The following is a 144,179-nucleotide window of genomic DNA, read 5'->3' on the forward strand; positions in this document are numbered from 1 at the left end:
TTCCATTCCCCTTATCATTTTGGTAGCCCCTGCTGCACGTTCCATTCTCTCCAGGACAAATTTAATTAGGCATGTACATTAATGTACTTGTATCCTGGATTGGCCACTGTTCGCAGGATGCCGAGCTTGATGGACCCATGGGCTGATCTAATATGTACAAAGATCTTTTCCATCAGAGGTATCTTTCTAGGGCAGCTTATTTTTGGCATGTTGCATACTAACCATTCTGAACAGAAAACTTTTTTGGGACATTCATGCTGGGGGACTCTGCTGAATGGAATTCATTTTGTGTATATGCATACAGCTGTATATGTGAAGATTTTCCAGTCTTTGAGGTCAGAATAGGTTCCCCGGAAACAGTATTTCAAACAGCTAGCCCAGCATGGATCACCAATCAAGTGAAAGCTGTGTGAGTTTTCACATGTCTCATTCAGATTTTTTTTTTTTAACACCTTTGGCCCAGACAGTCAACTGGAGTGTATCATGCACCCCATCTCCATCCTCCACCTGTAGCAGGAACATTTTATGAAAACAAATGAACAGAATAAGGCACAGCAGGCCATACACTTCTGTAACATTCATTTCAATTTTTATTTAGGCCAGAGCCAATATAAAGGCATTTGTTTTTACAATACTTGATATCACAAAGGTCCTGTACTGCACTCATACTGAGTGCACAGTACAAGCTATAGAACTTCAACTTACATACAGCATGCTGGCTATATCTTTTTCATCCTTCAACTAGTCAGATTACAGCTTGCATGAACATTTTGGTTTGAGGCATGCAGGTACTAATAAAGATCCATGTTGCTAGCAACTGTCACCCTACTGCTGTGCTTTTTGAGTTGCACAAATGATCCACAGTATTTTGATATGTCTTGGTTTACTGAGGTACATGACCAGGGCATCTCTGAAAAGGTTCATCCCTTCCGTCAGAGATCCACTGAAGCACAGCATCCACCTGATAGAACAGGCTTTGCTGGTGGCTTGACATCTTGCCCAATATCAACCAGATTAGACCAAATTGTAGGGCTAGTACTTCAAGTACAGCTACTAGACTATGGAGTGCACCTTACTAGGACCGGATCTGAGCATACAATTGAGAATTGGCGACTCCCATTTGATTCCCCCTCGTGGCTAACAGGACTATGCTCCAGATAACCCTGTTTTACATCTCATGTAGTGGTAGAACACTAACAGTGCTGCATAAAGATTAGACAAAAGGCCATGGGTTTTGTATAAACAGATTTTGGCAGCACAAACTCAGACCATGCAGTGTCAACCCAACAAGTTTGTTCAGTTCTTGGGGAGACAGTTGCATCACACAGGCTAAAATATTTAATGGGATGGCATGCTCCAGCATCTGCTGTGGGGAGTACAGAAGTAGCAGCATATTCTGGTAACTTTCCAACCACAAGCATGTTAAGAGTGCTTCCCCACTCCTGGCCTTAAGGCTGGGCTTCCCAAACCCATCCTGATGACCCCACAGCCAGCTGGGCTTTCAGGATGCCCATCATGAATATGCATGAGAAATACACAGGAAACCCAGTTATGCAAATCTCAGGCCTATTCATGATGGGTATCCTGAAAACCCAGCTAGCTGTGGGATCACCAGAACAGGCTGGGAGAACCTTGCCCTGAGGCACTGTGTAGTAAAGGGCAGAGAGACACAGTCCTGTCAGGATATAATGCAGTCCATCCCAATACCTTTATTCTGTGTACAACAGCAGAAATGCAGGGAGCAGTCCACCCCACAGCATGCACATACCACCTCCTCCTTTGGAAGATTGTGCATCTTGTTATTGCACTTTTATGAAAAATAAACTGAAAACAGCAGTGCCTCTTACTTGTAGCAAATGTGTTATTTTGATGGGGATAGGGCAACACACTATAGATTTGGTGAATAATCTTAGTTCTTAAGATTCACTGCGCCAAGAAGATGCCACGACTCCCACCCCACCAAACGGGTGCCAAATTCCACCAAAATGTTACATGTTGCTTAAGTCTGAGGCATTGCACTGTCTTAGGGACTAGATGAATACAGGCAGAATGATCTTAAACCATTCCTATTCTAATTCCTACTTTAATCAAGATACCTGGCTCCCAGTCAAGGGCTGCCTATGCACAACACTGGCAGACTTCTCAGAATGCTTTTAAAATCTAGATAACAGCTAAATTCAGTTTATAGATTATAAATATATTCATTTCCATGGTTTGACTGTTCTATAGAAAGGAACATGTTAAGCCCTGGAAAACAAGTTCTCTGTGGAATGCATGCTTTATAAACAAATACATTTATGGGGTACCTGAAAGTACCAACCCCACCTCCCTCTCAGAAAAAAAAAACTTCACTAAAAGGTGTTCAGAGCATTGAGAAGCATTGATTTTTAACACTTCTGCCTATTCCCCCCTCAGATCTGATTTACATGCAGCAAGTAGGGGGTGCGATGAGAGGCAGATTGGTTGCAGTGCATTATTTCAATCTCCAACAGGATAGCAAGCATCAATTCTTCTGCCAGCCCAAAACAGCTTAAAAGTCATTTTCTCTTCCCCACTAACAAGAGATAGAGGGGGAAATGCTTCAGTTACCATGCTCCCCCAGGTTTTGCAATCCCTTCACCCTATATTGCCACAAAAGTACTTCTCACCGCACCTAACAAGCAGCACAAGCAGTTCAGGGTATCCCCCCCCCCCCCCATCCATCCGAACTCTGGCCAGCCGCTGCCCAATGGGTCACTAATGCTCCACCTTCTCCTCCCCCCTTTATGTACTAGCAGGAGTCAGGCAATCGGACAACAAAAGCCTTTATTCATACAGTTCAGCCAAACTGAAATGTGTAGTCGGAAGAACTATTTAAAACATTCATCCCAATTAATAAGGAAGCAACACAGCTGTGTGTGCCCAAACAAATACACAACCCAAAAAAAAGCATACGGGTATAATCCAACTTTATTTGTAAAAATCCAGATATAAAATGTATCTTTCGATTTCTTTCCTTTTACAAAACAAAAAGGCACATAAAAATGTTACTCCCATAGACTGAAGTGCTGGACACGCTGCCCAGCGTCCGACAAGCTCCCCACGCGGCTTTGTTCCTTCCTTCCAGGCCAGGATTTTGAGCTCAAAGGCTGAAGTACACAGAGGGGGAAACAGGAGGGAGGAGTGTTGTATGAAATGTTGAGACGTACAGCAGCCTTCAATAGTAAGTTTCCTTTTCCACCCAACCTGCAAAGAAAGGAGACATTTTAACGGCTAACATGACAAATCCCTGAAAAGCACGTTCAACGAGTCACTTCCCCCCCACCACGCTGGACAGCTTTCTAAAGCTTTTGGGTTTCATGTTTAACTATTAGGACACTAAGAGCATTCGTTTCAGGTATAAAATTTAGTCTAAACCAAATTATATTTGTAATAAACCTAGTTTTCTGTTGGGGCACAGCACTAGTGATTGGTAGGATTAGCAGCTGGGTAACCTTGGACAATTCTTCACATTAGAACAAATGCAATGCGTGGCTTCAAGCACAAGACTTGCTTCCTTTTGTACATAATGAAAAGTAGGACAGCACTTAAAAAGGCAGAGGCTAGGGTTTAAGCATAAGTACAGATACCTCCTTCAAAGCTTTGAAAGCAGTAAGGCAAAAGCCAGTTGACAGCATTTTGGATTATGGGGTTCAGGTATCTAAAAAAATACTGAAACCAACCCAGCCATTTTTTTTTTTTTTTTTGTAAAGGACTCCCATTCTCCTGCAATATCTTGGCACAAATGGGGGAACAAAAAACCCAAAAACACTTTTTTCTTACCACCAGGACTACGTCTGATAATCAGCTTTCGGACTTCATCATATATAAATATGAGTAAGGAATATGGGAAGGCACAGAACCACCATGAAGGCCTGTTGGAAGGAAAGAAAACACAAGCCTCATATGAACATATGCAATAGCACACGGTGCTGAATTCTGAAGTGTGACGAGCTTCAGACAGGTGGGCATGATTGCTAATAATGCCCAGCTACATTTATACTGTATCATCTTGTGTATAAATGCATGCACGAATGCAAGACACATGCAGAGATGTGACCTGCATAGCTGCTGAACCACAGGAGATTCTGAGATCTGTTACAGGCATCACTGGAGCAAACGGAGGTACTTCACATCAGTATTGCTCATAAAATCTTATGCCTTCAGACTATGCTTACTGTACATTTTAGGGAGCAAAGGTAGTCTGCAAAGGAAGCCAGGCACAAGCTTTGCTTCTGTTTTATGCTGTGCACTACAGTAGTGCAGTTTTACCACCAGGAAAAAAAAACACAACTTTGTAAACTTAAAAAAATGGGGAGCACTGCATTCTCTCATTCAGAGGTAGGTTCACATTCATATAAACAAGTTATGATCGATGGGCAAAAAAAACCACACACACTAGTAAGAGCTCCTCTGCTTTACTCTAGTGGTTGAAGTAGATTTGGACAAGTTCAGAACCCAAGGAGTGTTTTATGATGTCCTCTCAGAGAACACAAGGCTACAACACTTGAACATCTTTAAAGCAAAACACCCAACACATGGAGATTCTCAAAAATAGGATCAAAAGCAACTGATACAGACAGAGCCTGGCAAATTCTTGCCAGTGAATCGTACGTGGTCAAGTCTTGCCAGTATATTCACTACTGGCGGTGTTTGTACCAGTTACTTTTGATCCTATTTTTGAGGATCTCCATGTGCTGGGTTGCTTTGCTTTAAGAAACCGATGTCCTACAAGCAAACCGAAGTCATGTATGAGTTTAGAACAGGAGCGCTTACTGGTGGATTTCTTTGCTCAGTTATCACAGCTTGTTTATGAATGATTTAAGTTCTAAAGCCCCTCCAAGTTGTCATATGGAAAATTTCTGATTTTATGATGTATTCCACTTATAAGATTAACCTAGCCTACACCCTGGTTAAGAGAGAACTGCACTACAAAGGAAGCTAATATTGGAACCACACCAGCAACTAGCATACAAACTGTCCAAGAGCAGAAGCTTGTGAGAATGGAGCACAGCAATGCAGTTCTGCTTTTAAAGCAGCACACTGCACACATCACCTTTTAATTCATGGCTGCAAAAGCAGCCACTGGGCATGAGAATCACTTTAGAACCAGCCATTCAAGAAGAGCAGGAAATAAAGAAGAATTCTGTTACTCGCCACAAACTATGGAGTGAGAAGCTTATTCTCTCTAGCACAGGGCTTCCCAAACCTGCCCTAGGTACCCCACAGCCAGTTGGGTTCTCAGGAATTTGCATGAGATACATTTGCATATTCCTTGTGGATCTCCTAGAGAGACTGGAAAGGCAGATGAAATGCTGGCAAGACCTGTAAATGAATGTAACCATGATATCTGAAAGTATATTGCTCAGGTTAAAAGTAAGCGCCGGGGGGGGGGAAGGGAAGAGGAGGAAGTCCAGTGTTTTACAACTGCTTTCCAGTTAACACAATGTTGTCAAAGCATACTCCAGTTTAGGGCCTGGGCTGCTGCTCACTAATGTGATTCGGTCTCTCTTTGTAAAAGTGGTTAAAGGAAATATTTGTTCCTGTAGTACTACAGATCAGTCCAGACTCCTTCCAGCAGATGGCGACAGAGAAAGTTTTACTGACACCATCACTTAACCTGGTGTGCCACCTGCAGTCCCTCAGAATTGACCTGTTCCCAAGCCAAGATGGAAGTGTATTCCAAAACACAACGTAACTTATCAAACATCTTCCGCCAAATGAGCAGGAGAAGGAACCACAATCTGAACAATCTTTATAACCATATAAGTCAATGTATAATCACCAGAGTCAGAATTAAAAAAAAAAAAAAAAAAGCCACAGATCGAGCAGACTCTCCAAACTCAGGTTGGACTGATCTGTGGTACTACAGGAATGAAAATTAGCAGGTAAGAACCAATTTTTTTTCCTTGTATGTACCCAGATTAGTCCAGATTCCTAGGATGTAGCAAAGCTTCCCGAAACCAGGTGGGACTGCAAGAGTCATAAGAACATGCCATGCTGGGTCAGACCAAGGGTCCATCAAGCCCAGCATCCTGTTTCCAACAGTGGCCAATCCAGGCCATAAGAACCTGGCAAACCCAAAAACTAAGTCTATTCCATGTTACCATTGCTAGTAATAGCAATGACTATTTTCTAAGTCAATTAATAGCAGGTAATGGATTTCTCCTCCAAGAACTTATCCAATCCTTTTTTAAACACAGCTATACTAACTGCACTAACCACATCCTCTGGCAACAAATTCCAGAGTTTAATTGTGCGTTGAGTGAAAAAGAACTCTCAGATTAGTTTTAAATGTGCCCCATGCTAACTTCATGGAGTGTCCCCTAGACCTATTATCCAAAGCTCGAAGCATGCTTTCACCAAAGTTCCTAAATTCTGGCGCCTGGACGTCCAGACGATAATGCCTGGAGAAAGTGTGCAATGACTTCCAAGTACCTGCCCTACATAATATCTTGCAGAGACACTGACATTCAGCCCAGGATATTGCTTGCGACAGAGTTAAGCGAGCTCTCAGACCCCGAGGCACTGACCGGGGAAAGGCTGAAGAGGTTAGAGCTGTTCAGCTTGGAGAAGAGACGGCTGAGGGGGGATATGATAGAGGTCATGAACGAGTAGATGTGACTCGGTTATTTACACTTTCGAATAATAGAAGGACTAGGGGGCATTCCATGAAGTTAGCAAGTAACACATTTAAGACTAATCTGAGAAAATTCTTTTTCACTCAACGCACAATAAAGCTCTGGAATTTGTTGCCAGAGAAGGTAGTTAGTGCAGTTAGTGTAGCTGGGTTCAAAAAAGGTTTGGATAAGTTCTTGGAGGAGAAGTCCATTAATGGCTATTAATCAATTTTACTTAGGGAATAGCCACTGCTATTAATTGCATCAGTAGCATGGGTTCTTCTTAGTGTTTGGGTAATTGCCAGGTTCTTGTGGCCTGGTTTTTGGCCTCTGTTGGAAACAGAATGCAGGGCTTGATGGACCCTTGGTCTGACCCAGCATGGCAATTTCTTATGTTCTTAAATGTATGCCAAAACTATGGCCTCTTTCAACCACCGCACTTTGGTTGCTTTTGGGGGCCTTCTGCCCCCTCTTTGCACCACTCAAGAGAATGAAAAGATGATCAGACACTCTAAAGCTAATAGTGACCTTCAGATACCGCAACAGTGCTTGCTTTACATCCATACACCTCAACTCCTTATCCAAAAGGAACCGTTCTATCCAGATTTGGAAAGGCTGGTAGCTGATTCAAGTGAAAGGACAAAACAACCTTTGGAAGAAAAGGCGGCATCGTACACAATAAGACACCAGAATCCGAAATCTTTAGGAAAGGATCTCTACATGAAAGCGCTTGTAGCTCCGAAGTGCATCTAGCCGAACAAATTGCCACTAGAAAAACGACTTAAAGCAAGATCCTTCAAAGTCATCTTCCACAGCGGTTCAAACGGCGCCCCAAACCTCGCTTTAAGAACCAAGTTTAGGTGCCATGGGGACACACACTTTGTGCATCAGGGACACAAGGGTTTCACACCTCGCAGAAAGTGTACTACATCCAGGTGCTCAGCCAGCAGCAATCCATGCATCTTGCCTCTAAAGGCACCCCAAAGCGGCCACCTGGAGCCTTAAAGAATTAAAAGCCAAACCTTGTTGAAAAAGAGAAAATGTGGGCCACAGAAGCTTGAATTGGATCCATGCTGTGCTCTTTGCACCAAACCTTGAACACCTGCCACAGCCGCACATATGCCAAAGAGGTGGACTTTTGTTTGTAACATCCTCCAATAACCCTTTTCTCAGGCACCTCCTCTCAAAAGTTGAGCCGCGAAAGAAGCGATCTACCTGATCCAAAAATATGGGACCCTGGCACAGCAGGTTGGGGAGATGAGCCAGACATAGTGGGCCGTCCACTGCGAGATTGACTAGTTCTGCGAACCACAGCCGTTGAGGCCATTCCAGTGCCACCAGAACTACTTGCCCCAGATTAACTCTATTCTTTGCAATACCTTGCCCACCAGCGGCCATGGCAGGAACACATACAGGAGAATTCCCTATGGCCACAGAAGGACTAAAGCATAGACTCCATTCTGCCCTGTGCTCCTTTTTCGGCTGAAGAACCGCAGAGCCGTGTTGCCATGAGATCCATGCAAGGAACTACCCACCTGCAACGAATCAGGAGCATGACTTCCTCAGACAACTCCCACTCTCTGGGATCCAGCTGCTGATGACTAAGGAAATCCACCTGCATGTTTGTCCAACCCTGCTATAGAGGAAGCTGTCAGCATCTCCAGATGGCACTCTGCCCAGTGGACTAAATCCTGGGCCTCTTGATACCACCCAGCCAATTGATTTAAGCCATCATCATCACATTGTCCGACAAGAGGAAGGAAGGCCTGCAACACCAGACATACCGTTCTCATCTCTAGATGGTTGGACCATGATGTTTCCTCCGGAAACCAGTGCCCCTGTGCCACTTGAGTCTAACAGTCCCCCAACCGGAGAGGCTGGCATCAGTTGTGACTATCATCCAACTCGGGGCCTTCAAGGCCATCCCGCAGCCCAAATTGTCCCGACACAGCCACCAATCCAGACTCAATCTGGCGCTTTCCATAAGAGGCAGTAGATGAAATTGTTCAGATGCAGGTTCCACTTAGAGAGCAAGGCCGACTAAAGTGGCCTCATATGAGCAAACGCCCAAGGGATAATTCCAAAGTGGAAGCCATAGACCCAAGTACCTGCAGATAATCCCAGACTCTGGGAACTGCATTGTTTAGCAATCTGTCAATCTGTCCCTGGATCTTGACAATCTGTTCCTCTAAGAAAAACTCAAGCCTGGTGTCAAAACGTGCTCCCAGGAATTCCAGAACTTGAGACGGCACCAGCTATGAACCCAGCCCAGGGACCAAACAATGCATTACTACTGTCACTGCCCGATGACAAAAGGTCTTCTAACTTTGCCTGAAATCAACCAGTCGTCCAAATATGGGTGAACCAGGACGCTCTCCTGCTTAAGAACTCCTGCCACTATGACCATCACCTTTATAAAGATCCTTGGTGCTGTTGCAACCCAAAAGGCAGGGTGCAAAACTGAAAATGATGTCAAAGGATCATAAACCCGAGAAACCTTTGATCCAGATAAATTGGAATGTGGAGATATGCCTCTGTCAAATCCAGAGAAACCAAAAACTCCCCTTTGCGCACTGCAGCGATCACCGACCTCAACGTTTCCATCCAAAAATGAGGTACCTTGATAGCCACATTCACCTTCTTTAAATCCAGAATCGGATGAAAGGCATCACAAACATAAATGGAATACCTTCCTGTTGCCTGCTCCTCAATGATACTGGAATAATGACCCCCAACAGACTGACAATTTCTTGAACCACACGTCTTTTCTGCTCGAAGTGCAAGGGGACCTTATGAACAAATCCTTTAATGGACGTGCAAATTCTAAAGTGTTACTGTGCTCTAACACTTAGGACCCACTGATCAAACATGATCTTGGCCCACTGAGAAAAAAAGCATTTTCCAACCTCCAATTTTTGGAACGGAGAAGCGGGCCGGCCTCGCTTTATTGGGAAGACTTGGAACCGGGGGCCCCCTGACTGGTACCATTTCTGGTTGGTCTCCAGCCTCGAAAGGACCGATTCCAAGACTGCTGCCTCCCAGCACCTTGTCTCTGACCTCCTTCCAAAGGACGAGACTGCCGGGAACGAGCTCATGCCGAAGAGAAACATCTGCAGACTTCTGGCTTGTCTTCTGGAAGCTTGTGTCCTTGGGTCTCTGAGAAGCTTCACAAGCTCAGAGTCCTCACCAAAAATCAGCTTAAAGGGAAGAGACCCCAGCTGAGACTTAGACCAAACATCCATAGACCAGTTCCTTAACCACAGAAGCAGTCTAGCAGATTCCACAGATATTATAGATTGAGAGGAAGAGCGTATGAGATCGTTCAAAATATCCGCACAGTAGGTCACCACAGCTTCCAGTCTCTCGGCTTGCTTTGTGTCCTCCGGGGATAGCCACCCATCAGATCACAATTGCCATATGCAGCACAATCCAGCCCGGAGCATAAAACTTCTATATACAGCAGCGTGAACGCCCAATGCTGATACCTCAAAAATCTTGAGGTGTACTTCCAAATTCCTATCCTGAATATGCTTAAGCACTGCTGATCCCGCCACTGGAATTGTTTTAGTCACTGCTGAAACCAAAGCATCCACCTTCAGTGTCTTCTGGCAATGGATCAACTTCTCCATGGCTCTGCCAACCTTCAAACCTGTATCTGGAGTCTCCCATTCCTGAAGCACTAATTCCTTCACTGACTTGTGGAAGGGGCAACACCTTCGCTGGCCCCTTCAAAGCCCTGCATGACCTGATCCACTCCCTCGTGGTCCGAATTAGCCTGGGATTCTTTAATACCCAGTTCCTTTAGGACATGGTATTATGGGCCAGAACTCCTCCCGGCGAAAAAGATCACTTTTAGAACATCTCCATCCACCCAAACATTATCAGGGTCCATGCTGATAACGTGAGGATCCAGCCCTGATGGATCTCCAGCCCGAGGATCATCATTCTCCGAGCTATCATCTGCATTTCCCCAAATGCAACTGTCATGCCAGCATTCTCTGAATTCTGGTCGCCCCACCAAGAGCCAAATGAGGCCTCTTGGCCAGAACTGGCTCCTGCAGGTCCACTGACTTGGGAAGGTGACTTCCAGCCACCCTTCTAGCCAAAAAAGCCTTATGCATAATCAGAACAAAATCCAGGGAAAAATCCCGAGTTATTTGGATCCTGCTCCAGGAGGGCTTCCTCCTCCTCCCCAGCAGAGGATCCTGGGACCCCCAGGGCTCTGAGGGTCTTCGATCTGCCGGCAACAGTGGCAGGGCAGTGTCTTTGCAGGCCCTGTCAGTCATGGTAGCCAAAGATAAATGGCTGCTGTTCCCGCTGAAATCGGGCACAGACCTTTGGGCTGCTCGACTCCCTTTAAGCTCCCCGTGGAGGATTGCTGCCTGTCCGAGGCTCCCTTAGCGCTCCCAGATCTGCATTCTACCCAGAAACGCAGCAGGAGCAAGTGCCAGCAAGAGAAAGGCTGTGCACTGCCCACTACATGGCATGGCTGTGTAATTTTATTTTGTTTTTTTTTCTTTTAAAACCACCACACTAGTTCACCTGCAACCAATGCTGCAAGAACCAGCCTCAAGCGCGCCAGATGTCTCCAAAGCAGTACGCCGCAAAACCCAGCCGAAGCCCCCGATCAAAACAAAAACAAAATAAAAAACGGAGGCCTGTTCCAAGTTTTTTTTTTTTTTCAACTTTATACGAAAACTTCCCTTTAGCGGCTGCAGGCTCCGGCTGTCCACCTATAGGAGGGGAGAGGGAACTGGCCCCACCACAGTTATCTCCCCACTCAGCAGGTCAAAGATCCGGACAGACCCAGGAGTTCCCAACCCCTCTCCGCTCATCTGCTCCTCTACTTGAAAGGATGGCCCCTCTAGGACCTACCGACCTTCAAGGAGGGCTAAGTAGTCATCCTAATCCTGAAACTGCCTTTAAATTTCTAACTTTTCTTTTTTATATCTTCTCAGTCTGCAGGATTTGCACCACTTTCCATCTGCTGGACTGCAGGTGGCACAGTGTCAGTAAAACTGTCTATCTACTGGAAGGGAGGCAAAACCTAGGAGTCTGGACTGATCTGGGTAAGTACAGGGAATATAGATTAGAAATTACTGAAGGAAAAGAAAGTGGACGAACTACAATCCAGAAGAGTTGCAGTATGAAAGGCAGCATGGTTTTCAAGAGGCAGATCATGTCAAAAGAACCCCATTTCTGACTGGGGGACCTGAGAATTGGATCAAGGATGTGCATTGGATATGGTGTACTTGGATTTTAGCACAGCTTTTGATACTTTCCCATATAGAAAGATCATTAGGTACAAATATGGACAGATGCAATTCACCAAGAAGAAAATGGGGGTTAGTGAAGTGCCCTCAGAAGATTGATCCAGACACTGGTTCTGTTCAGTATGTGTGTAAGCGATATTGAGTTATCATGAAAAAAGCTAATTTTTTCATCTAACACTAAGAACTATAACAGAGTGGACCACCATGAGTATAGAGAATGAGATGTGATCTAAGAAAGCCTGAGGACTGGTGGAATACTTTGCAATTTGTGTATGGGAGCAGTATGCAAAATTGGTGAAGAACAGACCTGGGGGGGGGGGAAGTGTCAGATGATCTCAAGGTAGCAAAAAAGTGCGATAAGGCAGTGGCCAAAGTCAGAGGGATGTATAAGGAAAAACCACCCGGGGGTGGAAGCCTAATCTCAGAAAAGATGAAGCCAGAGATATTCCAGAGAAAAGCTACCAAAATAGTGTGGAGTTACCAAAGTCCTAACATGAGACTGAAAGACCTCAGTATGTTTATATCCTAAAAGACAGAGGAATATACTTACTACTCCTGAAAGTAACTCGCATTAAGCTGCCAATGAATAGGCATTATCTAAATACACCAATATGATATAAAACATTTAAAATGCCTGAAAGGTATTAATGCACAAGAAAAGCTTTTTCAATGGAAAGCAAGTCAAATCACGATATGAAGCTCCAAAAAGCAGTAGGCTCAAGTTCAGGACGTTTTCACACAGATCGGGAGGGCATCCTAGGCATCCATTCGGAGGTGGAAACAGAATTCCAAAATATCATGGGATAACTAGAGGATCCCCAGTGGCAAGAGAATAATGAAGCAGGGGGTAACCTGCATAAAGCAGAAGTTACAGCTGAGGAAACAGTTTTATATTCTGTCCAATATATTCTGATTTAGCTTCTATTTACCTATTTTAACTATGCTTGCTAGAACAAAAAAAAAAAAAAGGCAGTAAAGATTATAAACTAAATTGGACAGAGAATAAGACTCCGTTAATCTCCATACAGCCCAAAATAGCAATATGGCTGCACTGTGCTTCTTAGAATGCAAGAGGTTTCCTGCATGGAGCAGCAGTTACAACCCTAAGAGCCAAACGGGGGAAGCGAATGAGTGTTGGGCTCCAGATAGCAATTTGCACATGCATCTACCCAAAGCCAACAGACTGCATGGATCATTTTGGTCTATGACATCATTTACTAGGTCACTATGACCCAAGAGTCAAGTTCTGGCTTCAGAACTCAGGAATGCTAAAGACATTTGAATATTTCTTCGTGAGGCGCAGTACTAACCATAAAAAACTAAAAATAAGAGGATCAGCACACCTCTCCCACTCCTGCAGGTACGTACAGTACTTACTTAAGAGGGTACATCCTGAGGGCCACATCCATTCCAGGGCAGTAAGAGAGAAAGGCAGCAAGGGCGGTCTCCTCAAAGAGGCCAAAGATCAAGATCTTGTTCCTGTATGAAAGAGACGTTCATGAAGTCTTGTGTAAAGTGGCTGGAGTGCTACTTAAGTTCAATTCTAAATGCATTTAAATCTAAATTATCTCCAAGAAAACCTTTGGAAAAAAACCCCCAAGCCCAAATCATTTTGTTTAAAAAAAAAAAAAAAAAAAGACAAGACCCTTAATACTAGGTTCAAGTAAGTCAAAGGTCTGTTTTTTGCTGTGCATGTGCTAAAACACTCATTTAAGTAAGTTTGTATCACTAAACACAATGGGAAAGCGGTTTTTGTTTTGTTTTGTTTGCTTTCCTCCTGCTCTTTTGGGACTTCATGTTTGAGATCTGGTACCATAAGCCTTCACTTGCAATTACCCACAGATTATTTCCCTATTTTCTCTCTCCCTTCCAACTTACATTTGTCCAATTATTGTAGCAAGTCCTCAGCCAGGAAATAAAAATCATGGGCCCTAGATCCATCTCCTATGACCACCTCCCCACACCCCCAAGGGGCTGTGAACATTGCCTTTGCATTCCCCAGCCATGACCAACCTGAAGAGAGTCAAAACTGGAGCTAGGAAGGACTCAGTCCCTCTGCATGGCTACGCACAGCAGCCCATCCTGAGGAAATATTTTTCTAAAGCTAAACAAGTTATCCCATCACAGTATGCAGCTGAGGAGAAAGTGAAGCAGGGCTGCCTCTCAGACTCAGGTAAGCACTGGGCAAGCTTGCTTTGCTCTGGAGGAGATACTAACTTCATTCCCTGCTGGAAGACAGAGTTCCTTCTGGTCTTGCAGATAATCAAGTCTGCCCACTGTACCACCACGATACTGACGAAGAAGGAAGTATGGCAAGTGAACTCCACAATTTTTCTCTGCTCATAGGTCTGAAAGAAAGATGTTACAGGTCATGATTTTCATCATGTCCAAGCTGATCCTCTTACAATAATCTTGTTCTAGAGGGAGCACACAAAATGCCTGGCATTGGTCCTAGCTTAAATTGTTTATATAACACCAGGTCAAAGAAAACCATGAGATATGCATGGCAAAGACAGCAAAGTATCAAAGATGAAGTCAGCAAGAGATCTAGAACCCTTGGGGTAGAGGAGTCTAGTCCTGTCATCTACAACACTGAAGAAATACTGTGTTACTCTACATGTAACTTTACACAACAGCTACTCTAAATCCTCTTTATACTTTAAAAGGATGACCCAACATCAGTGATGATCTTTTCAGTGTTTAAGTGCTAGAACCCAAGTTACAGTGAAAGACCACATGACAGCACAGATACCAAGGCTCTCAATGTATTTCACAGTTTAGTTACAAATACTAAGAGGCAGATCCAAATCACCTATGCACCCACAGTGGGGTCACATTTTGATTTACTAGAAAGCCAAATTGTGGCTGTTTTTTGGTTTTTTTTAGGAAAGACGTTGGCATATACCTACTGCATACTAGACAAAGGAATGGACTGAATGCTGACCTACAAACGTTTGTAATTTTTCAATGAAATGCAAAATAATGAATGTGCGTCAGCTATTCTATGTAACACAGCTGTTTGACAGTAGAGGGAAATGCTTTTATAATTTCACGATCTGTGTGTGCGCACTCAATACCCTTTTCATAAGGCTCAGTTTGTTTCCTACCCATTGCTGTCCATAGCTATCCTCCACATCATTTGTCCATCTGTCGTCCCAATTGACTCTGATCCCCAGTAGAGTCCAAGGAAGGAATCCATTCTCTGCGAGGATGACAAAGTAAGTGAAGAAGCCACCGAGGGCCTGAATCATACCTGAAGAAAGAAGGAAATAAAACGTCACATTAAAGAATGCACAGGTTATTCACAAAGCAACAGAGAAGAATTTTTAAAGTGTCATTTGGGAATACTTAGAGATTGTCATTAGAACTTTGTCTGGCAGAATTCCTAATTAAAGGATAGATTCAATCCTTTGAATTTAATTTAAAGCCACATCTGAAAAGGTACCCAGTTCATAAGTTTGGGAATTCAGCACTCAAGAGTTGCAGCTACAGTGGCCACATGCTTTCACAGTTCAGACTGTTCCACATCCTCTCACTCTGCATGCTGTTAACTGTCAGATTGATAAAAAGTCTGCTTCCCCTTCCGCACAAGCTGACATTTGATTTCTATTATAGTAGTCTTTTACTAACAGGTGATAGAGTACAATAATCTTGGAAATACTTTCTGTACCCTTTAACCAGAGATCTAAGAGACAGTATTTGACAGGTAGAATTAAGCAAATTAGATTTATCAGTTCTAGACAGATTTTGAAGCAAATCCAATCCTTCCCAGTTTGTACAATTGCTGTTTTATAGTAAACAAATCTAGATTGAATTAAATGGGTGTTGTGTTCATTGCATTCATTTTATGAACAAGGTAATTTTCATGTTTGTTATACCAATATTACATCTTTAAGGATTTCAGTTTGTGAGTTTCAATCAAAAGAAGAATATGGCTGAGGGGGGATTATGATAGAGGTCTTTAAGATGAGAGGTCTTGAACAAGTAGATGTGAATCAGTTATTTACACTTTCGGTTAATAGAAGGACTAGGGGGCACTCCATGAAGTTAGCAAGTAGCACATTTAAGACTATCTGAGAAAATTCTCTCACTCAACGCAAAATTAAGCTCTAGAATTTGTTGCCAGAGGATGTGGTTAGTGCAGTTGGGTTCAAAAAAGGTTTGGATAAGTTCTGGGAGGAGAAGTCCATTAACGGCTATTAATCAAGTTACTTAGGGAATAGCCACTGCTATTAATTGCATCAGTAGCATGGGATCTTCTTGGTGTTTGGATAATTGCCAGGTTCTTGTGGCCTGCTTTGGCCTCTGTTGGAACCAGGATGCTGACCCAGCATGGCAATTTATGCTCTAATAGAAATGTCCTGAGCTTCTGATACGTCCTGCTTGACAAAACCGTGGACAGAGGATCAGGTGACCAGTTTGCACAGCAAAAGGTGTGCTACTGAAATTGAAGCTGTTCACATCTGACAAGCTTTCACTTTATTAGGGAGGTGAAATCCAGAATTAGCACAGCAGTAGGAAAGTCAGAGTGCCAGATGGAGAGGGTTTGCTTTAACTGCTAGACCTTACTTAGCTGGGTTGTAGGAAAGAGCAGTTGAAGATTTTCTGTAAGGCTTGGACCTTCCCAAATAAAATAAGAGCTCTTCTGCAGGCCAAGGTATTAAGAATTTGTTCAGCTTTATGGGAACGAGGTTTCGGAAAACACTGGTAATATGGAATGATTCAAAATGAAAGTGAGAAGCTACTTTAGGCAGAAACTTTGTATTCTCACTCCCATATTCTAAAAAAAAACACACAGTGCTTGTACTAAGGCCTGAAGCTCACTTGCTCTGCAGACTGAGGTTTCCAAGAAACAAGTTAAAGGCTCTAAACGAATACTATTACATTCAGACCCCACCGAGTAAGGGAGACTTTAATAGAAGAAAGATGGTAGAGATCTTGAATGAATTTCACTATGAAGTGCAAGAGACCAGCAGACTGAATGTTGATATGCCGCGATTGTGCTTAAATGGACTGAGAGTTAATCTTTAATCCCGATATATTGAAACTGAGCACATATTGGAGTGTTGAAGTCTAGCAATTTAAGATTCTCGTTTCGTGATGTTCCCTATTTTAAATTGTAGAAGGCCTTTATAGCTCTAAGTTAACTCTTACCTGTAAAAGGGATTTGCTTGCTCTACTTTGCTTTCAATATCCATGCCATGAGTGCTAGAAACAAGGTTTATATGAAGTGACATTGTATTGTCTCAAGGAAGCTTATTTTATTTATATTCTGCTTTTCAAGCAATTCAAAGGATTACATTCAGGTACTCCAGGTATTTCCCTCTCCCCAGAGGGCTTACAATCTAAATTTGTACCTGAGGCAATGGAGGGTGAAGTGACTTGCCCAAGGTCACAAGAAGCAGCAGTGGGATTTGAACCACGGATTCTCTGCTCTAACCACTAGGCCACTCCTATTTTTAGTAGAAAAGGGTTGAGCAGCTGCTAGCCTTTAAAGCCTGAATGGGTGATTAGGAGCTTCTTTCCCCTTTGTCTTAAGGCTGTTTTGATATGAAAGATATCGGCGGGAAAGCTAGGGCATCGAGTTTTTGTCTTTTCTAGCAGTTTAGTGAAAGTCTGAAGTTGAACAGGGCTGCTTGCAGCATTCTCTAGAGCTGAACAAGGATAGACACACCCTTTTTGTGAGGCTGCAGTTGACTCAAAGAATCCACTAAAACGGTTTTTCCCTGGAAAATGAATATCATTCAAATATATTTTCCTTAAGATCACTTAATTCCAAACTTTTACATGATTCTTGGCATTTAAGAATGTTTGCCCTTGCTTAGGTAGTACATTGCTAGCTGATTGTCCATTTGGCTTTGGACTATTGCTCAAATACTAGGAAGCTTTGAAAATGACTTAATTCCAGGTGGGGTGTGTGTGTGTGATCCCGGCTTCCAAGTAGTCTAAGCAAAGGGTGTGACATGGCTGCCACATGGCTCAACATTTCCAGCAAAGTTCTGACTGATTGTGATGGCCAGCTGGTTAGGGTGGTCATTCTTTGTGGAAGGCTTGGCCCTTTTTGGTATCTGCTGGGATTTCTGGACCTTCACTATCCCAGTGTGTGGCAGGTGTGACACTAACAGGAAGTGGTTAAGCACTCCTTTCAAGGATCTGCTCAATGTAAACTAGTTACCTTAGGGGGAAAACTAAAAATTGAACTGTTTCTGACTAGAACAGCCACAACTGCTAGGCACTTTAATATTTTGGGGGCTACTACTAGGCCAAGAGGAAGAACCTAGTATTAATGATGATTTTCTGATACCATGAAACAGGTACTTTCTGTGATTGATGTATTTGTAAATATGCTTATAAGTCATCCTTCAGATCCAAGACTGTCAATCATGTCTTCTCAATAAGGAAAGATGATGCTGAGGGAATTCATCTTGAACTTCTATGAGAAGCATGTTTAGGTTTCTCAAGTCCAGAATCAAGAGGAGGCAACCTAACTTTTTGGGATAAGAAAATATCTGAAGTACCACCCTTTGTCTATAGCCTTTGCTGTTAATACAGAGGCTACCTCTACTCTCAGAACAGTAATTGGTCTGAAAAAAAAAAAATAAGGGTGTGGAGTAGTGAGGAGAGGTAGAGCTTGAAAGTTCAGGCCATATCCCAGGTGAATTAGCTTGAACCCAAAAGTCCATGATAAAAAAATTGAAGCCTCCCCCCACTAGAAGAGCTTCTAGGAAAGAGGATAACTGTCAAAACCTGGAATTGTTGAGCAGATCTCTATCCCTGGACAAATGTGTTGGGAGTTGCTGCTGCTGTTGGGGGTTTCATCTAGTACCCCGCCTGCAGGGGATAATAGTATTAATTTCCGAAGGGCAGTGGTTGCTGTTTTCTAAAAAAGAATGCTGTTGAAATTTGCAAGTGAAGCAGTGGATCTTTTGTGAGGTACACTGCTTTTTTCACTTTGTCCCCAAATAAATTAATTGCCAGGACAAAGGTGTCTGCCAGCTTGCCATACATGTTTTCAGAGGCCTGAGGCTTTTAAGCAAAGCCACTCCTGCTTCTATAGCTATGGCTTTATCATAATCATAAGCTGAACTAAAGGCTTTGTGCATCTGTCTGCTTCACTTGTCTTGTGGGTCCAACAGAAGAATAGCTGAGATGACTTTTTATGAATATTGTACACATGCTGGACCATAATTGTTACATCCCCAATTGAGACATCTTTCTCCCAGTAGTATTCAGCAGTCTGGTATCTTTCCTAGTGGCATACTGGCAACGTGTTTTAGATTTCTTAGCTATCTTTAAAGGCAGATTCCATCACTATAGATTCATGAGGAAAATGGGACAATGTTCTGAGCATAGCTGGACACATTTTAAGTCATGTCTCCTAGGTGGCTCTAGTAAAGGTTCTGTGGGCAACCCTGTTGACACCTCAAAAGAATGACAGTGTCAGACAAAAGAGAATCACTGGCAGTCTGAGATTAGGAGAGAAGATTCCCTTAAAAATATAGATCCGATTTCTCTCGCGCAAAACTATAGTCTGTGCTGAAAAGTTTCGGAGCCACAGTCTTCAATGGCAACAGTGCCAGTGTCTCTGGGAGACAGCAGTCTAAATTCTGCCCATGCGACTGCCTGAGACCTAGTGGAATGAGCTCTTATCTGAGAAGGTAATTGCTATCCAGCCTCCACAAAGGCCCCCGTGACCACCTCCTTAATCCAGCAAGCTGGTTCGCCCTGCTTCCTTCCACCGGTGGGAGGCACAGGGGGGTCTCCACACCATGGACACCTGGGTCAATCTGGAACTACAGTAGGATTAGTCCCCTGTGGCATTTGATTCTGTGAATGACCCTGTCCAGCAGGGGCCATGGAGGGCAGGCATATAGCAACTCGTCTTCTGGCCATATCTGGACGAAAGTGTCAATTCCCAGGGACCAAGGATCTCTTCTGTGACTGAAGAACTGAGGAACCTTCGCACTGTGAGATGTGGCCAGCAGGTCAATTGATGGGAGGCCCCAGCAATCTAGCAGTTGAAACGCTTTGGTCAACAACCCCTACTCTCCTGGATCCAGACTCTCCCTGCATAGAAGTCTGCTCTGACCTTGTCTTTTCTTGCGATGTTGGAGGCTGAGATCATATGTAGCTGTACTTCCGCCCACTCCATAAGGGAAGTCTCTCTCCTGTGACACTTTCTAGCTTTAGTTCCTCCCTGGTGGTTGATGTAGGCTACTGTCGTTGCATTGTCTGACATTATGCGGACCGCTTGACCCTGGAGTCTGTGGGCTGAACTGTAAACACATCATCTGGCTGCTCGGGCTTCCAGGCAATTGATGTTCCAGAGGGCCTCTTTCCATCCACATCCCTGGGCCATCAGCTCCTGGCAGCGAGCTCCCCAGCCCTTCGGAGACTCACATCTGTTGTGAGAACCAGCCAATTCGGAGGACAGGGGCATGCCCCGGCTCGAATGAGCTTCCTGCAACCACCACTCCATCGGTAAGTGAAGATGAACCTTACAGTTGAGACTGCGGGTTCCAATGGGTTAGCAGAGAACGTTGAAGTGGATGCATATGTGCCCTCACCCACGGCACTAATTCCAGGGTTGCCAGAGGACTGAGATAGCGCCACACCATTAGGCACAGCATGTTCATCAATTGATGCACCTGGTACAGCAACTTCTGTATCCGTGTGGTCGGAAGAAAGACCTTGCCTCGCCTGGTGTTGAACTGGACTCTCAGATACTTCAAGGACTGGGAAGGCTTGAGGCTGCACTTGCCAGGTTTACTACCCAACCGAGTTCCTGTAACATGGAGACCAACCTCCCTGTTGGTCACCAGGAGGGCTCTCTTCCATGGACTTGGCTCAGATCAGCCAATCATCCAGTATGGGTGCACCAGGATTCAGTCTTTCCTCAGTGCTGCCGCCACAGCCACTATAATCTTGGGAAATGTTCTGGGATGGTGGCTAGGCCAAAGGGTAGTGCCTGAAACTGAATGTCAACCCAGTACTGCAAAACGTAGGAAACTGTTCTTAAGATTGGAATAGGTAGGCTCTGTTAGGTCCAGGGATGTTAGGAATTCTTCCAATTGTACTGCCATCATCATGGAGCATAAGGTTTCCATGTGAAAATGTGTCACTCACAGGTGATGGATGACTCCTGAGGTCCAGGATGAGGCAAAAGGAACCTTCCTTTTTGGGTACAACAAAATGAATGGAACACCATCCCGCATTTCCTGGAGCATAGGTACTAGGATCACAGCCCTCATCCTGAGGAGCCTTAGAAGTGTAATCTCCACTGTCTGCTTCTTGTGCTGGAAGTGGCAAAGACATGAATACATCCCAAGGAGTGCTGTGTATGCTTCTTGTATGATTTCCAGTATCCATTGTCCGAAGTGATCGTCCCATCTTTGGTGAAAGACAGATGACCCCCTATCTCCTCGCCCTGAAGGTGAGTTGGTAAAATTTAATTGGGGAGGGGGGGTTCAGGATGTGCCTGAACCCAATCCTGCCCCTCTCTTGGTACGAAAGGACTGAGACCTCCCAAGGGGTTGAGATCTCTGAAATGCTGAATTTCTGTAGGGGCAAAAAAATGCTGGGAACCCCTGGAACAAATGGCGAGGGGTGCTGTAACTGCTTCCTCTTATCTTCTGATAACTGGGGAACTGGAGATTCACCCTATTTACTGGCCAGCTTTTCCAGCTCCTTCCCAAATAGAAGTGATCCTTTAAAGGGCATTTTTGTAATATTGCATCAGCTGACCAATTCCGCAGCCATAGCTGTCTGGCCGCCACCACTGAGACCACTCCTCTGGCTGAAGTACGGACTAAATTAGAGCCTGCATCTGCTAAAAAGGCGGCATTTCAAACTTCTACGTGTAGAGATGCGCCCGACCATATGCACACCCCGTCTTATGGAGGGCAATACGGCATGCAAAGAAATGTGGGCAAGATGGCACCGCTGCAGCCTACCACACAGTGTGCAGACCAAGCCTACACTGGGGCCTAGCCTGCCTGGAAGCCCAAATCCCCTTACCCCAGCAGGAGAGGGAACGATGCGGTACAGCACACCAAGCATGGAGACAGAGGAAAGTCCTACTGAAAATCCCTCTAATCGTCTGAATCAGAAGGTAAGTCTTCCCTTTTTTTTTTTTTTTAAACTTGGGCTCAGCGTTTACCGGCTGAAGACAGTGACTGTCTCCGGCTGCGGGGGTAGAGGGCTCCAGCTGTCACCTCCACACTCTGCTTCCTGCACCCACTGCCTTTCAGCTGCCTAAGCAGCAAAGTCCACACCAGGAACTGGCTTTCTGGACCAAGGCACACCTCTGAGGGATCTTGGAAATTGCCTCAGGAATTCTCAGTTGGGGGAGGGACCTTTAGTTATCACTGCAGGAGAATGGGACTATTTTCTCCTTCCAAAAAGTACAGCAATCCTCATAGGGAGCGGAACGTCCACCATCTGCTAGAGACAGAGAATATTGGAGGGCTAAGGTCATGGCAGGGGTGTATGTACTGTGATGTCAGCTTTGCAGCCTTACTCTGTCTCCATCTGCTGGCAGGTGAGCACATGAGTCCATATGGCTACATGCTAGGAAAGCATTTTATTTACAGCATTATCTTGGGGCCCAGAGCTCCACAGAACTTACCTATTCCTCACAGACATGATCCTGGTATGTGGACTGAATCATATGCTAAGAAATCCTAAGGTTCCGTATAGTCCCTAGTGACTGATCTTTTCTCACCTCCTGCAGTGGGTTGCAAGAGTGACATCATAGTGAGAGTTCTGCTGCAGTTACCTTGAAGGGACCTCTTGTCTTTACAAGTCAAGCATTGAAAGTTGCTTCCCCCGCCTTTTTTTCCCCCCCCTTTGGCAGGCAAATTCTTCCTTGAAAAGATCCTCATTCCCCCACACTGGGTCTGTCTTTAAGGAGAACACACACTATGCACAGTTTAAGACCGATTCACTACCTGTAATCTAGTGAGCTGCAGCAGCCTGCTACGCCACATTTTCTAGAGGAAAGGAGTAAGGAGCAAGTGCACCGCTGACAGTAAACTGATAAAATTAACATTGGAGAATCAGATCTTAGGCATGTGGTTTAAGAAGCGGGAATCCCTATAGCCCATTTCCAAGGAATTCCTGCTGAAAGCAAAACAAAATGAGGTTGAATCCAGCACAGGTTTGAAAGCTGCGATCAGTAGCATTAATAGTCAAGACTTCAACCCTGACTGGTGCTACTGCATACAAGAATCAGCACAAGGTTTAGACAACCCCTTTTTCCATCTGTTTCCATGTAGCCAAGATATGCACACATTTTTCTACCGAGAGCAAGAAATGTAAGGTGAATTGGAAACCTGAATCCATGTTTTCAATAAATTTATATCACCTAGACCACCACTGAGCAGGTTTGGAACCAGGAGCCACTGGAACCTCCAGTCTGGAGTAAAGTGGTTTGCAAGGAACTAATTCCTGGTCCCTAAGGACCCTGAAGACCTTTATCTTCTACCCCATTCAAGATAGACACGGAAATGGACTCAGGGGTGGGCACTAGTCTCAGAACCCCACCTTCCCCCCCCCATAGTGGGGACACAAGATAAAGCAAATGCAAACCCCTCTCAATGTCCACATTATCCATCTGGGCGCGAAGTACTGAGGCTGGTTAACAGGATATTTACACCCAGTGAAACGCACACAGTCCGTGCTCCATTCTAACAGAATAGTTCAATGGTGCAGCCATCTTTTAAGAGCATGTCCCTTTCTCATATACTCTCTCATGGCTTCATGGAAGATGCCACTACTCCTCTGCCCCCCACCCCCTGCGTTTCACTCACTATGAAGGTGAGTGAGTTAATAGCGCCAGTGGCTCTAGCAGATCAAATCTGCAAACAAGAGAACAGCTCCAGCCCTCATACTAAGAACGTCCTCCCAAGAGGGGTAGTTGAAATGACGAGACCTTGACCAAGTAAAGCAGAGGTTGCCAGATATCTGAACAATCACCACTTACAAATTAAAGTATACCAGATATTGCCTGTAACCCTGTCACCATACAAAAGATGAGAACACAATATAACTGATACCGATGAATACCACAGAAACTGCGTTCGCATATAAATCAATAAACAAACAGGGGAGGGTAGGACAGGGTACACTGCTTACCAATTTGCCCATATGCCATGCTAATCAGTCTCTCGTTCACCAGTTTATCTGTCTTGGGGTTTCTAGGTTGTCTTTTCATAATGTCACTCTCTGCTTGTTCATAAGCCAAGGAGATAGCAGGAACCTTGGTAAGAAAGAAAAACAACAAAATATCAGAGAGCATGTTTACCATGCTTGTTCTGAGGTAACTGAAAAAGGGGAAGATAGCAGTGGAAATCCAATTTTTCCCTTTAATTTAATATCTGAACACAGGATTACCAACTAATTACTCTATACATAAGATAGGTATATTTCCCCATCTCGATCGTATCAGGATTTCACATGTCAACTCAAACAGAAACGTGACAGCAGAAGGTATGTAAGGCCTAACTATAGTCTGTCTAACTAATTGAGCTTTATAATTCCCATCACTTCCCTAGCGATCTCCTGCATTTATCCCATGCTTTCTTGAATTCAGTTACTGTTTTTGTCTCCATCTCTGAATCCACCCTCATTCTAGAATCTTCTTTGTTGAAAGAGGCTCACCTCCTATGAATAGAAACCTTTGAGGTATTTAAATGTTTCCATCATATCTGTTAGAGACTGGTTTGGGTTTTTTTGTAAAAACCTAAACTGGTTCATGACCACAGGTTTTGCACCACCTCCATCTCCTGGAGACAGAAATACTGAAGAGAAGCAGGTGGCACACCGGTTTAAGAGGGGGTGCTCTCAAAGCTTCTCTGTCTCCATCTGCTGGAATGGAGGCAAAACCCAGCAGTCTGGACTGATCCGGGTACGTACAGGGAACTACATGTTTCCATCATATCTCCCTAATCTCCCCTTTCCCTCTAGGGATCTTCAAATCTATCTCCATATGCTTTAATGAAGACCACTGACCATTATAGTAGTCACCCTCTGGACTGACTCCATCCTGTTTATAGCCTTTTGAAGGTGCGGTCTCCAGAACTGTACACAGTATTCCAAGTGAGGTCTCACTAGGGACCTAATACAGGGAGCAATATCACCTCCATTCCTCTCCTAGTGCATCCAAGCATCTTTCAGGCTTTGGCAGTCACGTTATCCACCTGTTTGGCCATCTTAAGATCATCAGATACAATTACCTCCAGATTCCATTAGGAAAGCCATGTTCTGGCAAAATCAGTTTACATCACCATACAGGTAGTGCCAGTAGGTGCACAGGTGACATTTGGATAATACGACAGGACTTTTAGCATTAGCTTTGGGAAGGAATGTGTGGACACAGATACCCAAGTCAATTTACAGTGCACCTTTGTGTAATCTTCAAAGCAAGCTTGCATAGAAATATCAGCATTACTGTGCCACTGAGCTATGCTGTGTAGTATTTCAATTACAGGCAGTCTGCAAATCAGGCAAGAACTGCCTTAGCAATAGTCTGAAAGGCAGCAAGGCTAAATCTAGATATGGAATAGTAACAACCTCCCTATGAGTCACAGCAAGATGGTGCAGTCTCAGGCAAAACATTCGCTTCATTTTGAACCTTGACATTAGAAATATTAGCCTCCTGGTGTTAAAGAGTTTACAGAGAGGCCTAAAGAGCTCCATGTGGCTTGTCACAGGTGGGTTTGTGCTTACCATATCGGTGCCCAAGTCAATGCACAGGATCGTGACTGTTCCCAGGGGCAGCGGGATGTTGGCAATGATGAAGATAAGGAATGGAGTGATCTCAGGTATGTTACTGGTCAAGGTGTAAGCAATGGACTTTTTCAGGTTATCAAAAATCAGACGACCTAAAGCAAGAAATCAAGTGTTAAGGAGCTACAGCCAAAGGATCTCAAAGCAACAATCCTTAGTTGTATGAGCAAGGACAGAGTCGGATCAGGGAGGATCTGTGCTACTGCAGTATATAGGGAAAATAGGCAGACTGGATAGGTTCGACAATCTTATCTACCACCAGTTTATTTATGCATTTGAACAGCAGGCAAGAAAGGTCCAAAAAGTACAGCTTTTATAGCTCAGGCTTATCAAGACAGATGCGTTCAGAAGATGCCATTTAGAGACCCTTACCTTCCTCTACACCAGTTACAATGGAGGCAAAGTTGTCATCCAGCAAGATCATGTCAGCGGCCTGCTTGGAAACATCTGAACCAGCGATACCCATAGCAATGCCAATATCTGCTTTCTTCAAAGCAGGGGAGTCATTCACACCATCACCAGTTACAGCTACAATGGCACCCTACAAGAAAAGCATTAAGTTTGTTACAATAAAAGGACAGACGGCCCAGACAAAGCTTATGATGCTAAAACTGCTTTATGATCTAAGTAAAATCAAATGTTCTTTCTTATGTTCCCCTTCACGGTTTATTGTAATATTTCAACTTTCAGGAATGTGATTTTTCAGTACCAACCACCCAAATTTTGCAATACAAATAGGGTGTTATAGAAACAGCTGGCCCTGGTCAGGACAACATGAGGCACTCCGAATACTAACCAGGTTATGCCCAACACAAACCTCTCCCCCCTTCTTTGAAGCAATGGGTTCCAACCACTGCTGTTTAAACTGAATAAATTTAGCAGGTTTGCCTCCAATTTTGACGCTGGTTCACAGACGTTCCTAAACCAGTGTGCCACAGGGGAGCACCAGGCAGACTATGAAAGTTTTGGACTCCTGTGGAGAGAAGACTAGAGCACGTCTCAGCTGCTGCTGCCGCCAGCAGTAGTCTTCCTCATTTTCCACCCCCCACTGCTGCATTCCCTGCATGGCAGCCTCCCACCAAGCAGAGTCGATGAACAGTGTTCTTTTTCCTGTTCCTCCTCTGCCAGCTTCCTGCAGAAGTCAGAACCATGTGGAGCCAGTGTGTTTTACAAGACTATGGGATCCCCACAAAGTTCAAGTTTCAGCGAAAGGCTGACAAAGAACTGATAGCAGCAAGTAAAGGAAACTTGGTTACCACCTGCTAATTTTCATTCCTGTAGTACCACAGGTCAGTCCAGATTCCTGGGTTTTGCCTCCCTTCCAGCAGATTGAACAGAGAAAGTTTCACAAACACCGCCTCGTAACCCAATGTGCCACCTGCAGTCTCAGTATTACTCAGTACCCAAGCAGAAATCAGTCAAAAAAAAACTTCTAGCCACCTAACATTATAATATCCCCCAAACGAGCAGAGGAAAGAAGAAATTCAAGAAAGGTTCTAAATTAAGAAAGTCTAATAATAAACCACAGGAATCAGATCAAGCGGACTCTCCAAACCTCTCCACCACCAGGCATGGGACTATGGACTGATCTGTGGTTTTACAGGAATGAAAGTTAGTAGGTAAGAACCAAAGTTTCCTTTCCCTGTACATCCCCAGATCAGTCCAGACTCCTGGGATGTACCAAAGCTTCCCTAACCAGGGTGGGACTGCGAGAGTCCTGCTCGAAATACATTTTCATCAAAATTGCCAACATCCGAGGCCTGGAAGTCCAATCAGTAGTGTGTAGCAAAGATATGCAAAGACTTTGCGGGGTGACTTCCAAGTAGTCATCCCGCAAATCTCATGCGGCAACACTAGCTGACATTCTGCCCAGGCGGCTGCCTGGGACAGAGTAGAATGAGCCTTAACCCCTCCAAGATAGGACAATCGAAACAGATTTATGCAGAACCAATATCCTCCCTCAAACAATCACACTTAGACTACAAAAAACTTATCCACAACGCAAAAAAAACTTCTACTCAAACAAAATAAATACCAACATAACCCAAGAATGCTTTTCAATATCGTACAAAGCCTAACCAAATCCTCCAATGACCAGATATCAACCTCCAAAGACCACAAGCAACGATTTCGCAGATTTTTTTTAAAGAAAAAAATAAAACCCCTCACAAATAACCTTAACACGCAAGACCCGAAAATACAAATCAAACAAGCTGGCCCAACTTTGATGCAGCATCTTCACTGGAAATCCAAAAGATCAAAAGTGAACCCAGCTAAACACCCTATCGATTGCATACCCATACCAACGATCAAAGCCATCGAACCATCAATAACCAAAACGATAACAGACATTGTAAAGCTATCCCTCACAGAAGGAAACTACCCCGACTGCCTAAAATCAGCAATTATCAAACCCATACTGAAAAAGACCAACCTTGATCCAGAAAACCCACTAAACTACCTACCCATATCAAACCTACCATTCACTGCCAAAATTTATCAAAAAAATCGTCCACTCCCAACTCAGCGACCACCTGGAAGAAAACATCCTACTCCCCAAACAATTTGGCTTCAGGAAACACCTGAGCTCTGAGTCACTACTCCTATCATTAAATGACACCGTGCTCAAAGGCTTTGAAAAATGGCCACAGCTACCTTTTAGCCCTACTTGACCTATCAGCAGCCTTCAACACAGTAAACCACTCAATCTTGATTGACAGTCTCTCCAAAATTGGTACAAAAGAAAAAAACCCTACAATGGTTCTCATCCTATCACAAAGAACCTACCAGGTGTCGATCAACGATACCCTCTCAAAGAAAATAAACCTGGACACCGGAGTTCCCCAAGGCTCCGCTCTATCTGCGACACTCTTCAACATCTATCTGCTCCCGATATGCCACATCCTCTCAAACCTTAAACTGACCCACTTCATATATGCGGATGATATCCAAATATTAATCCCAATACGCAACACTCTGGAAGACACCTACAAAAAAACCAGCCACTTACCTCACCAAAATAAAGCAATTACTAACCAACATGAAACTCATCCTAAACTTTGATAAGACAGAAATAATCATACTGGATAGAAAGAACGCCGCTCCTCAACTACCACCACTCAACTTATGAACCAAAAAGCTGCAATCTCCCCTGTCACTCATGCCCGCAACCTAGGAGTCATAATTAACAAAGAACAATCCAAGAACCACATCACTACTAAAATCAAAGATGGATATCACAAACTCCTAACCCTACGTCATCTAAAACCTTTCCTTTCCCCCAACGACTTCAGAACAGTCCAACTACTCATCTTCTCCAACCTGGACTACTGCAACTCCCTGCTATTCAAATTACCTCTCAACACCATCCGACCACTCCAAATCCTCCAAAATACAGCCACCAGAATACTCACTGGAACTAAAAAACACAATCACATTACTCCTAACACTTATCACTACACTGGTTCCCAATAAAATTCAGGATAGAATACAAAATACTATCCATATTACACAAAATATACAAAAAAATCCAAACTGGCTAAGTACATCTATAAAACTACACTCTCCAAACAGAAACCTCCGCTCAGCTAACAAAGGACTATTAAAGATGCCACTTGCTTGTTCCAAACAACTTACCTCAACTCGAAAGAGAGCCATATCCCTAGGAAGTCCCAACCGAACTTAGAATACAGCAAAATTTAAAAACAGAACTAAAAACCTGGATGTTTACCAAACACCCAATGATTCTCAGATATTACCTCCCTCCTACTGGCCCCTATGCAATCATGCAGAACCAATGCAAGCATGTAATACAACACACAATCGAACCTGTATAGTTTGACATCCGAACTACATTTATAAAGCCTACAATATCTATATTAACAATCACATGAATCTTTTGGAAACTGTTAAAACATCGAAACTTTGTAAACCTTTGTGATGGCAAAACCGAACGGTATAGAAAATTCGATAAACCAACATGCAATCCTGGGTTTTGAAGCTTTCTGACCTTTTTTTGCATCACTCCATAGCACAAAAAGGTGATCCAATAAGGTGAAACTATCAGTGACCTCTAGATACTGCAACAAAGCCCCTTCTGGTATCCAGACATCAATTCTTTTGTATGAGGCACACCAACCTCCAAATTTGGAAAAGCTAGCAGCTTGACTGACTTAAGTGAAACGCCAAAAGCACCTTTTGGGGGGGGGGGGGGGGGGGGGGGGGCACGGAGGGAGAGAGACAGGACTGTCCACAAAGACTCTGGAATCCAAAATTAGCAAATAAGGTTCTCTACATGATAGGGCTTGAAGTTGACATCCTTCTAGCTGATCAAATCACCTCTAAGAAAACCACCTTCAAAGTGAGATCCTTTATAGTGGCCCTTTTAAGAGACTTGAAAGGCACCACACAAATGCCCTTGAGGACCAAGTTAAGGCTACAGGAAGGGCACACCGGCGCGCACAAGTGCTTCACACCCCAGGAGGAAAAGCATCCCATCTGGATACGCTGCTAGGGTTGCTCCATGAATCTTACATAATAAATTGTCATGCTGGGTCAGACCAAGGGTCCATCAAGCCCAGCATCCTGTTTCCAACAGAGGCCAAACCAGGCCACAAGAACCTGGCAATTACCCAAACACTAAGAAGATCCCATGCTACTGATGCAATTAATAGCGGTGGCTATTCCCTAAGTAAACTTGAATAGCAGCCATTAATGGACTTCTCCCCAAGAACTTATTCAAACCTTTTTTTGAACCCAGCTACACTAACTGCACTAACCACATCCTCTGGCAACAAATTCCAGAGCTTTATTGTGCATTGAGTGAAAAATAATTTTCTCCAATTAGTTTTAAATGTGCTACTTGCTAGCTTCATGGAATGCCCCCTTGTCCTATTTATTTGAAAGTGTAAATAACCAATTCACATCTACTCTTTCAAGACATCTCTTGATCTTAAAGACCTCCATCATATCCCCCCTCAGCCGTCTCTTCTCCAAGTCAACAGCCCTAACCTCTTCAGCCTTTCCTCATAGGGGACCTGTTCCATCCCCTTTATCATTTTGGTTGCCCTTCTCTGTACCTTCTCCATCGCAACTATATCTTTTTTGAGATACGGTGACCAGAACTGTACACAGAATTCAAAGTGCGGTCTCACCATGGAGCAATACAGAGGCATTAGGACATTTTCTGTTTTATTAACCATTCCCTTCTTAATAATTCCTAGCATTCTGTTTGCTGCAGCACACTGAGCCGACGATTTTAAAGTATTATCCACTATGATACCTAGATCTTTTTCCTGGGTGGTAGCTCCTAATATGGAACCTATCGTGTAACTACAGCAAGGGTTATTTTTCCCTATATGCAACACCTTGCATTTGTCCACATTAAATTTCATCTGCCATTTGGATGCCCAATCTTCCAGTCTTGCAAGGTCCTCCTGTAATATATCACAATTCGCTTGTGATTTAATTACTCTGAATAATTTTGTATCATCCGCAAATTTGATAACCTCACTCGTCATATTCCTTTCCAGATCATTTATATTAGAAAGCAACAGTCCAAGTACAGATCCCTGAGGCACTCCACTGTTTACCCTTTTCCACTAAGAAAATTGACCATTTAATCCTACTGTTTCCTGTCTTTTAATCAGTTTGTAATCCACGAAAGGACATCGCCTCCTACCCCATGACTTTTTAGTTTTTGTAGAAACCTCTCATGAGGGACTTTGTCAAACGCCTTCTGAAAATCCAAATACACTACATCTACCGGCTCACCTTTATCCACATGTTTATTAGCCCCTTCAAAAAATGAATCAGATTTGTTAGGCAAGACTTCCCTTGGGTGAATCCATGTTGACAGTTCCATTAAACCATGTCTTTCTATTTGCTCTACGATTTTGATCTTGAGAATAGTTTCCACTATTTTTCCCGGCATTGAAGTCAGGCTCACTGGTCTGTAGTTACCCAGATCGCTCCTTGAGCCTTTTTTAAATATTGGGGTAACTCTGGCCACCCTCCAGTCTTCAGGTACAATGGATGATTTTAATGATAAGTTACAAATTTTAACTAACAGATCAGAAATTTCATTTTTGACTTCCTTCAGTACCCTAGGATGCATACCATCCGGTCCAGGTGATTTGCTATTCTTTAGTTTGTCAATCTGGCCTACTACATCTTCCAGGTTCACAGTGATTTTGTTCAGTTCATTTGACTCATCACCCCTGAAAACCATCTCCGGAATTGGTATCTCCCCAACATCCTCATTAGTAAACACGGAAGCAAAGAATTAATTTAGTCTTTCTGCAATGGCCTTATCTTCCCTAAGAGTCCCTTTAACCCCTCTGTCATCTAATGGTCCAACCGACTCCCTCACAAGTTTCTTGCTTTGGATATATTTAAAAAAAAAGTTATGAGTTTTTGCCTCTACGGCAAACTTCATTTCAAATTCTCTCTTCGCCTGTCTTTTCAATGTTTTACACTTAGCTTAACAATGCTTATGTTTTATCCTATTTTTTTCATCAGATTGATCCTTCTTCCAATTTTTGAAGGATTTTTTTTGGCTAAAATAGCCTCTTTCACCTCACCTTTTAACCAGGATGGTAATTGTTTTGCCTTCCTTCCACCTTTCTTAATGTGTGGAATACATATGGGCTGTGCCTCTAGGATTGTATTTTTAAACAAGGTCCATGCCTGTTCAACACTTAACCTTTGCAGCTGCACCTTTCATGTTTTTTTTCTATTTTCCTCATTTTATCAAAGTTTCCCTTTTGAAAGTTTAGTGTTAGAGCTGCAGATTTACTTATTGTCCCCCTTCCAGTTATTAGTTTAAATTTGATCATTTATGATCACTGTTGCCAAGCAGCCCCATCATTACCTCTCTCACCAAATCCTGCGTTCCACTAACAATTAAATCTAAAATAGCTCCCTCTTTTGTTGGTTCCTGAACCAATTGCTCCATAAAGCAGTCGTTCATTACAGCCAGGAACTTTATGTCTCTAGCAAATCCTGATGTTACATTTACCCAGTCAATATTGGGGTAATTGAAAACTAAGAGAAACCGAAGCAAAAGCCTTGCACATACGCAAGTAACAAAGTACACTGGTGCAGGATAAATTGTATCACCACCAAATATTCCAAAAGAACTTTTATTACAGTTCAAAGCAGAATCAGGTGAAACAATGTTGAAATGGCAACTCCATAAATTAAAGAACACATAATTTAGAGCGATCCCCCGACACGGACCGTGTTTCGCTAGGCTGCATCGGGAGGGACCAGCATGTACATTAAAGTCTAGAATATAAACAAAATAATATACAGTCATTTCATAAGGTGGTGAGAAATGGCAAAACAATTTCCAAGAGCAAACATACATACCTTCTCAGATATACAATGGAGCGCAAGCGCCCTCAAAACTGACAGCCATTTAAAGCTAAGGAAAGGCGCGAAAGCTGACACTCTCACGAGAGCTGTCAGAGTTAGTTGCTGACACTCTCGCGAGAGCTGTCAAAATTGAATGCGGCAGCCAAATTCAATTTTGGCTGCAGCAATAAAAGTTCTTTTGGAATATTTGGTGGTGATACAATTTATCCTGCACCAGTGTACTTTGGTAATTGAAAACTCCCATTATTATTGCACTGTCAAATTGGTTAGCTTCCCTGATTTCTCTTAGCATTTCATCACCTGTCTGACCTTCTTGTCCAGGTGGACGATAGTATACTCCTATCACTATACTCTTACCCAACACATGGGATTTCTACCCATATAGATTCTACTGAGCATTTAGTCTCTTGGACTCTATACCCTCCCGGACATAAAGTGCCACACCCCCACCAAGTTGATCCTCCCTATCATTGTAATATAGTTTGTACTCTGATATAGCACTGTCCCATTGGTTATCCTCCTTCCACCAAGTCTCTGTGATGCCAATTATGTCAATCTTATCATTTGCTGCTATACACTCTAACTCTCCCATCTTACATCTTAGACTTCTGGCATGGGCATACAGACATTTCAAGGTGTGTTTTTTGTTTATATTCACAACCTGCTTTTCAGTTGTTAGGGATAATTCGGAAATCATTAGCTTCGGTGATTTTTTACATATAGGCACATGGACTACGTTTGCTTTTATTGGAACCTCTCTGTTGGGATGCCCTATTTCATTAGTGTCCTACCAACTGACACAATGACTGTAAAACACCACTCCCCTCCTATTAACACAAAGCAAAATTGTGCAACCAATGTAAGAAAACAATTAACCGAAACATGTATAGACTAACCTAAAAACTAAGTTTATAAAACAGATATCATTTTACATAAATATTAACCATATGAATCAACCTTTTGAAAACTCTGTTAAACATCGAAACCTTGTAAACTGTTGTGATGGCGAAACCAGACGGTATATATAAAACTCGATAAATAAGGATACATTTCTCTGAACCATGCACTGCCTCGCAAACAGCCCAGGGCTTACACCTGCACACTCAGGGAACTAAAGGACAAGGCTTTCGTTAGACCTCTGCAAAAAGGCCAGAATCTGCACCACCAACGCTCAGAGGATCAACCCCTTGCTCCGTATACCACGCCTTGAAGATTCTCCAAATTTGGACATACGCCAAGGAAGTAGAAGTCTTTCAAGCCTGCAGAGTAGAAACATCCTCAGGATATCCTTTCTTCCTTAATTGCCTCCTTTCAAAAGCCAAGCTGCTAGACAAAAGCGATCCACTTGATCTGAAAACATGGGGCTCTGGCATAGGAGATTTGGCAGATGGCCCAGGCTTACTGTCCACTGCTAGATTAACCAAATCTGCAAACTAAGGTCTCCATGGCCACTCCGGCACCATGAGAACCACTGTTCCTGGATGGATATTTGTTCTTCACAACCTTGCCCACCAGAGGCTATGGCGGGAACACACAGATCAAGATGTCAAGTGGCCAAGGAAGAAACAGGGCATCGGTCCCTTCCACGCCACGCTCTCTTCTGCGACTGAAGCGGGGTGCCTTGGCATTCTGCTGAGTTGCCATCAGATCCATATGAGGGAAGCCCCATCTGCCAGTAATGAGATTCATTGCCTCCTCCAATAGCATCCATTCTCTGGGATCCTGTGGCGGCTGAGAAAATCTGCCTGCACATTGTCTGATCCTGCTATATGGAAGCTATCATGGCGAGATGCCGTTCCACCCAGTCCATCAGCATCTCTGCTTCTAGAGCAACCACCCAACTCTTGGTACCACCTTGGCGACTGATGTAGGTGGCAGTGGTCAAATTGTCAGACAGGATCCTGACCAGGCAGTCGCGCACAAGTGGCAGAAAATCCTGCAAAGTGAAGTGCATCACTTGTCTCTAAGTGATTAACCAGCATTACTATCCTGCTGGGATCCACTTTCCGAGCAGTTTCAGCTTCCGCTTCCTCTCACAGAATCTGCTCGGTCCAGTCTCTCTTGGTGGCGTGACCCAGACAAGCTTCATTGCAGGGTGGACAAAAATTTAGCTTTTCAGAACTCTTAGTGGGGAACTAGAGTTCAGCCACTCATCTGCTGGAGTCAGAAGAATACTGGAGGATAGAGGATGCACTGGTTTATACGGGAGCACCCTTTAAAGTTTTCTCTGACTCCATCTGCTGGAAGGGGGACATAACCCACTGTCTGGACTGATCCGGGTGCGTACAGGGAATTGGAGGTTCCTTCTTGGACGGTAACCGCAGATACCAGCACTTCCGTCCAAGGACTTTGGACACCGGAGTCCTTGTGGTCCATCAACTTGGCGATCAGGGCCGTGCGACTGACTCTCCAGGCTCTCCTCTCACTGGTGGAGGGAAAGCCAGTGAAAACATGGGGCTCCCCCCCCAGGAGGCTGTAGAGTCAAAGAATTTTCCTTTTTTTGAAAGTTTGTCAGACTGCAGGATTTTGCACCTCCATCATCTGCTGGAGACAGAAATACTGATGGACTGCAGATTGGCACCTCAACTTAAGGGCAGAGTCAGTCAAAAAATTCTGTCTCCATCTGCTGGAGGGGAGGCAAAACCCAGGAATCTGGACTGATCTGGGTATGTACAGGGGAAGGAGCGCTGCTCACCAAATTTTTTTGCCAGATGGAGAAAATCCAGTGTGACAGAGAGAAGATGGTGGTGCCAGGGGGTGGGGAGGGAGGGGGACGGTGTGCAGAAAGAAACTGAAACCAATGCAGCGTGTGCTGGAGCATAAAAAGGTTGGGAACCACCTAGCTAAAATTCCTGGGTGCCCTCTTACAGATCCCCCCGCCAAGACCAAGCACAGTATAAGACTTTATACTTTCACATTACCAAAACAAACTTGCACTTTAAACTTCTTTTTTTTTTTTTTAATAAAGATTGTATATTGCTAATACACAAAAAATAAAAACCCTTTCACCGGTTCAAGTCAGTAATGCTGGAGTTTACAGGTGCATATAGGCAATCTCTTTCCAAGCTAAATCAGATAAGCAAATCCAAGAATAGATTTTTGGATCAATCAAGATCTTTCTGTCCTATTTACGCCTCTTATACCTGTCTCTGGCAGCCTTCCACGATGATGAGCTTCTGTTGGGGAGATGTCCTGGCAAAGACAATTTCTGTGTGGTGCTTCAGGATATCATCTATTTGTTCAGGAGTCATGTCCTTTAGATCACTACCATGAATCACGCAGGCTTTTGCATCCCTGAATGAGAGGAAAAAAAGGGCATTGTATTCACACACTTCACTTGACAGCCACGTGAAGAGGATCAATCTTTCTCCCTTACATCTAAAACTCATACAACAAGGTTTAAAGAATTTTAGCTAATAGGCTCAATTGTTTGAATGGTTTATGTACATCTAGACACAAAAAAGTATTTACAAAGTATTGCCCAATTTGAATAAGCTGAAGTTTATAAATATGAAAATCCAGCAAGTGCCACCATTCATAAAAAGGTGACTAGAGCCAACAGGAAGTTAGACCATTGGTTCTGAACACCTTTCTAATGAAGTACATGTAACTGCGGACAGACAATTATCTCGAGAAGCTTGGTCATAAAGGAAGCTTCTGAATCCTAGTTCAAGCTAGGATGGATAATTTAAAACGTTTCATGGTCCATTTTTACTATACAATAAATTTAACATTGTGTGCATTAGCGGTTCTAGTATGCAATGTGAGCTCAGACAGGAGCCTGTATGCCTGGAGAATTGGTAATGTTATTGTCACATTTCAGTGCTATGCCAGACCTGGGGTTGACTTGGTTAACAGGAATGTTCAGGCGAGCAGCAATGTCCTCCACGGTTTCATTGCCTTCTGAGATGATGCCGACACCCTTTGCAATGGCTTTGGCTGTGATTGGATGATCCCCTGTGACCATGATGACCTGGAAAAGGTAACACATGAAGGAACAGTATTTAGAACACGCAAGTTGGTGTTTTAAGAAACCTGCTTGATATGGACAGGGAGATAAAGGGGTATCGGAAACCCACCTTTATTCCAGCACTCCGACATTTGCCGACAGCATCTGGCACAGCAGCACGGGGAGGGTCAATCATGGATATCAAGCCCACAAAGCAAAGGTTTTCAGTAGTAAAGTTTACTTCGTCCGTGTCAAACTGGAATCCTTCAGGGAACTGGTCGTCTGGCAGTGCCAGGTGGCAGAAGCCTGAAGAGAGACTACATCAGTGTCTGCCTTCTAGAGAAGCGTTATCCCCCCAAAACAATGATTAAGCACTCACGATGTGCAAGATTCAGACAGAATCCTCCATGTATTTACAGAATATACAACATGGGTAGTGACAAATGCAAGCCCCCCCCCCCCCATACTATCTAATGCCTTAAAGGCAAACTTCTTTACATTCTCTGAAGGAGTTGTCTGCGTATGGCCATGCCAAGTTCTGCTGTGGCTACACCTGGCTAACATCTAGTGGACCTTTCCTCCAGAAGCTTGTCCAAATCTCTTCAACCCTGCTGCACTGCCAGTTGCCTTGACTGCCTCTGCTGCTAGCTATAAAAGCTTGAGTGCTTATAAAATTCCTTATCAAACTCCGTTTTTGGTTTTCTCTTTAGTTCTCTACCATGGGTGGACGAGTATACAAGATTCCATATTTAATCCAAAAGTCAGCAGCCCCCTTTCTCACCTTTATAAAAATCAAAACTGTTACCAAAACTAGCAAGAGATAATTGTCCAAACATCTGGCCATCTAGGTCCCCATGGCCTTGCTGCACAGTATTTGGCCACTAACCTGTCCCTGATCTAATTTGTTTCTGGAGTCAGCTGGTTCTAACCCAACTATCTAGCAGCGTGGAGTACCAGATTGTCTTATCTGTCCCTTGTTTTCTCCTCCTCTCCCCTTGAGGGATTGTGGGGTGAAATGAGGGCTGTGTTATTGTTCCACCCTGCTCCCCAACACACGTAGCAATTTATCCTTAACATACATACCTAACACCCTCTCCCCCAGGCCTCCCAACTCCAGGTATGCATTCTGGAAGGCATCCTTCAGTTCCTCATCCAGAGGCTGCTCCTTGCCCTGCAGTAGGATAGTGGAGCATCGGTCAAGGATCCTCTCGGGGGCACCCTTCATGACCAGCAGGTACCGGGACTCTGATGGGTTAGCATTCTTGTGGACTGACAGCTGGAAAACAAGACCAAACAAGGTTACAGAACCAGCCATCAGAAACTAGTCAAGCTCCAGTACTCCACCCCCCCCCCCCCCCCCACCACCACCTCTCTTCTCCTTCGAGAACAGGGCCACTTACTTACCTGGTACTTGTTGGTGGAATTAAATGGAATTTCTGCTACTTTAGCATTTTTCTCTCTCATATCCTTGACAGAACCACAGCAAAGCTCAATGCACTTCAGCAAGGCGGACTCTGACGCATCACCAGCAACATCTCTCTGTTACAAAAAGAGAAAGGAAAGAAACTAAACTGACTTCATTTGGATTTTTAGTATGCAGACTGTGGCATCTGTCCTAAAAAAAGCCTCTTAAAGGGATAAGGAGAAGCAGTAACATAGTTGAGCTGAGTCACCAGTAGAGGATTTTCATGGCATTAAGCCCCCAGTGAGTATGTCCTGTGCAATTACAAATTAACAGGACCAGCTTGGCACAGAAGACATCCATCTCTAGGAAAGCAAGCCTTCAATGTGTCTGAACAATAAGGTGGCATCTCTTGGTATGGGCATAACTAGAGATGCTTCATGTCAGTATTCAGGTACAATGGCAAAGCAGCTTTTCTATGATAATCTGGTGGGTAATGGATATCTGCTAACCTAAGTTTCTAATCATCTATACAAGTTCACCTTCAAAAAAAAAAAAAAAAAAAAAAAGACAAACATGCAAGATCAAGGGTGTTTACACAAGAGTTTTCTTAATGCATATCAGTGGTGTAGCCAGAATTGATTTTTTGGATGGGCACAAGGTTAACATGAGTGGGCTGTAGGCATGCAGGTCTGAGACCTACTAGTTGTATTCTTATTGATAGATCATGCTAGTCCATATATTGCACCCTACAAAGGCTTTTTAAGTAGTTTGCAACAGCTAGTGTCTTTCTTTGCAGGAGTTTGTGTTACTTCTCAAAATAGTAGTGGAGGAATTTGTTTTGCTGAGGTGACACCAGAATTTGAATTTTTTTCTTACTGTAAAGGAAAATTGGTTCTTACCTGCTAATTTTCATTCCTATAGTACCACAGATCAGTCCAGACTCCTGGGTTATTCATCCCTGCCAGCAGATGGAGCCAAAGTTTTACTGACACTGCCTCAAACCCCAGTGCTGCCTGCAGTTCCTCAGTAGAGATCTGAACCCAAGCATAAAGCAGAAAACAATGACCAAACTAAGTAAAAATATTAAACTATGAAAACCATATTAAATCTGTATTTATAAGACACTAAAGCTGAGCGAGTGATTCTCCACCTCCTGGAAAATGGGCGGGTTCTGGACTGATCCATGGTACTACAGGAACAAAAATCAGCAGATAAGAACCAATTTTCTCTTCCCTGTATGTACCCAGATCAGTCCAGATTGCTGGGATGTACCAAAGCTTCCTACTTAGGGTGGGACCTGGAGAGTCCTGCTCGCAGAACACTCGCCAAAGGAAGAAGATTCTCCCAAATCCAGATGATAGTGCCACACAAAAGCACGTAGCGACTTCCAAGCTGCCGCTCTGCAAATCTCGAGGAGACCACCAATCGCGCCTCTGCCCAGAAAGCTGCCTGCGAACGTGTAGAATGAGCATGAAAACCGGCCATAATCTCCTTAACTGGCAGTAACATAAGTGGACCCAATGGCCTCTTTCAACCAATGCACAATAGTAGCCTTAGAAGCTTTGAAAACTCGTTTTAAGCCGCTCCACAAAACAAAGAGGTGGTCAAGACCATCTGAACTCTTTCATTACCTCTAGATAGCGCAATAGAGCTCGCCGAACATCTAACCTTTTGAGCTCTTGTGCATGTGGAACTTATGCATCCACCATAGGAAAAAAAATTAGAAGCTCCATAGTCTGGTTCTCATGAAAAGTGGAAGCCACCTTAGGCAAAAAAGAAGGCACTGTCCACAAAGAAATCCCCGAATCAGAAATTTGAAGGAAAGGATCCCGACAGAACAACGCTTGCAACTCCAAACTCTGCTTAGCAGAGCATATCGCTACTAGAAAAGCCACTTTGAGATTCAGATCCTTCAGCAGCTCTCTACGCAGATGCTCAAAAGACACCATACTCAAACCTCGAAGGACCAGATTAAAGCTCCAGGAAGGACAGACTAACTGGAGGCCACAGATTCCTAGTCCCTCTAAGGAATCTAAAAACATATGGATGAGTTGCAATGGCAGAATCCCCGATCTTGCCCCAAAGGCAGCGTAAGGTGGCCACTTGAACTCTTAAGGGTGCTAGGAGATAAGCCTTTAGTGAAACCATCTTGCAAAAAGGACAAAATAAATCAGGGATAGAGGACTGGAGGCACGAATTCCATGAGTAGCACACCAAGACCAACACCATCCATACTCTTTAACATAAGCTAGATTAGTGGACTGTCTCCTGGTGGTGACGACAGATTCTGGATAAACTTTACGCCTCAGCCTCCACCTCTCAAAAGCCATGCTGCTAGACAAACACTAGCAGCCTGGCCTGAAAATATGGGACCCCGAGTAAGTAGGCCTGTCAGATGACCGAAACAAAATCGGGCCATTCACCGCCATGTTGATGAGATCACAAAGCAAGGACGCCGCAGCCACTCCGGTGCAACCAATATCACTTCCCCATGATGCTTTTCTTTGCAACGCAATACCTTACCCAACGGCCAAGGGGGAGGGGGGACGACAAAGCAGGACCCCACAAGGCCAAGATAGAACTAGGGTGTCAACACCCTCGGCTCCATATTGTCGCCTCCGACTGAAGAACTGAAATGCTTTGGCATTCTGACAAGTTGTCATTAAATCCACATGAGAACACCCCCCCCCCCCCCCCCCCCCCCAACAACATCTGATGAGCTGCATTGCTGCTTCTGATAATTCCATCTTGCCTGGATCTCAGTCCAACTTAGGAAATCTGCTTGGACATTTTCAACCCCAGCTTTGTAAGATGCGGCTATTCCCTTTGGGTGGGACTCTGCACAGCGAATTAAGACAAGGTTCCTGAGCTACTGACTCTTGGTTCCGCCCTGCCGATTGATATATGCTACTGTCGCCGCATTGTCAGAGAGAATCCTCACCTAGCAACTTTTCACCAATGGCAAGATCTTCAAGGCTAGACAGACTGCTCTGGTCTCCGAACAGTTGATAGACCATGCAGATTCTCTCACAGACCAGATGCCCTGGACATTGACAAACCTCTCCCCAGCCAGAGAGACTGGCATCGGTAGTAACTATCACCCACAGTCAGAAACTTGGAGGTCCATCCCATGAACAAGATTGGGAGTCTGAAGCCACCAAGATAGACTGTCTCTGGTCACCCCCCCCCCCCACCCCCACCACAGGCAATGGCAAGAGAAACTCCTCAGAGATGAGCTTCTAACGTGCTAAAAATGCCCTCCGTAATGGCCTCATATGGAAAAACACCTACAGAATCAATTCCAAGGTTGAAGTCATGGATCCCAGAAACTGTAAGTAATCCCACACTCTGGGAACTTGCAAATTCAACAACCAGACCTGACTCTGCAGATTGAGCACTCTCTCTGAGAGAAACACCCTGCTGTTCCAAGTGTCGAAGTGAGCACCCAAGTATTCTAAAGACTGAGTCAGAGTCAAATGACTCTTTGCCAGGTTCACCACCCAGCCGAGAGACTGAAGAACTTTGAGAACTCTACTGACCGACTGATGACAGAACTTCTGATTTCACCCTGATAAACCAGTCGTCCAGCTATGGGTGTACCAGGATTCCCTCCTTCCAGAGCGCCGCCACCACCACCTTGGTGAAGATGTGTGGTGCTGTGGCTAAACCAAAAGGAAGGGCCCAAAACTGAAAATGGTGGCCTAGTACCATGAAGCAAAGAAAGAGGAGTCAGGGTGGCCACCGTTCCCACACCGTCTGAGGAAGAAGCACCAAGGACAGACCTCCGGCCGAAAATAGCAGCACGCTTGCACAAGCCGCAACGCTGCTTCCCGCCTCCCAAACAAAAAGCGCTGAGACCTGCCCGATTCAGCCGTGAATGCACAGAGCCACACGCCCTGCACGCGGCACAAGTCATGCTGGGGAAAGGGGGCCGGGAGGGAAACAGGAATAGGAGAAAAATACCCCAACAGCCCCCTCCCGGAACAGAGCCAATTTTACCAGCAAATTGTCACCTGCATGCTGTGCTGCCTGTTCAGCCGTAAAAGAAAAAAAAAAAAAAAAAGGTTGCTGGGAAAGGACAGACTGAAAATAGGCAGTCTCAGGAACAGGGGGAACAAAAAACTCCCCTGGAGCCTGCAGACGCCCAAGCGGCCTCGTGAGGGAAGGGATCTGGTCAACCAGATGTGCACTCCATGGGCGCACAGACGGGCACACAAAAGAGTGACAACCCCTGGCCCGTCCACCTCAACCGGATGGGGAGGGACCCTTAAAGACTAAAGCCAAAAATACAAACCCCTGAGAGGAAGACTCAATACAACCTCAAAAAAAAAATTCAGAACTGCTGGTTACACATCCTCTGCCATCTGCTGGAGACAGAAATACTGAGGAACTGCAGGGGGCACTGGGGTTTATGAGGCAGTGTCAGAAACTGTCTCCATCTGCTGGAAGGGATGACTAACCCAGCAGTCTGGACTGATCCGGGTATATTCAGGGAATGTGAATTGTCCTAGCTCTGCACCTATTCTGATTGATATTATTGTAATTTTGATCTCTGGCTTTCTGCAAAGAAGATTCATGAAAATACATTAGATTTTGTTTTATTACATGATTGATTGGATCTAATATTCTTTGCTTTTTGTATGATATACTTGTGCATATATAAATTGCAATAAATATAAAATACATACAGATAAGGAATTTTTTATGCAGGTAAGTGCTCAAAATTGAGTAAAATATTTTAAAATTTCATGCATGATGCATAACTAGAACCTTGCCATACCATGCAGTAACAGCACTGACTTGCAGTTCTCAAACAGCAACCTTATGAAAAAGCAGCAATGCAAATACTAAACCCTGCCCTAGAACATTAATACATCATCTACTGGAATACTACAGAGAAACTATATGCGAGCAGAAATACTGCACTTCAGTCACACAGGCAAAATAGAGACCAACCTTTACCTAATATAGAAATAAGAGACTACAAATTAAAAACATGCAGACAAAATCAAAATAGAAAGCCTGAGAAACTAGACTGAACAGTGGAATACTGAAGAGCAAAATACCAACAACGGCATTTTCATGTTTTTTGTAATGTGCTTTTCTAATTGCTAATCAGTTGGTCCTGGTCTCTTTTTCCCTTGTCGCTCATTTCCTAATTCCTTTTCAGTGTCTTCCACTATCTTCTTCCCTTCCTCCTTCACACACAAACTCTCTCATATGCTCTTATGTACACAGACTCACACATTGCGGCTCCCATTCTCACCCATACAGTCCCACCATGGGGGAGGGACCTTTAGGTATCACCGTAGGAGAGCGGGGCTCAATTTCTTCTCCAGTTTAAATGTAGAATTTCTCCTTCCAAAAAGTACAGCAATCCCCATAGGGAGAGGTACATCCATCTGCTGGAGACTGAGAATACTGAAGGACTGAGGTCACTGTAGGGGTGTATGTAGGGTGATGTCAGCTTTGAAACCTGACTCCATCTTCATCTGCTGGCAGGGGAGCATAACCCATTGGTCCTGAGTCCATCCGGCTACATGCTAGGAAAGCTCCCATTCTCACACACATGTAGGGCCTTTTCATTAGGCACAGCCAAAGTCCTACTTCAGCGACCTGTCTAGCCCCTTCCTATCCACTTGGTTCAGGTCCCTACTGAGCGTATGTTCTTAAAGTAGGATACCAGAGTGCCTCCTGCTATCTTCAGGCCATACGGCCCACCAGTCTTCCTGCTTGGGGTGAGTGGGGGCCGGAAGCTTGAGCGCACACATGCTCATACCCAGTAGAGGGTATGATCACGCGCCGTGCTTTCTTTGGCTGCCGGCTGGTTAGGCTCCAGTGCCGGCCCACTGCCTCCCTGGGTGTGCCATGCGCATACCCGGCGGCACCGGGCCTGGCCTTACAGCTCTGGCCCTCTTCTTCACCATCACAGGGGTGGATTCTGCGATGGCATTGCTCCAACCAGCCTCTTCCCGTTGGGTGGGCCAAGGTCCAAATTAGGTGGGCAACTGCTCACCCAGGCCTACCCCATGGCTAGCAGCACCCTCCAAAGCTTTGTCTGACTCCATCTGCTGGACGGGGGACATAACCCACCATCTGGACTGATCCCAGTACGTACAAGGAAAACAGATTAGATGAGGTTGCACCGCAAATGCAGTCACATCACAGCTCATCTTCTCCACAGTACGACAATGAATGGGGTGGAGAGCAGAAAAGTACGCACAAGGATATGCTCGGAGCACCAGTCTATTTTATTAGAGGGTAAACTGTCTACTGAGAACACAAACACCTTGTCTGCAGATTGAATAATTGTTCTGCCTCCCTACACTTTAAAAAGAATGTTACTCAACAGCATGACAGCAGCTACTGTAAATCATTTCAACAGCACTTTCAACCTGGCCGGCATTTTTAACACTCCCTGTAAAGGTTTCAACCTTACTGCAGCACACCGGAGTGTTAGACTAAACTGTCACCTGGGGATTTCAGAACCTGAACCCAACATCCTCTGGCACAGAGTCAGAGAGCAGATCCCGAGATAGCAAGAGGCATTGTCACTCTGCCCCACTCCAATATATGCTCAAGTGTTCAACTGCAGATATATAGTACACCCTGCAAGTTTAAAACTACTAAGTGACTGGTGCTCACCCAAGAGTGCAGTTATCAGTGGGGCGTTTAAAGCCATGAAATCGAAAACATTACGCTGACTTACAGGTCATACTTGCTCAGTTATTTTACTGCTCTCAGATAGGCAGGCCAAATATTTTAGGGCTTTGGGAGGATTTATTCTAGGGTGAATATAAAAAATAAGCTTGAGTTCTGCATTAGGGTGCAGCTATTTTTGCCCACAACATGGTCACTACTTGTTACCTAGGCACACAATTTAAAAGAACAAATGCAATAAGGTAAGTCAGAACATACAATACAGTTCAATCAAAATCAGACCTTGAGGGGAGCCTGGCAGGCCTGTGTGAGTTGTCATACTGTGGGCGTAGGGGGGGAAATTAACATTTTCTTTTTACCTCCAAATGTATTTTCTAAAAAGATAGTGCCCTTGGTGGAGGACTGAACTGCTTAAAACATTGCTCAACTGCCTTCAGCTTGGGAAATGCAATGAGTCACATCATCTGGAAGCATGGTTTATCAAAGGGAACACTTTAAATAAGCAGAGAAAAAAAAAAGCTAAGCGGCCTGTAAGCAAGGTGGTCCAGGCAATGTCGTCAAAGTACCTGGACAATCCCACTGGGTTAGAACATTATTAACCAGTCAAAGCCAGCTTCCAAAAAAGTGCACCACTATACAGATATTCTGTATCCCTTTCTACTCAAGCATTCAAAAACCAGTTATCCTGAGCCTGCAGCCACCTCGTGAAGGGGAGGGATCTAGCCTACCAGATTTACACTCCATGGAAGCAAGGATTGAGCAGACAAGGATCACCAACCCCCAAGCTCATCTACCTCAACCAAGAGGGATGGTCCCCAACCAGGACCACCACCCTCTGGGAGGAAGGATCAAACTTTAAAGAAAAAAAATATGGTCTTCTGACTGCAGAAGTGCAGGTTCCGCACCATCTTCTGTAGACAAATACTGAGGAACCGCAGGTGGCACACCAGCTTATGTAGCAGTGTCAGTAAAACTGTCTCCATCTGCTGGCAGGGATGCAAAACCAAGGAGTCTGGATTAATCTGGGTAGGTACAGGGAATGGAAACAGCCATGAAGAAAACCCATAAATTCGGACACAAATATGAAGTCTGCTCCTAACTATGGACATGCTCACAGCGAGTTCTGTCAATGATTTTTCAAGCCCAAAAAAGAAAAAGAAGACTGGTTTTCCCAGGTTTACAGCTCTATCATTCCCACCATTCAGCAGGTAAGCAGAAGTACATGCAGAGTGCCAGAGAGATGTACTCACTTTGAGGATCGGGGTGTTTTCCTGCCCTGCCTGGAACACGGCACGGTTACAGAGACCAGCAATTCTAGCTAGCGCAGTCCATGTGGCAGAGCTCTTATCAAATGAGGCACCTAGAGAAAATCAGCAATGGAAACTAATGTCATGGTTTTAACAGAACACAAGCAAGATTTAAACATGAAGAGCAGAAGTCACTAATTAGGATTTGGCAATTAAAAAAAAAAAACAAACAACCACCCGTAAATCATTACTGGGGTGCAGAAATCCAAGAAGCAAATACTATTTTCTAGGGGAAGAATGCTCATTCGTCATCTCCAATGCCAGTGAGACAAATCCATTGGGAAGGCGAAGAACATAACTGGGGTGCATAAAAAGTTATTACAAAGTAGGACATAACACCTCTGCACAGGTCTCTGGCAAGACTTGTGCATCTCTGCAAACCACATGAATGAAAGACCCTGCTAATGTGAAGTTACTTTAAAGGAGGCCACCAAAGCTGTGCATGACCTGCACTATGAGGAGCTAAAGATGCACTGGTTAAAATTGGAGAAATTACTCACCTGATAATTTCGTTTTCCTTAGTGTAGACAGATGGACTCAGGACCAATGGGTATTGTGCTCTTCTGCTAGCAGATAGGAGACAGTCAAATTTCGAGGCCGACGTTACTCTACATATACCCCTGCAGTAACCTCAGCTCTTCAGTATTCTCTTTGAAAAGCCATTGTGGATATATCTTTGCTTAAATAACTTGATTAAACTTGACTAAAACTTGAACTGGTTCAACTGATTTCAAAACTGGAGACTGTCCGTGCACTCAGATTAACGCCGACACCGGACAAACTGTGGGTGACGAACTAGGGTTAGACAACGGCTTACCTGTATTTGCTTAGTCTCAAGATTCGCTTTCCGAGGTCCTCCTTCTCTAGGGCAGCCATAGGCGGGATGCTGAGTCCATCTGTCTACACTAAGGAATATGAAATTATCAGGTAAGTAATTTCTCCATTTCCTAGCGTGTAGCCAGATGGACTCAGGACCAGTGGGATGTAAAAAAGCTACTCCCAGACAGGGCGGGAGGCTGCCCGTGGCCCCCTTAGTACTGCCCTTACGAAGGCTGCGTCTTCTTGGGCCTGAACATCCAGGTGGTAGAACCTGGAGAAGGTGTGTAGGGAGGACCACATCGCCACCTGACAAATCTCAGCAGGCGAAAACAACTTGGTTTCTGCCCAAGAAACTGCTTGGGCCCTAGTAGAATGAGCCTTAACCTGTAGTGGTAAGAGCTTTCCTGTCTCTATGTAGACTGCCTTGATTACTTCTTTGATCCAGCGGGCTATGGTTGCCCGCAAGACTGCTTCTCCTTGCTTCTTTCCACTGTGGAGAATGAACAAGCAATCCGTTTTGTACACCGGTTCTGATCTTTCCAGGTATCGCATCAGGAGTCTGCCGACATTTAGGTGGCGAAGAAGGCGTGAGTCTTCAGAGTCCTTATGTTCATCCGGAGATGGCAAAGAGAAACCACTTTCGGTAGGAAGGAGGGGATGGTGTGTACCTGTATGGTTCCAGGAGTGAACCTAAGGAACGGTTCCCGACATGATAGTGCCTGTAGTTCGGAGATGCAACGAGCTGAACATATTGCACCAGGAATACAGTCTTCAATGTTAAGAGGCGTACTTGAAGGAAGCCCCTGCTAGAAAGTTTAATACTAGATTGAGATTCCATAGGGGAACTGGCCACTTTAGGGGTGGCCGGAGTTGTTTAACCCCTTTTAGGAAACGGAACAAATCCAGATACCGTCCACTTTGGCTCTGAAGCAGGAGTGCGCAGCTACTTGGACCTTGAGGGAGTTCAGTGACAACACCTTCATACCATCCTGTAGGACCTCCAGAATCATGGGATCTTGGTCATCCGCGGGACTATCCCGCGGTCCTCGCACCAGGCTGCGAATACTCTCCAGATCTGTATGTATGACAGATGTTGAAAACTTGCGTGCACGGAAGTAGGGTGTCAATCACAGCCTTCGAATAACCACGCTTTTTTAGGCGAGTCCTCTTGAGGGCCAGACCATAAGAGAGAATAGAGATGGATCTTTGGGAAGAATCTGGTCCTGCCTGAGAAGGTCCCTGTGTGGAGGTAGGTACAGAGGGCTTCCCGCAAGGAGTCTTTGCATGTCTGCGTACCTTGGGCATCTTGGCTAATCTGGGGCCACTAGAACAAGTCCCCTGTGATGTTCTCTCTTGCGCATGACCTTGCCCAGTAGTGGCCATGGGGGGGGGGGGGGAGGCGTACAGTAAGTCTTCCTCTTGCCAAGAGCGTCGATCCCTTGGGAGTGGGGCTCTCGTCTGCGGCTGAAGAACCTGGGGACTTGGGCACTCAGATAGGTGGCCAGTAGATCCATGACTGGGAGGCCCCAGCGATTTACTAATCAGTTGGAAGGCCCCTGAACCTGAGAATGAATCATGCCAACAGATTTATTTATGTTTTCGATTTTAACCCCTAAAGAGGCTTCTAGATCTTTTATTGCAGTCCACAGTGTTTCCTGGGTTATCACCAATGGTTTCTCAGGCATTACAATATTTGCCTGGGGATTCGATATAGCAGTATCCCCCTCCCTCGGGGGATCTAATGCAGCTCCATTTGGCTGCCGTTGACCCTCCTACGGATCTGCTAAAAATAGAGAGTCCTGGTTTGGTGGCAAGTGGAGTTCAGGACTGAGGGAGATGGAATTCCCAGGGGATGCAGGCATAGATGACTCTAGGCCAATTCCCAACATTCCTGAAGGTGTGCTGGTAGTAATTGGTTGCATAACCTTCAATAGTCTGCTGGGAACTTAAAGGGTCGGAGGGAAAAAACACATACAGTTCCTTTCCTCTTTTTCCCATGCCAGTAGATCCATGGCTGGGAGGCCCCAGAAATTTACTAATCAATTGGAAGGCTGTGGTCGACAGTGTCCATTACCCCGGGTCCAGACAGACTCTCTGCTGAGACGTTCTTTTCCTGCGATGTGGGAGGCAGAGATCCTTTGTAGGTTTATCTCCGCCCATGCCATGAGAGAGTATCTCCAGAGACACCTGCTGGCTCCTGGTTCCTCCCTGGAGGTTGATGTAAGCAACCGTTGTAGTGTTGTCAGACATTACTCAAATCACTTTGCCTCTGAGTCTGTGGCTGAATCGCAGGCACGCTAGTCTGACTGCTCGAGCTTCCAGGCAGTTTATGTTCCATTCCGCCACCTCTTTGTTCCATTGTCCCTGGGCTGTCAGTTCCTGACAATGGGGCTCCCCACCCTCGCAGGCTCACATCCATGGTGAGCAAGATCCAGTTCAATGTGGATAGGCTTACTCCTCTTCTTAGGTGGTCTTCCTGTAGCCACCACTGAAGCTGAGAACGTACCTCTGCTGGTAGTGGAGGTGAATTGAGTAGTCCTGGGACAGTGGGTTCCATCGTGACAGTAAGGAGCACTGGAGTGGTCGCATGTAGGCCCTTGCCCATGGGACGACCTCCAGGGTTGATGCCATGAGGTAGAGGACTTGAAGATAGTCCCATACTTTGGGGCATGCATTGGTCATCAATCGTAATTGTTCCAGTTTCCTTCTCCTCGAGGGAGGGAGGAAGACTGTTCTGTTTGGTGTCGAAATGGGCCCCCAGGTACTCTAGAGATTGAGAGGGCTGCAGACTGCTCTTGCCTGTGTTCACCACCCGAGTTCCTGCAGTAGGTTCTTGACTCTGCTGGTCACCTGCCGGCTCTCTACTGAAGACTTTGCCCTGATCAGCCAGTCATCCAGGTAAGGGTGTACCAAAATCCCTTCCTTCCTCACTGTTGCTGCCATGACCACCATAATTTTGGAGAATGTTCTGGGGGCGGTTGCTAAGCCAAAAGGTAGCGCTCAGAACTGGTAATGGTAACCCAGTATTGCAAAGCGTAGAAAACGCTGGGGATCTTGATGGACTGGAATGTGAAGGTAGGCTTCGGAGAGGTCCAGGGAGGTTAGAAACTCTCCTGGTTGTACTGCCATTACGACGGAGCGAAGAGTCTCCATGCGGAAGTGTAGTATCCGCAGATGACGGTTGATGTTCTTGAGATCCAAGATGGGTCGGAATGATCCTTCCTTCTTGGGAACGATAAAATAGATGGAATAGAGCCCCGTATTTTGTTGGGGCGAAGGAACCGGAATTATTGCCTTCAGACTACGTAGTCTTGTCAGAGTGGCTTCCACTGCCAGTCTCTTGATGTGGGAGTGGCAGGCTATCATAAATTTGTCTCGAGGGATGCTGCGGAACTCTAGGAAGTAACCTTCTCGAATATTTAGTACCCATTTGTCAGACGTGATCTCAACCCATCTTTGGTAGAAGAGGGCAAGTTGACCCCCTATTTCCTCTTCCTTTGGATGGGTCAGCCCATTCTCATTGGGGAGCACAACTGGAGCCTGCCCCCGGGCCTGTTCCTCTCTTGGTCTGTCAGTTCCAAAAGGACTGGACCTTTCCAGAGGGACAAAGTGCTTGGAACTGCGAGTTCCTGTAGGGTCTAAAGCAGGGGTCAGGAACCTTTTTGGCTGAGAGAGCCATAAACGCCACATATTTTAAAATGTAATTCCATGAGAGCCATACAATATGTTTAAAACTAAATACAAGTAAATGTGTGCATTTTATGTAAGATCACACTTTTAAAGTACAATAAGTCTCTGAAAATATTACACCAGGCCTAAAGACACCAATACATCTCCTATTAGGAAAACGGACCAAGTCAGGCTGCTATAGAGTCCTACACAGAAACTACACGCCAGCAGAAAACCTCACCTGAATCACGTGCTGTCCCTCACCTAACATAGAATAAAGAGACCAAAACGCATAACAAGAAGCATGCAGACAAAAACTGAATTGGAAACTGCAACAAGCCAGAGTCTCTGTATGCAGTGTAACAAAGGAAAAAAGAAACATCACACATCCTTATAAAACAAATCAAGAAATATAAAATCATCAGCAGTAAAACTGTACTAACAAAAAGAACATATTTCGAAACAGCTGAGTGGAATATCCAATAATTAAAAACTCATATAAAACATTTCCAGATACCAACAAAATATTTCAAAATAGCAGACACAAAGATCCAGTAATGAAAAATAATAAGGATACAAAAATGTTTTTGCTCTGCATACCTGGGAACATTTGATATCCAGGTGTCCTGAGATTGTTCTGAATTAGCAGGAGGTGGGGTGGTTTGCTTGGAACTTTCTCCTCTCTCAGTCACATACCAGCGCTCTCTCTCACACTGGCTCTCAATGACTCACCTATACACACATGCTCTCAGTCACTCACATATACAAATGTTTTTTCTCTCTCACTTATATAGGCTCTTAATTACACATTTACACACATGCTGTCTATCTTTTCACGCTTACACACACACAGGCTTTCAATCACATAAATACATGCTGTCTTTTTCTCTCACACACAGACTCTCATTCACATGCTTACAAACATGTCCTCTCTTTCTCTCATTTACACACAGGCTCTCAATCACATACTCACATGCTCCCTCACCTAAATCAGCTCTCAATCACACAGACACACATGGTCTCTCTCTCTCATTTAAACACAGGCTCTCAATCACATACTCACATGCTCCCTCACCTAAATCAGCTCTCAATCACACAGACACACATGGTCTCTCTCTCTCATTTAAACACAGGCTCTCAATCACATACTCACATGCTCCATCACCTAAACCAGCTGTCAATCAGACACAGACACACATGATCTCTCTCTTACTTATACACACAGGCTCTTAATCATACATACACATGATCTCTCTCACACACAAAGGATCTCAATCATACACACATACTCTTTCAAACAAACAGGTTTTCAATTACAAACTTACACATACAGGTTCCCAATGGTAAACTTACATTCATGCTCTCTCTCTCACAGGCAGGCTCTCAATCACAGACATACTCTCTTTCACATATACAGGCTCTCAATCATTCACATACATGCAATCTCTCACTCTCACACACAGGATCTCAAACACACATGCTTGCTCGCTCATTCACTCTCTCTCTCCCCCTCCCCCACCCCCACCCCGGGAACTCGCGGCAGCAGCAGCCACCTCCCAACGCTAACCTCCTTCATTTTCAGCCCTCGCGGAGGCGAAGGCGGAGTCCCATCGGCCGCGGTTGAAGATTTTCATTTTCCTCCGAGCCGCGCTGCAGTCTTCTTCCCGGACACTAGCGTGCCTGCGCGGGTCTTCCCGCGCAGGCACCCGATGCTCTCCACTTCCTCTTCCGGGCCGCGGGAAGAAGAGAGCACGGCGTGCTCTCTTCTTCCCGCGGCCCGGAAGAGGAAGTGGAGAGCATCGGGTGCCTGCGCGGGAAGACCCGTGCAGGCACCCGATGACTCCAGCGCTGGCACCCGGCTGACACCGGATGACTCCCGCGCAGGCACCCGGATGACTCCAGTCGGCGTGCTCTCTTCTCCTCCCCCCCGCGGCCCGGAAGAGGAAGTGGTGAGCATCGGGTGCCTGCGCAGAAGAAGAGACCACGCTAGTGTGGTCTCTTCTTCCCGCGCAGGCACCCGATGCTCTCCACTTCCTCTTTCGGGGGGGGGGGGGGGGGGGGGGGAGGAGAAGAGAGCACGCCGGTGCCGCTGACTCCAGCTGTCCTGCTGCGTTCCGCCCGGGCTGACAGCATTTTAAGCCCGGGCGGCGGGGAACCGCGAAGTATGGCGACACTTGTCTGCGAGCCAGATGCAGCCCTCAAAAGAGCCATATCTGGCTCGCGAGCCATGGGTTCCCGACCCCTGGTCTAAAGCATTGTGAGCCTCTGCCCTTGGTTCTTCTGGGGGAGGGGTGCTGAGATTTTACCCCTGTCTTCCAGTAGACGAGGCACTGGGGATGCGCCCCATTTTAACTTCTCCAATTCGCTTCTGAACAAGATATCCTTTAAAGGGCATTCTTGTGATATTCGCTTTGGAGGTCACGTCAGACGAATTCCATAGCCATAGTTGTCTTCTGGCTGCCACTACAGAGGCGGCTACTCTGGCTGAGGTATGCACCATCCATCAGGAAGGCTGCTGCAGATTCCATCATCTCACAGGTACACGTTACAGAGTTATTTGCCTCTCTCGACAGGAGCAAGCAGGAACGTGCCACCAGTGCGCAGCAAGAAGCAATCTGCAGTGTCATTGCTGTTGCGAAGGCCTGCAAGAATGGATTCCAATAGTCTATCCTGAGTATCCATCAAATGCAGCCCATCCCTCAATGGGAATGGCTGTTTGCTTTGAGACGGCACAGACCATGGCATCCACTTTCGGGAAACGCAGGCACTCCCTTGGTCACTGGTTCAGAGGGTATAAGGCTTCCAAGGCTCGACCCCCTTTGAAGCTGGCCTCCAGGGCATCCCACTCCAGGTCAATCAGTTCCTGGATGGCTTCCATCACTAGAAAGCAGCCTGAGAATTTACGAAGGGACACCAAGATGGGGTTCTTCTTTGGTTCCGCCATAGGATCCGTGTCTGGAATACCCAGTCTTCAGAGTCTGGGAAACAAGGGCTGGTAATTCATCCTTGTGGAAAAAGCAAAGCATGGTTCGGTATGGTTCCAGGCCTGGAGGGATTTCTCCTTCTTCTAGGGAGTTGCCATCATCTGAGGTGTCTGGGTCCCCGTCAGGGAAATTCTTGGTTAGGTGAGGCATCCCCCGAGGCATCCGAGCAGGACTGGGAGGATCTTGTGCTTCCTGCAGGGGTTGAGCCCGGGGTGCAGCCAGGGCTGATTGCGCCTGAATGAAGGCTTACAGCCCTTGGAAAAATTCTAACCAGGAGAAGGTCCCTGGGTCCATGTTAATCCCAGGGGGAGTCTGTGTAGGAGCCCCTGAGGTGCCCTCTTGTGGAGAAGCCATCTTGGAGATGCACAGATCTGTGGAGCTATCGTCTGTATCTGTTCCGGACCCATCCCCCCGACAGTGAGGGACCAGGCTTTGGTTCCCCATGGGCATCTTCGCAATGCTGACACAGGCAGGACTCCAGTTCAGGCTGCGCGGCTCTTATGTGGCAGGCTGTGAAAAGAGTGCCTTCTGGCCTTTTTGGACGCTGGTGCCATAGCCTCTATGTCTAGGCGCACAGGTAATGAGTTTCAATGCACGCGGTGCACTCAGTTGTGCGCGTGCCTGTACTGGACGCACACAATTTAGGCGCATCGGCCGCCCGGCCTGCCCCACTCGTACCGCCAGTCGAGAAGGGAAGATGGCACCGGTGAGGGTCTCCTTTTACCTCGCCGGAAGGAACAATTGGGTATGGCAATCCGAGCCGATCTTATGCCGGGACGGTCTCCAGCTGCGGGAGGAGAGGGCTCTGCCTTCACTGCTGCCTTTCAGCCACTCTGGGGGCTACGTCCACGCCAGGAACCAGCTACTGGACCAAGGCACATCTCTGAGGGATATCGGAATCACCTCAGGAATTCTCAACTGGGGGGAGGGACCCTTAGGTTTCACCACAGGAGAGCGGGGCTCGATCTTCTTTAAGGTAAAATTTGTTTCTTTTTTTTCTTCTTTGCTGTAATTCTTAACACTATTCTAGTGTGTGGGATAGCGTCCGCATCTGCTAGGAGACAGATACTGAAGAGCTGAGGTTACTGCAAGGGTACATCTAGAGTGACGAAAGCCTTGAATTCGGACTCCTTCTCCCATCTGCTAGAGGAAGAGCACATAACCCACTGGTCCTGAGTCCATCTGGCTAAATGCTAGGAAAATCTGCATTAGAAGCAGAAGGCAACATTTTCTACTGCTATGCACAAGGATGAGGCTGTTTATATAAAGCTGAAAGGAGGGAAACCAAATGCAAGAAACTATTTTCACTGATGGTGGACACCTGTGTCTGACTTTCAGTGGAGGTGGTCAGTCTGGAAACAGTGGCAGAACTGAAGCACGCATGGGACAAAGGGGGGACAATGGCAGAGTAGGGAGGGAAAACCAGACTGACAGCACAACAGGCACACTGGGTGGATCAAGAGATCCTTATCTGCCAGCATCTATTTCTAGAAGTCTCATTCTTGGATTTCAAAGGAAAGAATGTGTTCTTAGAAAGCAAAATAGAAGACAGCTGACCTGCACATGTGACTGGGCAGAGGGACAATTTAAAAATTAAATTTAACTGAAGCATTTAAGTAAGCTAGCTGGGGATTTTAAAGTATGGTAGCATAGTCAGGAGGAGCAGACTGGTCAATTCATTGATGCTTTCAGTATTTCTTTTACCCCAGGTTCTCAAATGGACTGGTTTGAAAAGAAAATATGTAGTTCAAGACCTCATTTTGAACCCCTTGGCTCCCCCACCTTCATTTAGATAAGTAAACCCCATGTTGTGGTAGAGCAGGAACTGTAAAGTTCATTATTGCACAAGTTGAGTTACCAAACAGAGTCTCAAGTGCAGCATGCTAGAGCTGTATATCCCTCGCTGCCCTTACCACTTTGGTTCTCTGTAGTGTCTGCCTCATGGATCTGGTTGTCAAACCACATATGGGCAACCGTCATTCGGTTCTGTGTCAGGGTTCCCGTTTTATCAGAGCAGATGGTGGATGTGGAACCCAAAGTCTCCACGGCTTCCAGGTTCTTCACCAGACAATTCTTCCGGGCCATACGCTTGGCAGTCAGCGTCAGACATACCTAATGGGGGGAAACCAAGCTTGTAATGCAGCAGCCTTCACTCATCTGTAATGGTTTGCGTTTTCAGAGGTCTCAGCGAGACACTGCTATTGAGAGGGTTCCGCTCTGAACACTACATTTTGAAGAAACATTTGCAGAAGCTAGACCCCCACATCAGATTTCATTTTTAGAAAAAAGTCCCACATTGGTTTCAAACACTAAACTCACCCACGAACAGTGTGCATAAGTGCAATAAAACAGAAGTGAGATTATACTGCAGTCAGCAAATTAAACTACAAATATAAAAACATACAAGTGCTTTACAGCATGATATAAAATGTCCTGAGGCCCACATATTTGGCTTGACAGAACTGCTTGGTTCATAGCTATCACGTGTCAGCCCTTTTAGGAAATGTGCCCATGGTGAAAGACCAGCCCCAGCATGTTTTGGCTTGTGCGCTCAACACTGAGAAATCCCTCCCGTTCCAATGTCCTCTCCCACTTACCGTGACTGTGGCAAGGAGCCCCTCTGGCACATTAGCGACAATGATCCCAATGAGAAAAATAACCGCTTCTAACCAGGTGTACTCAAGGATCAGGGAGAGGATAAAGAAGCTGACGCCCAGGAAGACTGCCACCCCGGTGATGATGTGGATAAAGTGCTCAATCTCAATAGCGATTGGAGTTCGGCCACCTTCCAGCCCAGATGCCAGGGTAGCAATACGACCCATAACAGTGCGATCTCCGGTGTTAATGACAATACCACGAGCAGTGCCTGTAAAAGATGCAAGATCTCTCAGGGAAAGCAGGTCCATATCACTACTAACTGCTCAGGGCCCTCACATTCACTGCAAGGACTGAACAGTACACGTGATGCTCATTCTGCTGCAGCAGGTTAATTACACGTGTACCATAATATTTACTATGCTAGGTAGCATGAAGCTGGTTTGAATATGAACTGGCATTACCCGCAAATAGATGCCAGAGTAGTAGGAGGCTAATTGACAACCTGACCATAATACCCACCTTCCACACAGTTGGTAGAGAAGAATGCAATATTCCTAGTCTCCAATGGGTTCTCGTTTGTGAAATCTGGTGACCGGGTCTGAGGCTCCGATTCACCAGTAAGTGAAGAGTTATCCACCTATGTGCAAGATTGGATGGGGGAAATAAAGGAGAGACACGAAACTGTAAGAGGAATACTGGCTGTCATTTTCTTTCCTCCCTCCCAAACTCAAACATTTTTATTGCATAAAAATGCTACTATCCCCTTAAAACAGCTACTATGTAGAATACCCCAGTACATAAAAACTGGGAAAACGGTGTGGCTGGAAAGCCAAATCACTGACAGCTGTATCACAAAGTTCACGCACCTTGCAACCATGAGCAGATACGATCCTAAGATCTGCAGGGATTCTGTCTCCTCCTTTTACCTCCACCAGATCTCCAACCACAACAGCTTCAGCATTGATGCTCAGCTTCTCCCCGTTCCGGATCACAAGGGCTTGCTGGGAGGGAAGGACAGACCAGTAACTATTTTAGAAGTTCTCGTTTGCTGGGGTTCCTTTTTGTTTAAAAACTACAAAATTAAATTCTGGTACAACGTAAGTCACTTTCTGAATGAAATGACTTTTTTAATAAGCAGTAACCAAGTAACTTGCCTACTATTAAAGCCAAAAGCTACATTAAAAAAAGTGCCTGAATTTAACACACAAGTATTATACTCCTAAGACATTGCATGCCAATTCCAATATATTCAATGGGAAAGGATCAGTAGATACAATAGAAGAACCATATACAATGTTGCTTCTGTAATTGAAGAATACCAATGTTAAGCCCTCAAAGAACCCCCTAGTGCATGGATACCAAAATACTCAGACTAATTTTCAATTGGAAAACGTTCCTCAACATGACTGAAGGAAAATTGGTTCTTACCTGCTAATCATTCCTGGAATACCACAGATCAGTCCAGACTTCTGGGTTTTGCCTCCTTTCCAGCAGATGGAGACCGAGAAAAGCCTTATTGACACTGCTACTTAACCTAGTGTGCCACCTGCAGTCCCTCAGTATGATCTGTACCCAAGCCAAGATGAAAATAACTATAGCAATAAGAGGAACCTTTATGAAAAACTCGTTCCGACTACATTAAGTAGAACGTTATCCAAAGCTACCCACTCTGCATCATTTACACACTGCCATGACAAGCTGGCTTTACTGAATGGGCAGGGTTCTGATTCATCTGATGTATTCCAGGAATAAAAATTAACATGTAAGAACCAATTCTCCTTTCCTGTTCATATTCCAGAGCAGTCCAGACTCCTGGGATGTACCAAGCTCCCCTATACTGGGCAGGAACATAATAGCCCCACTCGTAATACACTCTCCAAACTCTGCAGAGGTCGGATCTCTGATATCCACAATGGCTCCTCACACAAAATCCTCAGCACCAAATTAAGATTCCATGAGGGACCCACTTTCCACACCAGGGGGGGGGGGCGCCATATTTAACTCCTTAGGGAGAGAGGAAAAAAAAACCAAAAAACCACATCTGGATGCGAGACCAGTGATATATTACAATAATAAGCTAACTGGATGGATACAACACTCCCTTTTCAATCAAAAATAACTTTACGTTTCACAAACACTGGCCTCCTCGAAATTCCCTCTCCTAAAAGATACCGTCTGATCTCAACAAGACAACGTGCCTTCCAATTGCTGGCCCAATACTGTGGCATTCCCTGCCAACTGATTTAAGACTTGAGCCTTCTTTACAATCTTTTAAAAAAGAACTGAAAACATGGCTTTTTCAAAAAGCATACTCAACATGATAAATCATATTCTTCTATTCTCATTTTAACTATTTCTCATTAATTCTTTTCACATTTTTTTATTTTTCCTTCTCTTTTTACATTTAGTCTTCTCACTGTTATGATTATTACAAGGTAACATTTCTAACTTTTTGTTAAATGTACACCGATGTGATGACTAGTTGAATATCGGTATATAAAAAAAAACAAATAAATTCCCTGCACCTTACCATGAGAACATCCTAAAGCTGCCATCTGAACCTGAAGGGAATTATACAATAGATCCTTCAGACTTTTTGCAAAAAGGTCAAGATGTGGAAAATTGAAGCTTGTGTTGTCTGCATACCCTGCTCAATTAACCAAGCTTCAAAAGTGTCTCCACATCTTAACAAATCAAAGATGTGGACAGCCATCTGACCTGCAGTAGGGTGGCAATGGCATCTTTGCAATACCCCTTTCAACTCAAGCATTTCCACGTAAAAGCTAAGCCATCAAACAAAAGCAATCCGCCTGATCTGAAACAATGGGTACCTGGCACAAGAATTTCAGAAGGTGCACAAACCTTAACGGACCGTCCACCTCCAAGACTACTAGGTCAGTGAACCAAGGCCAACGTGGCTACTCTGGAGCCATGAGAAACACTTTGCCTGGGTGTCTATGCGCCGTAGCAACTTTTCCATCACGGCCATGGGGGAAAGGCAAAGAATCATGCCCGGTAGCCACAATAGCACCAGAGCATCAATACCTTCCGATCCGTGTTCTCACCTGCGACTGCAAAAGCGTGTCACCTTGGCATTTCATCTTGTCGCCATCAAGTTCATAGGAGGTGTTCCCCACCTGGCCCAAACGAAGCATTGCTTCCTCCGATAGCCACCCTTCTCTAGGGTGAAACTTTGCCTGCTGAGAAAATCTGCCTGCACATTATTCACCCCTGCTAATTGAGCCACTGCCAGAACCACCTGGTGCTTCTCTACCCAGTAAACCTACAACAGCTTCCTGAGAAACCATCCAACTTTTGGTCCCTTCCTGTTGGTTGATGTAAAGCCATTGTTGCATTGTCCAATAGAACTCGCACTGCCCAACCTTGTAACAGTGGAAGAACAGCTAGCAAAGCTAAGTACACCATTCCTCTCTGACTGATAGGCCATGATGCCTCCTCTTCAACCACTGATCCTGTGCAATCTGCCCCTAACATCACTCAACAACCAGAAAAGGCTCATTAGTGGTCACCATCACCCAATCTAGGATGTCCAACTTTAGCCCCCATTCCAGATTGACCCGACCAAGCCACTAGTAAAGACTGGACCTGGACTCCCCCCCCCCCCCCCCCGAGGGGAGGAGGAATTTGAAACTCCTCCGATAATGTGTTCTAACAGGAGAGGAGCGCTCTTTGAAGAGGATGCATATGCAGGAACACCCAGGGGACTAGTTCTAGCATCGATGCCATACACTCCAGCACCTTGAGTCACAACAGGCAGCAAGCATGAAACTGCAGCTTCCCCATCCTGTCCTCCTTGAGAAACATCTTCTCAATCCAGGTACCAAATCAAGCCCCTAGGTACTCCAAGGATTGAAGTGGCATTAGATGGCTCTTCACTAGGTTCATCACCTAGCCCAGAACTCTCAACCTCTCTAGGACCTGCTGTACCACCAGCTAACAGAGGTCCACCTACGTTTGTCTCCTTCGCCTACAACTGCTGAATCCTAGGCAAACAAGCTTTCTGCTTACCACAGCCCAGAAACCCAAAGCTGAAACCTCAAAAATCCTCAAGGTGAACTTCCAGTCATGCACATCTCTCAGGATGACAACTGACCCTAAGCATCTACCTTTGGAAGCAAAGGCTCAAGGGACTCTTCTGGTAACAGGTACAACTTCGCTGGTGCTCTTCCAAGAGACCTGTCTCAGGAGTGTCCCACCTTGACCAGCTTCTTTACTGACCTGTGGAAGGGAAAAGCCATAGCAGAACCTCTCAAGCCTTCCATGACTGGGTCCACTCCTTCCCAGTGCAATGACTTCTGAGGCTCTAAGCACACGTGGAATCAAGGGCCTCAACTCTTTCCTGCGAAACAGATGGACTACCTTAAGGTCATCCCCTTTAGTCATCAGCACCTCCTCTGAATCTGGATCCAAAATGCCTTGAGGAGACTCTGTCCCTGGAGACTCATGGAGAGAGCCCATTCTTGCCTTTGGAGTCCTCAGACTTCTCCATGGGGTTGCCTTTGTAACCCATGTTGCTGATGTCCAGAGCCACCGGAGAGCCAAGTGTGAGTAGCAGGGAAAGGAGGAGGGAACCAGACCACTGGCTATCCATTCCCCATATCCAGCAACTTTGGGTCACCAATGCCTGCTAGGCTAGGGGATGGTCCTTCCCAGAACCTTACACTCCAGGAAGTACAATTCCAATTGAAAAGGTTTTTTTCCCCCCAACACTTCAGACGGCACTCTAGGTTAAGCAGCAGTAAAGCTTTTCTTGTCCCCATCTGCATGCAGGGTGGCAAAACCCAGGAGTGTGGCCTGATCTAGGGTATGAATAGAACATCCTACTCTGATTTCACATGGCCATCCTGACCCCCTCCTGCCCCCTGCCCTGCTTCCAGCTCACCTGAGGTACCATGTTCTTGAAAGACTCCATGATCTTCGAACTCTTTGCCTCTTGGTAGTAAGAGAAGCAACCAGTGATTATGACAACAGCAGCCAACACAACACCAAGATACAACTGCAGGAAAAACAAGAGTGAATGAAAAGAATTATTCATGAAGAGGGGTTACTTAACCACAAACAGAAGCAACTACAATTTCTTTAGGCCACATTTTAAGTTAAAATAGAAGAGATCACCCTCTTTAGCATAAATTGTTGCATTGCATGGTTTCTAGGCAAGATGAGTGAAAGTGACAGTTGAGGAAAGTCTTTCTGCCCCTAAGTCTGTCAAGAAGCAAGGTACTGCCTCAGCATTTTCCACAAGTGGAACTTTTTTCATATACTTTTAATTACTTGCACATTTTTTTATACCATATTTTGGGTCTTAGTTAACTAAGATATGTAAAAAGGGGCATCAGGAAATAATTCCTTCAATGACCAGGATCTAAAAAGTTAAACCAGAGGGATTCTCTTCAGTGTTATGCAGCTAACACTGGGGGGGAAGGGGGGGGGCGACTGGCCATCACTGCTTGGAGGGGGCTTCCTTACCCTTAGTGTAACCTGCATGCAGGGACAGTTTTAACCCTCAACACCTTGCTGGATAGAATGGATGGACCATTTTGTTCTTTATCAGACAGCATTTGCTATGTGTCTAACAGGCAAAATGTTTTCTAGACAGAAAAGCAAAGCGATTGTGCTTCAAGGCTCCTACTGCATCTAGGAACATGCAGAAAACCCCCCCAGAGCCCAAGGGTCCCAGGCATAGTGCTTGGAAAGCATGGCACCTGCCATTCCCTTTAAACACGCATCCCTCACTTACATTATCATTGAGAGGCTCTTCTTCTGTTGCAGCTTGGATACCATAAGCCAGGAAGCAGAGGATGGCACCAATCCACAGAAGCATGGAGAAGCCACCAAACAGCTGCCTGCAGAATTTCACCCATTCAGGAGTGGTGGGAGGAGGGGTGAGGGCATTCGGACCATCCCGAGCCAAAATCTCAGCTGCACGAGCAGTTGTCAGACCCTATAAGGGCAAGGGGAAGCAAACTATTACATTCAGTCAGCACACAGGAAAAAAAATCTATTTTGCTTATGTTTCTAGCAGGTACATGTACAATCAAGGCTGCTGGCACCTATTTCCTACCCTGTGCAGTTACTGTGCTGCCCCATCCTCGTTTTTCGCACTTAGTTTGTCACACTCTCACATCCCAATTAAAAAAAAAAAAGGGATAAAAATCTGCTAGCCATACCTGGAACTTGATTTCCAGTCACCCTAAGATGGTCATGGATGAGTGAAAGGGGGGATGGGGAGTAGGCACAAACTCCCTCCACCATGCAGGGCCCCCCTCTTGCTGCTGGTGGGATGGGCTCTGCTGGTGCCCCCCCCCCCCTCTCAGCGGCTTTTGGAATATATTTCTGTAATTGTTCTTCCAGAGTCCCTACTTTAATGCATTTTGATTTGTATTTTTTAGAGAGCAGAATGTGAAAATGTACAAGGGTGCTAGGCAGTGTTAGTCCAAGACAATGGACAAAGTACACCTTTTTGCACCAGCTGATTTCCAAATCTGTTATTTCATTCTTTATTTTTCCAATTGATAAAATTTGTCGTCAAAGGAGACAGGTTATGGGATTTTCAGAAGTATTTTCCAGCAAACTATTTCTCTCAGCTTTTCTACATCACCCAACAGAAGAACTGGTCAGAGCGGTTTACAACATAAAAACATATACAGTCAGTCATATAAAGCGAAAATAAAACCTCAGTTTTTAAACTCATCCATTAAATCATTTTACTTTTTCAATTTAATACAGCCATGCCTTTACTTTTTTTTTTTTAATTCTTTATTTTCAAAGTTTTACAATTTATAGCCAACAACATTGACTTAAATGAAATATTGAACAGTTAGAATGTAACAATTTCTTCAACTGGGGACTTTTAATATACTTAAGAGATTAGGAAATAAACCATATTATAATCAATTATAATATAATTATGAAGAAATATTTATAGGGGTTATCCTATTCTGTAACAAACCTTCCAGTTGATCTGGATCAAAGAAAATGTATTTAGTAGAACCTAATTTTATCAAACATTTGCAAGGATATTGCAACAAAAAAGTAGCACTTAAATCTAATACACATTTTTTCAATAGGAATGCTTTCCGTCTCATCTGTGTAGGTTTAGCAAGATCCGGAAACATTGTAATTTGTTGGTCCAGAAACTTTTCCTCTGAAGCCTGAAAGAACAATTTCATTGTCCATATTTTATCCGGTTCAAGGGCAAACACTACTAGTAACGTAGCACAACTCAATATTGCTTTGAGAGTCTTGTAGAAAAAAAAAAGTCAAATTTTCTAATGCGTTGACTTGTATAGGGGAATTAATTTGATTTTCAATAGATCTTACAGGAATATAGAATGCTTTTGTTATAGGGGGAATAGCCTCTTGAGATACCTTAAGCGTCTCGGCATAAAATTTCCTTAACATATCAATGGAAGTGATAGTTGTTGATTTAGGGAAATTTAATATCCTTAAGTTTAATCTTCTAGAGTAATTCTCTAAAGTTTCTAATCTACGTGAGTTGGTCTCTTGACCTTTTATCAATGCCAAATCAGTTTCCCCCAAATTTTCACAATGCTTCTCCAATTTAGTTAAAGATCCGATATTTTTCTTAATAGCAGTGTCATGCCCCTGAACCTGAGAATGAATCATGCCAACAGATTTTTGTTTTCGACTTTAACCCCTAAAGAGGCTTCTAGGCCTTTTATTGCAGACCAGGGTTATCACCAATGGTTTCTCAGGCATTACAATATTTGCCTGGGGATTCGATATAGCAGTATCCCCCTCCCTCGGGGGAATCTAATGCAGCTCCATTTGGCTGCCGTTGACCCTCCTGCGGATCTGCTAAAAATAGAGAGTCTTGGTTTGGTGGCAAGCGGAGTTCAGGATTGAGGGAGATGGAATTCCCAGGGGATGCAGGCATAGATGACTAGGCCAATTCCCAACATTCCTGAAGGTGTGCTGGTAGTAATTGGTTGCATAACCTTCAATAGTTGGCTGGGAACTTAAAGGGTTGGAGGGAAACACACGTACAGTTCCTTTCCTCTTTTTCCCCATGCGTACTTGAAAGTTTAACAATTGAAATAAGAGGAGAGAGAGTTGCACTTACTTGAGAAGATTGATGTGATGTATCAAAGAAGTTAGATGTTCATTAACGCTGAAATATGCTTTAGTAGAGGAGAAATGAGTAAGCCGCGTGCGGCTTTGGCACGCGCCGGTGGCTGTGCGTCGCACTGGGGCAGTTTTTAAAGCCCCTCGATGATCTCACGTTGATGACGTCAGACGTCCAGACGTCCTCCAACCAGCCCCGTCTGGGACCAGAAAGGCAGCTCTCGTCTCCCAGAAAGACCTCGTGGATTTCTTTATCTCTCTCTCCTCTCAGTCATAAGAACTTTACTTATTTGGATGTATTGTAGGCAGGCCCCATTGTTGATACGGAGGCACGGCAGGCAGAGAAGCAGAGCAGACAGCTACAGGACCTTCAAATTCTTTTCATGCGCCTTGCCACTCGCATGGCAAATCTGGATACCCAACCAAAGGCAGATACATTTTCAGGAACACTAGCATTTCCATCAAGGGTGGTGATAGCCTGGAGTGATGAGGGCTTAGAATGTTCCCTGTCATCGAAAACACTTTCACTGGGGACACTCATTGGTGGGCAAGAGACTGAGCCACTCTCACTAGTTTTGGCCAGACACTGGACTTGTTGGACCAATATGCCAGCAGATGTGTCCATATCCTCGATGGGTTCTGAGAGATGGCGTCTCAGATTTGAGTTGCCATCTCCTTTGCTGGTATCGGAAGTCTCAAGAACATGCCATACTGGGTCAGACCAAGGGTCCATCAAGCACAGCATCCTGTCTCCAACAGTAGCCAATCCAGGCCATAAGAAACTGGCAAGTACCCAAAAACTAAGTCTATCCCATGTTACTGTTGCTAGTAATAGCAGTGGATATTTTCTAAGTCAACTTAATTAATAGCAGGTAATGGACTTCTCCAAGAACTTATCCAATCTTTTTTTAAACCCAGCTACACTAACCACATCCTCTGGCAACAAATTCCAGAGTTTAATTGTGCATTGAGTGAAAAAGAATTTTCTTCTATTAGTCTTAAATGTGCTACTTGCTAATTTCATGGAATGCCCCCTAGTCCTATTATTCGAAAGTGTAAATAACCGATTCACATCTACTCTTTCAAGACCTCTCATGATCTTAAAGACCTCTATCATATCCCCCCTCAGCCGTCTCTTCTCCAAGCTGAAGAGCCCTAACCTCTTCAGCCTTTCCTCATAGGGGAGCTGCTCCATATCCTTTATCATTTTGGTTGCCCTTCTCTGTACCTTCTCCATCGTAACTATATCTTTTTTGAGATGAGGCGACCAGAATTGTACACAGTATTCAAGGTGAGTTCTCACCATGGAGCAATACAGAGGCATTGACATTTTCCGTTTTATTCACCATTCCCTAATAATTCCCAACATTGTTTTTTGACTGCGGCAGCACACTGAACAGATTTCAAATGTGTTCCCAGCTGCTTTCTTGATCACCTGATACAGACATGAGGATTGTTTCCATTTTACTGTGGGGGAGGGATTGCTAGGTGGATATGACAGGGTGCTGCTCTGTCTTGCCCTCTTGTCTGACTTGGCCAATGGTGTTTCTTCCTGTTCTACATCCCTACTCTGGCACTTTAGTTGACATATGTACGAGTAACAAAAAGGGGTGGAAAAGGGATGGAGTTAGGGACAGGCTTGGGCATGCCAGGGCGGGGCCAACCATTATACGCATAACTCCATATTTTAAAAGCAGAGGCTGCAGCATGTGGTGGCTTGTTAGCCACTTAACTTTACTGCTGCGCCTGATGAGGAAGCAAGTCTGTAGATCTCACATTTTTGGGCTTATACAACAGGGTGAGGGGTCCAGGTCAACTGAATTTGAAAAACTGGTAATGTCCCTCACGCAAGCATGTTTTAAAACCTGCTTATATATATGCGTTACAGCTGGCAAAATGCTATGAAAGCTATGCAAATTAGATTTGCTAGAGTAGCCTCTTAAAATTAGGAGCATACTTACGTGCTCTAGGCGTATTTTAAATCTTACGCACGTAAATGTGCCCATGCCTTAAAATTCCTTCTATCTATCCTCACGCACCCCATATAAATGTATGGGTTCCTGCATGCATGAGGCATGTAGGGAGTAGAAATTAAGAATGTCACTCAAATAATGCAGTTTGCCTATACACATGGTCTCAAAAGGTTTCCATGCATGGGAGGTAAGCTTCTTTCAATGGAAAGGTGGCTGTACAAAGTCATGGGATGAGGGTAAAAGGGGAAGGATTCAGGAATCTTAGGAAAAATTTCAGTAGAGAGGGTGGTGGATGCATGAACTGCCTCCCAGTGAAGTTAGTGGAGACCAACAGTATGTGAATTCAAGAAAGTATGGGATCTCTAAGGATGTGATGGGAATTGTAAAGCTAACTAAACTGGGCATATGGTCTTTCTGTTGTCATGTATCTATGTTTCAATCAAATTGAGGGAGGAAAGGTTTGGATGAAACAGTCGTCTGTCTTATTGAGTTAATAAGCATGGGTCCAACCTGAAAGATCAGAGGACTGCTGCATAACTGTACCAGGTACAGTATGCATATCATACTTGTCCAGGCCATGCTGGAGCTATGAGAATCATATGTCCTGTCTGACACGTTTTACACTATTCTGGCTATTGGTGGAACTGGTAGAAGATCAAACATGAGATCTGCATTCCAATTTGGCAGAAAAGCATCCTGAGTAGATCTGAGGTAGCTGGTAAAATGGTGAAAAATCTTTCCAGTTTCCTGATTTGTTCTGATGCAAAGAGGCTAATTGCTGAAAGTCCCCATAGACTGAATACTCTCAACTGTTGATTGCTGCAGAGATAATTTATGTGGTTGAAACTCTCTGCTGAGGCAATCTGCCAACGTGTTGAAGATCTCTGAAAGGGTAGATGGCTTGCAGACCGCTTTATGTTTGCATGCCCATTCCTTTATCTTTATTGCTTCTTGGCAGAAAGTCTATGACCCCATGTTCCCTTGCTTGTTCACATAGAACAGAACGACTTGGTTGATGGTTTGAATTAGAATGCTCTTCCCCTGGAGTGAATAAGTGAGTGAAAGTTGCTAGAGTGACTGATCTGAAATTGCCTTTGTGATGATGTGGCGGTATTAGTATTAGTCTCTGCACAGACGGCATAAGAAGTGATGCACAGAACTATGAAGCAAGGATTTTTTTTTTTTCTCAGAATGTGTATGAATATCAAGATGGCTTCTCAAGAGAACAACATTGCCCAGAATTCCTGACACTTTGAATTCTGGGAAGGTCTGAGTAGAGAATCTGAGTCCTAATGACACAGTAGAACTGCACCTTAATAGACTAGCAGGTGCTATAAATGAAAGAGAGATTTGTGCAAAAATAGATTGTCAGGATTACGTGAACTGGCTGCTCTCCTGGTCTTACACGTCTCTCCTCTTCAGATGAAGGAGACAAAAGACTGACTGGGCAGTTCAGCACTAAAGTTAAGTGTGATGCTGGAACATTTTCCCTAAATATAGAGACTGCTTTTAAACCAGAAAAGTGACTGCGCACAAGTCAAGTGAGAAACAGTTCGGGCAAGCTGGTTTTGAATAGCACAGTGGGATTTATAAAGTTTTACCCATTCCTTTCTAGGGGCATTGGTAATTGGGTAAACTCAAAGTAGAACTGCAAATGAGAATCTGACATATGCAAATGGAACAAGGTCAGATTTACTGAAGTCTTACCAAAGAAAACAAAGGACACCAGTATGCGACACTAACCTCTTGAAGTGAAAAGTTTAGTAGTGCAGAAGGCAGGGGCGGAAGGTTCATAAAGCAGCTTATTAGAAAGTTTAAAAGCCTTCAAAATCTCTCTTGGTGGCAAAGGAAAACTGCTAATTTTTGTTTCTGTACTACCACAGATCAGTCCAGACTCCTAGGTTTTGCATCCCTGTCAGCTACTACTGGCCCGTCACCAACAGGCTGAGAGTCTCCTGCTGCTTTTTTTTTTTTTTTTTTTTTTTAAATAAGAAAGGAATACTAGCAGTACCTATGCCACGGCAAATCGCAAGCCCCCTTTCAGAGGAATGATCATCTCTGGCATGAAAGAAGGGGGGAGAGTGACTGGCCCACTGGTGAATACTCCCCCTGGCCACTCAGGTAAACTAAAGCTCCGGGAACTTGGCTTTAGGGCACTGCCCTGCCCAGCCTGCCATAATGTATGCCTCAGCTCAGCCAGCACCAAAAGAGAAAAAAAAACATTTCTAAAGTAGTCTCAATGTGAAGAAGAAACTCCTATGCTGTTGTCTGTTTAAAGAATAGGGAAATTGATCTAGTCAGAGGAGTTGGTACAGCAAACCTGTGCCACCAATGATAAATCTGAGAAGGATCAGGACCGCAGGTTATGCCTCTCAATCTGCTGGAGTCCGAGAAATACTGAGGGATCGCAGGTGGCACACCAGGATATCTAGGGGGTGCTTTTCAGCTTCTCTGACTCCATCTGCTGGAGGGGAGGCATAACCCAGCAGTCTAGACTGATCCTGGTACGTACAGGGAACAGCAGATGGAGACAACGTTTTACTGACACTGTACATAACCTACTGGGCCGCCTGTAGTCCCTCAGTATTGACCTGTACCCAAGCCAAGATAACCACACTAAACTTAACAGCAGTCTCCCCCAATGAACAGGATAGTGACACTGTACCCACTGGAAACTGTGTCCCAGAAATTACAGCAACAGCATGGAGTAACATTAACTCTGCATTACCTACAAACAAACAATCACAACGTGCTGCAGACTCTCCCCTCCACCTCAACGGGTGGGTCTCTGAACTGATCTGTGCGAAAACTTGCTTGTTCTAAAACCTATTGACAAGAGAAGGATTCCTAAGATCAGAATCCTCCAAATCAAAATTTATTTATTTTTTTTTTTTTTAACACAACTAGAAGAGTACCGCAGGTTCTGCCACCTTCATCTGCTGGAGACAGAGAAAAACTGAAAGGGTGCAGGTAGCACACAGTGTTATGAGTGGGTGCCCTTCACGTTTTTCTCTGTCTCCATCTGCTGGAAGGGAGGCACAACCCACGGTCTGGACTGATCTGGGTACGTACAGGGAAGAACAGATTTTCCTTTCCCGTACATACCCAGATCAGTCCAGATTCCTGGGATGTACCAAGCCACTGCTATACTGGGTGGGACCCAGAGAGACCCACTTACAGAACTCTCAAAGTCCATGAGGGCCGGGCCCCAGACATCCATGTGATAAGGTCTGGTAAGTGTGCAGTGACTTCCAAGCACCCACCATGCAATCACCAGTGGAGCTACCTACTGAGTCTCAGCCCAAAAGGTTGCCTGAATGCACCAAGTGGGTCTGCAAGCCTTCAGGGCACTGATTGACCCTTAGATATTTGCATTGATTCAATATCCTCCTTAAGCCAATGCGCAAATGAAGTCCAAGAACACAGACACTCTGTCCGTGGACCATTCCACAGCACAAAACTAGGATTTAATGTAACGCCCTATTGCGACAGTTTTGTTCTATGTAAACCGACCTGATTCGATACCTGTATTGAGAATGTCGGTATATAAAAATCCAAAATAAATAAATAAATAAATAAATCACAACTAGAAACTCAAGCTTTCAGACACCTCAATAAAGAACATCTCCCGTTCAAGAACTTAAGTCCTCTTGCATGAGACATGGAGAAACAAACAAGAAAAGGGTGGAAGATCCATAGCCTGATCAAGATAGAATGCTGAAACTATCTTAGGCAGAAAAGAAATCTACAGAAACATCTCAGCACGACAAAGCTTGGAACTTTGAAATCCTCCTGGCCATTTAAAAAAAAGGCCAACAGGAAAACCACCATAAGAGCCAAGTCTTTTAAGGGTGCCATCCTCAGAGGTCCAAACAGAACCTCACACAGTCCTCTAAGCACCAGATTAAGACTCCAAGACGTCCCCCATCTAAAGATGTCAATTCTTCACCTGCCAAAAGAAAAAAGGTATGACATTCAGATGCACAGACACAGCTTACAGTTGCTACCTACAACCTCAGGTAACGGCCAGACCCTTAACCACAACTTCCAGAAGAAAGTCAAAATATGCAATACTGTAGCTTGAACAAGGTAGCTGAAGCTATGGCCAAGCTTTATTACCAGAAGTGACATACACCAGGCCTTAAGGATTCTCCAAATTTGCACATATGCTAAAGATGTGGAGTTTTGCCTGCTCTGCAGCAAGGAGGCAATTGCTTCAGAATATCCCTACTGCCACCTCCTCTCAAAAGCCAGACCACGATACAAAAGTGAGCCGCCTGTTCTGCAAATAGTAAGCCCTAGTGCAGAAGACTTAACAGATGGACAAACTCCAGCAATCCTGCCTATGGCTGCACTGACCAGATCAGACACGGCCACTCGAGCCATAGATGCATCAGGGCCATCCAAAACGCACCGCCTGGATAGTTCCCCTACCAAAGAATGCCTCTCTACCATGACAGAACAAGAGCATCGAAAGAATGCCTTAAGGGCATAGAACCAGGAGCACCGATTTTCTGTTCCATGAAATGGCTGAAAAACAAGATGGCCTGGCAATCTGTGTGGTTGTCATTAATTCCATAAGAGGATAACCCCATCTCCAATGAGAAAAGCTGTCTGAATATTATCCATGCTGGCTGTGTTAGACACCACCATGTGGCTGACAGACATTGGAAAGAAAAGAGGAAAAGAAAAAAATAAAGCTACCGTAAGGTCAAGGAAAAAAAACCCAAAACACTTCAGTTCTAGAAAAAATTAAATTACAAAAACCAAGGAGACAGCAAAGCTGAACACCGTGACACACACCGTTCCTTGACATGGCTTTTAAATTAACTGTGTGTGTTCCTGATGCCGCTGGAGCACACTAGCATTGCAACTATCCAGTCTGCGCTTAGCGCAAATGACTGACCTGGCGCTACGGGCTCCCCTTCTCACATCAGTGGAAGCATGCACAACCGCAGCCCACACACTAAGCGGGAATGCCTTGCCCTCCCCATCAGCAAATTTGTCCTCCCACTCTCCGCGGGAACTAGCATGTGGCAATGAATTAATCTGGGCGGCCTCCTCCTGTTCCCACTACCAGCAGGATAGAGTACAATGGCCCCCTTTATTTTGCAATCCAAATAATTTGTAAAACACACACACACTGTGGAGGTAACATCTCCTGCTGAGCGGGAGATGGAGTTAGCAACCGGCATCTGTGACTGTGGGGGGTAGAGACTTGCTGCTCTGCCAGTAAAGGAGAGTTTGTACTTACCTGACAGTTGTCATTCCTGTAGGGGCCAGCAGAGGGAGGAGCCAGCCAAGTGGGGAGAAGGAGGGAGCCAGCCCTCTCAGGGCAGAAGCATACCAGCGTTCACCACGCCCCTGCTCGCCCACCTCAACCAGGAGGGATGGCCCTACCAGGACCTAACTATGTCATGGGAGGACACTTCCAAGCTTCTTCCTCCCCGCCCCCCACACTCCAGTTTGTCCATCTGCTAGAGGGACTGCAGGTGGTACATTAGGTTATGTACAGGGTCAGTAAAACTGTCTCCATCTGCTGGCAGAAATGTATAACCCCAAGAGTCTGGACTGATCTGGGCACATACTGGAAATTGTCATATTGAGTGATTTTTACATAATGTGAGGTCACTTTTTGGGAAAAAAATTAAACAAAAAATGCCTTAAAAATATATTCCAAAACACAGACTGAGGCTGACAGGCCATACAAATGCATTTGTTGCAAGAATGCTGCTGCTGCTTCCAAGCTCACGACAGCCTACAGTGAAGATTACAACTGAGTGAATATTAAATGCTGCATTGCTCATTAGCCTGCTCATGGTGTTTGCCACCTCATCAACACTGCAATGTTTGGGGTTTTTATATGGCTTTTTTTTTTAGCAAAGAAAATATTCAGACCACTGCAACATTCTTTATGTGAAGCCAGGCAAGTCATTGTATCATAAAAGGAAGCTTTCCTGGGTACAAAAAGCTCATGCGGCATGTCTAGTCACTCATCCACAACCCTTCCTGTTGTGGCATTGTGTTTTAATAGCAAGAATGCTGCAGTTCAAGTGAGATTAGCAGTAACACTACAGGACAACAGAACAGTCACCCATCATTTAACCTCATTTTCTCTCCTTTCACAGAACGCATGTGCCAAGATGCCTCATTGTACAAGGACTGCTCACAGGCAAAATAGACAGTGAGTCACAGAAAGCCTTAACACAGCCTATTACCCACCCATGCTTTTCCAAACACACAGTAAGATTTCAAACTCCTTTATAAAACTGGACAAGATGATTTCTAACACTGACCCCCCCCCCCCCCAAGTGTAGCATCACGAGATCTTCACCAACCAATGTTAAATTCCAAAGGTAATTTGCATATAATCAGATTTTACACAAATAGGTTTTACTATGCTCTAAATGGTCCTTTTATCGGGTCTCAGGAAATAATGTGACTACATGCTTAATTGTTTGGTTCCTGCTTCTGTAAGGAGAGGACAAGCCCCAGAATACGTCATGTCAGAGACTCATTTTTCATATTTGGAAGTTGTAATGAAGAACGCTCCTAAGAGAAAATGGTTAAATGTAATCAGATAGATTTGCCTGTAGCCCTCAACCTGGAATAAGTAGATTGTAATTCATAAGCATTCTAACTGAGAAGTGGGAAAAGTTGAAACCCAACCGAAAGAACTGAAGTGTAGAGTTACGTTTTGCCCTTCATGTGGCAACTTTTAAGAAAATGCAGTCCAGTGTACATACCCGATTCAGGTCAGTCCCAAACTTTCGATAGAGTTCGTCTAGGCTAAGTTTGTGATCTTCCTAAAAGATGAGAATGAAGAAAGTTAGAGTTATACAACACATTTTTCATGCAAAGTCTGCAGCTTGTGTTTAAAGTTTAAAAAAAAGTAACTTTCCCATTTATTGTCCATCTTGTTAGCTTACAAATCCCATACAAAGCATCAAGCACGGATGCAGAGAAGGGGATAGCCCAAACCAACCGGACAGAGAAATTTACAGAAGGCAGGCTGCTTTGCCTGTATTTCTGCAGGTTTTTAACTTTCTTGGCATTCAAAGCACTTTCCCTCCTTAGTACAGCTCCACGCTGTTTTGCAGAAACATCAGAATCCTTTTGAGATCGCTGCTGCGGCCCATCACGTCAAAACATTATCAAAATGGGAGCAGGAGGGGAAAATACATCAAGATAAACAGAATTTGCTTTCAACAGGTGCAGGAAGAAATGAGAGTTCACAAACTTTGGTTTATGCTTCAATATGTCAAGCTAACATTACTGAAACTAATCTATTTCACATCATGCAGACATTGTACCTGAATGCTAAATGCGGTGAGCTGGCTTTAGCAGTACAACAGGCAAAGAGATTTAGAGAAAGCATGGACCGATCATTTTGGTTCTTTTAAATGCAGTAGTTTGTTGCTGGAAACCTGTACCTTTTCGGAAAATGAAACGATCAGCAAGACTAAGGTAACAAAAAACCCAACCCAACTCACAGGCCAGATTTGGAGGGATCAGTCTTACATACATAAAGACAACTGCCATGCTAGGTGAGGCCAATGGTCCATCAGGCCCAGCATCCTGTCTCTGAAAGCAGCCAATCTGGGTCACCTGGAAGTAACCAGCAGATGCCGAGTAGAGAGGTCCTTCTTGGCTGCTCACTCCCAGAATGGCAATTCAAGTTATTGAACCTGTGCTCCAGAGCTTTACCCAAGCCCTTTAAGCTTAACTATATTACTAGCCTTGACCACATCCTCCAGCAACAGACTCTACAGCTTGTACACAGACTTAGAATTTTTTAAAGTTTGCCACCAGTTAATATCATGGAGTATCCACTTTTTCACTTCTGCGATATCTTTTTTGATATGAAGGGACCTTAATCACATACAATGTATAGTTGTATAATTCACAGTGGCTTATTTTCAGTTTATTTTCTAATATTTCATTTAATTTGTTACAAAAAAAACAGTTGTATGCATTACCCGCATTGACTCAAGGTCCTTTTCTGTAAGGGGAAAGTCAATGTGGAAGTCAGCTTCGAGTATATATGGTTAAGATTGTCTGTGTGTACCTTTGTCCACATTAAAGTTTCATATGCCATTAAATATCCCAGCATACAAGATACTCTTGCAATTCGTCAGTCTACATGTTTGTAACATTTTGAATAACTCATTTGCAAATTGATCTTACTTATTGTTCGTTTTTCTAGATCCCAGCATAGGGTGCTCCACTGACCACCTCTACCGGAAGCACTAACCAACTGTTTAGGCCTAAGTCACTATCTTTTTACAAGCTACTAATCCACAATAGGACACCACATCTTATCCCATAGCTGAATTTCCTCAAGAGTCTCAGGGACTTTATCAGATGCCTTCTGAAAACTTCAGCCAGCTTGCCCTTATCCAGATATGTATAGTTTCAAAATTCTAATAGATTAGCAAGACTTCCCTTTGCTAATTCCATGTCATCTTTGCCTATTAAGCCACGTTTATCCATATGCTCGGTAATTGTACTTATCAGTTTCGGCCACCATGTATGGCACTGTGTCAAGCTGACTGGTCTAGAGTTCGCTGGATTGCCCTGGAAACCATTTAAAAATTTGGCTACCCCCTCTTCTCAGGTACAGTGGCAGATTTTAACAGGTTCCAGGCTACCAGTACCAGTCTCTGCAATTTAATATCAGAGTCCCTAAAGAACTCTGGGGTGAATGGTCAGGTCCTGGAGATTTGCTATTATAATTTGTCATGTACTCTAGCACAACTCACAGCTTCAGCACTTCTGAAACACTAACAAAAAATGATTCCTGCTTCAACACCCTGAAGCAAAACAATTTTTTTAGAATCAGATGGGCCAAGGTGGGATCTCTAGCATGCATACATACTAGAAAACAGGTAAACTTGTTCTCCCTACAGCAATATCAAATTTGATGCACTATGATCACTACTGTTAAGCGGCTCTACCGACATTATCCCTTGCTTTGGGTCCTAGCATTTCCTCTTGCATTAGTTTCAGAAGCTGCTCATGGTGCAGTCATTTATGGCATCTAGAAACTTCACTTCCCTAGCATGTCCTGATGAGACATTCAAACATTGATATTGAGAGAAGCAAATTTGCCATGGTTTCCAATTTTAGTAGCCTGTCTAGTATCTGCTACAATTTCACCATCCTGGTCAGATGGATGTAAAAATACTTATTCCTATGCTCTTCATATCATATGCAATACAGATTCTAGAGTGCAGCGTTTCCTGCAGAACTTCTATTTCACTCTACTCTATCCTTAGTGTAGAGTGGCTCACTACCACCAATTTGATCTGTCATTTTGATTATACTTTATAACCTGTATCAGCGTCTCAGTGATACTCCCTAGGGCTCTAAGACGCCTATTATGTGTTTATCATTAGGGCCGTACATTTTAACAGTTTAATCTTACTTTTTATACTTCTGGAACTTACATATAGACACCCAAATATATGTTCTTCTTGTTCACTAGCTGCCTATTAGAGTAAATTATATTGGTCTCTTCATTTAAATCCACCTGTGCTATCTTGGTTTTTTCCACATACTATATGGATACTCAAATTTTACTGTTCTTTATTCTTCAGATATGGACTCTGACCCATGCAAACTTGACACCCATCTCTTTGCCGCCACACACATTCAATCCTGGTCAGTGTTTAAGAACGTGGACCCCAGGTCACTAGGTAACAGCAGCACAGTCCCACTTTCCATCAGGCTCAGGCATTACCAGATGTTCTTACCAGTGTTACTTCCTTCTTCAGTTCATCCATATCTTTCTCTTTCTTCCCCTTCCCCTTCTTCTTTTTGGCTCCATTTTCTGAGGTGGCAGCTGGTTCATATTTATCACGCCCTGTCTGTTTAAAAACAAGACAACTTCTGAAATATCCTTAATGCCCACAAATCAATACTATCTAGGAAGCATATCTATGCTATCATATGAGGCAGGCAGAGGCTTGACAGACTAAAATACCAAAGTAGATTCCCGATGCTGCAAGGTTTCCCTTATATGTACACATTTTGAAACAGCTGGAAATATGCAGTGCACACAGTTTCACATTCTAGATACTCTGAAGAGCATGGCTGGCTCACACTGTGACACGGCACTCCATTTAGTATTACAAGTGGGGCCAGAGCATGGGGACGGGAGTGCAGATTCATTCTCATCCCTATTCTGGAGCAGACTCGCCTTACGGTGCTCCTTGGGAAACTCAAAGAACAGAAATGCAAGTCTCAAGTTACACCAAACAAACTGGATCAGTTCATGTGTGGGGGACATCTGCCAACATGGCAACTACAAAAAATAGAGAATTAAAAAAAAAAAAAGATACACACCCTACAAATCTAAATACGGAAAACAAAAAAAAAATCAAACAAAAATAAAGCCAATGGTCAAAAATAAATTCAATATTGCAGAGTGTATGGTGAGCATTGTTTTGATTATAAGAATAAAGCCCTTTATGAAAAGGAAGTATGCATTGTGAAAGAACACCCACACTCCTGAAATGTTAGAATGGTAAAAGCAAGCTGTAATCCTGTGGCGAATATTGCTATGGAACTGCAGATCCAACAAGATTTGCATTAGGCGAGTGTATGCAAAAGGACTCGCCAGTAAGCAAATTCAATATCAGGCAATAGCCTTGCTGGGCTTTTTTCTTATTTTTGTTCAATTAAAAAAAAAAAAACCTTATCACTGATGCAACACCCTTACCCACATCCAACCGCTGCAAAATTAGAAACATGCTTGCTTTGCCTTTCAGTTTCTCCCACCATTGTTCCCCCAGTACCCTGAGGTAGATTCCCAGATTTACACAAAAATTAGTCAAAGACAAACTATTTTACTATAAACCACTGACAGTTTCTTATGGTGCGGTATATCCATTTTTAAATAAAGCGAATATAAGAACATTAAATAAAAATCAGCAAGAGAATTTTTATAATCACAAAGTAAACCCTACTGTACAACTAGCTCCAGGTCATGTCAGAGGAAAATTCCTTTAACAGAAAAAGGCAGTTATTCTGAAAACCATGTTTACCAAGCACAAGCCAGACACCATGTCACTGCCATCAGACTCTTGCTAAAAAGATTTCCGTCAGATTACATGTCCACTACTCTCTGCTGCCAGCGACAAAGCATAACACAGAGGAGATGGTAAAGCAACATTTCCCTGCACACTTGTAGCTTGCTTAGCACTCAAAAGAATTTTCTCCTGAAGTTTACCCAAATTTCCATCTTAATTTTGCTCAGTTTCTACCTCCTAAAATTTAAGCCATTTCCAAAGAGCTTTTGGTTTTCTCTCCTTTGACAGTGCTGGTAATGAACACTAACAAATGCATAAAGTTTGCAGTATTGCCATCCCAGCTCCAAGCCGAAATAGAAAACCAGGAGTGGGTTAGTTCTAACTCATACCAAAGATTCTGGAGCTTTCTACCCTGTATAAAGCAAGGGAATAAGTAGTAGGTGGTAAAATCTGTGTCAGCTTATCCAAAAACTGGTACCCCCGCTTTCTAAATAAATTTTCCACCCTTAGGGAAGCATTACATCCAAACTGCATCTTATTACATGCCATACGACAAGACCATGTACAATCTGAATGGAAGGGCGCAGCCTGCGGTTACAGCAGCGGACTGAGAACCAGGAAAGCCAGGGTGCAAATACCACCGACACCTTGTGACCCTGCTCAGATACAAACAAGCTGTAATCCTTCCGGGGACAGGAAAAATACCCACTGCGCTGGAACTAACTCACCTTTAGCTACCAATGAAAAAAAAAATGTGAGCTAAATAATTTCTTTGCAGGTATGTACAGTTACCACTTCCCCATATCATTTAGTGCAATGAAGAGTGCTCGTCTCCTTGTGCTCTGCATTCATATGCCTCTTCCAGCTCCAACCACTTTAAACTTATGAAAATGCTTTCAGAATTTAGGGCTCTTGGATAAAGTTAACGACCAATGCAGGTACTGGAACTGCAAACCAAGTCCTAGCATCCAATGGCAGGCTATTTTTAATGAGGTCCTTATCAATAGTATTACAGCTCTCTCTAGAATAAAGTCAGGCTAAAGATAGGCACATTCCTGACATTCTTTCCTTCACGAAGACGACTTGATGGCTTTTTAATCAGCATAGCCACTCATCACATGGACAGTCCAGCAGAGGACACTGTGCAGAGGGAAAGATGCACCTAACAGCATCTACTCTTGCAGCAAGCAAGACAGCATCACTGGCAAAAGGATACAGATACTGCTTTAACCCCCTGAAAACTAGATGTAAATTGTTGCTCAAACAAGTACAGTAGTATTGTGGGTATTCAAAGATGGGGCATTCTAACCAGGGAATCACAAGTTGCATACAGGTACAAGGAGGTCGCTCCCAAAGAACTTACAATTCGAAAGGACCCTTGAGACATGTGCATTCGTGTTTTCAATTCTGAGCTCAAGATCAGTTTACATTTCAGGTCCTTCGTTACAGTTTATTTTTCCCTGGAATTTGCGCTTCATATAGGAACAAAAAGGAGTAGTTTTTTTTTTTCCAGTGATTTCTCCAATTTTTCTTCTTGTCTTACACACAAATTCCTGCGTAAAATAAAATCTGAAAACTAAAGTCCAAGGATATATTTTCCTGCCCCAGAGGGTGTACATGAGATAATGGAGGATGAAGTGGCTTGCTCAAGGTCGCAAGGAGCTGGCACACGCATGTTATAAAATTGGATGGCCATGCACATGTGGGCAGCACGTGCGGGGGTGGGGGGGGATTTTCAATAAATATGCGCGGTGACAAATCGGGCCTTCCCCAGTTCCCTCCCAGTCTTTTTACACACAAAGGCCTTTGAATAGCCACCCTTAAGACTAGTGGGGAGAGAGAGAGACTGGTAGGGATCCCCAATGGACGCCACCCTCTCAAAAAGCATGCAGCTCTGGTACTGCACATTCTGATTCCTTGGCTGTGAAAGGTTGACCAATCTTGTACAATGCCATGCCCGCCGCCTCACATCTGGCCAATGTACTATCAGCACGTTAAAAGGGTACTCATGATTGAGCACCCCCCTCTCCCTTACATACTGATCCACCTCTCCGGGGCACCCAATGCAAAATGCAAATGGGCTGCCTTGGTAAAAAGGAGCAGCTAGGGAAAATTGCACAAACCTAGTGCCTCCTTGGCAGCGGGCACCCGGGAAAGGTGGCTAAAAGCCAGTTAAGACACTTTAAAAATTTTGTTTGGAACATTACTAGTTCCTCCGACCTAACGCCATGATATTAAGTTGGAGGAAGTACAGGAAAGCAGTATTTTCTGCTTTTCTGTACACCTTTTGGACTCCTCCAAAATGAACGTGTGCTCCGGAGCAGGTGTTAATTTTGGCGAGTAAAAATGTGCACCTTGGGCACACATTTGTTTTTGATGAAGTGGAATAGATAATAGCCTCATCAACATGCATTTACATATGATGAGCGTCATTACCTACACATGCGATTGGACACGCGTTTTGACGCGCTAACCCACATCTTGCATCGGGGGTTAGGGACACGTATCCAAGAGGCGTGTCCAATTGCAGGTTAAACCGTGTATAGCATCAGCCAGATAGTAATTATAGTAAATGACACAAGGACTTAGTTGACCTATTCTGTTATCTACCTCTTGGTCTTCTACCATTCCAAGTAGATAAGCATGCAACTTCCCATAGTAAAACACCAGCTCCCCCTAACCCCATGTCTTCTATTCAACCTCTTTTAACCTGGCGCTAATCACGTTTAAATTTAGTGCTGGCAGGCTACACACACTTGATATTCCACTTTTTGCCACAGAAGGTTTGTAAGCAGTTGACACTCAAATTAACGAGTATATTAATGGTTAGCAATGTAGGCTATTTTATTTATTTATTTTTATTTATTTAAACGGTTTTATATACAGACAACCGTTTGCACATCGTGTCGGTTTACAAATAACTTAAAAACCAAGGTATATATAGGCATTGCCTTTACAAGGAACAAAGAACAGTAAAAACACAGTAATAAAGTAAGACTAGATAAATTAGTTGAAGGGATTCAAACTGGGAGTAACATAAGTTGGGAGAGGGGAAAAGAGTAACAACAACAAAAGGATAAGGTTATGTACCGGGTTCAACGATAAATTCATATAAATTGCTAGTTCTTGTTTGGGGGAAAGAAATCGGGGAAAAGGGGGGCTAGTGAAAGGCAAAGGTAAGAGGTAGGTCACAGCGGGAGAGGGTTAGTAGGCGAGGGTGAAGGGGGGTAGGCTTGGAGGAAGAGCCAGGTTTCGAGTTTCTTTTTGAAAGTGGGTGTGGAGGTTTCAGTGCGTAGGTCAAGAGGCATGAGTTCCAGAGGGTGGGGCCGGCAAGAGAAAGGGCTCTGTTTGTTGTGGAGGTAAGTCTAGTTAATTTTATAGAGGGAGAAAATAGAGTTCCACGTAGGGAGGAACGAGTTGGTCTTGTGGAGGTGCGAGGGAGGAACGGTGGGTTTAACCAGTTGTAATGTTTGTTGGTGATGCTTTTGTGAATGAAGTTTTTATTAGATTTTATTAGAAAATGTTATTAGAATAAAGTCCAGGGCAGGGAAGCTTTGTTCCTAATTGAGGTAAGGCCATGCTTTTGCCTTTTTTCAGAAGGTGAGGCAGCTTGGTTCCAGGTGGCTGGGTAAGTGGAACCTCATCCCATACTTGGGGACCTAGCAGCTGAAGGCCCCAAGTCTTATGCAGTTGTTTGGTGGAAGTCAGAGATGGGAAGGAAAGAAGTGATTTGTGAGGATTGGAGCCTTCTAGCTTGGGCACAGGAAAGATACTCTGGGGCCTGCCTGTTCATACATTTGAAGACAAAGCAGAGTGTTTTGAATTTAGTCCTGATTTCAATCGGTAGCCAGTGCAGTCAGTAAAGGATAAGTCTTATATGGTATTAGGATTTGGTCCCTACCAAGATTCAGACATTTTGCACAAGTTGTAGTTGATTCAAGTGGATCAGGAAGATATTTAGAAGAATCAGTGTATTGAAAGCCACCACAAAATTGTGCTGTTGACAGTCATGTAACTGGCGAATTTGACCTTAGGAATTCCACTGCGATTAGAATCAAATTGCACCCATAGGCCTTGTACAGACTTTAGACTACAGAAGTGGCTCCTGATAGGGAGTGACCTTGGCAGCTTAGCCAAAAGAGCTCAGGATTAAGTTTTAGTTGCTAGGGCTACTAATGAGAGAGAGTTGAGATTGGTGATCGGAGAGGCTTGGTCATATCAAATTTAAACACAAAGTCAGATGTCATCTGCAAGCAGGTGGCATTTGATATTCAAAGAAAATCAGAGCACAGATAGAATGGATGTAGATGAAGAGAACTGGGGCAAGACAGAGCCCTATGGTACTCCACAAATGAGGTTTTTAGGAATGGACTGTTGGCCATGTGACTAATTGAGTTCTGTTGGATAGAAAAGATTCTTACCATTTAAAGGCCTCTTCAGTACAGATACTTCCTAGGCAACATATCAAGAAATTGAACAACCGTGTCAAAGGCAGCAGAACTAGGTTGGCATCACTCCATTGAACTGCATTTAGATGAATGCCATTTATGATGTCCAACAGGAGAGTGTTCTTAAGTCAGAGTGTGTAATGTTGACTGGAGGGAGTGGAGATGGTTCCTGAAGAAGACATCACCAAGGAAGGTGTGAAGGAGGAGAGTTGTCAAAGGAAGACCATATCATTATGACCCTGTCCATAAAGAATTTAGCAAAGTCCTCTGCTGTGTGGCCCCATGTGGTGGAAGTAGTTCATGAAACAGGTTTGGCAAATTTCTTTACTACTTTCAACAGTTAATTCCGATACTCCATAGAGAGTTCTAGTTTATAGTAGTCTTTATGCTTACCAAATCTGCTAGGAGACAGAGATACTAAATGGCTGAGGTCACTGTGGGAGTATATCTAAGGGTGATGTCAGCTTTGAAACCTGACTCCGGCTCCATCTGCTAGCAGGGGAGCACATAACTCATTGGTCCCGAGTCCATCTTGCTACACGCTAGGAAAAACTGAAATCGTTATTCCATAGTTAACTAAGGTTCCTGGCAGGCCAGTAGGCACTAGTTTCTGGTATGTTGACAAGTTGTATTATACCTTCACTTGAGACAGGAGGAAAGTTTCTAGATAGTGGTTTGGTTGGAGGGGAGGGGGGAATGAGTTTACTTTGGGATAGGAATAGTGATTCAGACCAGGTAGCTGGTCTACTGTGATTATATTGGAATCAAGATCAAACTGATGAATTAAAAGATTAGGTCAAGGGAGTAACCATATTTGTGAATGGGGACCTATTAACTAAGTCAAAGGTTTATCGAAAGATGGAACAATGCCATGGGAAAGAGGGATTCTGTGTGATAGTGGAAGTCTCCTAGAACTAAGTGTGTCGCATAGTGGCCATGTCAAAGAGGAATTCTAAGTGTTTCAGAAATGAGTCAGGATGAGCGTTTGGTGAATGGTAGATGAAAAGTAGAGCTGCATGCCCACCCGACACGGTCAGTGGTTTGATGGCTGTTAGGAGGAGCCAGGAATGCTGTTAACTCTCCAGCCCCTGAAGCAGACATCACGTTAGTGTTGGGCAGGCATACAGCTTTTTTTCAAAATAAAGAGGAACTTCATCCTGTAGGACTACCGGTTGCAAGCTATAAGGTAAGATTAATTGGACTGTTGTTCACACAGCTTGAGTAGAGTGTTTTTGAAGGAGAGTTGATATGGGACAGTACCTTCAGGTACTATGTTTTTGAAAAAAATAAGAGCAAATTAAGTATTCATGATATGGGAGGTTTTTTTAAGTCATTTATAAAAGTCACAACAATACCTGTCTATTGGAGTAAACCACTAAGTGGTTTAGACCTCGAACAAGGGTACCAGACACCAGAGTTATATGAGGAATATACTGAATCCCCTTTGTTTATATTTTGGTGATTTTTATTTTAGGGGGATTCCTATAGAGGCCCATATATATTTTGGAATGGTAGATGAGGACAGGTTTGGGTTTTTCACTGCCTTGAAATTTTACGACTAGGCAGTCAGATTTGCCTATTAGTTGGGAAGCACTTATATCCAGGCAGGAGTAGCTAAAGATGATAGCAACACCTCCTTCACTGCTCATAAGAGGGGGTATGTGCTGCACAGAATCTCCCTAGCTTGCTCTCTTTTAAAAACTGGTCATGGTTTTGGTTACTAACTTTGCTGGCATCCACCACTCTTGGTAAAGTTATCTCAAATGTATCCTTCTGGGCCTTCCTCTTTTGGTAAAGAAAGTGCTTACCTGTAGCAAGTGTTCTCTAATATCAGTGAATCATCAATATGGATATTACCACTCAGTGCTGGGTATTTTCCCCCAGAGTTCTCTAGGAATTTGACAAATCTCTGGGTATGTGCAGCAATTCCTGCATATTTGCAGAGGGCCCCAGTTGCACAATTAATAATCTAGAAGACAGGGTGGGGGATGGGTACTTGTGACTGGTGATTCACTAACATTACACAAAACAACCAAAAAACCTGTCACAGCCAAGTAACATCACACATTGAAAGGAACCATGCTTGTAGGACTCCCTAGCCAAGAGAGTTGTCTAACAAAAGAGGGTGAGACAGGAAGAAAGACAAAATCCCATCAACAGGACACTGAATTCCTGGCAAAGCTTTTGTTTTCTTTAAACAGAAAGATAATCCTAAACCATAATGGGCTATAGTGGGTGGCCAAACCTGCTGCTGCATTAGAAGTATCTAGGAAGTAATGAGATTTGAGTGTGTAGACTGAACTTCAACACAAGCTTGTAAATCCTCTTCTAGAGGATGAGGAGAGGAGCAGACATGACCATGACCCTGACAGTATGGTCCTTTGCAGGACCATCCATGGCCAAACCTAGTGGTGTATATGTGGAGCACATATAATTTGCAATCCAATTATGATCATTTTGACACTGCAATCCTAGAGTTGTTGGGGGCAAAAGGTTGGGTGTACTTTCTATGGTCTTTAATCTGCTTCAGATAGGACAGCTCTTTTGCAATCCAGTGCAGGGCTTGTTCACTTTTATTGGCATGTAGCTTTAGAAAAAAAAATGTTGCAAGGACAATAAAAGGTGAAAGTCAATCACAGTATTAGACAGGAGCTTACAATAGGCACACAGCAGTTTACTGCTGCAAGAGAGTGGAAACGCACATCCACTCACCCCACAGAAAATAACCAGAGGTACAGCATGTTCCACAGGTGCACAAACTGTTGTGCAAGCCCAGAAGGGCATGCAAGAAATTCCTAGAAAGCTTTGAACATCAACAGATGCCACCCATGTATGATGGGCAATGCACTTATTTCAGAGAAAAATACTGAAGCAGAAGCTGCATTTGAAGAGTGGGGAGGAGTCCACTATTTTTCTTAACACATTTAGTTCTTTTTTTTTTGTTTATGGCAAATAGCTTATATTTACTGTTAAACTAAACATGTTTGGATCCTTACATAAAAACAATACTATTTACAGTCAAAAAAGTGTGCTACTTTCAGGTGTTCTTACTGGATTGCATGTTTGATGTGTTCTGTGTTTGACTGTCGTGGGCTCGAGTAGTCAATACATGTTTTTAGGGGGGCATGCAATAGTTAAAAAGCTATAGTGGCAAACCACAAGCTGTCCTCAACGTGATGAACCAATTCTAATGCAGAAAGTTAAAATATATATATTTTTTTCCAGCAGTGGCTCCAACCTCAAGTTGAGATGGTTCACGTTCACAGATGGCCTCGAGATGTGCAACTACCCCATTACCATTTATTTTAACAGGAGATCTTTGATCCCATAACATGCACTAGAAAGATCGGTCCTCTCATCCACAGCATTTGTGATAGCTTATTCTAGTATAAAAAAGCGTGTCTAGTTTGCTAGAGGAGCTATAAGCTTTATTTAGAATTTCAAGCAAGCGGCAATGGGTGTAATTAAAGAGTGATGAATGCATAGCTTCTTCCTGTCATTCTTCCTAGGACCTTTATACATTTTCCTTTTCTCTCTGCCTTTGAAAGATCTTTTATTAAAATGTTGCCCATTCAGGACTTTCCTCCTATCGCATGTATGAAGCTTACACCATCACTTCTGCTTCTTCCCCCTTCTCAACTAACATACAGGCCAATACACACGCTGGCTTTACCCCTTATTCAGTGAGGGGTAATAGCGCGTCGAAAATGCGCGTCCAAACCCCCCCCCCCCCCCCGAACCTAATAGCACCTGCAACATGCAAATGCATGTTGATGGCCCTATTAGTCATTCCAGCGTCGGCTGTCAAACCCACTGACAGCCACCGCTCCTGTCCAAAAAGAGGCGCTAGGGACGCGCTAGTGTCCCAGCGCCTCTTTACTGCAGACCCTAATTTAAATAAATTAATTTAATGTATCGTGGGCACTCCCCCGTGATTTTTAGTGTATCTGCCTGTAGGGCCGCACAGAACACGTGAAATACATTTGTAATGCAAGTGAAGAAGGGAAGCAGGCATTCGGGCGAGGTAGGGCCCTTTATTTTCAGTTTATCTTATTGGCCTAGGAAGTTCAATATTAGAACAAAAAAGAAAACTATGGAAAAATGGCTTTCCCATTGATTTTTTCTGCTGCATATTATACCCAAAGTCCTTTTTCCACTGATTTTTGTTATAGCACTGAAATTCCCAAGCAAAATAGAAACTGAAAACAAAGATCCCTAAGGCTAGGGAACAGGTTTTAAGCTGAGTGGTGCCAGCTGACTCACCTTTCCCGATAAACTGAAAGCAGTTAGTGAAAGCTCTGCGGCAATAAGCGATAGTCTTATCTGTTACAGCAAAACCTGATCAATCCATATTTGAGTTAATACAGAAACCTGAATGCAGATAAGTGTTAACACCCCCCCCACACCCCCCCCCCTCAAAATAGATACATTTTTGAGCTAAGGTTTTCCTTATACTGAAGGATCTTCTCAGATGACCTGGCTTTTCATTGCATTAAGCATATGCTCTGGAAACGTGTGAAGGCTAAATCCACGTTTATACCAAATACAAACTATAATCACTTTCTAAGCCAAAGCAAAGAATGAATGGGAGAGGCAAGTAAAAATATCACCTTGAACAGAAAACAGAAATCTACATATTTACTAAGTATATCTAAGGGCCACACATACTTCAGCTTTTCTTCCATTGTGTCTATAGGGAAATTGCACAGCGAGCAGGGCCCAAAATGCTCCAACCACTGTACTGATTTTCATTGAATATGTTTGCATTCTTGCCCACAGGTCAAGCAGTCATGGAATTTTCCCTTTCACTTGTATTATTATAAAAAATAAGGCAGAATGGCTGAGGCAACCACATGCCACTTTTGTAGGTGCTAAGGTTTTTCTCACAGGCTAAATCCATGCATTACTGTGAAATGTAATTTTCAAGGACTTTTTTTTTTTTTTTTTAAATAAAGTGACCTCAAATATGGAATTTTCCACAAATACCTTTTTGCAATTCTATTTGCATGTCAAAAGTTCAGATGTAAGCTGCTCTGTATATGTACCAATACAAGCACTTTATGGCACGCCACACTGAACATGTCAAAGCACTTAACACGGAGGGTTGTTTCCTGCAATTTCCTTCTGTTTTGGGGTTTCTACCTCAATCATTAGCATATTGCTCAGGGATTTTTTATATGCACAGATCCCCACCCAATTCACTTAACCTAATTATTGCAGACTGTGCTTAGCCAGAGGAAATCAATTAGGCTACTAGATGTCACTCTTGTGCAACAGGACTCCTTTCCCTCCAGGGGCTGAGAATGCCCTCTCCGCAGCATCTCCAGCCAGGCTGCAGAGTGGGAAGTCCAAGACTGGGATCAATTCAGGTCCCTCCCAGCACAGTAGTACACAGTAGGTCTGCTGAGCCACCAGGAGGTCCTCAACATTTAGGGGGGGGGAGAACACGCCCACCTCCTTCCATCAGAGCATTGAAGAAAGATTGCACTGGTGCATATGTAAAGCATGATGTGCTACAGGAGGGGCTCCACAAACCTGGCAGGTTCTCAGGATATACACAATGAATATGCAGGACGTGAATTGGCATATATTGGGTCTCCAAGATATGCAAATTTATCTCATGAAAATCCGACTGGCTGGGAGGTCCCCAGAGCAGGTTGAAAGGCTGTGTAGATGGCGGCAGTCTTGTCTGAGCAATGAATGGAAGTTTTTATATCCAAATTTCTGCTACAGACCCAGTGGGCCCATGATAAAAACTGAAACTCGTACAATTTATGTCAGGTTTTTCACCTCTTCATGTGAATGGAAAAAAGCTATAGACTCCAATAAGCATCAAATTTTAAGCAGCCATAACTACTGGAAGACTATACAAAATATCCCTTCTGTTCCTTGGTTAAATGCTTGGTCAGCGAGCCATATTCCAATTTTGACTCCATAAGAGATAACAGGGCAAAAGACTTAGAAAATTTCATTTATTAAAGACAATAGGCTAAAAATTAATGAGCTGTATGCAGGACAATAAGGAGTTAAATTTAAAAGCTGCCTTAAGAAGGTGGATTTTTAGATGGGATTTAAATAAGAGGGCATATGATGCACCAGCTCAGGAAGTCTATTCCAAGCATATGGTGCAGCCAGTTTGAATGCAGAATTGGAACTGGCATAGATAGTGATACTGGTTGAGCAAAGTGCATGAGGGGTATAGACGGGAGGTAATGAACTGCAGAGGGAAGGCACTTATAGGTGAGCAAGGAGTGTGAACTGTAAACGGGAATGGATAGAGCGCAAAGTAGCGACTCGATGGGTTGAATGGGTGTAAGTTGCGCAGCTGAATTTTGGATTATAGTAGAGATGTCTTACTGGAAGACCTGCGAGGAGCAGGTTGCAATAGTTAAGAGGTGGATTCTGGTAGTGTGTTCAGAAAGGAAGGGCTGGATTTTGATGTTAGAAAAAAAATGGTACATTTCAGTAGTGTTTTGGATGAGTGTTGAGAAGATTGCTATTTCTTACATCAGAGCCATAGCATGCCTATGGCCAATATAGTCATGGCCTTAGACGCTGCTACCAATAGGCACCATGTGCCAACGAGAGCAGTACGGCCGGCCGACTGCAGGTCCTCAGCAAAAGAAAAGCAGCACGGTCGGTGCAGCCTTAGTAAGCGAAAAAAGGAGAGCGGCCCTGCTGCCGATCCTGGCTGGGCGGTGCTGTTTTTCCCCATTTATTAAGGCAGCCCCTTACCACACTGTCAGTTTCAGCAGGGCGGCGCTGCTTCAGAGGAGCAGCACCCCTGTCAGTAGTAGTCCAATGCTAGGGTTGGCCTGGCCCCACGGCCAAAGTTGTTCTCTTGTCAATGGGGGCTGAAGGATATTGCTGCTGTCTGCTTCATCAAGGAGGAAGTAAGAGCGTGCATGTGCACGGAAGAGTGTGTGGGACAGCAAGAGAGCATGTGCATGTATGTGGCAGAGCATGTGTGTGCACAACATTCCTGCTATTCTGTGAATTTCAGGGAATCTGGAAATCAAGAGTTCCAAGGTATGGATAACAGGGAATTTTTTAAAATTCTTATTTTAATTTGTTGGATGTTATTTGATGTGTTTTGAAATATGTTATTGATGCTTGGAAGATTATGTGAGTTTTTAATTACTGAATATTCTAGTCATGGTTTTGAATTATTTTTTACTGGTATGGTTTTACTATGTGTTTTTTTACATTATTACAGTGCATACAGAGTTTGTGTTGCAGTTTTTGTCTATAAATTTCTATTTATACTGTATGGTCTATTCTGTATTTGAGAAGCTGTGTTTTGCTTGTGTAACTGAAATGAGTTATTCCATTAGTGTGTAATTTCTGTGTAGGGAAATATGGCAGCTTGGCTTGTATTACTATTTTAGGCCTGGTGTAATTATTTGTAGTAACTTTCATAGGTAGGGCTGTTGCTGATTGAGTGCTGCAGTTCGTGCTGTTTTTATATAGAAATTATTTTTCCTCATGGCTCCGAGGGTCATGCCCATGCTCAAGACGCATTAGAGTAGGCCTAATACCATACGGGTTCCAAGTGTCTTGTTTTGCAGGGTTTTCTGGTTGGCACCTCAGCAGTGCATGTAAATATAATATACATATTTTGATATTTTTACCTCAGAAGACTTACTTTGAATGTTCTTTTTCCTGTAAAAATTTGCTATAAATGCACAATTTAACTGAGTATGAGGACTGTGTAATGGGATGAGGGTGCAAGGCTGTTAAGTTTTCCTAGGGTGATTAATACCCTTGCACTTGCTGTACAAACATTTAACGATCTCCCAACTTGTGGTGTCATATGTTGTGCAAGGGGGGGGGGGGGGGGGGGCGCGCAGTTTCACTTGGCCATAGGTGCCAAGTTGCCTGGCCTCAGCTCTGCCTTACATAGCTGTCTCCTCTGCTGGCATGCCTATATGCTGCCTCTACCAGCACCCATTTATGTATGCCATTTTCTCCTTCCCTGTTGCTCCCACAGGCTGTAAAAGGTTCACTGTTGGAGCCACTGCCTCATGGCCCACACGCCAAACTCCACTTTGAGGGGAGAGAGGCTGTGGAGATTGACGGGAAGAGAAAGTATTTAAGAAGGAAGGACTGAAAAGAAAAATTAGCCAAACCTACAGAAAGTCAGAAAGTTTTAAATGAACTTCATTAAACATTGGGAAAAGGTTTTTGTGCAGTGATGCATCTAAAGTTGGGCAGATGCTAGAAGTGCCATATATCTAGCCTCAAGCTGCTGCAGAAGACTGAGGGCACTGTACATTTATGCCTCATGTATCTTCAATAAGGAAATAACACAAATCTTAAGTGTTCATTTGGAATAACATGAGGGCAGATAAGGACCAACTAACCTATCCAGGCTGCCCAGCTGTATTCCTCTGGGCAGATAAGCATCCTTAAACCAGCTCTCTCCCCCCCCCAAACTCCATCTTTTACCCACTACCCTCTAAATTCAGTTATAGTGTTGGCTTCCATCATCTCCACTGGTAGGCTATTGAAGTTGTCTTCCTGTTCGGTGGTTCTTACAAGTCCTACAGGCTCCCTCCCTTGTCTTACCAAACTAGTGAAGCTATTGTCCGAAACATCTGGCCATCCCATGCTTGCTGTTAGAGTAATAACCATGGCTGCTCTGTTGGATACGTAGACATTCAGGAAGGCTAGTGCAGCCGTACCACTACCCTAGAGCTGGTCTGCCTTCACTATCCCATCAATCAATATATTCAGTTGCAGAGCATACAAGGTATAACATGGGTATTTAACTCCCAAGCCTAAGAGAACTAGTCCGATTGAATATGCAAGTGACAGATTTGCATACAGTTACATAACACAAGAAATGCCATACTGGGTCACAGTTACAGACCCATCAAGCCTGGTATCTTGTTTCCCACACAGGCCAATCCAGGTCACAAGTACCTGGCAGGATCCCAAACAGAATATAGATACCATGATGCTAACACCCAGGGATTCGCAGTGGCTTTCCTCAAGTCTACCTAGTTAATAATGGTTTATGGACTTCTCCAGGAACTTGTCTAAAACTTTTTTAAATCCAGCTACACTAATTGGCAATGAATACCAGGGCTTAACTGTGCACTTAGTGAAACTTCTCTCTGGTTTTATATATGCTTACTAACTTCATGGAGTGTCCCCCAGTCTCTGCGTTTTTTGAAAGAGAAAAGAACAGATTCATATTTATCCATTCATTCTACTAATTTTATAGACCTCTGTTGTATCCCCCTTCAGTTGTCCCTTCTCCAAGCTGAGAAGTCCTAACCTCTGATCTTTCCTCAGAGAAATTGTTATATCCTCTTATTTTGGTCACCCTTCTCTGTATCTTTTCCAGTGCAGCTGTATTTTTGAGATGAGATTACCAGAATTGCACACCTTGATCTCTGAACGTGCAGTTGATAACTGTTTGCCACTGCACATTGAGCTAAGTTTTTCAAAGTATTGTCTACGACGACACCCAGATTTTGGATGGTAACTCCTAATAAGAAACCTAACATGGTGTAACTATTTGCCCAATGTGTCACTTTGCATATGCCACTTTACAATGCACATGCAAATCTCATGCATCTTAATTAGGGATGTCCTGAAAATCAGACTTTTGTGGCTCTAAAAGACCAGAGTTGGACTCACCGGAATTAAAGTATGTGCTTATATGCATAATCTTAAATGTAAAAAAATTGGCGTGGAGAAGTCTAGTGATCAGAGCAGTGGGCTGCGAACCAGAGAAGCCAGGATTCAAATCCCACTGAAACTCCTTGTGCTCTTTGGTGAGTCACATCACCCTCCATTGCCTCAGGTACACATGCAGAGTGCAAGTGCTCAGGGAACAGGGAAATGTCTTCTACAGCACTTGCATGTAATTCACCTTAACACTATATGTGAAATGGTCAGCTAAATCCAATAGAGCATGGAAGTCTTCCAGGAAAGGTGGGAGAGTAATGTAAACCTTTAACAATTTTATAAAACAGTTAACATCAAGTCCTCAAAACTTGCTCTTAACTCTCTGAACAATCTTACCCCCTTCACCAGTCCTTTCCCAGTGAGATTCCAAGTGATAAATACATACATTATCCAGGCTCTAATAAGAGGGCCCCCCTCAGGCTAGCCAATGCCTATTGCAGGCTTTCCAGGATACAGGGTCTTTAGGGTTAGTTTAGACTGGTTCCACCAGTTTGTGAACCCCTATTCACCAATGGCTTTTTTTTTTTTTTTAAATAAAAACAAAGTTGCTGCCTGTATTTCCCATAAACAAGACCTCATTTTGAGTTAGCAGATTAAAATCTAAATGTTATGCAGCTATAGCTAGCTACAGAAATGTTTACATTTGAGCCTCTAGAAGTAGAGAACACTAGGACAATGGTTTCCAAGCCTGTCCCCTGGCACCTAATCCAGCCTGTCATGTTTTCAGGCTAATTGTAATAAATAGGTATGAGCCATTTGCATAAAGGCAGTCTACGTAAATCTCATGCATATTGTCAATATACTGAAAACTTGACTGGCTAGAATCAGAGAACAGGTTTGGGAACCATACTAAAGCATAAGGAGACATTAAAGACATTAAATCCTTTGCTACACTAATTAGTCTTAAGACTTACTTCAAGGCAACATGATAATCAATGCCCCTTGTGTAAAATGTAACAGCTACAGCAGAGCGCATCATGAATCTGACTGGATAACCAGTTCCAATTCAAGAGGAGCCAGCCCAGTGGCAGTGCCATGCAGAGAGGGCCCCTGGCTCAGTTCTCAGATACAACCATCCACTGGATGAAGCCAAGGATGCTACGGTGGCAGAGTTCACAGCCCCTAGGGGGAGTGGGGGCAGTCAAGAAAGTCATGGGTAACATCTGGAGGGGCTGGATTTAAAGGCCATGATACAGGGCTTCAGAAGCACAGAGGACTGTCGCTTCAGACTAAGAATAGTTAAGATAGGGGAAAAATATCTGGGGAGTTGTGAAGGAGAGGTCATGGTGCCAGGATCCTAATCCTGATTCCAATTAAGATGGAAGGAAAAGGAAAGACACGCCCTACATGGTAAAAAAAAATATAAGATGAGGAATCGTATGTATGCAATAACTGAGCACATTAGAAGGTAGTACAGTAACATGGTTCCAGCTACAGAAGGTCCTAGGAATTTTCAACTTTCCTAGAACAGTGATCCATATTATTCAATTGTGTCGAGATCTGAATGAGCAGTACTGGCAGCTAGGATAACTGTAGCACTGTCTCCATCATTTCAAAGTCACCTTCAAATATGCCCTGCTAGCAACCAAAGAATCTTGAGCACAGCAAACAGACTGCTGCACTCAATTGCCAACCTCCCTTCACAATTCATTCATCATCCGTCACTCGGATCCCGAAATTGAAACGGCTGGTGGCAAAAAAAAAAACAACCCACAGTCGCTCCCCACTGCACAGAGTACATTTTTCAGATGCCAAAACCAGCAATGCTTTTAAGGTTGCCCCTCCTGTACTGAGGCTCCTGAGTGAAAGCTCGAGGAGGAAGTAGGAGGGCTTGTACTTGGCAGCGAAATAACTTAACTGTGCAAACAAGTAACACTGTGCTTCAGTGTACCATGTTCCAGTCCCAAGTTACATCATTAAATAGGTTTCCCAATATTAAAAAAACACTAATTGGCTGTCCCAGAGACCAGTTGAAACAGAAAATCTTTCACAAAAAGGAGAGTCATCTGAACATGCCCACTGACTGCAAGCGAACCAACGAAAACCAAAAAGTGCAACAAAACCAAAATATTTCCATCAAATGCATGTCCGCAAAATCATCTAAATATCAATACTTGCCACAGAAGAGTAGGCAAGAACAAACTGCTTTCTGTAACCATAACCACACTGCTTCTGTTCTGCTTGACGCTGGATGCCAGAGACGATGCCCTTGCCATGGTGGTGAGCCACAATATCACGAAAGGCAGCACTGTCAGAGGCACATTTCACTAGCACCGGAAGCTGATCGTTTTCTTTTGTTAAAGCTAGAAGCCTGTTGTATTGATTTTTTTTTTTTTTTTTGAGGCGGCCAAGAGCCTGAGATGTACTGTGACAGGCAGTAACCCAGCGTTGCCATCCGTCACTTATTATGAAAGCTCTGAAAAGGGTTTGTAAAGAAGTACAGAGAAAAGAAAATACCAAAGGGGGTAGGAAATGGGGGGAAATTCTTCAGCTCGCACCAGCCCCGGTGACAGTCGAGGTGGGAGACCACCAGGGCCTGCCCACCATGTGAGGTTCAGGCAGTGCCACGTCCCGCATCCCACACTCTAGATAGAGTGCGAAAAAACCCCAAACCAACACACAGAAAGTCAAATCTTAGGAAGAGCGAGCCCCCCCCCCCCCCCCTTAACTCACCCCCCGGCTGGTTCCCTGCTCCAGAGCGCTCATTCTTAGCCGCCCTGCCCTTGCTTCAACTGCCAGTTCCACCCTTAGCGGAACTCCAAAGCTTTGACTTTTAAACCACAGAATTCTGCAGCCGGGCGCTTCCGACCCTTAAAGGGACCGGCGCCCCAAGACAGGCCGCCATCTTTCCCCCCCCCCCCCCCCCCCCCCCCCAACACGGCGTGGATTTTACATTTTATTTGCGTTCGACGCTGCACCGTGCCAGCGGGCAAGCTTTCAACCCGGCAGCACTAGCCCTGGGCTGGATAAGAGGACATGAAGTTTTGCAGTTTTTTATCTGTGTTTGAGTTGGCAGCCGGGGGATTTCTCCGATTAGGAAACGCCACACACTGTTTGTGGAACACAAAGGTCCCCCGTGCCAAAAAAACGAGGTCGGACATGCTTCAACACGATGCCGCACCTTTAAAATGCTAAAAAAAATAAAAAAGTTTTTTCAACTCAGGCTGTTGAAATAAGACTGACTTCACACACAGAATAAACCAGGTGGACTTCAAGACTGTGGGTGCTAGATCACAGCCACCTTGAAGGGATCACCACCGAAAATCTGTTCAGCCAATCGGTTTATACATTGGGTGACACGCCTCCCTCGCTGACCCAACCAACTCATGTGCAGTGCAACAGTCAGATAAATCCTCTGTGCAAGCATAAAAAGCTCTCAAGTCTGAATTTATAAAAGGAACATGAGATCTGCTCATGCTTTAAGAGCTGCCCAAACTGACATGTGGCTTCCACAAAACAAGTAACACCTTGTGTAATTTTAAACCCCGACCAAGGCACTGAAGTTTAGTTTTTGTAAACAAAGGGCCTGTGGTTCACACAATCCAATGGAACAAACCTTTCAGAGTGATGGGACAGGAGGACCCTAATCGTAACTTCCATGTTGCCTACTTGTACTAAAGGAACAAGCAAAGTGGCAGAAACCCCAACTGAACAGCAACAGGCCTGCCAGAAGTAAGTTAGTCAGATCCGGTCCCTGCAGTAGCCACAGAATTTCTGCTACACTGGGAACAAATATTCAAACTCAAAGGTTCACTGCTCAACATTAAAAAAAACTTTCATTTTATAAACTCATTCTTAAAACATGAGCCCTGTGGATAAAACCATCATAATGCTCCATTTTTCTCTACAAACAGGGGGCAGATAAAAAAAAAAAGGGTGCTACTTGTTTTGAAATGCAAATATGTTGAAAGGAAAAAAAAAGTGCTGCCCTATCAACATGCTTCTCTTTGACCTCATCTGGCATCACCTCATGACAGATTTTGCATAAGATAATTAAACAATGCACGAGAAATTGATTCACACAGAATAGTCAGTTACACTGCTCTACTTGTGAGTCTGGGAGGAGACAATTGCTCCACCAGGTCCCAACCGCTGACAGCAAGGAATGTGCAATGCTGCACTGCAGCAGTGTGCCACAGTCCAGCATCTCAACAGGGCCTTTATGGACCAATAAAGATTTTACTACAAGAACTTTCTACATAACTGCCCCCCCCTTTATTTTTTTTAATATCATCTCTAAAGATTAGGTACTATGTTGCTTCTTTAAAACAGGGGTGGAAAAGTTTTCCAACTTAGGGACCACCATTTTAAGAGTACTCAATTTTTATTTTTTTTTTGCTTTTTCTTGGCAAAAAGTAAAACCATAAATTTGACTTCTTTCTCATGCTACCTCCCATTCTCTATCCCTCCTCCAGTTTGGTCCCACTTGAGAGCTCAAGCAGCACCAGGGCTCACCACAGCAGCAGCTGCATCCACAACACCAGCTACTTGTTAGCCTTGGGACAGTTGAGGGCACCAGGGATCTTTGTAGCTCCACTTTAAAATGCATCAACCTAAGACTCCAATTTTTCCAGGATCAATACTACTAGAACAGCACTACAACATATACTGAGGCACACAAATTAACAGATGAATTCTTCCATCTGCTCAAAAGGAAGATATTATATAAATGGCATTCAATTCAAGCAGTCTCGGTTCTCCATTCCCGACATTAAATATAGTCAAGTAACAATGGCCAATAAAACAGGCATCTCATGGCAGTAACCACTTGAGGGGAAGAAATGTGCTCAAGACAAGCTCAATGCAATAACTGACATGATATGCTATATTACAGGTCACTCTTACCATTATAAAAAAAAAACTCCATTGTGTTATTGCAGTGCAAACCTGTTATATAATTCCATTACTTCTGGGACACCTATGAAAGACTAGAGAACTGAAGTAAACCAGAGTTGGTGTGTCAGCTAAAGAAAAAGGACTCCCAGTCCAATGATCTAGACCACTCCTATTAGGATTTTCAATTTCTAGTAATGACCTTCACCAGTCTAACACTGCTCTTGAAATGTATGCTAATCTAACTCACAAATGGCAGCGTAGAAAGCTCTCAATGCTGCAGGCAAACAGCAACAAGCTACCAAATCGGCCATCCCCACACCCTTACAAATTTCAAAATTATACAAAGCAACAAAATGTGGCAAGAAACTCATGCACCATAAACACACCCATATAAACTTTATTACAACATGTTATTCTACTAAAGGCAACAGCACAAAAACTGCTGTAGATAACTGTCATGCATCAAAGCATGTGTCCTTTTTTCAAAGTGTCACCTAAATACTCAGTGCTGCAATTTTTATTTATTTTTTTTAAAGAGTAATCTTCTGGTCCAGAAGTCAATTCCAAATTATTAAAGTTATTTTATTAAATTCAGCTACAATTTTATTTTAAATTACTAATTTTACTGCAGAAAGGTATCTGATAAATGGTACTGTACAGCCACAATTGTTTTCATGCCATCATAAGGAATGTTATTTCCATATAACCTTCAGAAAAAGTCAGAGCATGCTTGCACCAACTCCTACGCCTTTCATTTGAAGGGCTCCCCCCAACTGCTTTCATATCAGAGAACAAAAGCTTTTTTTCCAGGTAAACCAACCCAGAACAGACTGCTTGCACAAAGTACCACGAAAAGTCACAAGAAAATAGTGCAAATAAACCTCTTGCACAGATGGAAGTGCTTCTGGCACTGGGCTTGGCTCACTAAGCTTCTCCCCTTGAGAAAGATCCTATAAGTCATAACCCTCTGCAATTAGTTAGGACAAGGTCCTCCTTGCTTATTACTCCTGCATTATGCATTTGAGACTTGATTTGAACAGTGCTGCCATCCATGGTAATAAGCACTACATGTTCCCAAGCGGAGAACAGCACACACAGCTTAGAAGTCTGAAGAATCCTCTATTAAAAAATCCCACCTATTGTTATTTTTACAATGGCAAATGCAAAGAAGTCATAATACTAAAAATATGGAACTATAATGGAAAGGGGACAACATACAGATTAATTAGAAGCCTTCTATCCCACTGTCTCACAAAGGCATTTTGTGAGGAGAAAAATGAGGAGAGGGGGAGGTCTGCATGTTTTAGGGGTGCATCAATAGCTACTCAAGTCACATGCTTCTGAAAGCACTCAAGCAGCAATTGCCAGCAATGTAAGGGGATCCCAGGCCTGCCCAATGGAAAGACATGATATGCACACCCTTGTAACAAGTGGGGAGGTAGCAGGTTTTTTTTCATAAAGGAAAACCCAGATCTCTTTAGTACACCAATAATACATGGAATACAGAAAGCTCCACATCACCAAAATGCATCCTAGGAGAACCAGGAATACAAAATTACACTCAGCCAAGCTAGTAAACGGCAGTCTCTGACATCTCGGTTTTCCAATCCTCCCCTTCAATTTGCTGTTCATGCTATTTAGTGCATAAGGTTTCACTTTCAAACATACCAGTGCCATGAAAAGATATTTCGGCAATTTGCCTTGGTCTTTGGTAGCCTTAGCCCCACCTTATTCCTTACCCAATGCAATCTGTGCCTCTGCCATGAGAAATAATCCCCAGAGCATCATATGAGAAACACCTGTATGTGTTTAGTACATGCGAGGGCTGTTACATAGATGCATGCAGTAGAACCCTAGGCGTGTTTTATAGAAAAAGTGTTACGGCAAACCTACATGTAATTGCCTATCCTGCTACAGAGCACCATATTATATTCTTACAAAATGAAATTCAAGGGTTAAAGTTTCCCTTGTCCATTCTGTACCAATAAAAATCCTTTAAACCTTGTGCAACAACTGAACACTGCATTTCATCGGCAATCGCTCTGTGCTTGTCAGATCTGTCAGCAAGGAGTTCTGTTTGTTACAGGGTAAAATGAGACAGCCACAAAGTAACATCTACCAAACTACTATGGGTCAAGATTAATACTATTTATGCCTTATCAAGGCAAAAAAAAAGTGGAGAAAAGGGGAACCCACCAGGGTACAAACCATATGCCTGGCCTTTGCCAGACAGACATGTTAATTCTGCTACATTAAAAAAAAAAAAAGGGATGACCGCATCAACGGTTGAGAGGCACTTCCAGCTTCTTAATGCTTGCATCTCTCGCTCTCTAGAGACAATCTGAACGATTCCCCAAGCTCTGTAACTAAAGGGATTTATTTTTACGTTTAATAAAATGCAAAATAGCTTCCTCTACAAGCCCATGCTGCATGAAGACAAGATGCCGGAATCCTCATGCAGTTGGCAGATGAGGAAACTGCACTACACTGGATGAACTTAGAACAGATTCGATGTTTTTTGGTTTCTAGCAGGAACATTGGGAGAGAAAGTGCAGGGCGGGGGTGCGCCTTTCGGGGGAACATACAACAGCTTCCTGCACAGGCTCAACAGTTAACTGCGGCGGTTAAAGGAGGCTCTGCCACAGCGAGCACGGCCTGACCCATTCTGGCAGGAATCCCGTTACCCCCCTCCCCCTCCCCGGTACAAGCGGGAAAAGATGTTGCGTCAATGAGATCACCACCTCGCTCGCCTAAGCCGCGCCATGAGGTCCGCCACTTCGATGCGGGGCGAGAGGAACGAACGAGAGAGCTCAGCGTTTTCTTCCAGGCTGGCTCCGCGCCTCCTCCTCCCGGCCCGGCCGACAACCAGGGTACACGTGTCTCCAAAGCCTGCCTGCGCCGCTGGGCACGAGCCGCCGGCCGGCACAGGTCGCCCGAGACGGCGGCCGCACACGGGAGCAAGCCAGCCACAGTGAGGGGGGAGGGGGAAGAGGGGAACCGCCGAGCGTGTGCTAGAGAACGTCCGTGACCTCCCTCCCTCCCACCGCGCCCGAGCCGGTCCAAGAGCCTGCGCGCGCGGAAGGATACCGGGAGCCCCCTCTTACCCACCAACCACGGAGGACAATGCGGAACTGAGCGGCCGCCGGCGGACACTTACCCCGTAACCCATGGTGGTGGCTCTGCGCGCTTACAAGAACCCTTCTCCGGTGGGGGAGGTGGGTGGAAGGGGGGGGACCGCGTGTGACTGAAAGGCTTTTTTTTTTAAATAAATTAGACTGAAATTTTCGCCCACCCCCCCAAACTTGTCGGCCGCGTCCCCTCCGCCGCCTCCAACCTCTCCCGGCCGCTGCAATCGCCTCTGAAAAACGCGGCGCCCCGGACGACTTCCTAATGTACTCGCGCGGCTCCGCCCCGCCCCATTGTGAGGTCAGCGGGAGAAACGTCGATGGTGCGCTACGTCATGTGGTTTCCCTGAGCAACGGATAGGCGCGCGCCCCTCCCCCCCCTCGGAGGAGGGAGGTGGGTTCAGGAGGGGCTTTTAGAGCTGTATAAGAGCTGAATTGGGGAGTTTATTTATAGAAGGGATGATTAAAAATAGCTTTCTCCTCTTTTATGGCATGAAGAGGGGTGGAAGCTTTTAAGGAAAAAAAAATTGGAGCCGAGGGGTAATATGTGCATCTGTATAGCGCTGTCTATGGCTAATGGCACTTTAGCAGTGATAAAGAGTAGTTAGTAAATCCCATTTTTTTGTGAGGTTGTGTTAACATGGACAAACGCAATAAACAACAGTTCGCCCTTTGGAGACTCGCCCCTCTCCTCAACCAAAAAAAATGGTTACCTTATCTTTTAGGGCAGGACTTCCCCAACCTGTCCTGGGGACTCAGTCAGGTTGTTGAAGATCTTCACACTGTATGAGATAAATTTGCATATACTAAATCTCCATGACATGCAAATCTATCTCATGCCTATGCATTGTTGATATCCTAAAAATGGACTGGTGGTGCGGGCTCCCCGGACAGGTTTGGGAAGCTCTGTTGTATAGGCCTTGGTCTTAAAATTCTTTAAAATGCATCACTAGCCAGTCACCTTCAGGGTAAGCCTCATGCATAAGCAAAAATGTTTGCTTGGATTGGGGGCAATGCATTCAAACTGTCCATGCATATTCATTAGCAAGATCTAGAATGTTAAACTGGTAGGCTGAGGCCAGGTATAAGCAGTGCTTAGTTTACAAAGGTTAATGTGTAGGAATGGCCTTTCCATCGCCAGTCCAGTTGTCAGGATAGCCACACTGACTAAAGAGAGAGAATCATCCCCTACCCTTTGCCCTCTCCAAATTTCTCTGATGGATATTCATTATAAAGATCCAGAGTAGGGTGTTGGCTCTAGGACAGGTTTAGGAAGGCTTTACTGCAGCAGGCGGCAAATCTGCTCCTCCTGACCCACCAACAGGCCAGGCTTTTAGCATATCAACAATTAATATACATGAGAGAGATTTTCATACAAGGGAGAAGGTGCTTGCAACTCTCTCTTATGCATATTCATTGTGGATAGGCTGAAAACCTGACTGGCAAGGTGTAGCTCAAGGACGGGGTGGAACAGCACTAACTTATGACATGCTGTGCCAGGTGAGCTACAGAGTTACATTTGCTATCTGAAATTGTATAAATACAAATAAAGCAGTTGTATTTATACAAGCATTCACTGCTTAATAGAGTAAGTCCAAAACCTTTCCTGGAGGTCTCCAGGCTAGCCAGGTTGTCCACATTGAATATGCATATACTACCTCCTCAGCATGCAAGTTTTATCTCATGCATATTCATTATGGATAGCCTGAAAATCTGACTGGCTGGGGCTCCCCCAGCACAGGTTTGGGAACCTCTGGATTAGTTTTTTTTTTTGTTTTGTTTGTGTTATTATATATAGATTTTGTAATCTCCACCTTGAACATGGTTAGGAAGTATAGAATATAAGACTGGTAAATAGTGAGACACACCTATACAAGAGCCATCATCATGGACACCCAAAGACAGAGCCATAATAGAAGATGTTCATTTCTTATTTCAAACAAACAGTGTACAATATGTATAAGATACCATATTTATACTTTCAAAGCTTAAATATATATTAAAAGGATAAAAGACCACTAAGAAGAAATAGGGCATGGGTAGGCAACTCCAGATCTGGTTTTCAGGATATCCACAATGAATATGCATGAGGTGTATTTGCATACAATGTACTCAGATATATTCATGCCTCTTCATTGTGGATGCCCTGAAATTCTGGTCTGTTTGTGGCTCTCGAGGACCAGCAAGGATGTGTTGAGGAACTTGGGGGGGCTACTGGTGCTCTCATTTTAACTCTACACCCACCATGGAGAGATTTACAGGGCATGTGGACTTGCTTCTTAAACTTGGAGAAGCTTCGATGAACGTCATTGGGGGGGGGGGGGGGGGGGGGGGGGCTCTGATAGAGACAAAAAAATGGAAGACAAACTGCTAGAAAAGCAACAGCCACTAAATCCCATCCCCACCACTCTCAACCTAGCTGGCCATCTTAGATGAAGGGGCCTTGCATTTTCAGATTAAAAAAAGAAAGAAAAGATGCTTTCAAGACCATAAAGATCTCTTCTTCAGATATGACAAGGCTTTAAAGGATACTAAGTTTATATATTGGTTGTTCTTGGATTTTAAAAAAATTGTTGATTGCAAAAGCCTTGTAGGCGCTAATATATTTGTAGAGCATGATAAAATCCTAAGATAAATTACCTAGACTGGGTCATCTTTTAGGATTTCAGGGGCTTCCACAGGCTGAAGCCAGGGACCCAGAACCTAACTCCATATTCCCAATATGCCCCAATAAAAGCTTCCCTCATTTCATACTCACCAAGCGCACTCAGCTTCGCATTCTACCTTAGCTTTTCCAGCTCTTGCTTGAAAATCACCTTCAAATTAGGAAAAAGTGGATGGCATTTACTTAAAGAATCCCCCAAAGGCTGTGAAATCCTGTACATAGCAAGTGAACAATAACTCCAAACTGGAATTCATGTCATTGATCCATCAGGACCCACCTCCCCTGCCCATAGCCGAACACACATTTTAATTAAAAGTAGTGCGGTCCATTAGGACAGAACCAACAAGCACTACAGGCACAGGACAAGGAGCTGCGGTAGGACCAAGGAACCTTACGTTTCCAGGCGATTGGTTCTGGCCAGCCTCTGGCAGGTGCCAGCTGAAGGGTGCACCACCTGGTAGCTGAACAGATCAGCACTAGGGGGCTTTAACTGGTACAAGAGCTAATCTGGCCTACCTGTTTGCCTCCTTCACTTTCTTTAGACCACTAGTAATTAAAAAAAAAAAGGGGGGGGGGAAATCAGAGGCTAGGGGGCAGCTCCCATGTTTTCCAGATGGGGAAAAGGAAGTGAGTTCAAGGTGGTTGGGGTTAGTACCTGGCAGAATATTACCTCTGCCTTTCAAATGAAAGCCACTTCAGGGCACCGCTTCCTTCCCAGGAGAGGCGAGCGTGCTATCTGCCTTGCACGTGGAGGTAGTACCTTGGAGTGGAGATAGCAATACTAGATGGGCATCAGTTTGGTTGCTAGCTCTGCCAGTCCGTGGCCTTTCTGCAGTCCTGAACGGACCTGAAAAGTGGAAAAGAGATTTTTGGTCAAGACACAGTAAACAATGAACTGAAAGCATTACACTGCTATAGCCATATCAAATCAAAGAAAACAGGAAATGACTGCTTTTGTAAGAAGAGATTCAATCAAAGGGGGGGGGGGACCAATTTAGCAGAGCGAAGACAGACGTAAAAGAACCAACCTGATCTCGGCCTTCATAAAAAGACAGACAGTTACAAACTTACTAGCGATAAAGCCAGCATAGTATCTACCCAACCAGCTCATTTCTTCTTTCCTGCGGGTTGTACGGACTATTAAACTCTTGCAGCCTTTGCATGCTAGCATGCAGGAGAGTCCTTGTGGTAGACACAGGCCTGTAAGTCTAATGCCATGTAAAGAGCTATCCCTTTGAATGAGGTTAAAAACACAATTAAAAATAATTGTTTAAAGGTTAATTCACTTACAGAGGACACAAAGAACACAGGGTAATTGTGTTTAACTGCATTTCCATTGAATTCCCCAGGCGTAATTCAATCTCTGACACCCCCTGCTGGCTCCAGCGCTGTCACCTCACTGATAAGGTATTTGGATTTGATTTAATTAACACAATCAACACAAACTGTTTTAGAAAAGTGGATCATGAAACCAACATTAAAAAAAGTAAATTAAAAAAAAAAACAGAAGGAAGGTTTGTTTTTTTGGGGTAAGGGGCAGGCTGGTGTTATTTTTTTCCTTTTAATTCCTAATGACTAGTATTTGGGGAAAATGAGTGACTGATAGCTCCACAAGGAAGGCTTGTCCTAATGGGGTTTGGTCTTGATCTGATACACCCTGGGGTGTTCCGTACAGAGGCCTGGGCCAGGCCTTTATGAATGTTCCTCACTCCTGCCTTCTAGAGCAGTTCTGGTGTGGCAGACCTGCCTCTCCTGTCAGTGTATTTACATCTGCAGAGCCCCTTCCCAGTCTAGAACTAGGCTCCCAGACACATCTACCCGTCTGTGCATCTTTGTCCTGACCTTTGCAGTACCTACAACTAGTTCAGTCTTCCCTACAAAGTAATCTCCAAGCTAACCCCATGCCATGCTCTAGCCAGCTGTATGGTGACTTTGTGATGGATGTGGACAGGGTTGTCAGCTCATCCCAGGTGAGCAAAAAAGGTTGTTCCAGTCCTGCTTTTGTCCTGGTTCATAGATGGGTTTGTAGTTCTAATTTTCTCAGGAAACTCAATGGGAAAAAGATCAGATCTACAAATTCATGTAAGCAGCGGGCCAAACCAAGGACTGAATTAGCCTATTTGGATGACTTGAGCGGAGGTAGCAAATCTACATCTCTCCGCATCAGCCTAAAGAGGCTGATGATCCAGTCCTGGTTTTGTCCTATTGCCTGCATGGAATTGTAGTTTTCAGTTCCCTAAGAACAGAACTACATCGCCATAAAGGGGTAAAACCAGGACTGGAGCAGCCTCCCTAGAACAGGATCAGTAAAATCATCCCACTTGTTATTGAACATGAAAGGTTTACTCTCCCACTCCAGACCTCAGGTTGGTCACTTCTGAAAGGCTCTTGGTGAATTTGGGACCTGATGGAGCAGCTGAAGTGACTTCAAGGGTAGTGTGCAGGGGCAGGTGCTGAGAGAGTTCCCTACTACTGTTGAGGAGGCAGCCACAGATCTGATGATATTATACACCTACCCACTGCGTCAGCATGTTCTCTGGCTACAAGCACTGAGCAGCTTTAGAAAAAAAACACAATTTGGCAGCATCACTGCTTCTAAATGAGATCTTTACACAGGGGAGTGCAGAGGAATAATATCGTACGGGGACCAACAGTAAGAATTATCAATCACATTTCCTGGGAATGGATAGAATATTGTTTATTATTTAATACCAGTGTACAAGATTTTATTTGTATTAATCTAGATAAACTTTACTGATAAAAAAAAATACAATATTACAATAGCAACAGATATGTTGCAATTAAAAAAGATCAATTATATCACTGTTATAGATTATTTAAAGCATTAACATGATGCCATATTCCCCAACACTCCCCTGGAGGTCCACCTACCCAGTCAGGTTTTCAGGATTGTCACAATGAACGTGCATGAGTTAGATTTGTATACCATGGGTCTCCACAGTATGCAAATCTATTTCATGCATACTCATTGAGGCCATCTTGAAAACCCAACCCTATAGATGGACCCCAGAAAAGAGTTGGCAAACACCATAGAGTTCAGAATCACATTATCAAATATTTTGTGAATAAAAATCCATAACATATCTGGCATTGTGTGACAGGTCATTCAAAGTATTTATATATTGTAGATTTACATTGACAGTAACAGTGCTTGTGTCAACCAAGTTGGTATATGGGACCAGACCAGCTGGCAGTAAGTCAGGGGTGGGCAGTTCCAGTTCTCAAGGGCTTCCAACCAGTTGGGTTTTCAGGATATTCCTAATGAATATGCATGGCATATTTGCATATAACGGAGGCAGCGTACACGAAAATCTATCTCATGCGTGTCCTGAAAACCTGATGGGTTGGTGGCCCTCGCAGTAAGTTCTGGGTCAACTTATGGCATGTCTGGCTGGACATTGCTTCCCTTTGGAGCAAGAGGTGGTTTGTGGCAGAAAGAAGGTCGTCCTTGAAGGAACTCCAAGCATCTTGGACTGGCACCTCACGGGTGGGCCTTTGGGACATGTATGTAGAGTACTGATTATATTGCTATGTGCCATAAATTCTTGGGATGCAGTTTGCACATTTTGGGTCCATTGTCTTCTGTGAGTTCTATGTGAGAGGGCGCTCCCAGAACAGGTAAAGGCTTGACTTTTCCCTGCAATCCTGCTTGAGCAGTGCCTGCATTTGCAGGATCCTCTCACATGCACGAATGCCTTTGTGGGTAAGCTGCCCCCCTACTGTCACTCATGCAGTGTCCTTCTGCTAGTTCCTCAGTCTCCAGTATACTTTATTACAAGGTAACACACATGGGGGGCCGATTCAATACCCCGCGCTAGCCGCTGCGCACAGCCCGATACGTGATTGGATGCGCGTTTTTGCACGCGCGTCCACAACCCCCAATCCAATACAGGAATAAGCGTGCCCAAATCTCCACATAGCTAACAGCGCTTATCTACATGGAAAGCCATGTAGATGAGGCTATTAACTAACCCCTGCGATCCAATAAATTTTCCGCGCGGCCAATGCGCCCTTGCAATGCGAGAAATTTTATGCCATCCCAGGGCTGGCGTACAAAGTATGCTACGCTGAAGGGCGCGTTGAAAAAAAAAAAAGAAAAATCCTGCTTTCTGAGATTCCTCCTAATAGTATCATAGCGATACTGTGCAGGAGGAACCAAATTAAAGCAGGATTTATTTAAAAAAAAATAATTCTTTAATAAAAAACAATTTTGGGCGTCCAATACACCCACATGTTACACGGTCCAGGCCGTGTATGTTGTGCATGTGGATGCCGATAGGATAAAACGGTCACCCATACTGAGCTGACAGCCACCTCTCTCCTGTGTGCCCAATTTAGAAGAGGCGCCAGGGACGCACATCTGTCGGCTGCACCTTCTTTTTAGCGCGACCCCTCATTTTAATATTGGATCAGGAGCCCAGGAGAGGTGGCTGGGCGCCCATTGGGAAAACGGGCCCTCAACACCGAGCGCCCGTTTTCTGCGCACGTTTATTGCATCAGCCCGACGGTTGTAAAGCCTCTGCACTTAGCAACTTACAATCACAAGTTTGAACGCTGGGAATTCAGGAGACTTCCTCCGGGTGGCGATGTGTGAATCAGGGTCTTCATGTTCCCAGGTCGGAGCTCTAACCACTATGCTACACTCTCGGCTCTTAGGAGCTTTTTTTTTTTTTTCCTCCAGATTGTGAGAAAATGAAGTAAAAAAAAAAAAAAAAAAAGACAATTGTCATCCCATGAAGTAGTACATATTTTCTGCCTCTGGAGTGCCACTGATCATTGAGTAATTGTTTTCAGATGGTTTCCCAGGCATTGGCAGTGATGCAGGGGTGGGGGCTTGGGGATCCCGTATGAGAACAGAGCGTCTCACCAAGTGGAGCAGAACTGGTGGTTGGAGGCGAGAGCCCCTTGATGAGAGAGAGCAGTAGCACATGCCTGGACATCGGATCTGCTGTCTGTGTGCACACTTTAAGGCATTCCTTTACAGGCAGTCGCCATCAATCCTGTCCTCCAGGAGTCATGGACGGGACTGAGCTCGGAAAACGCCTTTCGTAGGGCAGCACTCCTACAGGAAACACTGGGCACTTCATTAATAATTGCTGGCCGTATGCCCACTGTTGTCATCGAGTTGTACATAAAAAAAAAAAAAATAAATGCTCTAAAAAAAACAAAAAAGGAGAGAAAATCTTCTCTTTTTATTTCCTAATTACAACTACTGGAAATTTATGGGAGTAAACGAGTAGGCCCCAGTTGTACACATCCCTAACAATACAGCAGTAATCGGGAGTAGCCAGATCAAGAAGAGTTAGTTATTTCCATTCGGTGGGACCTCTGTCCTTGTGTTTTAGCGGTAGGTAGTCAACTCTTCTACTAAGTCCCTTCAGTCTGAAAGGCACAGCCAAAGTACAGGTAAGACCATGGAAAAGCATGGCCCTTTTACTGTTAAAGAGTTAGATTATTTGGTAATGTTCCAAATGGAAGGCTCTCTGGAATCCCAGGACCCTGGCAGAATGGCCTAATAACTCGTTGACGGGGACACAATGCCTCTGCAGAAGGCGCGGAGCCTCCACTCTCTGTGTAGCACAAGGCCTGGCTTGTCAAGTCTTTTTTTTTCCCATTCTCTGCACAGGCAAAACAAAGCTTCGTAATAAGGCCCATTATGCTTCCTTCTATGCCCTCTAATCTTTTCTCCTCTGCTTCACTGCATCCTACTGCACTCTAAGAAATACATGAAGAGAATTACTGACAATCTTACATGCACTTCCTCGACCCTTTGGTGCCTGAAGCCAAATATTTTCATGCTTAACATTATAAAAGTTGCTTAGAAACTGAAGATATCACTAACAATACAAAAATACAAAGGCCAAGTCTGAAATTAAAATCATTGCCACAGAGGATACTGTAGATAAGGCCTCCCACCCCCCACCCCTATTCCATTCATAAAAAGCACGCATGTATAAATAAGTCTGCCATGTGATGGTTTTTACTTGTATTTTGTCACCAGAAAGGAGTCATGGACGAAGCCGAAGGTGCTGCTGCAGCTGTGGGTTTCACTGCTGCCTGCCTTGGACTGAGCGAGTGGAGAGACTGGTGAGAAAGGCCGGGCCTGCTTATCCTCTCGCAGCCCTGGGTTCTGTAACCGTACCCCCCCTGAGCGCCCTTTTTCATACTTAACTCCATGACGACAGGCCGCATCAGTGAGGTCCTGACAGAAACCATGGCCGGGCCTAGTTGGTCCTGGCACGGCAGATTTCCAAAGGACTGCGGATGCCATCAGAGTGAGCCTGGGGGCCTATTAGGAGGCACTTCTCCCCCCTGGGCTGTTACAGGCCTGGCATGGCAGCCTGGTTGAGGGGGGTTATTCTTGCCTCTGAGGCAATGACCCAGCACGGTGAAAGTTCCACTTCCCAAATGCAGCTTTTGAAAGAAGTGCGTTGGCCATCAACGATCTTAGAAGTGAAGTGGTGGCATAAAAGAAATCAATAAGCCTAAACTGGATTCTCCTGCAACCAGGAGCGGGCAACAAAAATGTAATCTTTGTTAAGCGAGATCCCTGCCCTCACCACCCAGTCCTTCACGCGATATTTTATTGCCTCATCATATCTCTGGGCCCAATGGATGAATACTTGACAACATTTCAAAGCTTCTGCAAGGAAAGCTGTCTTAAAACCCTGTTGAAATGTTTTGGAGTTGGGGGAATTCTTCGGGCAGCGTTAATGGTAAAATGGCGACATTTTTTTTTTTGTTGTTGGAAAAGAGATGGCTCTCATCCTTGAAGAGGGAGGACCAGACGCTTTGTGGATGCCCGTTATAGGTAGACACGAAGACCCAAGTTCTGGTTACACTCAAGTCAGTGTTCTTCAGTCAGGGAGGGGGGAGTGAATAACATCTTAACAAATAAGCAGCTGCTTTCCACAGTGGGGCTTGGTTCTCGACACTGCCCCTCAATTAGGAGTAATCTGTGCAGGGGTGATGCTCCCTGGTAATTTCGGCTGGGTTATGGGGGCACTGCCAGATGCTTACAGCAGCTTATTTTTAAAAGATTCAAAATAAGATGGCTCTAACGTTTATTCAGTGTCTCAAAATACTTGCAAAAACCAGAGTTACCATGATCTATCTAATTTGTGGGTACTTATGGCCTGGCTTGGCCCCTGTTGGAAACAGGATGCTGGGCTTGATGGACCCACAATGGCATGTTCTTATGTTCTTATGATGTAACAAGTGTTGATAATGCAGGTTAGTAATTTTTAAAATAAAATACAAATAAATAGAATAATTAATATAATAGTAATAAACCTTCAAACTATCAATCTTCAAAAAACAATGTATACAAAATCAGTTCTAATTATAGGTATTTTGCCTCCTTGCTCCCCTCTCTCTCTCTCTCATCCTGGGAACGCTTGCATCCTTTAAAGCTGGGATTTCTCTGTTTTATGTGCTTGGCAGACAGGTTGGGTTACTGCAGCTGCCCTAGACCAGGGGGCTGAGGCAGGGAACCTCCAGAGCTGTTGAAGGCAGCTACAGCTAGTTTAAACTTCCTAATATATAACCTGCGATGACTCCTGCATTCCCATCGTGTGTGAATGGGGATGGCCAGGCTGCTAGGTTCGGGGGTGGAGTTACGGCACGGGTCTCACCTCATTGCATGCATACTCTGCTCTCCCAGACCAGTCAGTTCACTTCGGCGTGAACATGAAATCCCATATCAAGTTTCTCAATATTTTGATTTCCTGCTGGCCTGGCAGAGTGTTTGCTAGCAAGAAACATGCCGTCCTATTGACACATTTGAAACCAGATGTCACCGCCTCTCTGTGCCACGCTGATATGCCAGGCGCCCGCGTTTGAAGCAGCGGGAATATTTCCTGATCTCTCGTGTAACCCTCTGGGCCTGATTTATGGCAAAGCTGAAAAGCAGTCCTTCCACACCAGGCCAAATATTTCCACCCCTCCTTAAACTTTCTGGCTGCGGACAGGCCTAGGATTAAGTTGTAACCCTATGCCCTGTCTGCCAGGAGTCCGGGCGGATCCCTGGCTCCTTCCGTACACAAACCCAGATCAGCACAGTGCCCCTGCCGAGAGAGGGGTGAAACAGAGATTTGGAGGGGGAGAGATCCACGCACATGCAGAGGCACGAATGCCCCTGCATTTCGAGAAGGAGGCGCCTTTAGGTCAGTGTGGAACTTAAAATGGCGGCCCATTAAAAGTGAGCTCTCCCTATGGGTGCCCAGCCTGCTTGGAGAACCAGTGCTCTAGACAAATAGCTAGCCTTTCCTCCGTTTATTTTCATTCTTCCCCTTGCTGGTGGGTGTAGAACTCCATAGTAGCTTGGCTAACGCACTTTTTTTTTTTTTTTTTTTAACGGGGCTGGAAATGATTTTCGGCTGCAGAAGGTTGGAACTGCTGCATCCAGATTAGGCGTACACATCTCTCCATGTTGGTCGGAGGAAATCATTTTTCTGTCACCTAAATCAGTCTGCTCAAGTAAACTGGCACAGGTCCAGAATCCTTCACTGTTGCCAGCTGAAACCTGATTTAGGTCTCAAAATGGCATTTTACCGTCTCCATGCCTCCCTACTCATCCGCAATGCAACTGTTACAGCCTCATTGGGCGGCAAGGACCAACTTAGCCCCAAATTTTCATTGGTCTTATTCTTTTAGACACCTCCTCTCTACATCATCCAGCTCCACAGACATCAAAATCCCCCAATTTCTCCAATATAAATATTATAATAGAAATCGAACTCATTCTCTGTATACGTATACTCCAGCTGCACTTAATGAATGGGGGCAGGGCCCGTCTTCTTGTGTTCTAGTTTTTGTTAGAGGGCTCTTAGCATCTCTTCTGACTGTTTAGCGGATGATCAGCTGAGCAGCTTGTGGAAGTACCTGTAGAAAGCAGGTGTTGGCAGCAGTTCCCTACCCCCCTGGGGCAGACACTTGGGCTTGATTTCCGAACCGACCCTCTGGCCAGGGGAGGGCAGTTGCTGCCACGACTAGACTGAACCAGGGGAGGGTTCGAACTGGACACAAAATCTCCAGTTGGCAGTGCCGGAAGGCTCGTGGCCCCCATGGCCAGAGCTGGAGCTGGAGCCAGGTTCTAATTGAGCAGAAAGCCCCACTGGAGTGAATTTAATTTAAGCCTTTCTCTAGGATTCTAGCGTTCTCCTGCTACCCCCCTCTCCTGCTCTCCTTCCTAGATGCGCATTCACTCCAGAATATCTCGTGTATGCCTGGATCTTGCGCACCCCTCTGATCGCAACGTTCCCTTCACTTGCGCGCTTCACCTACTGTACGCTTATGTTGCAGGATGGGTTTTTAGATACCTGGTTTACGGCTGGGCGGTCTTGCGTGGCTTTCTTAAACGGCTGAATTTTTTAAATATTTTACAGTCAAATGGAACGAATACTTACACTGTAAGTCAGCCATGCCTCCTAGAGAAGAAGCCTAAAGAGTTGTTTAAAAGCATCTTTCCTGGGCTCGGCTGCAGTGCAAGAAACTTGAGTTGGAGTCTTCTGCCTGACAGGGACCCAGTGGGGGCTCAGAGCCCACCTCAATTGGAGGGCGATGCATGTGGGGGTCCGGGAGGGAGGGAGAGTGGCCACCACAACTGCCACAACCCCTGCTGGCAGATCAAAGAGTGGGAATGGTCTCGCCTGCCTTCCAATCCTCAGACCGGCAAACGTTTCTGGCATCAACCAGGCATGCTATCTGGAGAGGAGAGAGACATTAAAAAAAAAGGGGAAGGACGGGGGGATTAAAACATTTTTTTTTTTCATTTTTAATTTCGAAGCACTTTCCTTGTCCTAATCAATCCTGCTGCGGGCTAGATCTGCCAGGCTTCTTTCTCTGTTTCTGCTCAAAGTAGCTGCATTGCAGTATATTTGGACATTGATTGATTCCCTCTCCATCCTTTCCATTTAGCCAATAGGAGTTAATGCTGCACTTCAAATAAAGGTGGGACTACAAACTGGAAACATCTGTACACTGCACTGGTAGCCATATTTAAATTGGATCCTCAAAATTAGTCTGAAAAGAAAGTATTGAGCAGATTGCTTAGCCTTAAGGTTAGAAAATCAGTGTGCACCTCACTCAGAATGGGACTTTTTTGAGGTGTGACTTGATGCCACTGAAAGTCACTGAATTATTGGCCTGGTGGCTTGTAAGGTACCTCGTCTGAAAGCCTTTTGATGTCTGCATGAAATGAATGGAAGGACTTTGTCCGGTTCTGAATAGACAGGTGTGCACATTGCTAAAATCACCTCCATAGCTGGCACTGATTTGCACATTGGCAGTCTCAGAACGGAGGCCGAGGAATCACAGAGGCCAACACTCTCAGCTGGAGGACTAAATTCAGACACAATGGTGAGATGGTGTGCAGGGAAACTTGCACTGGATTCACCCACCCAAACCTAAAGGGCTGCTCTCGTTGGACCAACAAGGCCGGGATCATGCACACAGTCCATGGGAGAGAGTCTCCGTTGTTACTCTGCAGTGAATCCTCCTGGTGCTGAAGGCGCAGTTAAGCCCGTGGTTCCTTGGTGCTTGTGCTATGAGAGTCAGGGTTGAGTCATATTAGCTAGGCATTTTAGCACACTCCTCCACCACCCTGATCCCTTCCTCCCACCCTCCCTCCATCCTCTCCTAGCATGAACCCAGATTCTCTCTGTTCTCTTTCTCACCTCCATTCTAGTGTGAATCTGGATCCTGTTTCCCCTCACCCTAGTGTAATCCTGGGTATACTTTCCTTTCCACATCCCCACTCCTCCAGAGCAATCCCAGGTACTCTCTCGCCTCTCCCCCAAGGTGATCACAAGTCCTCTCTCCCCATTCCCTCCTTCCCATCACACACACACACTCTCACATACACACACACACACACACACACACACACACACACACACTCTCACACACACACACACACACACACTGATCTCAGGTAGCTTCTTCTGATGAGTGGCTCCAGTCTCACAGTATGAGCCGCGTGGTGACACGGGGCCCCGTGAGAGTCCCATCGTGGGACAAGAACCATGCGGCAGAGAGGGCTGGACACAGGTATAAAGTCCCACTCTCCTGCTGTCTGGGGGGTGGAGGATGAGAGGAGCTGGCATGGGAAGGGGGAGACAAGGAAATGGGATCAGATGGACTCAGGAGGGCAGGGGAGAAAGGATTGGCATGGTCTTTCCTTCCTCTCCTCCTGCTCTTCTTTTCCAATTCTGCATACACCGCTGGCTCAACCATTTTCCCAGGCCTATAGGGCTTTGCACCCTGAATGGTTTCCCTCCTCCTCCCTCCCCTACCAACCCCCAGTTACAGCTCCTAGACCTAAGGCTTTGGAGAGTGGTTCTCGGAGTTGGGATGCCAGGGACAGTTTGGCTCTCTAGTTCAGTTAAGACTCCAATGCCCGAACCATGTCTGTAGGAAGGTGGGAGAGCTGCAGGGAGTATGGCAGAAAAGGGGAGAAGAATGCTTAGAAAGCTGTGAGCGATGGGCTCTGGCACCGCAGGCTTCAGTTCCCTCTCCATCAGGGTAAGTGGGACTGTGGTTCCAACTGGGCTGGAAGCCCAGGAGCCAGAGGAAGCTTGCCAGATGGATGAAAAATAGCTGTCAGCTTGGTGGAGATGATCACATGGTGAAGCTGAAAGCTTCTGTCTGTAACAATCAAAGCAAGATCAGATCTTTTACATCAGAGGTCCCCAGACTCAGTCCTTCTGGGCTGCAACCCAGTTGGGCTTTGAGGATTTCCAACGTGAATATGCATGAGATCTATTTGCAGGCACTGCCTCCACATTAGGACCCCTCATAAGCATTGTGGATGTCCAGAAAATCTGACAGGAGCGCAGTCCTCGACAACTGAGTTTGGAATCCCCTGTTTTACACTGTAAGAGACATCACTGATAGCTGCCCTGACCTTACTGCAGCGCACCTATGAAATGTCCATTCAGGAGCCCTTCAGTGGCTTCAGTTGGTAATTAGTAAAAATGAGCAGTAAGTGGAAACAGACCTCCCCCATATTGACCAACACATCAATAAAGTAAGGGTCCACAAAGCATGTCAGGCACTCAGGCCATGTGATTAACTGATCACCCTCTAATGTAGGGAAGTCTTAGCTGCAATCCTAGAGGGCCGCAAACTGGTTGGGCTTTCAGGATCCCCCTAATGAATATGCATGAGCTAGATTTGCATGTCAGGCACTCAGGCCATGTGATTAACTGATCACCCTCTAATGTAGGGAAGTCTTAGCTGCAATCCTAGAGGGCCGCAAACTGGTTGGGCTTTCAGGATCCCCCTAATGAATATGCAGGAGCTAGATTTGCATGAGCTCTCTCCACTGTAGGCAGATCTAGCTCCTGCATATTCATTAGGGATATTCTGAAGACCAGACCGTTGTGTGGGGCTCTGCAGCACTGCAGTCTAAACACCCTTGCTTTAATGACTTATGATTCCTGCATCAAGCACTGCTGCGCCTGCCGCTTGCAGCCTTTCAAACTGGAATTGGAAAAGGAGTTAACTAGCCAGGTCTGCACCCACGGACACATGTTTTATTCTGTTGGGACTCATCCGTGAGCGCAGACGCCTGGCTGTGTGTTCTGAAGCAGCCATTATGGTATTACCCAGACTAGATCTTTGCTTTTAAAACTGTGGACTGGGAAAGGCAGATTAAGACAAAAGTCTTGCTTTAACTGGGTCCCAGGAGGCAACAAGGCACATGGAATGTATTCTGAGTAAAACAATGGAATCCTTAACATCATAATTACATAAGCAGCTAATCGAAGCATTTACAATAATGTTTAGTTAGCCAATTTTCCTTCAGGACAGATATAAAGCTACTAGGAGTTGAGCATTTATGTAGGTCAAAGTGTATGTTCATTCCAAGAAGCTGGGTCAGCATAAGAAAAAGACTTTTTGCCTGGGTGAGATCTTCTGACGGGTGCTTCCCATTCTGTGTGTCTGGGGGAAAAAAAAAAGTGTGGTCCATCTGTCCCTGAGTGTTTCTTGCAGGTGGGTAACCACTGGGGAAAGCCTCCACTGAACAAGAACGATCCCTGGACTTGCAGTGTGCAGCAGCAGCCTTCTTCTGAAGTTACACGTTGCTTCCAGGGTACTTCTTCATGGTGGCCGCGTGTTGTCATGCCCATGCACCTGCCCTGGAACAGTCTTCGTGCGGTATAACGCAACCAGGAGAAGGGCTCTGCTTGCAGATGCAAAAGTCTTAGGCGATCTCCTAGACTTCAGTGCATCAGTGCAGTGCAGACGCACCACGGCAATGGGTAATGAGCAGTCTGTCCTCAGCCGTTAACAGAGGAAACTCTTTAGCACAGCTGAGATCAGATACGCTTGCTAGGTTTGTAGCACATCCATGCAGTGCACATCGGGAGGCGTCACAGATATACTGTGCCTGCGCAATGGGTTCGTTTTCTAGGTCTGTGTATGGACGTGTAGGCCAGACGTTCTTAGGGAAATTGGAAGTACAAATCCCTAAAGATGTAATGAGGTGGATCCAGGGCTGGCTCAGCCTGCAGTCACCACTGCAGGAACACTCAAGGAGGAAGCTCTCGCTTGGTACAGTAGGAGGGGAATAGCTTCAGCCACAGGGGATAAGGGGAGAGAGAGACGGAAAGAGATGAGGGAGAGCCCTGGCACAAGGAATGAGGGTAGAGAGGGATCTCCAGTCTTACTTTCAGATAGAGGGGCAGTGACCTAGAGAAGGGTCAGGCAGAGAACCCTGAGCACTATTAACAGGGATGAGTTCAAAACATGCCATGCAAAGTAAGAGGTTTGCTGGCCTTTTATTTACCATTGCTCTTGTTGGCCTTTGGGCAGCATGAAGTTTGTTATTTTTAAAGTGCCAAAACTTGTTACATTTTATTTTATTAGTCATAGTATAATATTAGTAGCCTATCAAATGGCAACACTTTTTGGATGTGTTGAGTATTTTTGGCCATTCCTGTTCTAGAGGATAAGGTGACCCTCTTGCATTGTTGGCCTCCTCTGATTTCAGTCACATCTTCCCCATACATATCTAGACCATTCTATTACAAGAATAAACTTTCAGCTTTTTTCTCTAAAAAGAAAACAAAATACCTACAAATTTCCCCCTCAACAGATGGGAAGGCCAGTGCTATAATGTTTTTGGGGCTTGGAGTTGTGCCAGAAGAGGTAGCAAGAGCAAAGTTTAATGCTACCGAAGCCAGGGGTCGAGTGCTAACATCTGGAATATTATGCGTGTGCCAGATGTCATGTGTATTCCCCAGCGGCCGATTAGAGACGAGCCAACATCAGCGCCATAATATTGACTTTAACCGCCCTGGCACTGCGTCCTGGCCCCTGGACACTATAATGTAACAAAAACAGTGTTTCTTCTTTTTATTCTCACTACTGGGCCAGATGTACTGAAGGATTTTCCCCATGTTGTGTCTACGGGAAGAAAAAGCTTAGTACATCTGGCCCTTCGAGTGTTGCCAGTTACTCTGCATTTACTGTGTAAAACTGGGAGGCACGCTTAATGGAAAATCTGAACACGCACACAGGAAGGAATATTTTTAAAGTCATTTATGTATTTTTGTCTGTTTAAATCGACCATCTGGAGATTTTCCTCCCTTGGTGTGGCCCAGCACACGTACTTTTCGCTGCATTTAAAGGTGGCGCTTCCAGGGCATGTTTAGGTCAGGGGAGGAAACGAATACTCAGATTGCATTTTCACATGTGGGCATATTGAGGTCCATATTCAAAAACACTTAGCTACATAACTCTCAAGTTATCCGGCTAAATGAAGATTGGAGTGGAGGAGTAGCCTAGTGGTTAGAGCAGGGGGCTATGAACCAGGAGACCAGCGTTCGAGTCCCGCTGTCCCTCCTTGTGACCTTGTCCAAGTCACTTTACCCTCCATTGCCTCAGGTACAAACCTAGATTGTAAGCCCTCTGGGGATAGGGAAATACCTACAGTACCTGAATGTAATCCACTTTAAAGCGCTGAAAAAAGTGCAAAAAGCAGAATATAAATAAATTATCTGGCTAATTTCTAGCTGAATAACTAGTCAGCTGGCTAACTCTGGTCGGCCTGTAGAGCTGTCCTAAAGTCAGCCATATGAACCTATATGGCAAACTTTAAGATTGCCAGATAAGGCCGTGCCTCTGAATACATGGGCTGGATAAGTTTAGCTGGCTAAGTAGCCGAGCCGCACAGTAGCTGAATATAGACCACATTATTTTCCATGACAAAAGCCCCCTCAGAAAAAAGCAGCTGCAAGTCACCGCGGGTGATTTGTATCTGTAACAAATTTCAAAATGAAACCATGCCCACATTTTCGCTTTGTGCCAGGTCCACAGGTAAAAAGTACCCCTGGACAGTTTGAAAGTTCCCCTGTAGAAGCAGTTTTCACAGGAACCTTGTGTACCTAGCCAGGGCCGTGAGGCTGAACCTGGCACAGCATCTCTTGCGGCCCTGCAGCTGCCGGCAGGTACAGTGTCTGTCGATGCAATCGGATATGGATATGAATTATCCATGCATCGCTCTGTCGGTCTCCATCAGCAACGCTGTAAAGCTACCCCAGTTTCCACCCGCATTGAGTTTCCGAGCATCCCTCCTGCTTTGCTCCATTCTGAGGTAATGCAGTTCTCCTGGAAGTCTAAATCAATCTGACCCGTTCTTTGTCAAAATGTCAGCAGCAGGCCCCTGTGACACACCTCAGAACCGGATCCCTAGCAGCATGAATCATCTGAGGGTTTCATGCAGGTAATGGAGGTGCACTTGTGTCTCAAAAATCTTAGGAGAAAGCCGATCCCTTTGTACTTTGCAAACGTAGGACTGGCCATCCTGTACTGACTAAATATATTTCTGTTACGTCATTTTGTAAATTCTTTAAGCTGTGCCCCTGCAGTTTTTTTTGACACTTCTGGAAAATGTTACATAAGCAGGACAGTCACAAATGACATCACTCAGAATGGTATCAAATTGGTTCGATTTAATCTGTGACATCATAACCAGTATAAGTAGAGAACTACTAGCCACATTGGTCGTGGAGAAAGAACTGTGCTTTTTTGGGGGGATGAGAAGGAGTGCTCAGGGGGTTGTGACACCTTTTATTGGACCAACATAAGATTTTATCCATGAGCTATTGAGAGGCAGGGTGAATAGTGGAAAATTGCCTGGAAATTCACTATTTTTTCGTGGTTTGGTCTTTGCTGCTCTTTCCCCATTTGAATAGCTCAGGAAACCCTCATGAACTCAAGGGCTATGGGTGTCCCCTAAGATGAAGCATTGGTCCCACTCATTGATTGGCAAAACCTGCTACAGTAGTGCCAGCCATCTTCCCTCCCTCCCTCCCTGGGCTGACCAGTCTCCTTGAAGGATGGGAGATCCTAACCTGAATCCCCCACATTACAGTACACAGCACTACAGCCTGAGCCACAGGATTGTGAGATTCCGCTGCCAGTCTGCGAGTGGCTCAGTCTCTAAGTGAAACTTATGATAGAGCATACTTCCAACCTCCCACCAGCGGGTGTCAATATGTTTTACTCAATTGGTTTAGTTACTCCCATATGCTCTATGACTCCCACTTCCTCTCAGGGGCCATCTTGCTTCCTGTCTGGTTATGTACATATACTGTGGCCTTGCCAGAACTTGGCCGTATCATGAGCTAGCTATGCTCCTACGTGCTTCCAGTCTTCCTGTAGAGGTCCTGCTACTCCACGAATCTCATCTCACTGTGGTATCTCCTTTCGGCCCTGTCTGTCAAGCAAACCTAACTCGTGAATGTATTCAGCTAGATTTGTCTTTGTGGCTACATAAGTGGTGTCTGGTATTCCACCCCCGGTACCGGCCCTATGTAGCCAAAGGCATGGTGTCCCATCAGCACCTGAGAGCTCAACCTGAGGGGAAGGCAGTTGCTACAGGTGGAAGACTATGCCTTCCTTGTTCTGATAGGGGTACTTAATTCAGCTACTTTCCTTACCCCAGGGTTGGACTCCAGCCTACTCAGAGCTGTAGCCAGGCAATGTGGTGCCTATGGCCAAGTGAAAAACTGCACCCTCGCCCATTACACAACATATAACACCATGAGTTGGGAAACTTTGTTAAATGTTTGCACAATAATGCCCATGGCCAGTGCAAGGGTATTAGTCGCCCTAGGAAAACCTTACATCCTTGTACTCCCACCTCATCACACCTTCCTCGCACACAATTAAAAATTATGCATTTGTAATAACAGATTTTACATGAAATAGGACATTCAAAGCACAGTCTTCAGAGGTAAAAATATCACTTACAATACGTATATTATATTTACATGCACTGCTGTGGTGCCAACCAGAAAACCCTGCAAAAAACCCAAGAGACACTTGGAACTCATATGATATTAGGCCTACTGTAATGCATCTTGGGCATGGGCATGACCCTCAGAGAGCCACAAGAAAACAGAATTACAATGCAATAAACTTTCTGTATCAAAACAACACTAACTGCCAGTACTCAAACAGCAACAACTCTACCTATGAAAGTTAACACTGCAAATATTACACCAGGCCTATAACACCAATACACCCCCTATTAGAACAGAACAAGCCAAGCTGCTACAGATCTCTACATACAAACTGCACACTATTGGAATACCTTACTCAGTCACTCATGCAAAACACAGATAGACCCTCAAATACAAAAGCATTTTTTGTGCACACAAGTCATATTTTATGCAGAGAAAACACAGTTTATGTGCATAAATAATGGATTTTATGCATGCTAAGTATTTTGTTTGGGCACATTTTTCAATTTCTGGTGCATAGCTTTCTGCATCGAGAGTTTAAGACATTTTTAGCACGTGCATTAAGAAATTGCATTTCAGTGCACAGTTTTAATGCTCAGCTTATTACATCAGCCCCATCATTAGATGTCAGCTACAGAAACCTCATCCCCCACCTTTAACATACACATCTTCAGCTTTGTATTCCTTGCTTGGAAAACATATGAAGCATATTCATTTTCTGGGGCTGTTTGAGTGTCCTAAACTCCCTTATGGAGTCCAATGTTCGTACAATGAATTTTATCTGCATTTTTTTTTATTATTATTTTAATTTTTCTCTCTCTTTTTTTTTGATTGGTTTCACTTGTAATTATTATCTTCCCTATGAGGGTGCTTTTCTGTTATGGCAAGTAAGAACTGTTTTAAATTAATATGGGAATAAGATAGGAAAATAGGGCAGGCAGCACATGGGGAGGACCAGCTGAGAATGATTAAAGGTATCACCGGGGAAGATACACACAAATAAATAAACACAACCTAGGACTGGGCACATTTTGCAGCTATTGAGCAGGGCAACTGGTAAGAGGGAAGAGCATATCTTAACCTCATCTTGAAGGGCCCAGAACTGGTTGTATGTTTTGGCAAGAGGAAAGGTTTTTAGGTAGCCAAAAAGTCAGCAGTCTTATAACAGTGACTTTAACATGCCTGGTGCTTTAAGTGTTCTGTACACACAGGAGCACGTGTGCGTATGGCTGAGTGTGCGTAAACAGATATGGCCAGGAGGCTCCAGTTGCACTGCAAACCTCAACGGCTCATCAATTAATGAGGAATGGCAAACTCCCGACTCCTTTTGGGTCTTGGCATTTCTACAAATCTTTATGAGAAATGGAATTTTCCTTTGCAGAATGCTCAAAAAGGATGCTATCAAACCCATCCTAAAAAGCCTGGTGCTGATCCTATAATAATTATTGACAACTACACCTAAAACTCTTAGATTTCCTAGAGGAGTACAATATCCTACATCAATACCAATCCAAGTTCAGGAGAGGTCAAAGAACAGAATTGGTTCTGCTGGCCATAGCAAATAGTATACACCTCCGTGCAGATCAAAGTGGTAACTCTCTCATTGTCCTACTTGATCTCTTGGCTGCCTTCGATACGATTAATCACCATCTTCTGATCCAGCGACTCAAGGACACTGGCATTGATGGCACTACCCTAAATTAGTTGACTCATTCCTTGCCAACAGAATGCAATCAGTTAAACTATCCTGCCTTAGAGAGCTCACCTGTGGAGTGCCTCAGGCCTCGGTCCTCTCCACAGTACTTTTCAATATCTACATGCCTCCTATCTACAATCTCATCAGGTCCTTCAATATAGAGTGTGGATGACATCCAACTCTGCATCAAAATAGGATCTGACCAAACTTCATCCATTTCCAGTCTCAATAACCTTCTTACAGCAGTAGCCCAATGGCTTAGTAAACAGACTAAACCCATTTAAATTAGAACTCCTCTGGCTCAGGCACCAAGGTCACCCCCTAAAATCACTTCCCTCACTGGCAGGTACCACCTTATATCCTAAGCTGTCGATATGACGCCCAGGGGGTTCAACTCGACCAAAATCTCTTACTGGAACCCCAAATTTTGAAAGTAGCGAGGTCCTTCTCTATGTATCTGTGTCAGATCCACCAACTACAGAATTTTCTTGATAAATGCAATCTTGCTACTGTAATCCATGTGTTAATCACCAGCTGAGTTGATTACTGCAATTCCTTATACAATTACATCTCACAATACAGTATGAAGTGCCCCCAGCTCCTACAAAGTATTGCCATGACAATTTTGGTAGGTGGAAAAGCAACTAATTATATTGGGGTACATTTTCAAAAACAGCGCGCGCGTGAACAAAAATCCGGGGTCGGCGCGCGCAAGGGGGGGTGCACATTTGTGCAACCTGCTTGCGCCGAGCCCGGCGCGCGCAAGGGGGGTGCACATTTGTGCAACCTGCTTGCGCCGAGCCCGGCGCGCGCTGCCTGTTCCCTCCGAGGCCGCTCCGAAATCGGAGCGGCCTCGGAGGGAACTTTCCTTCCACCTCCCCCCACCTTCCCCTCCCTTCCCCTACCTATCTAACCCCCCCCTACCTTTGTGGGCAGATTTACGCCTACCCGAGGCAGGTGTAAATCTGTGCGCGCTAGTGGGCTGCTGGCGCGCCATCCCCTGACCTGGGGGCTGGTCCGGAGGCTTCGGCCACGCCCCAGGGCCGGCGCCACGCCCCCGGGCCGGCACCCCAAACCACCCCCTGACACCGGACACGCCCATGGACACGCCCCTTTTACGAAGCCCCGGGACTTACGCGCGTGCCGGCGTGCGAGTGCCCTGCACGCGTAAATCTAGCCGGATTTATGCGCGCAGGGCTTTTAAAATCCGGCCCATTAAGTCTATTCCACATCTTCTTCACTGGCCCTAGTAGAAGACTCTCTGCTTGGTCTATAAATACTTGAATATACAGTCCCCTGAATATCTTTCTTAACTTCTCTCCCATTACACGACCTCAAGGGAATGCCAGTCCTCCCCTAACCACTGCCAGATTGTCCTGCACGAGACTCCGCACACTTTCAGCTGTTACGCACCAAAAATTTGGAACAAAGTACCAGTAATCCCGTGCCTACAGCCAGGCTTCCTTTTGAGGAAAAAAGCTAAGGCATTGTTTTTCAGTCAGGCCTGCCCCTAAGACCCACATCTTCAGTCCAACTTTCCTGAAATCCAGACTTAGGACAGTGTTATACACAACTGGGTCTTGAGACTATTCATAAATGGGTTTTCCTATTTTGGACCCTAATGCTATGAGAATTGCAAATTCTGATTTGATTGTAAGCTCTTCTAAAGCCTCTGTTCATTTACATCTGTCGTCATACGTCATGAGACCAACTTTGGGGAAAGGCATAATATCAAATGTTCATCAATAAATAATGTATTTAACCCAGAGCTAGGCGTAGCTGGCTCTTCACCAGCTCTGACAGAGACAGCAAGGGCTGGGCCATCAGACAGACTGCTTGTATACCTGCCCCCAGGCAACCTTGAAGAGGCAGCTGGAACAGCACATCTGCATTCTCTCTGGAGGTTCTATGCCGCAACATGTATGCACATGCTGATAATAAGGCTATCACCAATTCAAGGTGCAGGGAGTACAGAGACCCCCACCACTGTTGGACACAAGATCCACAATAGCAGCTTGTCATTCGTCCACAAAACATATCTTCATACAAATATTAGTGGAAATGTTTTACTGCAAATACAGCCGCCAGCCCTTCTTCTTCCAATTGAGAATAGCTCTTCACCACTGGCAGAAGTCCGCTTTTGTACACTCAGACGTGAGCCCGACAGGGGCTGTGATAAAGTTACCCTCCCTAGGCATATAGTAAGATACAGCTTTACTCTTACTCTGTAATGCTGGCTTCATAACCTTCTAGTTTCCCTTATTGACCTTCAATGACAGTAGTAAAGTCTGCTAATAATTCAGGCCACTCAGTGTGTATCTCGTGGAAAACTGGCCAGCCCAGTCATCCGAGTGCATCCCCCGTAAGCAGATCCTGCTCCAGATTCCTGATCAGTTATGAACCCAGATAGAGTCCGCTCTTCTTTGCATTTGGCTTGAACTTCCGCACACCCCCCCCCTCCCACCGCATAGGTTTTCACTGGCCCAGATGCAGGCTCTCCAGTTTTGCCAGGGGCTGGAACACCTTCGCAGCTAACGCGGTTGATGGCCACTCCCGGGTCTAGATGCACTTGAACCTGGAGCTCGTCGATCCAGACCTCCACACCCCAGCAATGGTTCTGCTAGGGCGGTTTCCTGCTTTGTACCTTTTTCTGTCTCCACGAGAAACAATTCCTAATCCGCTGGGATCAAACGACGAATCCTCTGGTTCCTGTGAGGACAATTTTCAAAGCCATTTCCGCGCGTAAGTTGCCTGTCTGAATGTTGCCTTTCCTCACGACGGCTAAATCTGCACGGGGTATTCCAGAACAAGACTCCTATCCTCATTTAGGGGAGGCCTTCCCTGGGGTGGGCCGTGGACAGTTACAAGCATTAAATTGCATTTTGAAGTTTCTTTTTCTTTGCCAATCCACCAGCACAAAAAGCAGAGGCTAAATAATTTCCACCAGCCACAGGTTTCAAATGGAAAGTACATGCAGGGCTGGTGGTAAACATTTTCGCTGTGCTGCCGCCCCTCCCGGTTCTGTTTATTTATTTTTTTTAAACACAAACTTTTTGTTGTGTTCCCCAATAATCGACACATTATCAGTCCCATGCTCTGTCCCAGAACCCCTGTCGCCATAAAAAAAAAAAAGCCCCTATTTAGTTACTTTCTGCAGGGAAAGGGATAAATATCAGATTTTACAAAAATATTTCTTAAATAAGGATTTTTTGTTCTGTGGACAGAAGATCCAAATTTTTCCAGATGTCTCTCAAGTTACACAATTTAGAAGAAAATTTTTGGCCTTGAGGCCAAGGGTGTTGTCTCTTGGGGCAACATTCCTATTAAAATTTCCCTGTAAATGCACAATTATCTATCAAAAGAATAAATTCATATTTCAAGATCCCTCTCATCTAGAATCCTTCTTAGTTAATAAAGAACAGGGTTGAGGTGAAAAAGTCTGCAATAAAAGAAAATTTCCTCCCTATTTTTGTAAGATTGAATTTACAGATTACCTGTTAAAATATTACCTTTAAATATTCTCCCATTATGAGTACTTATTTAAGGATTTAGTAGGAATATGTATAATTTGCTTGTGTTACAAAACTGTTTCTTGATTTTGTGCAACTGGAAATTTGTTTAAAAATCTTAATAAAATATAAATTAAAAAAAAAAAGCCCTAATCCTTCAGACAATCCAAACTGAAAAAAAATGACCCACTCCCCAGAACCTATTTTACTCCATCCACAAGTCCAAACTTTCTAAATTGTGCAGGAATGAACCCTTGGTGTTCCTGCCCCACCTACCGGTTCATAAAATTGGTGCCGGCTGGGCCCTGTAGCCGGCACCAGTTTTTTTGTACAGAAAAACATGCACCGATGTGACGCCAACTAGAAAACCCTGCTAAAGACGTCATTTGGAACCCATCGAGTATTAGGCCTAGTGTAATGTGTGTTAGGTGTGGGTTTGGCCCTTGGACAGCTTTGAGTAAACTGAATGTCAGCAAAATAGTAACATTCCTATAACACAACAGTACTAACTGTAAGCACTCAAAAAGGAACAACTCTGCCTATAAAAACATAAATAAGACACCAGGCCCTAACTCTTATTAGGAAACCAGAACAAACTAATCTGCTTTAAATGCCTTCTCTTGGGGGTATTGGCCATGCTACAGAAACAATACCACTTATTACCTTATATTCGATACAAAAAGCCCAGGAAAGGACACCTGTTTGACTCAGAATCAGACTGCTTTATTTTCAGATATTTCAGGTATACCACTTAGAATGAGACAGACAACACATTGCCTCTTCAGCCCTTAACACAGCTCCGCAACATTAATGAACCATAAATATATCAGAGGATTCAATCTGCTTCACGTATGTTAATTAATAAATATAATTAACTAGCTCTCATGACTGGACAAGATTACCATCACTTCTTACCTTTATAGAGGTTCAGTTTGCAGATCTGTGGAGGACGTCCCTGGGGTGGAAGCATATGTTGAATTCTCTGCTGTCCCGGCCATGATCTTGGATGGGCTGAAGCGGGTCTGCTGGCCAGGGGGAGGGGGCAGGCAGCCATGGCTCAGGTGTCATCTTCAGGTGTTAATGAGTCTCTCTCTCCACTGCAGCTTTTAACAGTCAGGACATGAAAATGCAACAGTTTATACCTAATCAATCAGAGCACAAACAGGGGCAATTTCTCACAAGTTATCCATCTAAATGGCAAATGTGGGATATTCAGCCACTTATCCGGCTAAATTATAGCTGGACAGTTATTTATCTGGCTATAATTTAGCTGGATAAAAAAGGGGCATTCCTGAGAGGGACTGAGTTATCTGGCTAACCTAGCTGAATATCAGCTTTATTCAGCTACGTTATCCAGAAAACTTTAGACCTGGCCTTGTGTGGCCAGATAACGTACTACTTAACCAAATACCTTTGGCTATCAAACCAAAGATAGATTCAGAAGGGCCAATCCTCTTCCTGTCCTCCCAACAAACCTTTGTAAGGACTTAGGAAAGGGCTGGCATTAGATATATATATATATATGTTTTGTTTATTTGTCTCAGGTGTTCTCATATGTTATGCTGCATATATTATACATAGATAATATAGCTTTTCATACTTTCACATAAACTGTAGTCAGGTGTCGTCAGTGTGTTTGTGTGATCCAGACTGCAAGCAAATACCTCATTCCTCCACCTGCTTCATTTGGTGACGAGGATAGGATTCCAGGTTTGAGGTTTATATGAGCCTACACTTTATGTGCTAGAGTATTTCTTGATCTTTTAGTGTGAAGGGCAGATTTTTTTGTTTTGGTATTTGTACTTTGTGTTAATGATTTTTCTTGTAATCTGCAGAATACAGGATAGAACATAAGAAAACATATTGGGCCAAATTTTCAAAGCCCTCGCATGTAAATCCATAGGGTTTATGCGCCGGGCCTATTTTATAAAAGGTCCAGCAACGCTCGTAAAGCCCTGGGACGCGTCTAAGTCCTGGGGCTTCAATAAAGGGGCGGGGAGGGGGCAGGGCGGTCCAGGGGGTGGGGCCATAGGCCTCTAGCACAGCAGCCATTTGCCGCTGTGTTGGAGGATTGTGTGCTGGCAGGCTGCCGGCAGGCGCAAGAGGTAGGATCAAGGTTGGGGGTTAGAATAGGGCTAGGGGGTAGAAAGGTTAGGGAAAAGGGTAGGTAGGATAGAGTAGGGGGAAGGGAAGTTCCCTCACAGGCCGCTCCTAAATTGGAGTGGCCTGGGAGGGAACGGGGAAGGCCGTGGGCGACAGCGCGTGCAAGATGCACTAGTGTGCACCCCCTTGCACGCGCCAACCCTCAATTTTATAACATGTGCGCACCTGCACATGCATGTTATAAAATCAGGCATCCATGTGCGCACACCAGGAAGCGCGTGTACATGTACTCCTGCGCACTTCTTTTAAAATCTACCCCATTGTGTGTATTTAACTTTAGCAATCATGTGATAACAAAAAGTGTCATCTGTTAAGAATCAAAAGGACAATAAAGTAGAATTAACAGCAGAAACAAGAGGAAAGTACCTTTTGGAGATTGCAGCAGCATGTGGAAGAACCCATAGGATTCTAATGTTGCAGCAGACTTAGTCTTTTGCTGATGTAGAGGATAAGATTTCCAAGTATATCAGATTCACAGTTTCTAAGGATAACAAAAAAACATAGCTCAGCCTTAATTTGGCTGCTGCTAGAAAGTGCAAGAGCCTGGTCCCAAAGTCTCAGTGCTTTGACAGATAAACTGAAGCAAGAAAATTGATAAAAGTTATCTTCTGCTCAGTTGGCAGAGGAGCGTGAGGCTAATTTAATTGTGAAGCTTAAAATTCTATCCTATGGGACCATTGTACTCCTAAATTCCGCTCTGATGATGAGGATGAGAGAGACAGTAATACAGAAACCAATGGGAAGAGAGGAGAAAATAATCCAGCAGGGAGGGGGAGTGAGGATTTCATCACTGTATGCATCTGTTACAGGATTTTAAACTATAGCCCTGCTCATGATCAGGAGCCTGAGCTAGCTCCTAAAACTCAGTCAGTAAAGTTTCACAGTCTTTGCTTTCAATGTAGAAGAGAAGGGAATATAGCCAAGAATTGTTACAGCGCCCCCAGATTGCACATTCAGTACCTAATTCCTCCCACCCCCTTTCCCAGCAGGCCCAGGGATTATTCCCAGACAGAAGATGGGACTGGGACTTGTCTCTTTTTGGCAAACCCAGTACTTGCTTAAACAGTGGGGTGTCTGGCCGTCTGGCCTCAGCTGATAACCTGAAAGTTGCTATTTCTTTTTCACTGTTTTTGTGAAGCAGGCTATATATACAGAGCTAGACCAAACTGAAATGTTTGAAGTTTGTCTCTTTGTGCACTACTCTGCACACTGAATTTTTTCCCCTTTCTATGAAATTAGCTGCATCTTTTAATAAAGCAGATCTTTGTGTCCTTCACTCATGAAAGTTTTCATTATAGTTAATTGTGAAGTTTATTATGCATTATGTATAGGTCAGCAGAGGAGTCTCAAACCGTAGATAAGGTTGCCAACTCTCCAGGTTTTCTCTGGACAATACAGAATTTAAAGGCAGTGTCTGGAAGCCAGACGAAGGGCTGAAATGTCCAGATTTCAGAGCCATAGCATGCCACGGCCGGAGCACTGCCATATGGGGCTTCATTAAGTGGAAAAGCAGCACAGCCCCATTGGCCACCCTTATGATTCTGGCGGGGCTGTGCTGCTTTTCCACTCAACAGAACTGGGGGGGGGGGGGGAGGCACCAAAAATGGGAGAAACCTCAGTGGTGGCCCAGTGGGATGGCACATGATTTCTTTTAATGCTGCTCACCCCGTGGTGCTCCTTCTCCCTCTGCTCCTGAACATGAAATGATCGGGGCCTTGCTGCGCGGGCTGCTTCCTCTCTCCCGGCTGCCGGTGCCTGAATGGCATCGTCAGGTACCAACAGTCAAGGCCCCGATCCTTCCACTCTACAGGAGCAGGGGGGATGAGAGAGGAGAATGCACAGCACCACAGGGGGAGCACTGCTAAGGAAATCTTCTTCATTTCTTCATTTTATTTTGAAGAAATCAAAATCATGTAGTTCGAACAAAGTTTTTTTAAACTGTGTGGCAATCAAAGTAGGTGTTTCCTACCTTAATTGTTTAGAAATAGAGGTGTATCTAGTTAGCTCAACTGTTTATATTTGTTCTTGCTGTGATTTGATTTAAAAAATTGAATTAACCTTCTTCCATGAAATTTTGTTTTACAGATTGACAAAATGAAGCCTGCATTGTCAAATATGGTGCAAAACCTGAAGGTTTATTTTTCCCAGTTATTCCTTTTTGCTTATTTTGAATAGATCTGTCTTACAAATTCTGATTTTTTTTGTTCAATTTTGGATCAAAAAACTTTTTTGTCTTTCCTTTTTTACTTTTTAAAGGCATAATTTTTTAGCTCTAATGTTTGATAACTATTTACTCTTTGTGATTATCTGTCTTTATATGTTGTGTATGTTACATTATGTACAGATGAAGATAGCAGAGTCTGAAAACAAACCCAACTGTGTTTTTCCTTGATACTGAGTATGAGTAATGTGCGATGCATCAACAATAGCTTCTGCAGTCAGTTCAGCGAATAGATGTTCTATGTTGTGGTTTGATATAACAAGGGTACATGTTAGGAAGGACAGGTACATAATGATAAATAGCCTTCCAAGAAACAGATGTTATACCATCTATGTGGCCATCATAAATAGGCACTTCTGGTACAATTTACCTTATATATAATAATCAGCCTGAAGTGAACAATTTTTTAACTTTTTTTTAATATTTTTAACTTTTGCACATAAAACTGAACTTAGGCCAAACTGCAATAAGGACTCCCAGACATGGGTCCATGTTTCATGGTACTAACATCAGGGGGATCTCTCTATTTTGTGACCACTGCTACCATCCATTTGGCAGTCAAATCAATTGCTGGTTACTTGCCAATGCTTACCATTGATACAAGTAATCATACTTGCTAGATAGGAATATAGTAGAGCATACACTAGAGGCGATTCAGTGGAAATTCTTTTTACCAAGTAAAAGCCAAGTCTGTTCTACATGTGTGGCCCTTTTGTAAGCTTTTCTGATGATGTTAAAGGGTAGCCCTGTCTAATAATCGCTTACTCAATTCCTGTGATTTTATGACAAAATTATCCTTCCTCAAACAAATCAGTTGTGTCCTTAAGAATTGACCTACTGATAAATTATTTCGTAATCCAATCGGATGGAAGTTAGAGTAATGCAACAAGTTGTTTCTTTCAGATGGTTTACGATACACAGATGTTTCTCATCTGTTACCTTGTTTCAAAACCCAAATGTCCAGAAAAGATAACTCTTCAGTACTGCATGTCACAGTAAATTGAAGATTTGAATCTTGGGAGTTCAGCCACACAATGAACTGCTAAAGATGGTCCATAGATGATATCCATATAAGAACATAAGAACATGCCATACTGGGTCAGACCAAGGGTCCATCAAGCCCAGCATCCTGTTTCCAACAGTGGCCAATCCAGGCCATAAGAACCTGGCAAGTACCCAAAAACTAAGTCTATTCCATGTAACCATTGCTAATGGCAGTGGCTATTCTCTAAGTGAACTTAATAGCAGGTAATGGACTTCTCCTCCAAGAACTTATCCAATCCTTTTTTAAACACAGCTATACTAACTGCACTAACCACATCCTCTGGCAACAAATTCCAGAGTTTAATTGTGCGTTGAGTAAAAAAGAACTTTCTCCGATTAGTTTTAAATGTGCCCCATGCTAACTTCATGGAGTGTCCCCTAGTCTTTCTACTATCCAAAAGAGTAAATAACCGATTCACATCTACCCGTTCTAGACCTCTCATGATTTTAAACACCCCTCAGCCGCCTCTTCTCCAAGCTGAAAAAGATGTCATCTATATCTATACCAGATTTTAATGTATTTGAAAAAATTAGATGGAAAAGTAACTGGGTTGCTTGTCTTAATCTTAGAGAGCAATTTTGGATCTATTTCCTGAATACCTTTACCCCCTAGAGGTTTAAATGCCAAGGTGGAATGGTATTCAGTGATATAGAAGACTGTATAAAGAAAGACTTTTCCCGGAACTCTAGTTGTAGCTTCCGGTCTTAAGACTTTGGTGTCGTGAGAGACACTATGGCAGAGCAGGGTAACGCTGTCAAAAAATCCTTTTTGCAAAAACCTCCTCTATTAAGAAATCTGTCTTTTGACATACCTGTAAAACATTTGGTGTTTTGCTGTGCTTCCTTTATGTATAGGGCACTTGTATATCTATGCCACAATATAGATTGCCTTTTATTTTTGTTATAGTTACAATCTAACAATTAATTTGACTGCCGAATGGATGGTAGCAGTGGTCACGATAGAAAGAGATCTCCCTGATGCAGTCCTACAAAACACGGACCAGTGTCGGGGAGTCCATATTGCATCTTGGACTAAGTTAAGTTTCATGTGCAAAAGTAAAAAATATTTTAAAAAGTTCAAAAATTGTTCACTTCTGGCTGATGGTTATATATAAGGCAAAAGAAGGTAAATTGTACCGGAAGTGCCTATTATGATGGTCACATAGATGGTAAAACAGCTCTTGCTTGGAAGGGATTGTTAATCACTGTGTTGTGGTCTTCCATGTAGAGTCTAAATGAATGAATGAGCACCTAGGTCGCTTGTGTCTGATTATTGTATGTTATAATATAGTAAAGTGGGGAGACAAATAGGGGATTGAAATTTATGCAGCTGCTTCTTTAAACTATGACTGTACCATATTGGATGTCCTTATTAATAGTGTACACAGATTATTACATACAAAAAGTTATTGACGTTTATCATCATTTTATTATTTGACTTTTTATTCATCTTATATCAGTTATTAAACACAAACATCTGACTTAATGATGGAAGTGCAGAAGCTGTGCTTGAAGTGAACACAGTGCTGATTCCTTGTAAAGATGACTGAATACCGTATATCATTTGTCAGTGACACTACAACTCGGAGAGCAACATTACACCCTTTTGAACCAAAATGGCTCCTTCAACCCTTCTGAAGTGCTCATAATTTATGCAAGAGCTATACCTTCTTGTTTTCTTGCTCCAGAGGGGTGGTCTTGCTTGGAAACTCTTATTTGTTTTATGAAGTGATATATATCTGACATGTAATAACTGATTATCATGATGAATACCTGGCTACATGCTTGCAGATGCTACTATTTTGATTCTTACATAGATGACAAAACTGAATTAATGCAATTTTAATGGTCCATAGTTGCTTCTCTCTGTGTTAATGGTTCATCAGAATATGCTAGCTGCATGTCCATCTGACAGCTAGATAGTAATTTTGTTTTAGAAAGAACTAGAATAGATTTTTGAAACAGGGGTTTGTTTTTATTTGTTTAACTCCTTGCACCACCAGTAGTTGGGGACAAATAGGTGTTACACCCGAGTTTAACTGTTCCAGATACATACAAAATAATGATAAAGCAGGCTACGCACTGCCAGTGAGAGATTCTGACAAGCAAGGATCTGAGACCATAGTTCATCACAGGGTGGAGAGGCACCCAAATAACTGTAGATATGGAGAACTGTAAACTTTTGTTAAGCAGGCCATGGTGAGCAAAGTAAGCCTGACACTGAAAAGCCAATGAGAGGCTGACTTTAAATTCTGAGAAGCTGGATGTCTTCCAGAAATCAGATGAGCCAACCATGTATACAAGCACCAGCTTGGAGATTACAACGGATAACAGAAGATACTGAGAACTGCCTCTGAGACTCCTGGTAGCCTGGAGGCATACCCTGCTAAAGAGTTTTAATTGGCCAGACTTCTGGGTCAACTAAACTCCAGGTGACAAAGCTTAAATGGGGCTTGAGTATTCTTGATGAGAGTGAATTGACCAATTGCGCAGAATGAGCAATGAGCTTTTCCTGTTATGAACTTTCTTTTTTTTTTTTTTTTTAACTTTTCTAGTGTGATATTGTTTGTTTTGTAGTCTTTCTTGACTCCTTTGATTCTTTACCTTTTGGATTAGGGCTGTTAGATTTCTCATTTGATTTGATATTAGTTTGATTCTTATTCCTTTGGTACTCCATCTTCTGTATCTTCTCTCTCAAGACATGGGGAACAGAATGTATTAGTAAAAGATAGTTTTGCAGGTGTGACAGGAAAGAGTTAATTTAGTCCCATATGAGAGAAAATACAGTTATACTTTGTTTATAATGAATTATACAGTTTTGTGCTTTGTGCTTAAGTTTTCTCACAGCTCCCATTACCCCTCCCTATTTCCCTAGTATGATCAGAGGTTTGTACTGACAAGATAGTAATAAGTATGAGGTTAATATTCAGTAGGCCGTTTAGTGGACAAATTATCCGGCTATGATTAGCTGGATAACTTGTCCCATGTTTTCAGCAGGATAAACATCCCACTCAATATACTAGTTTAAAGTTATCCAACTAACTGTAGCCATATAAATTTAAACATAACTGGATATTATTTTGCATATCACCAGTTATGTATAAAGTTATTCAGCTATGGTTAGCGTACGCCTCCATCGTAGTAGCCTAGCAATGGCAGAAACATTACCAGAAGCTGCAGTCCCGTAATGTGGTAGAAGATTACTATGATAAGAACATAAGAACATGTCATACTGGGTAGGACAAAGGGTCCATCAAGCCCAGCATCCTGTTTCCAAAAGTGGCCAATCCAGGCCGTAAGAACCTGGCAAGTACCCAAAAACGAAGTCTATTCCATGTTACCATTGCTAGTAATAGCAGTGGCTATTTTCTAAGTCAACTTAATTAATAGCAGGTAATGGACTTCTCCTCCAAGAACTTATCCAATCCTTTTTTAAACACAGCTATACTAACTGCACTAACCACATCCTCTGGCAACAAATTCCAGAGTTTAATTGTGCGTTAAGCAAAAAAGAACTTTCTCCGATTAGTTTTAAATGTGCCACATGCTAACTTCATGGAGTGCCCCCTAGTCTTTCTATTATCCGAAAGAGTAAATAACTGATTCACACCTACCCGTTCTAGACCTCTCATGATTTTAAACACCTCTATCATATCCCCCCCCTCAGCTGTCTCTTCTCCAAGCTGAAAAGTCCTAACCTCTTTAGTCTTTCGTCATAGGGGAGCTGTTCCATTCCCCTTATCATTTTGGTAGCCCTTCTCTGTACCTTCTTCATCACAATTATATCTTTTTTGAGATGCGGCGACCAGAATTGTACACAGTATTCAAGGTGCGGTCTCACCATAGAGCGATACAGAGGCATTATGACATTTTTCGTTTTATTCACCATTTCCTTTCTAATAATTCCCAACATTCTGTTTGCTTTTTTGACTGCCGCAGCACACTGAACCGACGATTTCAATGTGTTATCCACTATGACGCCTAGATCTCTTTCTTGGGTTGTAGCACCTAATATGGAACCTAACATTGTGTAACTATAGCATGGGTTATTTTTCCCTATATGCATCACCTTGCACTTATCCACATTAAATTTCATCTGCCATTTGGATGCCCAATTTTCCAGTCTCACAAGGTCTTCCTGCAATTTATCACAATCTGCTTGTGATTTAACTACTCTGAACAATTTTGTGTCATCTGCAAATTTGATTATCTACTCGTCATATTTCTTTCCAGATCATTTATAAATATATTGAAAAGTAAGGGTCCCAATACAGATCCCTGAGGCACTCCACTGCTCACTCCCTTCCACTGAGAAAATTGTCCATTTAATCCTACTCTCTGTTTCCTGTCTTTTAGCCAGTTTGCAATCCACGAAAGGACATCGCCACCTATCCCATGACTTTTTATTTTTCCTAGAAGCCTCTCATGAGGAACTTTGTCAAATGCCTTCTGAAAATCCAAGTATACTACATTTACCGGTTCACCTTTATCCACATGTTTATTAACTCCTTCAAAAAAGTGAAGCAGATTTGTGAGGCAAGACTTGCCTTGGGTAAAGCCATGCTGACTTTGTTCCATTAAACCATGTCTTTCTATATGTTCTGTGATTTTGATGTTTAGAACACTTTCCACTATTTTTCCTGGCACTGAAGTCAGGCTAACCGGTCTGTAGTTTCCCAGATCGCCCCTGGAGCCCTTTTTAAATATTGGGGTTACATTTGCTATCCTCCAGTCCCCAGCTCCAATAGGGGGTAGAAGGGAAAGGGTTGGGGTGGATGTTGGAGATAGAACCTGGAGCCTGTGATATGTCATTTTTTTAATTCCAAGGGGAAGTAGGAACAGGGAGTGGTGGAGTGGGGGTCTCCCAGCCCCAATAAGATATATATATATATATATATATATATATATATAATTTTTTTTTTTTTTTTTTTTTAACAATAAATGGTCCGTTTTGTGGGGTGGCAAGTTTGGCTCCATAGGGCCTTTGCAACTGGGAAGGGAGGAAAGTGGGAGACAGACCACAATTGTTTTTCTTTTTCAAGGAACTTAACTTTTTTTTTTTTTTTTTTTTAAATATCTCTTTATTCAAGGAATCCAGAATTCACAATAACCAGCCCTCCAACAAAGGGCAAAAAACATACATCTGATAAAAGCAATGAATATAAAGAAAACAATGCAAAATCCAACTCAGAAAAGTCCAAATTATTTCTGGTGTTTCACATTGTAATACAATGTCTGGGTTTTCATCCCCCCCCCCCTACCCACACAGTCACACAATCCATATATATCAACAAAAATACTCAGCACCTCGCTAACACACTGGCTCACCAGACCTCACCCCACAAAGACAACCCATTAACCACACTTGTCTATACAAAATGGTGATTATAAGTAGTGTACAAACTACAAGAAATCAACCATGAGTTCTGACACATGCATTAGTGTTTCTTATCAGTAGTTGGCAAAACTTCAAGAGAGGTAGGAAACAAAGGAAACTGTTCAGAGTATGCATTAACCAAAAACATAATACACGGACACATGGTGGGATGGACAGACTTCTGGTGAGGACTGAACTGAGAGAAGTTAGCAATAAAAGCCTCTGCAATGACCTGGAGTCCCCGATACTGTAATAGCCCTCCCTTGAGATAACACTTACGACCATCAGCTGGAGAGATAAGAGGGCACTCATCCAGGAAAGTGGTAGCTTCTGCCAGGTTTTTGTATATATTTCCCTATTAGTTGGAAACGATATTTCCCCTTGCTTATTGCGCTTATATGTATATAATCTGTTTTGTTTGTTGTTTGTCGTGGGTATTCTCATAAGCACCTGTTTTGCTGCATATATTATTCAGAAAATATAGCTTTTCATGCTTTCACAAAAGCTGTAGTCAGGTGTCATTATTTTCTTAGTGTGTTTGTGTGATCCAGACTGGAAGGCGAATACCTCATTCCTTCACTCACTACACCTTTCTGATCAGAGCCAGGAGCAAGGGATCCTCTGCTCTGCTCCTGGCGTCTCTAGAGCTGCTCTGACAGAGGCAGTGCTGAAAGCTCAGATCAAAAAGTTATCGGGTGATACTGAGGAGGGTCAAAGGGATGTGAGGTAAGCACCACTATGATTCCCTGTGGGTGGGGTGGGCAGGGAGGGAGGCAGCCTGATCCTGTTAAATAGCAAATTATGACCAGAGCCATCATACAATGTCTTTACAAAGGTTGTTTTTTTAGGGGGGCAGGTAGGAAATTATAGTCTTTGTATTAAGCTTTGGGAGTGGATTTTGATAAGAGAGGAGACGGTCCATGTTGATCTGCAGAGAACGTATGTGGAACCATTAGTGAATGGAACCAACAGATGTTTAAGCAATACTTACTTCATATAAGATATGTCTATACTGCGGATTACATTTTGAATTCCATTGTGACTCTATCAGTGTTTTCAAATTCAAGCCCCTGAGGCAGCCACTGGAATGTGGTGAAACTCGGCCTGAGTCGGGCATTTTTAATGAACACGTCTCCACCCAATACAGATTTGGCAAAGATTTCCTTGGGCATCTATTTCTTTGTGGTATATTCAGCAGGACATTTCTCCCGCTAACTTTTGCCAGATAACCTGTCCACTAACCGGCCTACTGAATATGGACCTCTTGATGTTGGAAATACCAAAAGGGGAGAATGGGGGAGGTGGTAACCTGCACAGAGCGGCAGTTACTACCCTTAACAGAAGCAAGAGGATAACTTGCAAGGAGCGTCATTTACTACCCTTAACTGAAAGCATGGGGATAACCTGCATGGAGCAGCAATTACTACCATAAGAAACTTGCTGGGCAGACTGAATGGACCATTTGGTCTTTGATCTGCTGCCTAGACTATGTTTCTGTTTTATTTTCACCTATAATTCCTTTCTTCTTCCAACCCAGTGTCCACTGGATAGTAGGGATGTGCATTCATTTGAAACAAATGCATTTTTCAGAATATAAAAGCTAATTCTTGGTTCGTTCCTAAAGGAATAAATGGAATCAGTATTACCTTTTAGAAAAAAATCAGTTTTTCATGTTTGAAAGTTTGCAGGCTCAGTCATATTTGCACTCACAAAAAGCTCCTTGTGCATACAAACGTCTGATGTGCAATCCTTGGTGCACAAACATCTGAATACAAAAAAACAACAACAAAGAAAGCAAAACAACAACAACAAAAATCCCCACCAAATCAAAGCAAAACGAAAATCTTTGGCTTGCACATCCCTCCAGCACTCTCCCACTTTTCTCAAACATCCCCTCCTACATAGTACACTTGGCAAACAATATACTGATTGTTGTTGCTAATTTGTGTCTAGCTCCAAGCAATAACCCCTTCTCCGCAGGGCTTGTCCTTTCTGGAAGAGTTTGCATTGGGTTTGAAGCAGACATTTAATGCCTTGTCTGGAGGGGATTAGTGTTCTTATGAAAGAAAATTTGTTTGTTTGAGGTGTGTTTAAGAAGAGATTATTTCCTTGATATTTTTAAACATTTTCAAGAGGATTACGGGCCTGGCATTCCAAGCAGATTATACAAGGTCAATCTGAATGTGCTATCCAGTTTCTAATACACGTTGCACTAGAAGAAGAAACTAATATCTCACCTGGGACTTTATCTTCCTCTTGCTTTGAAATTTAAGAACATAAAAACATAAAACGTGCCACTTTGGGCCATCGAGACCCGCATCCTGCCTCCAACAATGGCCAGTCTGGGTCTTTAGGAAGTACACAGCAGATCCAGAAAGTGGCTGTCCCCAAGTCCACCTGGCTAATAATTGTTTATGGACTTTGCCAGGCACTTGTCCAAAATCCTTTTAGATCCGGCTATGCTGGATGCCTTGCCCGCGTGCGCCAGCAACAAGTTCCACAGCTTCCTTGTGTGTCGAGTGAAAAAACTACTTTCTCCGATTTCTTTTAAACCTGCTTCCTGCTAGTTTCATGGAGTATCGTCTAGGCCTCTTACTATTTGAAAGGATAAATAACCCATCCCTGTTCCACTCCACTCATGATTTTCTAAATCTCTGTTATTTCCCCTCCAAGCTGAAGAGCCCTAACCTCTTCAGCCTTTCTTCGTAAGGGAGCCATTCCATTCCCTTTATTACTTTTTTTGCCCTTCTCTCTAATTTAATTTAATTTCTGATTTATATTCCATCTTTTGTGTTTGGTCAACCATTACTGGTTCCGCTATATCTTTCTTGAGATGAGTTGACCAGACCTGCACACGGGGCCAGCACGATCATTAAGCGGGATGAGGCGGCTGCCTAGGGAGGCACAAGTGGGTGGGATGCCACCGTGGTATGCAAGGGTGGCCATTTTTAAAATGTGAAAGAAGGGATGACAGCAATCATAGAGCACGCTCTTAGGTTAGGTGACCATAACTCTATATATCTACCACTGTCAGAGGGTTCATTCAATGCAGGGTGGGTTTTTAGGGAGGGGGGGGGCAGTGTTACATTTGTCTGCCTAGGGTGCTACAGACCCTTGTACCGACCCTGACTGCACACAGTACTGAAAGTGCGCTCTCACCATAGACCTGTACAGTGGCATCATGATGTTCAGAGTTTTATTTTCCATTCCTTTCTGAATAATTCCTAACATTCTGTTTGCTTTTTAACTGCAGTTGCCACACACTGAGTTGAGGATTTCAACGTATTATCCATAATAACTCCTTTTCCTGGGACCTTTTACTCTTCACTGAAACCCAGCATTATGTACCTATAGTCTGGATTATTTTTCCCTATGTACATCACTTTCTTTTTTTTTTTTTAATTTATAATTTTTTATTTGCCGTAATACACAGAATAAACATAAACAAGCAGTGGTGCAAGAACAACAGCAAACTTTGCATACATGTCCCAGTCCCCCCACCCCCCAGCATGCCATGAAAAGTCCAAAGGATCATCTATAAACGTGAGTAGACTAGCATCACTCCAGTCAAAAACAACTCAGGAGCTGAACGTAGGATAAATAAATGATGAATAAGTAGAGGCAAAATAAATGATGAATAAGTAGAGGCAAAATAAAACAGTGCTTGATGTCACTTTTAAACAACCGTGAAAGATAAGGATCTCCATGAAATATAGGGGTCCCAGATTTGAAGAAATTTAGAAAGGCGGTGGTGTTTCAGTGCCGTGAGTCTATAAAGAAGGCATACGTTATCTAGACGTTTGAGCAATTCGTCTGACGTGGGCGGATGTGGCCTTTTCCATCGGTAAGCAATTTCCATTTTAGTCGCCGTGCACAACTGTTGCACAAGAGTCTGAGCGTGCAAAGGTAAAGAGTCGCAGGGAGCAAAGAGCAATGCCTGCTCCATGGTGAGCAAACAGGGAGACTGAAGCAGGTCTGATAGAAGCCGTGATACATAGGTCCAAAGAGGACGAATAAAAGCACACGTCCACCACATGTGTAGAAATGTGCCCTCTTGGTGACAGTTCCGCCAACAGTATCGGTCCACTTGCGGGTAGCAGCGATGTAGCTTCATCGGCGTCAGGTGCCAGCGATATAAAGTCTTGTAGTTGGCTTCTACAATGCGTGTGGACACATTGCCACGGGATATGTTGGAAAAGATAGATTCCCAAGCCTCCTCCGATAGAGGCCGCTGGAGGTCAGCTTCCCAAGCTTTCATGTGAGTGTGTTTAGTGAACGGGCGCTGTAGTAGTTGCTGGTAAATTTTGGAGATAAGGCCACCAATTGCAGTAGGCGAAACACAGTATCCCTCAAAAAGAGAGCGTGAGGGAGCCAGGAGCCCCCTAGATTGAACATGGGAGATAAAATGGCGGAGTTGCATGTAGGCAAGAAATTCCGTAGCTGGTAGGTGGAATCGCTCTCGAAGGATGTCGAAGGAGGCCAGTCGACCCTGGTGCATGACGTGATACAGGCAGAGAAGTCCTCCCGCTTGCCAAAGTCCATAGGCCTTGGTAGGTAGTCCTGCCGGAAACTGGGTGTTGTGGAATAAATAAGTAAGAGGGAAATATTCATACCGGCCCACCAGTCGGGTTCTCCACTGCTTCCAGATGTTATACGTGTGCCTGGTGCAGGGTGGAAGCTGTATCATCGGTCGCCAGGACGAGATAGGTTGCCAGAGAAGGGAGGCCAAGGGAACCGGCGCAATCCACGATTGTTCCAAAGCGACCCACGGCTTCGTGGCACGAGCACAGTGCCAGTCAATGAGGGGCCTGAGCTGGGCAGCTGCATAATACCATCTCAGATTGGGAAGGCCCAGACCACCCTGTAGTTTCGGCTGGTAGAGGACAGACTGCGCCACACGAGGAGGGCGGCGGCGCCACAAGAAACGGAGCAGCTTCCGTTGCCATTGAAGTAGCGTGATTCGACTCAGTGGAATTGGTAGTGTCTGAAAAAGGTACAGGAACCGGGGCAGCAAGTTCATCTTGATGGTAGCAAGTCGTCCGAGCCACGTGAGCGGAAGAGAGCCCCAGTTCTCCAAGTCAACATCTATTTTCTTAATAAGAGGAGCATAATTAAGATTATACAAGTCACATACATTATTACTCAGATACACCCCTAAATACTTAAGTTTGGAGGGCGCCCATCTAAATGCATGAGCTTGCTGCAATTGACCTACTATATCTTGGGGGCAGGAGAGATTTAGAATCTCAGACTTCTCCCAGTTGATCTTGAATCCTGAAAGGGCACTAAAACGGGCTAGCTCAGACTCGAGTGCAGGCAGGGAACCCACAGGATTACCAATAGTGAAGATAATGTCGTCAGCAAAAAGTGACAACTTGGGCTCGCAGGTAGATGTAAGGAATCCCTGCACCTGTGGGTTGCGGCGGATGGAGATGGCTAGGGGTTCGAGAAAAATTGCAAAAAGGAGGGGTGACAATGGGCAGCCTTGTCTAGTCCCTCTCTGCACCGGAAACGGGGCGGTGTAGCTACCATTGATTTTTATGCGTGCCAGAGGGTTGTGATAAAGGGCTTGGATCCAGTTGCGGAAAGAGGAGCCAAATCCCATCTCCTGTAATGTTTGAAAGAGAAAAGGCCAATGAACCATGTCAAAGGCCTTCTCTGCATCTATGGCCAGGAAGAGATGAGGTACATCCCGTCTTTGCAGAGCCCCCCAAATAATGTTGATAATTTTGCGAACATTGTCGCTGGCCATTCTGCCTGGGATAAAGCCGGCCTGGTCTGGGTGTATAATATGTGGAATGAAAGTATTAATCCTATCGGCCAGAATCTTTGCCAAGATTTTTAAATCCAAATTAATTAAGGAAATCGGGCGATAGGAAGCACACAAGGAGGGATCCCTTCCAGGTTTAGCAATAATAGTAATGCCTGCGGTGTTAGAAGTTGAATGTAACGTTCCCCCATTACGCAAGTGATTGAAATGACTTTGGAGGTGTGGTGCCAGAACTGACCTAAAGGATTTATAAAAAGTAGCTGTAAGGCCATCGGGTCCCGGAGCCTTGCCGACCTTGAGAGTTTTAATAACCTCAAGAATCTCAGGAGTCGTGATTTCCGCGTTGAGTCTGTCATGCATATCCTGATGAAGTCTAGGAAGGGGGAGATCTCGAAGATACTGGCCAATATTTACCGACTGAATGTGGGATTCAGCCGAATACAACTGCCGATAGAAGTGTAAAAATTGTCGCGCAATGGCCGAGGCAGACGTTTCGATCTGACCCTGGTCATTCTTTATTTTAAGAATGTGATTTTGGAATGATTGTTTTTTAAGCTGGTGGGCCAGAATCCTACCTGCCTTGTTACCGCCCTCAAAGTGATGTTGCCTGGTGAGATTTAATGCGTGCGTAATATGATCTAGCTCGAGTCTGTGTAATTCCTCTCGGGTTTGAGTAAGCTGAGAACGCAGTCGTGGAGACCCAGACTTGCTATGCTGTGCAGTTAGATCCGCAAGTCTGGCTTTTAATCGTGAGCAAGCCTGCTCTTTCCGCTTTTTAACATAGGAGGAGCGAGAAATAAAGTGCCCCCTAATGAAAGATTTAAAGGAATCCCAAACAGTGACCGGAGAGGGGACAGACCCGACATTATCAAGAAAAAAGTCTCGGATCACCTGCGTGGTAGCTTGTGTGAACTGGGCCTCATGAAGCAGGGAGTCATTAAGCCGCCAAAATTTGGTACCACCATCTCCCGCGGCTATACTAAATTGTAGGGAAACAGGGGCGTGGTCTGACCACGTTATTACCCCAACTTCGGGGCTCCGCACCCGATGAAACAAGTTTTTATCCACCATCAGGTAATCGATACGGGTATAGGAGTCGTGGGGTTTAGAATAAAAAGAATAGGATCGCGAATGCGGATAGGTGGTCCTCCAGGAATCAACCAAGTTATGTTCTGATAAGAAGTCCTTGAGGGTCCTAGAATGTATCCCGGCTGTGTGGGTGAACCCCTTGGAGGTGTCCAGGGCCGGGGACAATGGCACATTAAAATCGCCGCCCACAATAAGGGATCCCTGGGCATGTTGAGTAAGGAGGTGTCGGAGATGCCCAAAAAACACCGCCTGCTCCCTATTCGGGGCATACACAGAGAGAAGTGTAAATTCCTGGTTCAACACCCTGATTCCCAGCAATAAGTACCTGCCCTGAGGATCCGCCACAATCTTCAGACATTCAATCACCATATGTGAAGCAAAAAATATGCCCACTCCTGCATACTTAGCATTTTTATTTGCTGCAGAGAAGAACTGATTAGGAAATTTAGAAGACTGCATGAGTGCTTCATAGCGACGAGTTAAGTGCGTTTCTTGCACAAAAATAATATCCGGCCCTGAAGAGGCTGCCTCTCTGTAAAAAAGGGCTCTTTTTTGAGGGGAATTCAGTCCCTTAACATTAAGGGACAAAATTTTTAGCCAGGCCATATAGAGAATTGAAAAGCAAACGAGAGCCAGGCCCCAAAAAGATCATGGACCCCCAAAAAGCAATAAATACCAACTATGGTAATATGGAGCATCAGGCTGAACATGGAGGGCAGCCTAACCATCTGGGAAAAAAAATCACAATGATCACCGAAGATCCATAAGAAAGGAGACCCTACCATCAGCAAAAAATATGCAGCATGGAGGAGTGACGCAGTAAAATCCACATAAAAAACATCAGAAATAGGCATGAACCCCAATAAGACCCAAGCATTGTAAGGGTCCCATATTAGAACACCTGCCATAACCTCCTAGCAGGCTAGCACCCAACCCAAGCAGGGGAAGTAGATAATATCACGATAACTGAAAATGGCACCCCCCCCCCCCCCCCCCCCCCCCCCAACACACGAATCACATTATAAAAGTTAACCATACATCCGCCATACAAACAAAAAAAAAGAAACTTTAAACACACTCTGTCCCAAATGCATCAACAGCTGCGCTCTCTTGAGCAAAGGATAAGAAGTAGCCCACTATGCTAGAGCATAGAAAAAGAAATCAGGTCGGGCCCTGTTCTGGGATGAGATCCCCCGGTTGTCTCCGGAGGCGGCTGCTCCTCTTCCCCACTCGCTGCCATGTTGGGAGAGATGTACGAGGAGCGAGAGGACCCGCGTTCCGTCGAGGTGGTTGCAGGCTCACAAATCCCATGTCAGCAAACCGAGACGAGGCCTCCTCGGGGGTCACAAAGCTATGTGTCACTCCTTCATGAACAAACGAAAGTCCAAATGGATGAAGCCACCGGTATCGCACGGCCTTAGAGCGGAGGAACGCAGTCATGTCTTTAAAGGCATAACGACTTTGTAGCGTTGCTTGTGATAGATCAGGGAAGATCGCTATAGATTGATTATTCCACTCCCATTCATTTTTCTCTCGAGCTACAACCGCTATTCGTTCCTTAATTTTAAAAGAGGTGAAGCACACAATAATGTCACGAGGGCGGTTAGGCTGTGGAGTGCGCAGAGCCCTGTGTGCACGATCAAATTGGATGTCTGGGGGCTCGAAATCCCCAGCATTGTTGG

The 144,179-nt window shown here is 44.3% G+C and overlaps 1 protein-coding gene across 1 annotated transcript; it reads right to left on the reverse strand.

Moving 5' to 3' along the window:
- Positions 1-572: 572 nt before the first annotated feature.
- Positions 573-99,925, reverse strand: ATP1A1 (ATPase Na+/K+ transporting subunit alpha 1). Its single transcript, XM_029578591.1, has 23 exons — positions 99,720-99,925; positions 76,302-76,415; positions 73,293-73,352; positions 62,226-62,429; positions 61,371-61,484; positions 57,334-57,468; positions 56,987-57,104; positions 56,467-56,735; positions 55,783-55,981; positions 46,341-46,450; positions 38,430-38,564; positions 38,109-38,301; positions 37,156-37,331; positions 36,913-37,049; positions 36,220-36,370; positions 26,072-26,240; positions 25,640-25,794; positions 24,047-24,170; positions 15,019-15,164; positions 14,129-14,259; positions 13,289-13,390; positions 3,802-3,893; positions 573-3,225 (listed from the first exon to the last, which is right to left on the reverse strand). Exons 1-23 carry the CDS (start codon positions 99,729-99,731, stop codon positions 3,197-3,199), a joined length of 3,075 nt encoding a protein of 1,024 aa, XP_029434451.1. The 5' UTR covers positions 99,732-99,925; the 3' UTR covers positions 573-3,196.
- Between the last annotated feature and the right edge of the window lie 44,254 nt (positions 99,926-144,179).

The sequence above is a fragment of the Rhinatrema bivittatum genome, chromosome 15 (assembly GCF_901001135.1).
Source record: "Rhinatrema bivittatum chromosome 15, aRhiBiv1.1, whole genome shotgun sequence".
Taxonomy (NCBI): Eukaryota; Metazoa; Chordata; class Amphibia; order Gymnophiona; family Rhinatrematidae; genus Rhinatrema; species Rhinatrema bivittatum.

Coding starts and splice junctions, on each gene's coding strand:
- ATP1A1 (XM_029578591.1), bottom strand. Junction 26,241..36,219: donor TGGAAGGCTGCCAGAGACAG/GTATAAGAGGCG, acceptor CTTTTCTTGTAG/GGTGCCATTGTAGCTGTAAC. Junction 3,226..3,801: donor TATCAGACGTAGTCCTGGTG/GTAAGAAAAAAG, acceptor CTTTCTTTGCAG/GTTGGGTGGAAAAGGAAACT.